Source organism: Thermobia domestica, chromosome 5 (genome assembly GCF_964235325.1).
Source record: "Thermobia domestica chromosome 5, izTheDome1.hap1.1, whole genome shotgun sequence".
NCBI lineage: Eukaryota > Metazoa > Arthropoda > Insecta > Zygentoma > Lepismatidae > Thermobia > Thermobia domestica.
Window position 1 is genome coordinate 44526641 of NC_137458.1, and position 144179 is coordinate 44670819.

At 37.0% G+C, this 144179-nt stretch overlaps 3 protein-coding genes across 6 annotated transcripts in view; all 3 read right to left on the reverse strand.

The window, feature by feature from the left end:
- Nucleotides 1-14841, reverse strand: part of LOC145685068 (uncharacterized) — a 93579-nt gene extending 78738 nt beyond the window's left edge. The window contains exons 1-2 of the mRNA XM_081757412.1: nucleotides 14624-14841; nucleotides 8680-8778 (exon numbers count right to left, since the gene is read on the reverse strand). Coding sequence (XP_081613538.1) covers nucleotides 8680-8778; nucleotides 14624-14683 — 159 coding nt within the window. The 5' untranslated portion in view covers nucleotides 14684-14841. The remainder of the gene's footprint in view (nucleotides 1-8679; nucleotides 8779-14623) is intronic.
- A 16833-nt stretch (nucleotides 14842-31674) lies between these two features.
- On the reverse strand, nucleotides 31675-105505 carry LOC145685901 (lysosomal acid phosphatase-like). 4 transcript variants are annotated; one of them, XM_081758653.1, is made up of 7 exons: nucleotides 105266-105505; nucleotides 63709-63810; nucleotides 61192-61428; nucleotides 51895-52080; nucleotides 45032-45155; nucleotides 36440-36651; nucleotides 31677-32888 (listed from the first exon to the last, which is right to left on the reverse strand). In XM_081758653.1, exons 3-7 carry the CDS (start codon nucleotides 61411-61413, stop codon nucleotides 32679-32681), a joined length of 954 nt encoding a protein of 317 aa, XP_081614779.1. In that variant the 5' UTR covers nucleotides 61414-61428; nucleotides 63709-63810; nucleotides 105266-105505; the 3' UTR covers nucleotides 31677-32678. The 4 variants fall into 4 exon arrangements, with proteins under 4 accessions (XP_081614777.1, XP_081614779.1, XP_081614778.1 ...); XM_081758652.1 differs by lacking the exon at nucleotides 105266-105505 and adding an exon at nucleotides 66366-66610; XM_081758650.1 differs by lacking the exon at nucleotides 105266-105505 and adding an exon at nucleotides 66343-66610.
- On the reverse strand, nucleotides 91820-92818 carry LOC145685069 (uncharacterized). Its single transcript, XM_081757413.1, has one exon. The coding sequence runs from the start codon at nucleotides 92816-92818 to the stop codon at nucleotides 91820-91822; it is 999 nt and encodes a 332-aa protein (XP_081613539.1).
- Nucleotides 105506-144179: the final 38674 nt, after the last annotated feature.

Genomic DNA, 144179 nt, shown 5'->3' on the forward strand with positions numbered 1-144179 from the left:
AACATTATGTACAGTGAAATAAGCAGAATATCTACAGTATTATTATGCTTTTACGTTCCCGCAGTTAATGTTTCCCACTTGCTCCAGGCAAGCAAATAGACTTGAGTTAGGTTGGGTCTCAGAGCTCCAGGCAAGCTAAGAGGGAGAATGAAAAGCCGAAACTGATACCGATGAAGGTCTTACAATGTGTTTTATACTCTCGTCTGGACAGCGGTGGCTGTAGTATTCTTCTTCTGTCGTATGACTTGATGATGATGATGGTGCCTGTCGTCTGTTTGCTTATACAGTGAAACCTCCCTTAATGGACACCTCTCAATAACGGACACCTCTATAATACTGACAGATTTTTTTTGTCCCGGCAAAAACACATGTTCCCTTACGGAACAAAACCCTCCTTTTTACGGACACTCTCAGATACGGACGCGGACAGTCCTTTGTTTTCCCCAAACATTTCAGTAACTTCTTCATAACGGACAGAAATTATTGTCGGTTCTGCGATATACAAACACACACACACACACACACATGTTTCTTCTGCAACCGTACTAAGGATCCTCAGTGGACACTTGCTAAAGAGTTTTATTACCCTTGTAAAAGAAAAAGCATGCATTTTTCGCTAAACAAACGAGTTTAGCCGGTTAGTTGCTTCCTAACGCATCTTTTGAGAACGTTCTGAGAATTTGATATAAACGAAAAATGCTTTCAGTGTGATGACATGTACTTAAGAAAATTACCATACAGGCATTATCTTTTATAGTTATGAATATATTAATACATCCCCCAGCAATAATATTATTTAACAGAAATGAATTTCTCCTTCATCCCTTCCAGTAACGCAAATACGTACTAAACAGGGTATTTTCATATTGAATTTTACGTATTTACGCTCATACATAATGTATTTTCTGTCAGGGGTGCCCATCCCCCCCAAAGCTGATGGCGCGCTCCCCCCCAAAACTAATAATCTCTTCCCTCCTCAAAACTCAAGTCCTCTAAAAACAATTGCCCAGTGTAGCAGTAGTTTTTATAGTACTAGTAATTGTTATTTTTGCTGTTGTTTTTATTTCCTGTAGTAGTATTATAGAATGCTTGTAGTAGTAGTAGGGGCAGTAGTAATTATAAAAATGGCATTACTTTTATTAGTAGTCTTGGTAGTGTACAATACTAAATATGTTCTATAAGGATATTGAAGAGTATAAAAACTTCTACACACTGTGTATGGCACAGGTATTCTTTTTTTACAATTAGTAGTATTATTTTTTTCTTTACAAAATATTGATATAATTCCCTTGTACATGAAAAGTAAGACGCAAGTTACAAGTTATTGAGTTTGATACCAAAAGAAAATGTTGTCCTCGAAATTAGCCTACAAAAAGAAGTGATATCCAACAAAAAAAAACATTCCTGTAAAAGAGCCAAGTACGAGTGGCCTTAAAAGGAATTGAAATCACAAAAATAGGCGCCAATTTCTGGTGGACAACAGTTACAAATACTCAAGGAATCACTTTCAAATTTAGATTTGAAACTTGCCTATGTTGTCTGTTGAAAATTATAAAGTAGTTTGACATAATTGTGAGCTAATGGTAACCATACAGACAACAGCCAAGTTTCAAATCTAAATTTGAAAGTGATTCCTTGAGTATTTGTAACTGTTGTCCAAGAGAATTGGCGCCTATTTTTGTGATTTCAATTCCTTTTAAGGCCACTCGTACTTGGCTCTTTTACAGGAATGTTTTTTGTCTGTTGAAAATTATAAAGTAGTTTGACATAATTGTGAGCTAATGGTAACCATACAGACAACAGCCAAGTTTCAAATCTAAATTTGAAAGTGATTCCTTGAGTGTTTGTAACTGTTGTTTACCAGAACTTGGCGCCATCCTTTCATATAGCAACTTGCGCGGTACTTCATTCATAGAGTTTCTAAGCAGGCGGTAGGGGGATTCATTCTCGAGATTAAAAAAAAAAATCGCATCGTGTTCCAATGTTATTCTGACGACAGTAAAATTACTTATTCGACATTAGAGTAAAATTCTTCCCAAATTTTTTTCTCGATGGCACAACTTACGCCATTCATCCCTCCTGTGGGCGGCCCTTCTCTCTTAAAACAAACCAACCTTTCCTTTCATACGGCTACTTGCGCGGTACTTCATTCATCGAGTATCGAAGCAGGAGGTACGGGGGTTCACCCCGCAAAATTTTTGAAAATTAGCTTCTCAAAATCGTGTTTTAATGCTATTCCGACAGTAAAATTGCTAGTTCGAAAGTAGAGTAAAATCCCCCCCAAAATTTTTCTCAATGGCGCAGCTTGCGCCATACATCCCCCCTGTGGGCGGCCCTGTTTTCTGTATGTTACTGCACACAACTACCGTTGTGAGAAATTAAATTTCTGTAACCTTTCTGTAACGGACACCTCTCACTAACGGACACAAATTCATGTCCCATGGATGTCTGTTGTTCAGAGGTTTCACTGTAGTCATTATAGTAAGAGAGCATCTGGACCCGTTTATAAATATGTACGACGTATAATATATAACAGTATTTTCTATTTATTTATTTATTTAATTAGTTGCTTAATTTTATCTTTTTAAAAGAGAATAGTTAATTGCGTAGATCGTAGGAAATAAGCATGTATGTCTGTCAACATTAAAATTTCGAGTTCAATAAATTTTCAGATCACTGAATCAAATCTGTCTATCGAACTTATTGCTCTAAAAAATTCAAAACCTTGTCATTGATTTTTACGACCAGTGGTCGCCTAGTTCGATCTTGATAGTGAACGTTTATGCGACCATCTTTAAACATGAGGCATCAACTCCTCCCCATTCCAATTTCACTCATCACATCTTTATCACCAGGCCAATAGCCAGCCTGATTTATTAGGATGGCGGAAATGAAGACTGAGGAGACAATGACAAATTCATCAAAGGACACCATAAAATGGTAAATTTATTTATTACTTACAGAATCTGTATTCCATTTCTGAATTATCGAAACCGTAAATTTTTGTTTCATTTTTGTGAGCTTAATACAGTGTGTCCGTAAAGTCGCGCAATCCAAAGTTTGATTGCGTGTATCTTTTGATCTGAAGAATGATAAAGACCTAAGACTTAAAACAAATGTAAACAAACATGTTCTATGTCGATATTTTTGAGGTCATGACTAATACTGGAACTTGTAACGTTTTTGTGTAGTAACGAAAGAAATTACCGTAAGTGTAAAATAAAAAATATGCAAAATGAAGAAAATCAATATTCAGTTGCAGAAAACTGATTTCCTGCGGTTGAATTCCTGTATATATGTACAGTATGCATCAACATTTACCCATTGGTGCGACAATGTGACAAGGTTGATGCAGTGTTGCCATATAAAAAGCTATTTAATGCAAGTCCGTAAAATGGGTGTTTTTGACAGAAACGCGGCCCATAGCAATACTATTATCGTAAAATTACTGCAACAGGTCTGCTTTAAGTTAATTAATGATATGCAAATAGAATTTGCACATAATTGATAAAATGAATTTTTATTCAAATATTTGCGTTATCACAAATAACACAAAAAATTACAAATAACCGTAAATCGAAGGTTTGAAATCTAAAGTTATAGGTTGGAGCTCAGGCGCTTTTATGACGGTGTTAAATCCACGTCTAGATCTATTAAAGCAGGTGTTCCACAAGGAGCTGTACTTTCACCGCTATTATATAATCTGTACACAGCAGATATCCCGACACTACCCCCATTGCTTTGTTGCAACCTACGCCGACGATACTGCCTTTTCCACGACCAGTATCTCACTTGCACAGTGTTACAGTTAGGTTTTCAGGAAGGGGCAAGACGTTGGAGAATCAAAATTAATGCAGACAAAAGCTGTGCTGTCATCCACAATCGGAGATGCATCCGCGCCCTAAAAACATCTAAACTATGAGAACGCACGCATTTCTCATGCTACGCACGCCAAATACTTGGGTGTAACTTTAGATCGTGGTCTAACGTTCGCCGCACACATCAGAGACATAAAACAGAGAGCATTACGAAAAATCTCAGCGTTGTATCCCATCTTGCGCTGTAGCTTCCTTTCTCACGAGGCCCGAGTTCACATCTTCAATATGATAGTTCTAGTTACTATCTCTTATGCATGCCCTGGCTGGCAACATGCTTCACATAGTGACATACAAATCCTCGAAAGTGTGCAAACTCGAGCTGGTCGTATAATCACTGGTCACGACAGATATACACGAAACAGCCAGATCCTGGAAGACTTAGAGCTACCCACTGTCAGACGTTCTACGGCATCTCCACAACAAGTTCTGGCGTACTTTACCCAGACATATAAATCCAGATATAGCTAACATCGGCACCGAATGCGCTCTGCGGAACGTCCATCGAACGCCACGCATTTAACATCTCTCCAGAACTGGTGAAGAAGTCACAATCAGCTACTCTGCGACAGTTGCAGATGTAGTCTCCCATACATAACAAAACAATAGTAACATCCAACAAAATACCAGCACATCTTAATATATTCTTTATAATATATTACTCATGGAGTCAGCGGCTCCGGTCCGATACTCTATACATAACCACTAAATTATCGTGACCGTGACCGTGACTTTTTTCATACTGAATCAAGGAACCTAACCTCTCTTGTGTCAGTTAGTGCGCTAGCTAGGACCAAGCGTTGCAATACGCATGTGAGCCAAAGCACACATACAGCACTTAGAGGGTTGGCGAAAGTTTTCACTTTCGAAGGGCAAACTTGATTTTTTGAATCTCACCATCATCATCTTTTTATTCATTCTCATATTCTTTGGGCTTCGGCCCTAGAATACTTCATAGAGATGGCGGACTCTGGCAATGCTAACGGACAATCGGCTCTCGGTCGACATACAGGATTACCAGCTTCTCTTCCTACAAGTATAGGCACATCACGTGCCCAAGCTACACCGACTGGAACTACCGGTCGCACTCGACACTTTCCATGGGGTAGTCAACCAGTAGCGAGTATGTCTAAAGAAAGACATCCATCCACTGACTCAACCCAATTTGCAAAGAGATTTCTTGGTGGATCTCAATCTTCTAACGTCCAACCAATGGACATTGGATCGCCACCTTCAGAATCGTCATTTGTAACTCTCAGCATAATCCAGATCCTGTTTACAGTTTTCATAAAATACGTTCCACGCGCAAATGTTGAACAAATACTCCAGACTAGGAATGGATACAAAGATATCAAAAGATCCTAATTTCGGAACCTATTTACGTAATAAAGCATCTTAGGAAATCTTTGGGAAAAACGCAAAACTAACAAAAAAGTCGAATTCTAGGCCGAAACAACCACCACCTCCTAAGAAATCGCCAATGTTATCTGTCGTTATACGTGGTGTTCGCTCAGAGTTCACAGACGACGAAGTGCGCGAGGACCTTATTCAATAGGGCATCAACATTGAAAAATGCATACGCATAAAAAAAACAATAACGGACCAACATATATATGGTTCGCGTATTATCACAAAACCAACAGGCTATTGACTACCTTTTGGCGCATAGTGCCCCTATTTATAAGAAAATCCATAGAGTCGAACTTTCTAAAACTCCTGGGCCAGTGTGCGAGAGATGTCAATCCAACAACTCTCATTTCATTAACAATTGTCCTAATCAACCACGATGCGGATATTGTGGCAACCAACATGAAACTAGATTGTGTCAAAATCAACAATAACCTCCAAAGTGTTCTACTTGCGGAGAGGCGCACCCCATGTACAACTACTGTTGCAAGGCTAAACCCCCTGCAGAACCTACTCGCCCGGAGTTTACTGCATCTATTCGAAGTAGCGATAAAACTACACCTCCAGCCTAATCTATCCTATATCCGCTCAGTGTCGAAGATTTTCTTCGCCACCTGACCATAGTGCTCCAGAACGTGATGCCATTTCAACGCGATCATATACTTCGCACCATTACTGCCCCTGCAAAATCGTTTTTTAAGATCAATATGCATGGTACATATTCAAGACAATATGCTCATTTTCAAATCGCGCCTCTTGAAATTATTGTTTAAATCTATGTCGTTTTTGCTTGTAATCATGAATTTCTTATTTATTAATATACGATCTTTCCAGCAACACAAATTCCTCCTAAAGCATCTTTTACGCGAGGAACAAATTGATATTACTCGAGATTATCTCCTTCACCGACATTACTATAGAGGACCTGCCGCCAGAGCTCAAGGTGGAGTTGCAATAGGTTTCTCACCAAAATTACCATTCAGACAATATCACTTACAGCACCAACCACCGAGTCTGAATTGTTTTACACTATTTCCCGGTTTACAGATACCTTAACTACAAATGCTCAAACATCCATTCCTGAGGACAAAATCTGCCCACACAGACCAAAGTTTCCGCCTCAATATCTGGCCATCGTAAAACGTGCACGGCAGCACATTCGAGAGTATCATCGTACTGGGAACGAGGCACATCTTCAAGACAATGACAAGGGGCAGTTAAAAACTACCTCATTGCATATAAACGGAGGCACTGGATTGGTGCTCGCAATAAGCTGAGAGACGAAGCACATCCTACCCGCTACTGGAAGAAATTTCATCAATTAACGGGAAAAACTGTTACAACATATCCGCTCCATGTCAATAATGTTCAATTTATTTCAGACGCAGATAAAGCGAATGCTTTTGCAGACCAACTACAAGCAGTATTCACTTCAACTCTCCATGCCAGAGCGAACGCATTGATATTTTCAGAATACATTCTTTACAACCTTCTACATCACATCAAACCGACATCAATCATCCTCTTACCAGACCAATCACGGCTCCTGAATTACATACCGCTCTTAGACGGAAACGTAACACATCACCAGGAATTGATAATATCTCGTATAGGATGCTGAAAGAATCTCCACCTTTATTTATTTTTTTGCTAGTATCTATTTATAATTTCATACTCAACACTGGTTATTATCCGCTACATTGGAAAGTTTCAAAGGTGAGCATGTTTCATAAACCAAACAAGCCTATTCATGATGTTACTTCCTACAGGCCTTTTCAGTTAATTTCTGTCTTCAGTAAGCTATTTGAAAAGATTCTCGTCAACAGACTATATGTTTATCTTAAAGAACACGACCTGTTACCAACACATCAAGCAGGTAGGCTAACTTAGGCTTTTTAGGCCAAACTTTTCTATTAGCAACCAACTGTTACGCCTAACCACGGTTCTCACCAATCAATACAATAAAGCTCTTCCACCATGTCTAGTCCTTATGGATTTAGAGAAAGCTTTTAATAAGGTATGGCACTATGGCTTGCTGCGCAAACTACAGTCACTCCGACTTCCCACTTGTTACATCCGTCTCATTTATTCTTTCTTAAGTAATCGAATAGCATATGTTTGAATAGGAAGTGTTCTCTCTAGACCTAGTTTTCCTCATACAGGCGTACCTCAGAGCTCCGCACTTAGTCCATTGTTATATATCTTATATGCCTCAAATATGCCTAGACCACCGAATAATGTCCATGTTTTCCAATATGCTGACGACACAGTATTTTTATCACTAGGGAAAACTATGCTTCAGATCAACAGAAGCCCACAATTGACACTCGACAATTTTCTTACCTGGTGCAGGAAGTGGAAATTAACTGTCAATTCGGAGAAAACACAAGGCCTTGTTTTCCTTCCACCAAAACGTAGAACTAAAGTACGCCGAAATCCCGCTAATCTCTGTGTATCAGTTGACGGCCATTTTCTTCGACCAACAGCCTCTGCTACATATCTTAGTGTGGTATTCGATACCAAGCTCACCTGGGTATCGATACATCGTCAGAGATCATCTAACTCATATTTTTTCATTTTAGCACATGTTCTGCACTCATCACTAACATTGGGCTTTCATTACGTCTTACATCAGTCTCGAGTCGCCCCGAGACAGAAGATCTAACCCTCGAGTGTCTCAACTAATGTTCCCAATGTGATTATGACGTCAATGCACTTCATATCATTATCATACCTGTTTATATATGATATACCTAACTACATTTATTCTTTAATTATGTATATGTTTGTATATCTGCACCGTTAATATGATATCTTGCACTGCTTTATATATTGTTCATTTCTCCATACTAATTTTATGTGTTTTTTCTTTTCAATTTCTTGTTAGTTTTGCATTGCACTTAGACCACCTATTGTATATGTATTAGCACCAGCACCATGTATTAAAACCTTTGCCAACGAGAGGGCGTAACCCTCTAATGGCTGGGGTTAGTTTGTTCTAATGTGAAGCCAAATATGATGAAATAAAGAAAATAGATGATTAAAGAACTTTCACAAATCTAATCCCTTACGTTAAAAAAAAGCGCTTTTGTTGCTATTGTAGCATTTTAATAGATAGATAATATCGGTTATACTTCCCATATCGAAACAAGTTTTTAGTTATACTGTTTACACAACAATATTAATTTATTAGTATTTTGTAAACTAATTATGTAATGGAGACAAGTTCGAAAGAAACGTTGTATTCATAAAAAGATCAATGAACTCCTAAAAAGAACTGTTTTCAAGAAATTTAATGTGTAATGATGCTGGAAATACGAAGTCTCTTGAACTAAAAAATTAACAGAGAAGAATAATTATTCCTTTAAAGTGTTAAAGAAAAATTATGATCACTTACCTTTGTCAGCTGTCCCCATCCATCTGGGAAATATGTTTTATTTGCGTACGGATCTGTTGGATAAGGGGTTTTAGGCGTTCTGGCTCCGTGTCGAAATAACTATAAAAATATTAACATTAAATTTAGCATTAGCTAGCATGTGTTAATCTTAGTACTATTTAACTACACAAAATGATAAACGCAACACTACGATTATGATAATTAAAAAATCAGAGAATTTGATCGTACTAAGAATAGGAAAAATTTTGCTTTTAAAATGTTACATAAATTTCACTTAAATATAGATGTTCATGGTATATAGTGGTGCCATCTATGGGAGAAATCGTGTATTTCTTTCAACTGTCTACCTGCGTCAGTTCGTTGGTGTTAGTCATTTGAGTCAGTCGTTGTCTTCTTAACTCGCATACTGCAAACAACAGTCCAGTCCAGATAGCTATTGTTTGCACGGTTGATGCAGTGAAAACCCGTGGATTAGAGGAGATTCAGTACCCATTGTACAGTCAGAAACAATATAGGTTGGAGCTATTATTTTTTATACCTCCAAACTATACTTAATACTGTTTCTGACTACAACTCCGATTTAGCACTGCATCCTTGGCAAAAAGAGCTATGTTGACTGTTGACCTTCTCATGTAGTATGCAAGTTCAGCACATAGCCACTGATCTAAATGACTGCCTCCTACGAACTGACGAAGATAGACATTCGAAACCAATTTACGATTGGAGGCCCCTCATCTGCTACTAAACTCACTCCTTAGTAAGCTGTCCTAAAGAAATCAGCTCAACATATCTTTGACAGTTTTGCTTTAGCCACATACTACTTTACAGTACATTTTTTTTAAATTGTTAGTATATAAAGGTATATTTGAGCCCAGCACTTTAGTAGATGACGTCACGCAACGCTTTCTGCCAGCGTTAAGTGTGAACTATGAACTCGTTTTCCCCTAAAATTGTGGTTTGTTCTTTTAAAATAATAATAAAGTGTACACTCCAAAAATGTTACACATAATCATTGTAACGGTTAGAGATTTAGATCTCTATGCCGTAGTCTTTACTGGTAAGATTCCTTTTTGAGATTCTTGATAATTTTGATTAGTTTCCTACCCTGTAGTGTTCTTAGCTACTATCGGGAGGAAGTTGAGTGTCTTGACATTGTATGCCTAGCCATCAGCGCCAACGGCAATTTGTGGAATTACTCGTCCTTCGTTTGAAAGCTCGGGGTTGGACTGAATATAATGGTTCGGAAGGGGATAGGTGCATTATCACCTAAAAGCGAAGTCAAAAATAAGTCGTAGGAGATCTGTCATTACTAGTGGCGTAGGGAAGGGGGGTCAGAGGGGCCATCCACCCTCCCCCAAAGAGATCAGACAATGTACTTTGTACTTTGATTTTTTAATTTTTTAAATATATTTTTATGTTTATATATTTTTTGTTTGTATTTTTTCTATATGTACCTATAACAGCACTTCCCCCCCCCCAAATACGCATCCTGGCTACGCTACTGGTCGTTACTACTTGCGATATTTGAGAGGATAGTGGAAAAGTTCAAGTTTAATAATTATGAAGTTTTATCTAGAAATGTTACTTCGTCTAATTCACTGTAAGAAAGTTAGGTCATATTTTGGATTTATATATATCTTCTTATGATTAGATGAAGTGTGTTTGGTTTAAAAAAAAGATATCGACTCGTTTTGCATTATCTTTACCCATTTTGATAGTGTTCGACAAGTATAGCCAGCTATTTAAATGTGGTTTAATTTGTGGTAAGTTTATGGAAGATTCATATGCGTATTATTCAATTCATACTGTATATTGGCAAGTCGTTTTGATAATTTCATAATTGTTTAAAAGAAATGAAATTTTTGAGTTTTACGTCCCACGGTTATGCCGGTTAGGCTAAAGGAGACGGTGATGATGAGTAATGAATGAAATGGTGGAATGAAGAAAGTGGGAGGAAACGGGAGAACCCCGAGAAAACCCACGCACACGAATTGCATAATTGTTAAAATCTGTGTATATAGTTTGAAGTTTGTTGTAAAGAGATCAGTTTTCCATTATTATTGAAATTATTCTGTTGCAATCAGTTAATATTTAGAATTTACATTTAAGTGATATTGCACCTATCCCCTTCCGAACCATTATATTCAGTCCAACCCCGAGCTTTCAAACGAAGGACGAGTAATTCCACAAATTGCCGTTGGCGCTGATGGCTAGGCATACAACGTCAAGACACTCAACTTCCGATAGTAGCTAAGAACACTAAAGAGTAGGAATATAATCCAAATTATCAAGAATTTCAAAAAGGAATCTTAAAGACTACGGCATAGAGATCTAAATCTCTAACCGTTACATCATTTAGAAAAAATGATTGTTCCAAATATTGATTCTGTTTTTTTTGTTTTTTTTTCTGTTTCTGTTTCTCTGAGTTCTGCAGCCCTAGTCAATTTGCCTCGTTTATCTAGTTGTAAATCCCACGCTGGCAATATTAATTCAATTTTTTACAAATCTGTATAGAAAACAATATCTTTCGTGATCATTAGAGTTATTTCGCTTTAAGTAGCCTATATTATTGAGCATTTCCTTCAAAATTTGTACTTCTTTCAAAATTTGGACATCATTAAGATAATTACGTACCACTTTGATTGACTATTATTCATGGTATGTAATCGCAGCGGCGAAATTCAAATTGTTTTATGCAAAACGTGAAACTAGTTTGCATTCTAAGTTTAAGGCTACCACGTGGTTTTACGAAATGTCGCTTTTCATGCTTTAAATGATATCCTAATATCCTCGTGTATCCTACTGTGCTGCTTTCTTGCGCATGACCAGAGGCGTCATTTGGGCCTTCAGTGCGGAGGAAGAATTATCTTCTCTGATTTATATACAGGGTGTAACAAAAAGGTACGGCATAATTTCAGGGGTGGGTTCCTTATGGGAGACAAGTAAAAAAGTTCATATGACCATATATCGGGAAATGAATCGTTACAGAGTTACGGCCATTGAGCCGCCTTACGGAGCAAAATAGTCACATTCTGGTCACTCATGTGACTCAATTTAAACCCCAATAATCAACCCCTAATTAAGCTGGGAAGATAATCTATCGTATATTGGTATCTATGTATTCCTAAAGGACGATGCTTTCCGCTGATATGTATTTTATGTATGTGAGAGAAAAGGGTAATTGCGTGTTCTTTTGTCTTTTGTATCAGGATTTTGGGGATGGCATTTCTTCCCCCTTGCGCGGGTACACTCATAAATGCTAAAAAAAAAAAAAAAAAAAAAAAACATGCACCAATTTGCACTAAATGATCACTACAAACAAGAGTGTTATATATTAATTTAAACCAGGGCAAAACTGATGGGTCTGCACAGTAGGCGTCCGCAGGGGCTAGATACGAAGTGACGGTGCGTATGCGCAAGAACGGATATTCATGCAAAAATATACGCACCAAATTGTGCCACGTGGTTGCAACAAAAATTGTGTCTATTATCACTGTGCAGACTGGCCTTATTGTTTTAAAATTATCACTTCTTTCTTCGAACATATTAAACAATTCGAAGATTCCGACATATTTACCGATGATTTTGTCACTGTTTATTGTGCAACAGTGCTGTACAAGGGGTGTTAGGCATGTAACTTGGATCATTGTTTTCTTATCTGTATTTTCGTTTTTTATTGTATTTTTATATGTGTTCAAATGTGTTTTAGAAATATACGATGAATGTCTGCTAATTTCGTTATAATAAGACACTTCCTGCAACAAATATAAGTACTATACTCTTCTTACGTGTAAAGAGTAATGCGAGAAAAAATAGCGACACTTGCTCGGATATGGTTTTTACAACATACATCAACCAATATGAGTTTTTACATGAATTTCTGATAATATTACAATGAATATTCTTAATGAGCAGTTCATTCTTAATACTTGCGCCGCAGTTTCAGGTTTTGTGTATGCATATAATGAATTTATATGCATATATTAGTAGCTATATGTGTTTTCAGCAAAAACGGCTGTGGGAAGAATTATACATAAAAGTATGAAAGATCAACAATAATAGCACAAAACAAAAAATGTAATTTCTTAAGAGTAAGGTATGTTGTGTACGAACATTGAGAGGTACAATACATCAAACTAGATTTCGTATGTGGATCATGGGCTTTACGAACTGCAGGGAATCCTCGAGGCCTTTTGGTGACAAGGCTATTGCATTATGCAACCTTGATTTCATGGAATCATTCCCGGATTTTCTGTTCCGTGAGTTCCATTCTATCCGGGATAGTTGTCTATTGAGTCTTCTGCTCATATTGACCCAAACTTTACAATTGGAATTATGTCAGGTGAGTTGGGAGGCCACATAAGTCTTTGAATAGTCATATTCTTGCACCACGTATTAACGATTTTCGCTCGGTGACATAAAGCATTAATGTCCTGGAAAACGAAGTATTCCATATTTTCTTCAGGAAAGTTATCTTTAGCTGTTGTAAGAATTTTACGTACAAGAATTTGAAGACGTTTTTGTGCATCAAATGACTCTTTACATATATCCATTGTTCTGACGTCTTTGGCGCTGAAGCAAGCCCATACTATCACTCAGTAACTGAATATTTTCATCTCTTAAACAAAATCTGTATTAAGTTCCTCGCGCATTCGTATCCACAACTTCACACCATTATCGTTTCCCACTATTCTAAACTTTTTTTTCAACGGAGAAAAGAATATGCTTCCAGTTGTCATAAATCCAAGTTGCATATCGCCTTACAAACCTACGTGTTGAAGTCTTCTGTGTTTTTGTCAGTTTCGACTTTCCAGGCGGTGTTTTCTTCGTAATATCCTCTTCATACAGTTAAGACAATACAGTCGTACGAGTAACTGCAGTTCCAAAATCATCTCAAATTATAGAAACGATTTTTGGGGAAGGAGTCATTTCTTAATTCTGCAATGCTATTGATTTTATTTGGCGATCTGCTCTGGGTGATGCTTTCTTTTTTCTATCACACTGTTGACGAAGGGTTTCTTATACTATTTTTGCTTGTGAATTACTCTTTCTGTCGTCGAATGGTGGATTTTGAGTATTCCAGCCATCTCCCTTAGAGATGTAACTTAGCTGTGCAAAGCAAGAATTATGTCTTGTTCGCGTGGCGGCAAGTCACATTTCTTACACATCATACTTGTTTACAGTCCACATGTAGAAATAATTTCATACAAAAACAACGTTGTACAACAACAATATTGCCACTTGACACTGTTCAAACAATAACAAAGCAGAGAACAATCGCAAAATGCTAATTACCTGGGCCTACATATCAGAAATGCCATGCAGAATTCTCACTCCAATAACTTACGAGACGCTCTCAGATGACATCTGGAGAAAATATTACTGATACATAAATAATTAGTAAGCGCCGTTGTACACTATAGGTGTCACAGATAATGCAAATGAACTATCACACTCATAATTTCCTTCTATTCTTCTTCTAGCCGGCTGCAACAATGGTTTTCTGTGTAAGTTACTTTGAGAATTGGGGTGTCGCTATTTTTTCTTTACAGAGTGTAATCTTATATGTAACCTTCACCTAAGGATAACTACATACAGTTTTCCTATACTGGCAGAAACACAGCGCCGGAGGAAATCAATATCTTTTACACCGCTTATACTAATTATTTCTTATACACCCTAACAGTCGTAAATTTTTCTGAAATTAGTGAATTGATGTACTGGGATATTGTATTCCCATTTCATTGTGAATATTTGGTAATAGGTAAATATCTGAAAGACAGTTTATCAATTTCACCCAAATTCATAATTTTATCCTCGTGGGATGTCAACCTTGCTAACAGAATGTTTGAAAGGATTTTGCCGGATGTTGGCATTAATTTTAATCTTGTGTTATAGCAAATTCGGTTACAAAAGGAATATTTTATTGAATAAGGAGACTTACCACATGAAGCAATAACAACGAACCGACGTCAGGCCCAGAATTATCACATGTGCATTCCATGGAATCTTCAGCATTGGAACACAGAAACAATCAATGGAGTAATAATAATATTACTTTCTAAATATTCATCTCGAAAATTACTGTATTGTTGACTGAATCACAAGTATTTTAATTACATTTTGCCTAAACATTATATGCAATATTGACATAGTCCAAGTTACCTACTTCCTATAATTGTTAAACCTTTCCCATTGTTGTACTTATAATCTATTTCATCATTGGGTCCGAAGAATAACCTTTGAAATACAAGTATCTCAACATTGTTTCTCTTTTTTGTGTTTTAAGTTTTTAAATATTCTTAATATGCTATTATACGTTTCTTTATGTATTTTTCTAGATAATCAGTAATAGTTTACATGTTGATATTCATCTTATAATTGCAAAAGATTTAAGTAATCTTTATTTATTTATTTATCAATATTTTATTTATTAATTTGTATATATTTATAAAGAAAACTATTTATATTTCTTCATGGTACATTTGAGATACTTATATAATTCTTTTATAACGAGTATCCACGTATTGTAAGCTAATTTTCATCTCTTAGTAAGATAATTCCAACAATGGTTACAATGGCTATAGTTGAAGGTTTAAGTCTTTTCTGCATTCAGTACAATGTCGGAATATAAATTACCAATAAGAATGCTAACAAGAGTCTATCTAGGCAAGTGAAGTCATGCAATACAGTAATCAATGCAAGTAAATAAATAATAAATCATAATACACTAATTTTTTATTACAATAGTCAAAGGATAAGATATGCATCTTTCTGGTAATACATGCGAATACTCACATATTACAATTGACAATGAGGAAATAGCATTTTATTTATCTGTAATACTGTATAATACATGTTGCAATCCGTTCTCCTGGGATTGATATCCTGTCGGCCCCTCGGATTAATTTCCCATACAGCACAATGCACGTACAGTATCCGTATACTACATGTGCAATTGCACGGATGGATCATGTGCATCGCCTGTACATATGATGCACATATGCGTCACAGGTGCTATTCAACATCTTCATCAGAAAAATGGTCACGGCTACACAACTACAACAAGATTGCTTTCATGAGCTACGATGTGAAATCAGGCTATGGCTGGCCAACGGGTTCATTACATAAACGAACTCAATCGTTCTCAAGACAATATAAATCTTAAACCGTAAACTATGTTACATTACTAAAAGTTACGACTTACGGCTCACGAAAACGAGTGATCACTTTCAATCTCTGTTAAGATTTTCGAAAAGTTTGAGTTTGATAATTGTAGTTCTAAAATATTTTTAATTCGAAACTTGAGTTTCAAATTTTGATTTTAAAACTTTCTGAGTTCGAAAATTTTTAGTGAGAACTTTGAGTTCGAATTTTTTTAGTTCAAAATTTTAGATCGAAAACTTCTTAGTTTGAAATTTTGATTTGCAAGTTTTAAGTTTGAAACTTTCTGAATTCGAAAAAAAAATTGTTTGAAAATTTGGTTCGAAAAGTTTTTTAGTTTTCAAATTCGGTTCGAGTTCGAAAATTTTAAGTTTAAAAAATTTCGTTCCAGAAAGTTTGATTTTATTTTTTAGTTTTAAAAATTTTAGATTTTCAAAATTTGTTTCAAAATTTTATTTGAAATCTTTTAGTTTGAAAATTTTTGTTTGACAACTTTTGTTTAAATTTTTTTATTTGAAATTTTTTAGTTCGAAAAAATTTTTTTGAAAAGTTTAAATTTTTTTAGTTTGAAAATTTTTAGTTTTCAAAATTTTTAGTTTTGAAAATTCTTGCACTCAGCGGAACCGTTTCGAAAAAGAATCGGAGCAGTTTAGATTTTCAAAATCTGGCAACATTGTTTCCATCAATGAAGCCCTTACTGATCAACAAACGCTGAGCGTTTAAAAATCGCTCGAACAATGAACTAATCAGATTTAAGCAAAGAGTCATCTTTTTATTTAATCCATGAACGGAAACGAGAGTTACTAATTAGGTCCAAAATCACATCATCCCATCCGCGTTTGTCACTAATGTGTGAGGTCCCTGCTTCAATCCTCAATCAAGTAAGTTCATGTTTTTTTCATGTTTCGTCCTACCACTTCTCATCATCATCGTTTTGCGGAGACGTTAAATTCAACATTTCCTGAAACTAGCACCAACAATCGAACTCGGGACGATTGCAACACATGTACAGTATCCATGTTCACCCCTAAAGAGGAACAAAATGACCCCTAAATGGGAACGAGGTGGACCACCCAAATTTATAGTGATATATATTAGGGTCCAGTACTATTATACCAAATGTTTAAATTGGGCAATTTCTAAAACTTAAGGGGTGGGCCAAGGTACCATTCCCAAAAATTTCAAGGAGTGCACAAATGTACCTATGTCTTATGATAGGGAATAGACCTCTATACATGACCATATAACCATATAAGGTAATAGGTCCTCATCCAAGAGGATAAATTGAGCCAAAAGACCAAACACGTGGTACAACGTATTGCTTACGTTTATATTTTGGCAATTTTGTACCTCTAAAAGGGAACATGTTTTCTCCTGTTTCGTCCTATCATTTCTCATCACCATCGTTTTCGCTGGGGACGTTAAATTCAACATTTCCTAAACTAGCACCAAGAATCGAACCCGGTACGATTGCAAGGTATCCATGTTCACCCCTGAAACGGAACAAAATGGAGTACTTATCAAATTTAAGGAAATAATTTTAAATATGCCTCCATATAACGTAATAAGGCTCCAAAATCGATAATCATCAAAGGGAACGAGGTCCGATACTCCCCCCCCCCCAACTCCTGATGTAAATTAAGGTGATCTTATGTGTCCTGAGTGATCCCTGCCCCTGAGTAAACATAAGCAAAATTACAATAGGTAATGCAATCCCAAACCAAAGCATCTCTAACTCATTCACTATGGTCCATGTGGGGTCCCAAAAGTGAAATAGGGTCAGCCCGACGTCAAACAAACACATTAGCTCAAACCAAATACCTCTAATTCATTCGCACCAATAAGGGACGTGGTGGCTCAGTGGTAGAGCGTTCACCTCTGCTGTATGGGGTCCCTGGTTCAAAGTAATTTTGTGGTGGGCAACATTATGCTCCAATTTTCTCCCATACTTTCATTCATTTTTCATCGTCACCGTCTCCTTTAGCCTAATCGTGGGACGTAAAACTAAAGATTTCATTTGCACCAGTGTTAGTTCATCTCATCAAAGGGATAACAACCAAAAATCAAGTATTCCTCCCAAAGTTCAGCAGCAAAAATAGAACCTACTAATTAACGTGAAATCCGAACCGCATGAGCTCCTTCCGGGAATCGAACTCTGGTCTCCCACGTTAAAGGCGCATACGCTAACCGGTTAGCCACAAAGGAACTCCAAAGTTTTCGAGTTTCATATTAATACTAATACTAATTTATACTATTACTGGGGTCTACTAATTCATAACGTAATAGGTCATCAAGAAAGAGATCATACCTTGTTTTGGTAATTTTATACCCATAAAAGGGAACGAAACAAGCCATCATAAGCTCCAAGCTAAAAATCCCAGTTCAGTGACGTCAAACGAACATATTAGCTCGAACCAACTACCTCTAATTCATTCATACCGGTAGAGGTGCGGTGGCTCAATAGTACAGCGTTCACCTCTGCTGTATGTGGTCCCTGGTTCAAACTCCACGAAATAGTTTTGTGGTGGACAACATTATGCTCCAATTTTCTCCCACACTTTCATTCATTTCTTATCGTCACCGTCTCCTTTAGCCTAAACTGCATAAGCGTGGGACGTAAAACTAAAGATTTCATTTGCACCCGTGTTAGTCCATCTCATCAAAGATATAACAAACTCCAAATTTTATGCTATAAAAGGGAACGAAAGCATTCGTAAACCTGTACTATTTCATAACGTAATGAATCATCAAGACCATATTTTTAGTAATTTTAAAGAATCATCATGACCTCTGATCCAATACTCCCAATTCTATGACGTCATAGCAGGGCCAAGGTACCTTTGACTCATTTACACCAACGTGCATGGCCCCTGAATAAGCATAAGCAAAATTTCAATAGGTGACGCAATCCCGGGCCAAAGCATCCCTGATTCATTCACTATGGTCCATGTGGCCCCAAAATTGGATTATTAAGAGTTAGGTCAGGTCACGCAATTACTACTGTAGCTCTAAGTCTTCCAGGATCTGGCTATTCCGTGTATATCTGTCATGACCAGTGATTATACGACCAGCTCGAGTTTGCACACTTTCGAGGGTTTGTATGTCACTATGTGAAGCATGTTGCCAGGCACGGCATGCAGAAGAGATTGTAGCCAGAACTATCATTTTGAAGATGTGAACTCGGACCTCGTGAGAAAGGAAGCTACAGCGCAAGATGGGGTACAACGCTAAGATTTTTCGTAATGCTCTCTGTTTTATGTCTCTGATATGTGCGGCGAACGTTAGACCACGATCTAAAGTTACACCCAAATATTTGGCGTGCGTAGCATGAGGAATACGTTCTCATAGTTTAGATGTTTTTGGGGCGCGGATGCGTCTCCGATTGTGGATAACAGCACAGCTTTTGTCTGCATTAATTTTGATTCTCCAACGTCTTGCCCATTCCTGAAGACCTATGAGTTGACGTTGCATGTAGATATAACACTGTACAAGTGAGCTACTGGTCGTGAAAAAGGCAGTATCGTCGGCATAGGTTGCAACAAAGCAATGGGGTAATGTCGGGATATCTGCTGTGTACAGATTATATAAAAGCGGTGAAAGTACAGCGCCTTGTGAAACACCTGCTTTAATAGGTCTAGACGTGGATTTAACACCGTCAACAGACACATTAAATTTTCTGCCAATGAGGTAGGAACGCAGTAAATGCAGAAGACGTGCTGAAAAACCTTGCGTGTATAGTTTATATCATAGTCCAGCTAACCAGACTTTATCACAGGCTTTTGAAACTTCCAGGTAGACTCCAAGGGTGTGTTGTTTCCTGTTGAAAGCCACTGTTAAATGATCCACTACTCGCACGAGTTGTGTAATAGTGCTATGTTGGGCATGAAATCCGAACTGATGAAATGATAGAAGGTCTCTAGTAACTACATGCTGTTTCAGCCTCCAGAGAAACACGTTCAAAGATTTTACTCAGGTGTGACAGAAGACTTATCGGCCTATAGTTCTTCGGGAGAAGTGGATTCTTCCCAGGCTTGAGGATGGTGATAATACGAGCTTCCTTCCAAGTCTTCGGGAAATAGCATAATTAAAAGATGGCATTAAATAAATAGGTTAGGAAGACCAGTAGTTTTCTGGTTGGGTGTCTTAGGATCTCAGAGGAATTCTGTCAGGCCCAGATGCTCTCTTCGCCGGCAGACATTTGATATGACTTTCTATTTCTCGAGGTGTAACCAAGCTGAGGGTTTTGTGTCATGTGTAGGGTTTTGTGTATTTATGCTATATAGTGTGGTTCGGATGTGCTCTTTGAGATAGGGATCAAGACGTGCTCTATTAGGCTGGAACTGTTCTTCCATAAAGTCAGCGAAAGTATCCGCTTGCGACTGAGGGTCTTGAGTCAGTCCTTGTGGTCCTTGAAGGACTCTAGCTCTGGAAGCATTTGTAACACGCTGAAAGGATTTAGAGTGTGTCCAAATTTTACGATCATTTGCTATAATATTTCGAAAAGTATCTTCCCAGTACTCTTGATTTTGTCGCTGTGTGAGCATCTTGAGCTTCGCACGTAGTTTATTCCATAATGTTTTGTATGCTGGATATAGGGTGTGCTGCCATCGGCGTCTAGCCCAACGTTTTAAATGAATATAGATCTGCAGATGTAGACTGTCGCATTGACCTGTGTGCGTTGGAGAAATTTTGATAGTGGAGCTCGCTACCTCTGCTGTTCGAAGTGCTAATGTAATGTGATAAACCGCTTGGTCGATTTCCTCAATGGTGGCTGGCCGATCACGTAGATCGATCATAGTATTTAGTTTTTGTTTAAATATACCCCAATCGGTTTCTATTTGCTTAAAGATAGGGGCAGAATGGGTGATGCTGTGGTGTGAGACGTGAAAAATGACAGGATCGTGGTCAGAGTCTAAATCGGAGATGACATAAGGATGGACGGTAAAGGACATATATTTGCAAAGAGCGACGTCAAGCATATCGGGTTGTCCGCCAAACTTTGGATGATGAATTGGGTCTGGCGGAGCACTGATGAAGTTGGACGTGACGAGATATTGGTGTAAAGCGTCTCCAGCACTGTTTGGAGTAACAGAGTTCCATTCTCCATGTTTAGCATTAAGATCTCCAGCGAAGATGACTTTTGGCCCTAAGTTACAAATAACATCGAAGTCAGTGGGCTCTACCTGTGTGGCCCGGGAGCTGTACCCGGTGACCAATATTAATGGAACACCTGGAGTTATTAGTTGAACAGCAAGTGCCTCCAAAGTCAGTAGGGGTGGTATTGTAATCAACCAGACTGGGAATGCCTTTTTGATTATAAGTAGTAATCCTCCTTTCTGTCTGCCCACTCTAACCTGTCGATAGACAATATAATTGGGTAGTCGCCAAGTAGTGATCCGAGCAGTAAAGTGTGTTTCTTGTATAAACATAACATCAACTCTATGGTGTGTGAGAAATTAATTATCATTTGTTTGTGCCTCTTGAGACCATCTGCATTCCACGTAGCAAGGATAAGTGTATGATGTAAGACGCTGGAGTTAAAAACAGCCATCGTCAACCATTTCCGCTATTGTTTCTATTACTGCTGCAGCCTTGGAAGCTGAATCTGCTGCTTGACGGAAATGGGCAATACCACGTTTAATATGCATTATTATTTTGTGGAAATGTAACCCCTTGAGGAATGAAAGAATGGACTTTAAGTCCAGTTCTTCTATAGAGCTCTCCTGTTTTTCTGCAGAAGTCGGTTGAGTGTGGAAAGCAGTGGGAACTTCAGTGTGTTCATTGCCCGTAGCCATAGGTTGGATATTAATAATAATGGGATTGGAAATTGTCTCTGCTGATGGTTTGTTGAAACTTTTCTCGGCTTTATCTTGAAGTTTCCTCGGCTGCTGTGCCGGAAATTTAAGAGCCTCAGAATAGGATTTGAATACCGGACAGCCACAGTAATTTGCCGGGTGATCCCCTGACAGTTTGCGCAAGCGGCGGGCGTGGAGAAGTCTGATTTACTGCAGGACTGGGTAAAATAAAATTGCGCACATTTGAGACAGCGCGGATACGATTGGCAGGTGTCCTGTGAATGCCCCAAGCGTTGGCATCTGTAACATTGTAGCACCGAGTGAGGTTTATATGGTTCGATTTGGACCTTGTAATGAAGTATGTTGTTGATAGCATGTATCTCCTTAACAGCTGCAGTTCGTTCCAAAGCAATCAAAAACAGTGGCATCATAGTTTTCTTGTTATCCGTCTTGCTTTTGCAAGACATTTGATGTACGCTTGTTGGTTTATAGCCCAGTCGGATAAATTCATCCTTCAGATCGTCTAAGTCAGTGTCAATAGGGAGTTTTCGGACAACCACCTTAATAGACCTTTCATTTTTTGCTACCCCTGTAGCATACTCAGTTTTCGTTGGTTCGCAATAAGTCTTGATGTAATTATAATCATCTTTGTTTGCCGCTTGAATCCTAATGAGCTCCTTATTCGTCTAAGCTAGAGCGGGCTCCTTCAATGCTCGTGACAAGGTCTTAATAAATGTATAGGTGTTGGTAATTCCGTAGATGAAAATCGGAGGAGGCTTGAAACTGGGTGGCTGATTTGTCGTAGCAGTTTTAGTGCTAGTACTAGCATTATCTTATTGTGCTCGGGACAAAACATCGAACTTATTACTGAGTGGGAGAGGTGGATATTCTGAGGGACTATCAGTGAGGTGTTCTGCCTTGTTGATGTTTGCTAAAGAAGACCTACGTCGCTTTAGCGTTTCTACTACCGTGAAATCCATATCTTCAGGCATGCTCGAAGTGGGTGGTTGTGAAGCACTGGACTGCCTAAAAGCACTAGAAAATCTGGTTTGTACGTAGATTTTATTATTTTCTCCCTGAGACCTGGAATCCGGGGTGATTGTACTTTTTGTCTGATTTTGTTGATGTCTTCTGAGAAGCGATCTTTATAACTATTCTGGGAGATGGCGCCAGCTTACCACAAAAGAGGGTACTGACAGTCCCTGTATATGCTGTGGTCTTAGAGCAAAGTTCTAAGGGTGGAGTTTATTAAGGTGTCTACTCCTCCGAAGGGGAAGCACTAATATATAAAAGCCGGTGGAGGTGTCAAAGTCGTCAACTAGTTTCGGTGATACCAGCCTCCGAAGAGGAGAATATCAAAAACAAATAGTTAACCCAAGAGAATAGCAAGTTTGTCAACAGTAAAGATGAATTTGGTGTGTTAGCCTCCGTGGAAGCTTAAAATCAACTCGACGGTTGTTTCCTTAACCCTCAGCAGAGGTAAGTAATCCAACCGTATTTAAGAAGTTCGCGATTCAACCAATAGGGATGGAAATACTAAGTAACTCGCTTATTTTTCTCCGCCAGCTACGGATACACTATTTTTTAAACTAGTTAGAGCTCCAGGTGGCCAGTTCACTCTGAAGCCATCATCTTCCAAGTATATCAGAAGTAACTAATAATTGTCAGTGAGAATTTTACTTTTGGAGTTTATTATTTACAAGAAGCAAATCTTTAGGTAGTACATTTGACATGTTTGCCCAGCAACAAATAACGCAACATTTTCTGCTGTAATCGGTCACGAAAATAATTTTGTAAACCTATGAACTGTCTGACAGTAGTTGCATAAATACAATGCTACCACCTATTGATCTTACATCCTAGCTCAGCGGACGTTACGGAGTTTTTACTGTCATTCAGCTGTCATTCGTCGAAAAGTCTCTATAATACCGCCTGGAGGAAAAACCACAACTATCATTTAACACTACGACGACGGCAGCCCCTTTGGTGGATTTCCGCTTCGAACCGTCATTTTTCCTTCACTTCGGCGGCTATCCGCCAAAACGCTACAGCGGACCGATTATACTTGGCGACACATTGCACATGGGGTACTTTCTCCAGAAACAAAGCTAAAAACTATCATTTAAGCTCAATAAATCACCACCATCAGCATCAGCAAAATAGGCAGAAGTATAACAGTAGTGCACTCTGTATTTCTCTCTGGTTGCGTCCGAGGATGATTTAGAGTATGAAATGCAAATAAGTTACCGGTACTATCTGCCTTTGAAATTATACTCATTTTCGTACAAATTAAAAATTATGGGGGTTCGGACCCGACGCACCTCCCGCAAGTGCGAACCAGACCTCCAGTTGCCGCGTCATTTATTTCACCAAAGCGAACACTGCACATTTTTATGCTGCTAAGAGAGCTATTTGATTGAATATTTATTGGAATGTACTTAGGCCTTCGAAAAATGCAGGTTACTTTATAATGTTTATTTAGAATGAGTAATATAATTTTAAAATATTGAACTTTCAATTAAAATGCTATAGCCATAATCCATGTTTTAAATACTAGGAGAATGAAAGTAAAAATATACACTTACACGGTATTATGGACGTGTCATACACATGTGCAGTAGCCGTGCAAATGCACGTGTGAACACAACGGCTTAAGCACGAGTTCTTTAAATGTGCTTCATCCACGCAATTACACATGCGCGGCTTAAGCACGGGTTATTACGTGTGCATAACCCACATAAATGCACATGTGCAGATACACGGGTTATGTACGTGTGCTTCATCCACGCAAATTCACATGTGCACATAACGGCTTAGGCACGGGTTATATAAATGTGTGCTTCATCCATGCAAATGCACATGTGCGCATGCACTTAATCACGGGTTATGTACGTGTGCATAACCCACGCAAATGCACATGTGCACATACACGGTTTATGTATGTGTGCTTCATATACGCAAATTCATATGTACGGCTTAAGCACGAGTTATGTATGTTTGCATCATTCACACAAATGCACATGTGCGCATGTACGGCTTATGCATGTATAGTGTACATGTGCCGTAAACGTACGTGTTGTCTGGGTTTCCTATCTGACATTATAAGTTGGTATTGAAGAAATACGTATGAGTATGAACCAAATATTGATCTGTCATTTAGAGACTATCAGAATTTGATTTCTCGGACAGATAACTCTCTTTGCACTATAAGGTATATGTAATGAAAACAAATCCAGAATGTTGAAATTTATGAGCCAAGTACGTGCATTGAAACATTTATTGTTATCCATTAGAAATTTTCACACCAAAACACACTGGTACAACACTAACGGTATGAAGATACACTATATTTGATATTGATATATAGATAGATATTGATATGCGATTTTATCCTTTTAACTTTGATGATTATTTCTCACATTAAAATGTTATTATCATCACACTTAGGGATTACAGTTCACGTCACTTTACCTTGGGGGAGTTGGGAGAATAAAGGTTAATCCAGTTAAGTATCGCTGCTTCCTCCGCTGTCTGGCAAAACGTTTTGCTACTGCGTACAATGTAAATTACGTTAATCTCCATAATAACACTAGTAAGTCATATATCGTAACGGAAATGCATTCTCAAGAAGTCAGTATTATGGGCTGATACCGAGTGTGTGCCTTTCTCAAAAAAGATAAATCACACACTAAGAAATGAATTATGTAGTTTTTCAAAATTTAGAAAGAGTCACTCTTTCCTTGTTTCAAAGAATCAGAAAGATTACAGGTACACAAGATTACAGGTACAGTAGTTCCACAGAAATAGTTGCAGTAAATAAATGTCTTTATATTTTGCACGTGGAAAACTTATCTGGATGTAATGTATATAGTCCTTGCTATTCTGTTTCTACCGGACACCTGCACTTTTCGATATCATGTTATCACGAAATCAGAATAAGTGTATCATACTCATTTCGGAAAGAAATATGGTTAAGTCACTAAATGTTCATATACTAAGGATACGTAAAATAGTTTTAAAAAATATATAATTATAGTTAATTGGCAATTGTGATCTGACTGATACCAACCAGATTTTAGACTGGCTGCACTCTGGAATTGAATAAATCACTCTTGTTCGTGATGATCTCACAATCAAAAGTTCTTTGTTAGTTTACAAGAGGTAGGAAGTTTTGTTTTGATATCATATATCGTCATTAGCGAGTCTCAAGCACATCTGTGATCTTTTGGAGAATAACAAAGTTATTTGTTTGATACAAAAAAACATAACGCTCAGTGGCCTTTGTTTCTTAATTTTTCTTAATAGCAAAATGAAGAAATATTACAGAAATGGGTTTAGGTTTGAATAAAATTATAGTCCTTGCCAAAATAAGTAACTAGCAGTTGTAATACATTCTAATCTTTTCTGCTTGCTTTGGTAGACAAACTAGTGAAATGTCGCCACATTGAAAGGAAATATCTCCTGTTACAGTATGGGAAGAAGTTTCAACCGAGACGCACTTCATATTGTAAAGTAATGGCCACCACAATTTAAGATCTAACATGACACTTTCTTGCACCTCTTTCACAGTAGAATTATAACGATCACTAATTGATAGCTACAATCATTCCACTGTATTAGTGCACATTATAAATCCGTTTGACTTTCATTTTATTACGCTGAACAGGGAAGAATTAAATCTCCCGTTAATGGAAATTATAGGATAATTTTTTGAAAGAAAATTTAAAAAAATATATATTAAATGTGGAAAGGACCGCAATCCAAGACTGCAGGCCTTTCTGCACTTAACCTGTAGTACAACGCTGCACTTATGAAACTGTAAAACCTTCTACGGTCTTTTATATATAATTATATATATATATATATATATATATATATATATATATATATATATATATATATATATGATAGATAGATAGATAGATAGATAGATAGATAGATAGATAGATAGATAGATATAGATATAGATATAAATTTGTTAGACGGTCGGAAAATGCTTATAAACCTATTTATAGAAACTATAGTTCGGGTCCTGGGTTAAGTTCCGATAAGCCCCGCCTTACCACGGTAAGGTAAGTGAACAAAACAAAGAAATGCCTCTTGTGGCATAAAAATGTATTAATGAGCATAACAGCAAAAAGTATTACAAAGCGTAGCCTGAACTGCCCTCTACAGAAAACTACCGTTCAATAGAGTCTCTATGATTTTAACATATTTGCGCCATCATCGGACCCAGGCATCAAATCCATTTTGAAAAAAATTCAAAGGTTTGATTGTTTCTTGACCCATGATTTTAAACCTGTTTTAACTTCATCCAAGCCATTGAATCTGACATCACATAGGATTTCTTTTATAGGCCCGAACAAATAAAAGTCAGAAGGGGCCAAATCAGGGTTGTAGGGTGAGTGCACTACTGACCAATCCATTTTTCCATCAACTGAGTTATGAAAAATTACGTCTGTGAGCGTGCATTATCGTGATGGAGGTTGATAGAATGCAAGTCTTGTAGTGGTATCTTCTTTCTTATTGCCTCCTTAAGTTTCCTAAATGTGGTTCTTATGAAGCACGAGCACACTATTCACAATATAGGGACTTGTTATTTCTAAGGCAAGTAAGCGAAGTATTGTCAAATATATAGAATGAGCTTATCGGTGGTATATTTAATCTTCTTTTAATAACAATATAGTTATTAATAGTGATTAATATTATGTATTTCATTATTGAGCGTTTACATAGCTTTAGCGTTACTGGTTCAATTATACTTAATTAGCTATTAAATTTCATTGCACGTTGCATAATTGATAATTCATTTAATTTTATTTGTATTTTTACGTATTTCACCTTGTACTCCATGAACTTCGAGGAAACAAGAAACTTTATCATCATGAACTAATACAGTTTATAACCCGATAATACTTGTATATTGATTCCATTAAAATGTGAGTAGCCAATACTTTACATTAATTAACAATGTGTGCGTTATTCGAAGAAAAACAACTCAGATCATCCATTTGAAAAAGGTTCGTTAGCCTTAGGGTTCTTCAAGTTACCAGAAGACATATATTATCTGGTTTTATTACAGGAATTTTGTAGGTTTACACTAATTTGAAGTTAAATTTCCCTACTTAGGAGATTATCTTAGAATAGGATTGAACTCCTGCAAAGGTAATTAGCTGTTTACTGAAACATCACATTAGTATAACGTTGCATAATTTTAATTCAACAAAAAACCAATACTTTTTGGATGAGTGGAAATTATAACTTTCTCTCCTAATATCCGACTAAATAAATATTCTATTTACAGTAATACTTAGAAGATACATAAAATTAGAGCTTACACAGGGTTCCAGACTATTCTCTGAAATAGCCTTCATCTTGTTTTGGCAAAATTGCAAATAGTCGTTTTTCAGCGAACGTTACCAATGCGATATTTTCTTAGGATGCAATACTTTGTGAATATATATACACAATTTGTGAAAAATGAAAAAATGAAAAGAAATTTTTAAGTTTTACGTCCCACGGTTATGCCAGTTAGACTAAAGGAGACGGTGATTATGAGAAATGAATGAAATGGTGGAATGAAAAAAGTGGGAGGAAACGGGAGAACCCCGAGAAAACCCACGCACACGGTGTTTGTCCACCACAAAGTATACATACACAATTTGTGTCACAATGTGTGTCACAATTTGTGTCTTGCGATGCCAATGGAAAGCCAGATCATGATAGTGAAATAATAACATAAAGCAAATTATAACAAGCACATCAAAAGGTTAACAGGAACAGAAGCATTAATTTTGAAATTGAAAAATTAGAACATAAAATATAAGGTAAAAAACTTTGGAATGGATTGGAATTAAGCGAGCGTCGGAGCTCAAGTGTCAGCGAGCGTAGATACGTGATGCATTACAAAGTGCGTTCCTCCAGTCACAACCATCTATATTATTTTCTTTGTTTAATTATTGTCCCTGATGATTTGTTACTTGTTTATTGAAATAATTCGATATGATCTATTTTGGAGAGAGTGCAGAAGATTGATAACAGTACTTATCTTGTAGTGTTTCCTCGAAATTGGTGTAGTTTTTTAAGAAATGATTTTTATTTCTTTTGTGATAAAAAGTTTTTAAATGTCTTTTGATATAGGTTAATAGATTTTTGAAGTTCTGATCCCATCAGACTGGTTCTGACTATTACTTTTTTAGTATTTTAGTCGTTTTAGAAATTTCTGATTCTTTTTTATGTTTATTATGATTGACTTAATTAATATCTCTATGCACAGTAATATTATTTTTCCAATTTATAGCTTATAAAATGTGATATACTTTAGAGAAATAAATGTTCCAATCTAATTTTCTATTATTTTGTATTTTCGAAAGTGTTGAATACGAAATAGGTATTTGTTTTACTGACATGTTTTTCATGAGTTTGTTATATCATGAAAAAATAATATTTATCGCATTGATTGGAATATAGACTCACTTACCATGAATGTATTTACTGCTAAACGCTAAACTGAAAACTAAACAAAAATCACATACAATGTTTGGTAAGCTCATTGATTATTTGTAGGTATTTTATGCTTTTGTTGCCTTATGATGGATTACATAGCAAGTGCCTACAACCAATGCCTCATTTTACTTTAGTTTCGTGTAATACGAAGAAATAAATTACTTTCTTTAATTTTCCTTTTCCTTTGTGAAAACTAAATTACAGACTATAAATTTCAAATTTGTGCATACATATTCTCAATTTGCGCTTGATTTTCTGCTTACGTACTAGGAAATAAAATTAGTTATAGTATACGTTGTGTACATAGCATACATGGGGAAACGTATGGTGTAGACTATGTATATTTGCAGCGAAAACACATGTAGATGTAAAATTATAGTCTACGGCACAACACTGATTCCACAATGTAGACTTTTTTACGTTAATAGTACAATTGTTATTATTGTATACAGTGCCACATTATTTGTTTTACTTTTAGCTTTACAAGTTCTAGTAGAGTGACCAAAACTACAGCATCCCTTGTACATTGGTGAATATCCTGATATGAACGTTTCTAAATATAAAATTAAATAGCATAACATAATCTCTTTTGTCACTTTTTGTGTATAGAAGGTTAGAATAATTGTTCCTGAAGACCGTTTAGGTTATCTTTCTCAGTTCTATTGATTCTATTTTCCGAGGAAATCTGTGTATCGCACTTGATATCTTGTAATGAGTCTTTCATGTTGATGTCAAAATCTATGTTTTCATTACCCCCGTAGCATAAAGTGTATGTTTGGGATCTACGCTACCAAATTGCTTAGCTTTAAAATTATGACTAGCCTTTGGCTAGATGGAGGCTCCGCCCCCAGACCCCCGAATTTCCTCGGCCTACGGCTTCGCATCTCTTAGGTATCAGCCTTTGCATCAAGAATGAATTTTGTGCATTTGCTCTTTAATTACATTTCCTGAATTTGACACAGGTGGGGGCTTCGCCCCCTGACCCTCACATATACTCGGCCTACGGCCTCGTACCTCTTAAATCCACAATTCTACAAAATTTCAAGTTTTTTTTCCCTATTTCAACTATCTAAAAGATAAGATTTTGTATCCCAAGAAAGCGCCCATTTAAATAACATTGGAATTTCTTCATCCCCCCTTTAGACCCCTTAGAAACTAAAAATATTCACTTTTGGCAATATTTTCCTATATGTTATTCCCGGAAGGCTACAATCGTGCGAAATTTCATCATTCTAATCCTGCCGGAAGTGCCTAAATATTTTGGGGTGTAGAAGATGTCCCATACAGATAACATGAGAAAGATTTTTCAGTTCCCCATAAAACTACTCTACAGTTGGACATTTTTGTTTTAGGCGACTTACCTAGTTAACGCTAACGAAAACGTATAAACATACAGAATTTCAAGATTTTATTCCAATTCCAAGTACCTAAAATATGAGATTATAGGTCCAAAAAAGAGGCCCATTTAAATAACATTGGGAATTTCTTCATCTCCCCTTTAGACCCCCTAAAAATTAAAAATATTCACTTTTGGCAATTTTTCTGTCAGTTAGTCCCTAAAAGCTACAATCATGTTAAATTTAATCATTGTAGCTCTACAGGAAATGTCCAATAATTTGGAGGTGTAAAAGGTGTCTCATATAAATAACATGGGAAAGAGTTTTTAGTTCTGCATAAAACCACTCTAAACATGGAAATTTTTACTTTTACTTATTTACTTAGTTAGCGCTAATGAAAACGTACAAGCATACCGAATTCCAAGTTTTTATTCCAATTCCAAGTACCTAAAACATGAGATTATAAGTCCCAAAAAACACCCATTAAAATAACATGGGGAAATTCTTCATCCCTCCTTTAGACCCCCTAAAAATTAAAAAAATATTCACTTTTGGCAATTTTCCTGTCGGTTAGTCTTGGAAAGCTACAATCATGCCAAATTTCAATTTTCCATGTCAACGAAAGTGCCCGATTAATTTATGTCAGCTCATGTAGTTTCATATTTAGTTAAGATATCCAGAAACTTATTAGCATCTACAGCTGTTTTTAATTGAATTTGGTATGATCTCTCTTATCGTACGAAAATTATTAATACCTGGTGTTTCTACCAAGGACGAACATGTGACACTGATTTCTGAAAGTGAGCTTATAAAAGAATTTCTCTAGTGTTGCGCAAAGCAAATACAACGGGAAGAAAGATAGAATGCTAGGTAAATTCTAATATAAATAGTAAGTTGAGTTACTAAGATAATCTTTCTTCACCATGCCTCTTTCCTACATATGTACCTCAGGCTCTCAAGCGGAACCACCAGTTCTTGCTTGCACCTGAACGGTAAAAGATGCAGTTCTTGCTGATAGTAGTCACCTGTACAGGTTGATGCGTTTTTCGCATAAATAGTGATTTTTATAGCATATCATACTGCAGGCATACCCATACGCGTGTACGTAGTTATTTGGATATGTGTCAAGGAAATAATACTCTAGAATATACAGTATAAAGATATTATTAGACACAATTAAAACATGTAAAATAGTTTAATAAATTGAACAACAGCTCTTAAAGCTGCACGCAACAAACTATATGCAGGAATATTAATAACTAAGTACTGTGCTATTATTGGTAGATAACTTCTTGCAAACTAATATGTAACAAGTATCAAAGTAGTCAGTTAACCTGTTCGACTTGATGTAGCATTGTTTATTTTCATATATTTCATTACCTGTAATCTGTTTCACCACTCCCTATTTATCTTGCCTCCGGAACTTCAATCATCTTTCTTGTGGTACAATTTCTTCTCAACCAATATCTCAAATACTTTCTTCTTTAATTAACTATCCTATAAAAGTTTTTTATCAACTAGTTTATCTTCCTTTAAAAAAAATGCATCTGAGAGTTTACCGATGTTCTCTCCCGAACTATTCGTAACACTTTCTAATCCATTTTCCATTCGACCTATCAAATCCTCTCCTTTCTTCGTGACACCCATACTTCGAAAATAAACCCTAAATATAGAAACTAATGCAGTAGCTGCTTATCTTGAATAAGCTCTACAACCAGCAAGATGAAAAAAAACACATAATTTTGTGTAGTTCTCGTTCCTGATGGTAGTTTTTGAGCGAAACTGTTACCTTGCAAGAATTTATCAAATTCCCGATGATTCGTTTATATGTACAACAGGACAGTTACTATGATATATGAATAGTAATAGAATGACGAATTCACTTCAAAAATCATAGTCACTTCTATCTTTCTTAGCGTCTTTTTAATACGCGCATACCTTATACACAAGCAATACTTATACAACACCTGGAGTTACATACACCGTAAATTCGTACTATTTATTTAAAGTTATTGGGGATTAGCAGAAGATTTTTTATTTCAAGTTTACAAACGTTTATCACTGCCAGTAACATTAACATAGTTTACACTTTCGCTCCTATCAACTGATGCTACTGCAACGGTTTTTTCTTTACTATCATGCCTCATCAGTTACATTTTTTTTCATTTTATCATCTTTCAATTGTCACAAATTGGATCTATAATAAATTTGATGTTAAGGTATTATATTCTTTATCCCAACCTTTTGGAATCACATTACATTCTTTATCCCAGTCTTTTGGAATCATAGGCTCAAGAAATTCTCGAAATTTGGCCAAGGAACATATTTCTGCAGCGCCCGCAGTGCAACCTGGGAACTGAAGTTCTACAAAAGCTGTCTTGCAACTTGCATTCTTCTTGTAAAGCACCTGGAAAAAGATCGTGTGGAAAGTATTAAAGATGTATTAAGTAAGAACCCTGCCGATGTGTATTCGCGTAAACTTAAAACAAATATTTTGTTGATTTTACTAAATGTTTTGAATAATACATGAGCAAAATACAGCGAGACTCCAATTATCTGGATTAGGCATGAAGCTCCTGTTTTTCTATTCTCATATTAAAAGAGAATCTGAGGAATTTACTTGTACATATAATAGGCCTATACTTTTTATTAAACAAAAGCGATTTTTGAGATGTTTTATTTCACAGTATAACTTTCTTTTATGGTCGTCCCAATTATCTGAATTTCGGCATATTCGGTTTTGGATGCAATTCTGATATGCCGAAATCCAGACAACTGGGGCTATCATAAAAAGAAGTTCTGCTGTGAAATAAAAGATTCTCTGAAATCGCATTTCTTTGATGAAAAAGGTAGACCTAATGTATTTGCAATTGAATTCCTTGGATTTTATTAAAATACGAGAACAGAGAAATGCTAGTTGTATCTTTGAAATTGGTGATATGCAGACTTAGAATTAGTCAAATATAGAGTTCGGAACTTCCAATTAAACATATACAGTATTTTAACCTGGATTTCAAAAGGAATTTCAGGGATATTAAATTTAAACGAACAAATACATGCAGTTGGTATTGGAATAAATTGTATACAATTCTAGCATCAATTCAAATATTTGGCAACTGCATGTCTAAATGGTTGACTGGCTGGCTTATTTGAAATTTAACGTCCTTGAAGTAGTGAACTTACAGCTTAACGTGGGATCTGAACCACCTTATCTCCCACCGGAAATCGAACTCTTGTCTTGTGCGCTTAAGACGCATAACATCATAGCAACTTGTCTGAATGTTACTTCCTAGCATTTTCCAATGAACCATCACTATAAAGGTTGTATTTAGCGTGGGAGTATAATTGGAGGTAATCGTATCATGAAAGAATAATTATAAAACTTTTCATAAATGTATAGGTAAGTGTCTTGTGTTTCTATTAAATACTTTCTAATCCAGGTTCGTGACATCCCAGATTCGAGCCCTGGCTAAGATTATTTTACAATTTGTCATTAGTCCTACCAGGCGAACGGTGGATTAGTATTTCCCACACTTGTCAACTGCATCCTAAAGATCATTCGGTTGATTCACTGTTATTTTTTGCAATATAAAATGACTTTACCGCTTTCACTGGGATAATGGAAATTCAAACTTCGAGGTGAGCTCTTGAGTGACGCAAACTACTGAAACGTGGTACCGTATAAGCTTAACATGGTTTTTTACTGTATCATCATCTGAAATCGAATATAGAATTGCACATCAAAACTTTTGAGGTACATGACCAGGGATGATCATCGTAAGTTAAACATGCCTTTAGTGGCAAGATGAGACTGTCGTAAGTAAATACACATCAGAGATGGTCATCGTTGCTCATTTTTATCCTTATAAGGGCCCCCTCCTCATCTTTATTTCATTACATGGAGTGACTGCGAATTATTATTTGAAGGTGAGTAAGGGTAATAGAGTGGCACGAACTTAAGGCACAGGAAAATATTGAATTCAATGTGAGGGTTAAGAAAAATTCCCATCTCTATGTAGTACGTATAAGGCCATCACATATATTGACCAGGAAGTGCATTCTTTTAAGGTTGCGCTGTTCTTCGATATGACACTGATATCTAATACCTTGATTACGTATTAAACAATTTACAAATAAGTACAATTCAATCAATTTACTCATTGAAATTGTGCTACGACATATTTGTTTGGTAGATCTGCTGCATGAGACAAATGCACGAATGCATTGGTGGAAACATAAATTAGAACCCCATGTACATCACCCGATTCGAAATTTACATCGTAGAGTGTGAGTCTCAAGAGGGCGTATAGATTTTAGTATTACGCTCCCGGCACAGACAGGCAAGCTGATTGGATTGTTTTTAAAAATAATACTATTACTATCGTTGGGAAACACTCTAGTGTAGTTGTGTGTAGATCACAATCTATGTCAGCAACTCAAGGATGACGCGAGTTAATCCTTATTATACAATTAATTGATAACCATATAGTGGTACTGCGAGAGGGTTGGTGGGCACTTTGCAGAATTGTCATAGATGGTAGCGTGCCAATGTTCCATGGATGGTGTACATGATGAGAGGCAGAGGGTTCCTACAGGAGGTGTAAGCCAGAGAGTGCGAGCACACAATTCGCCTCCCCTTGCACTCATTACGGAAAATGTCTTTGATGTCGTCGGAAGATACAGCAGTGACCAAACGAATGAAGAGTGGTGGTATTCGGCGATTAGAGTTGTCTCAGACCCATTAACAGACTATGCGTTTCCATATGCGTACAGCTGAGAGGTGAAAATCTTCAGTATATGTGCATTCCCCATGCGGGGTCCACATTTGACAGTCTGGTACGGAACAATAAGCTACACACCTAGTTTGACTCTAGTCTTCATTCAGGAAATTATGACTAGTGTTCGATTTGTTCGTGGCGTCGTCAATCCCGTCCTCGATATTCTATGGATACTTTGCGGTGCCCTATCTTCCAGCAAGATGATGCGCATCTGTACACCCCTATTTAGTTAGTATATGCCTATCCTTGTTTGATAGGTCTTCGGACATTACGACTTATCAAGCACATGATAAAAGATAGGATCCCGCCTGATCTCTAGCAGCGTCCTCCAACGACCATCGGCTAGCAACGTCAGAATTTACAGTGAATATGAGACATCATACGCGCCGGTGTGATCGGCTACCTGTCTAAATAGGTACTTTGACTACTTAGAGTGATTACACGTGCTATTAAACAGAGTAACGCCCTGTATATCAAGGTCAGATGTCCCTCAGTCATCATTTTTGGGCTACTACCATCTTCCATTACCTTTTCCTTGTGTACCAACTTTGGGTTAAGTCTTATGTGTTCTTAAAAATGTTTCGACCAGAGTATATCATTGTATATCTTCCAATCTTCTTTCAAAACTTGAATGTATTCATTCGTTATGCTTCTCGTCATAGCTTTTAAATTTTCGTTAACTCAATATCAATAAATATAATGGTAACTTTGAGTGAATGTTTGCCGTTCAATATAGAGTAGAACGTGTAGATACGCTTATTCTAGCATTGACGTACAATGTAAGCATCACAATATATTTTTGAATGTGGCTACAATTATTTCGAATATATTCGTAGCCTATGTGTAGATATTTGAAACATTAACAAACGAACACCTTCTAGACTCTCGAGCGTTATTGGTGCAACAGCCTCGAGCTTTAATGTGTACATTCCCTATTCACAGGCTTCACCTTTTACGTCTCTGTATTTACATGGACGCACACGTAAAAATCCAGGAGTGATATATTAGAGGAGCGTGGCAACCACTCCTGTGTTCCAATATTTCAAGTTCCAATCCATGATACTGGGAATTTCTTAGTCGAACAGTTTATACCTTGGCCAGTACGAAGTTCTTTGCAAAGGATTCCGCATGGAAAAAGGTTCAAAATCTCTACAATAAATAAATAAATAATATGTATTACTTTGACTACGTGTCCATGCTTCTTTGACTGATACAGTTCTATTACTATCGTGGCTCCATAATCAGGATTAGGGAAGTCTGTAAAGCCCATAGTCCTTAAAAGGCTTACAAGAGTTGTATCATGTCCTGAGTATATGAAAAGCTTTCTGTCTGGTGACAAAGTTCCATTCGCTTTCTTCAATGTACGTTCCATGATTTGACCGAGAAGCGGCCCTGAAAATGTAACATTAACCACAATGTAAAAGGTTTGACACTAAATCGATAGCACAATAAAATTACGGATTAAAGTCATGAGTTTAAAGTAATTTGTAACAATCATACTTATAGAGTGCTAAATGAATTTGTACAAGGAAAAATTTATTTAAGAAAACGGCAGTGGCTGTTATGTTAGTAAAATATGGATCCACGAGTAGCGTTTAAATCAATCCGGAATTTTCTGTAAAAAAAAAAAATAAATAAATAAATAAACTAAAACAACAAATATCATGACGTAAAAACTGTGTTTATTTTTATACATAATCCCCTACTACAGTAACACATTTATCTCAGCGTTTAAGTAATGTCTCAGAGACTCGGCATAAAACCATTGGTCGATACATCTAAACCACACTAGAACAGTCTGCTCAACTGTCATCACTGTGGAAATGTTGATCTCCGAGTAATTCTTTAAGGGGTCCAAAGAGATGGAAATCACTTTGGAAGTCCCTCAATTCAGTGCGTACTAAACTCTTCTGTGCTAGTAAAAAGCAGAAAGCTATTATGAAATCCAGTGTGCATTCACTTTTTCGAACAGCAGATGGTCATGTAGTATTCTGTTTACTTTTCCTAACGAAAGATATCACAGTTATATTTCACAGCAGGTCGTGACGATTGGCAATATTAAGCTCTTCACCGCGCTAAATGTTTTCAGGAATAACGACCGGGATCATCAGTCACAAAATTACGGCAATTTTGGAGCGCTTGCACCATTCTAATATCTTAGTGCAGCTAGGTCTATCTCATCATCGTACTGTAACTGACGCCTTCTGTAAATTTCAGCTATTTTTATACCTTGCTTTACTATAAAGATAACCAAGAAAGTTCTGTCGCTTTTTATGGAGGGCTGTGTTCAATTGGCCCTCACACCATGAGTTGAATGCGAATGGAGATAAGGCGAAGGTCAGTTGTTGGTGCCAACATACTACCTGGTTAAGGCAGTTCAGCTAGACCGTGAACTTGCGTAAGGACAGAATGAACATGGGATTTTCACAGGGCGTCATAAGGGAGTGTATGCTGTACGATTTCAAACTGGGGTCAAAAGCTGCTACAGCGGGGCGGAAGATATTGCCAGGCCTTTGGTGAGTATGCCGTGACTACACAAACAGTGCAGCGGTGATTTAACACTTTAAGGACGGTGACGAAATACTCGAAGACGCACTACGTGCCGGAAGATCAACACGTGTACAAAATGAATATCTTCAGGCAGGAATTGAGGCGATCAGTGGCCAAACATGTGAGTAAATGGGACTACAATTCAGTGTAAGTGGAGAAACTATTCGGCAGCACCTCCATCAACTTGGAAAGCCCTACAAGTTGGGTCGATGGTTCCCATATGATTCGAGTCCGGGCCAGAAAGCAAAGCGAGCAGACGGCTGTGTTTCTTTGCTGTCTCGTCTGAGAAAGGAGCCACTTTGGAGAGGGTGTTCACATTGATGAGAAGTGAGTCCTGTACGAAGTTCCACGGTGCCGTCATCATTGGTTAGCATCCCATGAACCGTTTCCAAAACAGCCGGAACCAGCACTGCATCACAAGAAGGTCATCCTGAGTGTTTAGTGGACTGCTCGCAGCATCGTGCATCGGGAGCTGTCTCTAGCTGGTCAGAGCATCAATGCAACTGTGTGCTATCAGAAGTTGACTCGTGTTGAAGAAAAACTCAAAATTCTGAAGCACTTCTGAATAGCAAAAGGGCCCTCCTGTTATAGGACAACGCTGAGCTCCACGTGGCTAGGAAAACCCGGGACACCATTCTATGCCTTGGACAGGAAACATTATTACATCCGCCATAGTCCCCGACATTGCACTGTCTCGTTGTCGCCTGTTTCAATCCTTGGACAATCACCTTCGAGGAGGCCATTTCAAATCCTCAGTAGAGGTGCGAAATGCACTTGATAGGTTCTCCGCTTTACGGCCCACCAAGTTCTACCCCGATGGAATCCATGGCTTTCCAGAAATTGGCAGAAGGTCGTCGATGCTAAAAGGGACTATTTTTTATCTTCCAGGTACACTATGTGATCAAAAGTATCCGGACACCTGGCTGAAAATGACTTACAAGTTCGTGGCGCCCTCCATCGGTACTGCTGGAATTCAATATGGTGTTGGCCCACCCTTAGCCTTGATGACAGCTTCCACTCTCGCAGGCATACTTTCAATCAGGTGCTGAAAGGTTTCTTGGGGAATGGCAGCCCATTCTTCATGGAGTACTGAACTGAGGAGAGGTATCGATGTAGGTCGGTGAGACCTGACATGAAGTCGGCGTTCCAAAACATCCCAAAGGTGTTCTATAGGATTCAAGTCAGGACTCTGTGCAGACCAGTCCATTAGAGGGATGTTATGGTCGTGTAACCACTCCGCCACAGGCCGTGATGAACAGGTGCTCGATCGTGTTGAAAGATGCAATCGCCATCTCCGAATTGTTCTTCAACAGTGGGAAGCAAGAAGGTGCTTAAAACATCAATGTAGGCCTGCGCTGTGAGATTGCCGCGCAAACCAACAAGGGGCACTACACACGCTGACAGATGACGTTCACCGGGCATTCGCCATACCCACACCCTGCCATCTGATTCGTCACTCCACATAACGTTTTTCCACTGTTCAATCGTCCAATGTCTACGCTCCTTACACCAAGCGAGGCGTCGTTTGGCATTTCCCTGCGTGATATGTGGCTTATGAGCAGCCGCTCGACCATGAAATCCAAGTTTTCTCACCTCACGCCTAACTGTCATGGTACTTGGAGTGGATCCTGATGCAGTTTCGAATTCCTGTGTGATGGTCTGGATAGATATCTGCCTATTATACTTTACGACCTTTTTCAACTGTCGGCGGTCTCTGTCAGTCAACAGACGAGGTCGGCCTGTACACTTTTGAGCTGTACGTGTCCCTTCACGTTTCCACTTCACTATTACATTAGACATAATGGGCCTAGGGATGTTTAGGAGTGTGGAAATCTCGCGTACAGACTTCTGGCACAAGTGACACCCAATCACCTGACCACGTTCGAAGTCCTTGAGTTCCGCGGAGCGCCCCATTCTGCTTCTCACGATGTCTAATGACTACTGAGGCCGCTGATAATGAGTAGCTGGCAGTGGGTGGCAGCACAATGCACCTAATATGAAACACGTATGTTTTGGGGGGTGTCCAGATACTTTTGATCACATAGTGTACGTCTTGGGTGAAATGTCTATGTTCGAAGGTGGTGAGAGAAAAAGCGACAGAACCTTCTTGGTTGCCTTTATAATAAGGCTGTTCCATGTACACGTTTACACTATTGTCCCCCATCGTTAATAACCGTTTCCTGATTAGCATATGATATTAGTGTCGCTTACCAGTAACAGGACACAGTTGCCAGTTCCTACTGGAAGCACGGCCTTCATTTTGAGATTCGATTTTAAACCTTTTAAAAGAAAGAAGTCCCAGATTGATTTAAACGCTCCTCGTATTAGCAGCTAGCGAATTACCTGGATAAATTCAGAGCTCTATCTTGGCTATATAATTGGAATAAGTGCCTTCGGCGCGTATGTCCTACAATTGGTACCCAGTTGAACTGCATGTAATTCTGATTTTACATTACTCTATAAATCTAGCTACGTATAGTCTCGGTGCTAGAAGTGTTGTTAAACTCCAAATCAACCAACTAACTTGGATAAATATGTTGGCTTTTAAATAAAATTAAAGCGATTGATCTTCACACTTGAGAATATAATTTTGGAAGAGTAACATTTATTTTCAAAGTACCTTAGATGAATTAAATAGATACAACTAGCAGCGTTCACCCCGCTTCGCTGCGGTCACCCCGGAACGCAATAAACTTTGTTACTTAGATAATTTTTACTTTTTCGCTTTCAAGTGATATGATAAAAACCATAGAAGATTGCACTAATGTTAACATTATATCGCCTGTCATTTATGTTAACCCGCCCCGCTTCGCTGCGGTCACCCCAACCCGCCCCGCTTCGCTGCGGTCACCCCAACCCGCCCCGCTTCGCTGCGGTCATCCCGGAACGCAATAAACTTTGTTACTTAGATAATTTTTACTTTTTCGCTTTCAAGTGATTTATAGCGCCTGTCAGTTATGTTAACCCGCCGAGTCACAGGGTCATGCGGGTTGCATATAAATACGTTTATTTTTATACCTATGATGAACTAATAACAAAGGATTTGTACGTATGGACACCTGAATGGTCAATTATCTCAAGACACTGGTAATTGAAAATTAAAGTGATATGATAAAAAACATCTAGGGTCCACATCCTAACAACCCCCCAAAAATGAAAGAAATCGGTTCAGCCGTATTAGCGTGATGAGCGGACAAAGGATTTTTTGTACGTATTGACACCTGATTGGTCAATTATCTCAAGACACTGGTAATTGAAAATTAAAGTGATATGATAAAAACCATCTAGGGTCCAAATCCTAACAACCCCCCAAAAATGAAAGAAATCGGTTCAGCCGTATTAGCGTGATGAGCGGACAAAGGATTTTGTGCGTTCTCTTTTATATATATAGATTAATACATTTGTAGAATATTTTAACCTATACGAACTTCAACTCCAATATTCGTTGTTCTTTTAAGAATATAGTAATTACATTTACGTTCATATACATAGCTTAATTTTCATAAACCATTGTGAGTCATTATGCATTTCCTTTTGTTTCCTTGATTGGTGTGTTAATGGGAATGTGTGATCCTACGTTATTTGTTCCAGTCATAAAAAGGCCAATGCCCCAAGCGAAAAACAATTATAAAATAACATTCTAGAAGTGTAAACAGCGAGCTTTGACTTACAAGAGTGGGACAGATGCAGTCAGATCAACTTTACAATGTACCCCATGAAACACCTTAATGAAGTGAAGGATAACAAGGCAATAAATGAAGAAAGCGTGATCCCACAGCATGAATTGATTATAGGCGATTGTGAGGTAACAGTGGACAAATATGCAAAGCACACAAGACAGAGAGCGCAGAGGATAAAATGGTGTAGACGAAAAGAAGAAAGACCGGGAAATGAATCCAGGAAAATTTAGAAAACATACAATAATAGTACAAGTTGATAATCATACTTTGAGGAAAGTAGGAAAAGAAGTACAACACCAAACACCAAAGAAGGAAAACACCAAAGAAATGACAACTCCAGGGAATGAGACTTGGTGATGGAACAAGGAAGTGCAACTGGTAATAATGTGTAAGAAGAAGTTGGAGAAAAGTGGAATGAAACATATAGCATGGAGGACAAGGAAGGATACATGCTAGCAAATAAGAAGGCCAAAAGAGTTGTGGTAATAGCTAAAGGAAAGGCCATATACGAGACTTATGTAGAGCCGGAGAAGAAAGATGGACACAGACGAATAAGGGGAATAGCCAAAGAAGATATAATGTACCCAAGGGCGTCACACCAATCACGCAGATAAAAGACGACGAGGGTAAACTGCTGCAGGACTAGAAGTTGATCCAGGACAGGTAGAGAGGTATTTGGAAGAGCTACTTAATGAAGAGAATCAGTGGTAAATATATATGGAAGCAGAAGAAGATACGGATGAATAGAGGAAAAATATTAGTATTAATTTATAAAAGTAAAAATGATGTACAAGATTAAACTGATCTGTAAGAGGAATTAAATTAATGACTCATATTATGAAGATCTGGGAAAGGATAGTTAAAGAAAGATACGACAAGAGACGACTGTTGGAGAACAATAATTTGGTTTCATTCCAGGGATACAAACAACTAACGCAATCTTTGTGTTGAGGCAGTTGGAATAAAATAGGGAAATGCGAGTGCAGTTGCACCTCGTTTCCATAGACTCGGAAAAGGCGTACGACAGAGGCCAGACAAGAACTATGGCGATTCATGAGAGAGAAGGAGGTTTCTGAAAAATATGTACGACTGGTAAGCGATATGCACGAGGAAGCAGAAACCGAAATGAAGTGTAGTTTGGATATGACATAAGGTTTCCCTGTAGAAGTTGATCTACATCAGTTATCGGCTCTCAACTCATATTTCTTCAATTTGATAATGATGTGTTGGTGAGGGAGGTAAAAAGTAGAATATTATGGAGTATGCTGTTCGCGGATGATGTCGTTATATGCGAAACATCCAAATATAAGACAGAGAAAAAATTAAAGGAGTGGAGAAGGGTGTTGGAAGAGAAAGACATAAGGATAAGTAGAACGAAAACAAAATATATGCCACTCAACAAAGAAAACGACAGCTTCATACAACTACTATTTACCTTAAAATTAAAGTATCTTGAATCGTACCTCGACCAGGATGGAGGATTTCATACAGAATACGATCGGGTATGTAAAGGGTGCTCCCTTGTGAGTGGCCAAATTAAAACCTCACTTCCTCGTAGTGCTTCTTGGATACTGCATTCATTGTAATGGAGGTTAACGAGGCTCTGGCGACTGGTGACAACTGGATAATGAGAGGCGGATGGGGATGATGTTTCTTGAGTTCGTTTTGTTTATTGCAGTTCGTGTTTGTGCAATTGTGTTGATAGTGATGGGTACAAATGGCATCAATGCTGACGTCCCCATTAAAAACTACAACAATAACAACAACAACTACTACTACTACTATCAATAATAATAATAATAATAATAATAATAATAATAATAATAATAATAATAATAATAATAATAATCATAATCATAATCATAATAACAGAATACAATCTGACTAAATAAACTAGAGAAGGATGAACAGGGAGTTGTGTGACAAGAAAGTAAGTTATGGTAATAAGACCGGCAATGATGTATAGTAGTAAAAAAACCTGGACAATCTCAAGGGCGCAGCAAAAGAAGATCTAAGTGGCGAGTGTGGTTTTTACTCGAGGTTTTCCCCTTCGTACCACTTTCCTCATGATTCCTCATGATCATCATTTCCTTTAGCCTACGCCACATAATCGTTGGACGTAAAATTGATCATCATTTCATTATCAAGTACAATGTCGCAATCAGTTCCTTCATTGATTTTTCCTCAAAAACCAAAGACAGTATATAACGTGAGATTTCAATCGAACTCATCCGACCTGGATGGAACTCGGGATGGTGATAAAACCTGACAAGCGTAATGACGCATATGAAATGCAGGGTATTTCAAAGTGAATATCAGGGTTTAAAGACTGTAGTATTTGTTACATTTAAGGTACAATTATAATACATCAAATGAAAGAGTAACTCAAATATTTTTGCTATAAGTATTCAATGTGAGCATTTATTCGTCACACTGCACATATCGAATCGATAGGCGAGAAAGGCCCACAAACTTTTGACCGGGATATGAAACAAAACACATTCAATTTAGGGAAGTCTCGTTGCAAATGTACCATCTCATGGGGTTTTGCTGGTCCCCAGGTCCGAACATTATGAGTGTTCACATCGCTACTTAGGTGAAATGTCGATTCATTACTGAAGACTACACGATCCAGAAAATCTTCATCATGCAGCAATATTTCATTTGCAAAGTTGGTACGTAAACCGAAGGCTGTAGGCTTTAGAGCTTGTAGCAGCTTCAAACAATAAGGAAGAAATTGTAAATATCTACTTAAAATTCTCCATGCAGACGGTTGCACTGTAACTACAGTTTCAGTCTTTGCAAAATGTAAAACACAGAAAGCTTTCTGCTCACCAGTCGTCATCTTTGCTACTAGCGCTTTCTCACGGCAGACCGAAGAAACAGTACATGCGCATGCGTGCGCACAAAACTGTTTGGGTTGCTCTTTCGTTTGATGTATTATTTATAATTGTAAGTTAATTGTAATAAAAAGTGCAAAGTCTTAAAACCCCGATATTCATTTCGAAACTCAATGTATTATGGTGTGCAATTTTTTTATTCCCAAGTTATGGATCATCAAATTAGGGACGAAATTTTCGAAAACGAAAACATCAACCGAACTCACCCAATCTAGATCATATTTGGATTGCTTATAGGCCTTGACTTGTTTTACAAGGTCATGAAATATTAGGGTGTACAGGCTCTTGGTTCTCGAGTTATGAGCTATCAAATTTTGTGTGAAATTTTCGCAAAACATAATAAATAACATGTTACATGTTTCAAAATCAATGAAAGGCGACTGAAAAACTTATATTAGTCAAAGTTTCAAGAAATTCATAGTAAAACTACATTTCGATATACAGTAATTACTTTTAGTTATAAGTACGTACTAATGAATACTAGCGTTAGCCTTGATTCTAATTGTAATAGTTTAATTTCTTAAAAATGGGATCTTTATTAAACAATTAACTGCACTTGACACATATTTTAATATTCATACACTCAATGAACTTATCTACGATATGAGCAATGAACTGTTACGAACTTAGAAAGTTACTTACCACCTATCAACCTTTTCATTTTTAGTGAGTGTGTAAATAAAGCCATGGCAGGAGTGGCCGAGTTTGCCATCTTATCAGGGAAAACAGAACCTGCCCAACTTGGAAGCGGTAAATTATTAGATTGCTGTCAATAAAGATTATTCAGAATATTAACATTTGTTTATTTTCTCTTAGATTTTAACAAGATACTTTCCTCCTTAAGCCTGTTATACATGGTCATAGTTTTAATCAAATGTACCAAACTTATCTTCGATAGTCATTTGATCAAATAAATTGGCTAAAACTTTTACACGCACTATAAACGATCGAATACAAAACAATTTTGTTACTCACTTGTTACATTTTATCATTCAATTGTTGCATTTGTTGGTAGGGATAGTGTAACGCGGTACACCCTTGAGGCAGTTATTTAAAAGAAAGCTGTTTAAATCGTAAATTTTAAAATAAACGAGCAATTATAAATATGGACCGTACATTGAAATGTGAACGCTCACCAACCTGTAGTCTCTGGCCTTGCCAACCGAACTTCAGCCACAATTTTTCCAAGACTTCTTTGTGCTCGTATTTATTGCAATATTCTTTAAGTTTACAGTTATACAAAACAGAATGCTGCTTGTAGGCATCGCGAAGCATTTCAATTGCTTCCCGTGTCCACGTTTAGCGCTACCACCCAGTGATTTTCGTTTGTTTTTCTTTGATACAATATTGGATAGGAATAGAACAAGTTTTATTTTAGAACAGTTGTATCAAAAGTTGGATACAACTTGGTATCGTACACGTTCAAATTCCATTTTGCTGAAACATTTGATACAATATTTGATGGAATATTTGATTATGTATAACAGGCATAAGACAGAGACAATGGAGAACAATATTCAGTTAGGAGTTTGTTATTCTTTTCATATTTCAATGAACGCAACACATACAAATGCAACAAGATATGGTATTAGTTTAGTATGTAACACTTAACGCCACAAGTTGCTTCATCCTCATTTTACCTAAGATTGAAGTGCTCGAATACAAGTATAAAACGTTAGTAAGGAGAAAACTAACGAAACATAATGTTTGAGATGGAATATAAATCGGCCATGTCAATATGAAGTTGATAGTTATATTGCTACGGCCTATATTTCTGTTCCTTATCTGTATTATAAGGCATCGTTACTTCCTCTTTGCATCTTTTATCGAGGAAGATACAGTATACAAAAGCTGATAGAATTTCATATAGGCAAAATCGAAAGATACGGTATGGCGCAATGTGAAAGTCACACCGCTGAGGCAGTAACATATGTTATATCTACTAGCAAAGTAGCTGTCTTGTGTTAAGCCTAATCATGTTGAAAATGAATCAATTCCTGGTATGTTTAATTGTAGCACTTCCCGATGCACACTTCAGTTGTTCTAGCGTAGATAAACAATGCCACGAACACTGATATAATGTTGGACGCTTCACTGATAATGCCATAGTGCGACTGCGTCTGGACTCTTTATAACCAACTGAACTACCGTATATCATAAATGGAAACCACTCATGCTGATACCACCTGTGTAGTATGATTAAGACATTGATGACATCCGAGAATTTTCTGATATGGCATGTTATGGTCATTTGATTTCTTGTCCCCGGTCAATCATCCACCATGCCGTTGACAAAAAGTTGCCTCTCGTGGTAGTCAATAAGGCGAATGTTTATACGCTGAATCGTGTAACGAAAAGGAAACAACAGAAAGTTGCATCAGTGCCACGTAGCGAAAGATCAATGGAAGTTTGTAGTCGTGGAAACTTTCGAACAATTACAAACCCAAGTGTTGGTGCAATGCAATGAAACGATTTCTTTCGTCAGTGCTCCGAAAGTTATCCACGCGGGTTCATGGTTGAGATTGGATTTTGTTACATCATCATCATATATATATATATATATATATATATATATATATATATATATATATATATATATATATATATATATATATATATATATATTCTGCCATTATTGAGAGGCAGTGGCGAAGGGTCGTAAGAGGCTCTGAGGCCCGGCCTACCCATTTACTTTCAGAAATTATAATTTATAATTAATCCATTTCCTTTGTACAGAATGTATGATAGTTTTCTGAGTTGAAAAAAAAATATTGTTTGATAAAGAAATCGTGCTTAGCACCACTGCTAGGAGGCTCACCGAGCAGTGTCTCAGGCAGCAGTAGAATTACCGCCAAGCTACTCAGAAAATCCCACGAGAGTACGTGTTGGTAATAACCTGCGAAAGAGACCAGCCTCAGTGCTTATCGATTTCGTTTCTACATAAAGCGTTTCTCTCGAGACCTTCGATTTCGATTCCATACGTCAAACAAATAAAGAGCAAGAGAATATAGGGCCCCATTCCATACCAACTTTGCTTAATTTTGCGGACTCTAACTAAACACAAAAGCTGGAGCAAGCTATTCTAAAGGTGCTACGCCTATTATCGCAAACTAATGGCTCTTTATTCCGTTATGTTTGCGCAAGCCTGTACGAAATCAGACTCGTTGAGTTCATTAAAATTGAGTAGAGAGTGTGCGTTTTCGAGTTATTGTGAGTGACTTTTTTTTCTTACATTCGCAAAAGTGAATGAGAGAAAATGTCAGTAAGTGGAGAATATGAACATAATATAATTCCTATTAAAGAATCTTCTATATCAGTGGTCTTATGAAAATTCATGTGTTATTAAGGAACGAAGACTAACGCCTGTGTTGAAAATACAACAAACAGAGGGCAAGAGAGTTCTGCATGCATTGGTACAAAAAATATTTGTTGTTGTTAACATATAAAGAGCAACGTATGAAAAAGTATTTAAGTATGATTGTGCTTTTGAAGGGGAATTAAGTGATACACAAAATGACTTGATTGAATGCTTGTCATGTGTTTTGAAGAATATAATTAGGACGAAATTTTACAAGCAGGGTTTGTTTCAGTCATAGACTAATCAACATGGGCCTTAGGCAGAGTAGTTTTGAGGTATGATTTTCGTCATACTAAAGGCCTGACTACTGCAAGAAACATATGTTAGCGGAGCTCTTTTGTATGGCACTAATAGCGCGTCAGAACGACTCTGAATAAGGCCCCATATATTTCTTGTAAAGCACAAATAATGTGATAATCCTCCTTCCGCACCCGATCACGCCTGATTAAAACAAAGTGCATTACGGCGAATTAAGATAAGCTATGAGTCACATACGTGAATTTCAATAAGAAAATCGAGATCCGGATCGAATAAGTGCTGTCGATGGACTACAATTACGTTAAATTTGTGTAAATTTGTTTCCTTGTGTTTCTCTGGTAAAATATTTATGTCTAATCTGTTTAATTTTATTATTATTATTATTATTAATTGTAGTAGTAGTAGTAGTAGTAGTAGTAGTAGTAGTAGTAGTAGTAGTAGAAGAAGAAGAAGAAGAAGAAGAAAAGAAGTACAACATTGGGCCTACCCTCTTGAAACTATCACCCTTCGCCACTGTTGAGAGGTCACTTGCTACAATTGAGAAGCTTCCATACACCATGGTCTTCAGCTAACCTCTTCATCCTCACACGCTATTTTCTGTATTAATGCTGTCCATCAACTGTGGGCTCTCCCCCCCCCCCCTACAGCTTTTTCCTACCACCGTGCCTTGTATGCGTCACTCATAATACAGTTTATTTTCAGTCCATCTCCCAACCTGTTAGTATTCCACTTTTCAATGACATCTAAATCGTTCTTTTTACCCTTACTTTTCTAACACCTTCTCACTAGTTTTCCTTTTGACCCTGCTAATTTTCTCCATTCCTCTCTATGCCCATATTTCAAAAGCTTTCCATCCTTATTCATTGCTTTTTTGCGTACTGTACGTGTTTTTTGCTAGACAGAGTACAATACTTCACACGATTTAACTGTTTTTCTTAACTCTTTATCCAAGGACCACAAAATAGACTTTTCTTCTTCGTACGCGTAAATGTTTCTTTCGCCATTCCTACCTTTGCTTTTATTTCACGTTCACACTCCATGTCGTCACCGATAATACTACCCACGTATCTAAAAACTAGTTACCTGTTTCCCAGGGGAAAATTAAAGCTACAAAGCATTAATAACAATGCGCAAATCAATGCCATGAATTACTAGGAACATGTTTTGATGGATAACAACAAAATCTCTACACTATGGAGTCCATAAGTTGAAGTGGCTGCCTTTTATTGCTCGGTTTAAGTAATGTGCGGAACTCTATACTCCAGAGAATGGATAGGGAAGAAGTTAGAATCCGCTCCTAGATAATAAACTGATTGCTGAGCAAAGCAAACTGATTTTTGTTATTGAACTAATATCGTAGAAGAATTTCGCCATTGAACTTTAACTTTATAAATGTAGATCAAGCCAAGTGATAGTTAGCGAAACTATCACACGATATTAGTTTATTACCTAATCATAGTATGTAATAGGGAAAGCTAGTATAATGGAGAATATTGTGGAATCCATAATGTTAAATAGCAGCTTTAGAAACAGTGGCTCTATGCATAGAAGCAATGTCATGTAGCTTTCGTAGACATAACTGGGTATTAACGTTCCACATCTTACTAAAACCGACTGATAAATGAAAGTAGCTTCTACTATTGTTCTTCTGCTGAAGAGAGATGATGGAATCGTTTCACCGAGTTTCGTCATTCTATGATTATTGCACCACGTTTAAGCTTAAAATATGATGAACCCACTTATATTTTTATTTTACTTTTTGAATATTTCACCAATAAAATGTAAAACTATAAGAAACAATATATGTTTTAAAAGTGTAAAGTAATCATGTACATACTTGTAAACTTTTTTAAAGAAAATAAACATAACTATTGCAGACTGCAGGAAGCTTGAAACACTCTCTGAACGTAAGTGAATTTAAATCGTATGCTTAGGTCTACTTGAGTCCCACATTATTGACACTGTTAATGGTTGGTTGGATTGGAGTTCAGCATCGAGGCTATATGAGACGTAGACCTACAGCTTAATGTGGGATCCGAACCATATAAGTTTCCGCCGGGAATGAAGCCCGAGCCTCTACGCCGAAGACACGTACGCTAACCTTACAGTCAGCAGTATTGACACTATTAAATATTACGTTTGTTGCTTTATTTATGACATCAGTATCACTTGTCAAAGATAAAAGTACGCAGTAGTTTGTACACTGAAAAAATCGTATTTGGTGTACGTAAAATCGTATGTTACATTTGTAAATCCTGTAGTTCTTGGACTTAATGTACAGCAGACGTATAACTGAAAACGCATGTTTTATAATACTTTCTGTATAAGTGTTCCATCTATACATACTTTCCGTATGAAACAATATAGGCGGTCAGGATCTCACATACAAATGGATGTATTTAACATATAGCTGACGAAGATAACGTACATATATATATATATATATATATATATATATATATATATATATATATTTAATAGTAATATATATATAAGGAAGTAATATATATAATATATTTAATAGTAATATATATAAGGAAGACTGTCATCCTGCAACGGCATGATGTAAGATCTAAGGACAGTGTCATGTAGCATACCGATAACGTATGCTTCGTACTAATTTCTGTAGTAAGAAAGAGGATTCCATATATTTGTACAGCGGGGGACACTTCTAAATGGTACACCTTAGCCGTAAATCTCCATATGGCTGTACCATTTAGAAGTGTCCCCCGCTGTACAGTATATCGCTGTCCAGAGAACAGATTTTTCTGAGTGTATGATAAGTGATATATCGATGCTTTAGATATTTGCCTCATGATCTTTGTAGTGGGTACAAGATGGGTAAAAGTCAGGATAAACTCATTTCCTGATCCTTTCCCCAGAAAAGTTTGCTTACAAAAAGAAGGCATCCCTCAGACATTGAAGCTTAGTAGATTAATCGATTGGGGAAAGTAGTAGATTACCCTACAAAAGGGCATCTTCACCCAATGTATTGTTGACTCCCTACTTTCTTGACCTATGAGTACCAGGGTCATTATAGGTATGTAGAGAACCGGTAGGCTCTGTAGGTCACGAATACGTTGGTTTCGATGTGTGTTCGAATAAGAGTCGAAAACCTATCGACGATCCCGACAGTGTAGTAGTAATTTCTCGAGTCACCATGCGTTACTGCAGAGTCTTCCGGTGGAGATCTTTGAGTCTATCCTCATCTGCTGACTCTTCTGTGTAATTCTATGCTGCACACTATCCATGAAACCACAGAGATCCAGCAGGATCTTCACAAGAAGTGACGAGAACCGGTTTAGAAGCACGGATAGTTTATTAGTGGAGGCGCGTATCTCCGGTGACCGACGGGTCCCTCGGGCATTGTGGATATGAGGAGAACGGAAAGACACACTAGTTTCCGAATATGCAAATCCTGGAGTCACATTTGAGGTTGTTCCAGTGTTGAAGCTCAAAACGGCCAGACATTGCAGATCGCTCTCGGCTATTTCAACCCATGTATCAGCTGAGTTTGGCTTGGTTCCAGTTGGAACCCATTCTTGGGCTTACTTGTGATATCCAGCAGGCACGTAGCTAGGAGTGTGTTATGGGGGAGGTATTCAATTTGTTACCTGACACACACACATAAACCAAACACATAGATATATCTCTTAATTCAAGTTGCTCTCCAATTCGACCAAATAATGAAATTTTTGACATTTTAGGGAATCAAACTAAGAACACGGAATACAATAAATGCTTATCCGATACTATATGAAAGTATTACTACAAGAAAGTAGTCACATTAACAGGGATTTTCAAAGTAAACCTGTGTACATGAAAAAAAAAACAGTAGTGTTAAATATAAATGGAATACCTTAAAACGAACTGAAAAAAAATTGCAAACCTGAATACTTAAAGTAGTGTAGAGCAGCCAGACATCAATGACGTTGGTAATGTTTTGTCCAGTATTTTGACTTAGATATTTGTAAAGGTCTTCATAATCTTTGTTGATTTGTTTATATTCTGGTGAGTTCAAAGTATTTTTTATCTCCACCTCATATGCTGGACAAGACTTTTTTAGAAGAATATACTGAAATAAAGTGAAGTCTAAAATGTCAAGAAGTTATAATGGGGAAATTTATAACTTACAGAGTACATTTCAATTTATAGTATAAAAATATAAAATGTACAATATGTTGTTAAAATATACTGTTAGAATCAGTGGTGGCTTTAGAGTTTTCTAAAGGGTGATGTCAGGTCGCTGACTAGCGTTCAGCCCAGAGATGAGCATTTTTGATAATCCTCACTAACACTCATCCTCAATCAATTCCCTCACATTCATCCTCAGCCACACTGATCCTCAACCGACTCCCTCACCCCCACCCCCACCCCCAATCGACTCCTCACACTCACCCTCAGCTACACTCACCCTCAATCGGCTACTTTACACACACCTTCATTCGACTCCGTAACACACCCTCAGCCACACTCACTCTCAATCGACTCCCTCACTCTCACAGTTCCCTTCATGTACTAAATAAACAGTGAGTAAGGGTAAATGATTCTCATTCAAGTACAGTAATTGAAATTTATATAATACACGGTATACATTATATCTAGGGTATACTATTATTTAACAGGTATAGGGTATATGGTATAGGGGGTATCCCATATATATATACATACATATATATATATATATATATATATATATATATATATATATATATATATATATATATATATATATATATATATATATATATAGCCTCTAATAGATGGCAGAACTGAGATTAAAATGTTTAGCTTAACCACTGACGTGTATACGACTATTAAATAAAGGAAGGAGATTATATAAGTGAAAGTAAGTTATTATAAAAGTATTCGTGGCATGTAAATTTTAGAAAGGAACGGAAAACACCCCTCTAAATGTGGGTATTAACCACCCAGAATGTCCTTTGATTTCTAGGGTGCGTTGGAAAAAGGGCGATTGGGGGAGTTTGAGATTTCATTACCTATTAGACCATTTTCTTATGACGAAAGCCATTATGCACTTTAAAAAATATCAAAAGTTTAAACTTTATTTTACTAATACCAATGTAGATTCTTCAAGGCTCGTTTTAAGAACTGAAGTCGTTTCCTGCTTCGTCCAAATCTTACATTTAGCTCTGTCCATTAGTGGCTCCTCTGTACATTAAAGGAGCAGTTCGACTTAGAAATGCATTTTTTACAATTTATTTCCATTTGTAGAGTTGAAAATTCTAAAAGGTATGGTGTTTGTTTGATCGCGATACGTTCAGTCGTTAGCAAGTAACAGAGGAAGAAACATTTTGTGATGACGTCATAGGTGGTCAAGGAGCTAGAGCAGGCTTACAATACATACTACACAGTGCCAAGCATTTCGTTTGTGAGAGGTGCGGTGGCACGTTCTAAGTGCGGTTTCCTTTTCCAGAACTGGTTGCAAAGACTTACAAATATCATCTGCATGTAGAAAATGATATCTGATGGTGGGCTGTACAAACGTTTTTATAATATTATAAAACGTATCCTATAAAGCATGAGTTCAGCGTTTCAAAAAAATCGAAACCAATATGTAAATAGATGGCGGACGAGATTGCTGCAACCTTTTCTTTAATCATTCTTCCGATTTCCAAACATAAGTATGTTCATTTTCACGTTTTGTTGCAATTTTTAACGCTGACCCTATAATTTTGTGCTTCAAGGTATGTACAGGAGCGCAACATATGATGCAAAAATGAAATAACATCTGTAAAGTTTGCCAGAATACGAAAAACACTTCACCGGTTAAATTTCTTTTGTTCTCATAGCTGTCCGCGGAACAACTCTCATCACCCGTTTCATCATCATTGTCACATGATACAGAGAAATTAAACGATGAATAAATGTCTTGAGGAACAGTCATCGTCACTGATTCCTTCTACAAGCCGGTATATTTCACTCCCTAATTCACACTGTATAGCTTATTTCTAAAGCAGTATCTTCAAAATCATGAGTGACATCGTCTCTATTACCCTCTAATGCCTCGTCTTGACTACAACCGTCAATTGCGTCTTGTACGATATTTGTACGTTGCTAACTGGACATAGATCGGTGCTTGTTCAATGGCTCGGATTTTAAACCTTTCAATAATATACTTGGAACAACATTCTTTCTTAGTTTGCGTGTAAATAATTCTCCTGGCATTAGCCAGAATTGGATCTAGACGGTAAAAACTCAGGGGAGGAGGAGTCAGAACCCAGACTATGATATGTATATCATGTTTACTAAAAACTTTCAAAAATATCTAAATAATAGCTTAAATCAATTTTGTCATTCAAAAACGGAGGGCCTAGGCCCCCGGCTCCAGCCTAGATCCGCCACTAGCATTAACTTTTCTTTCAGTAAACTTGACTTCTCGAAGGCAGGTTCTTCAAGATGTTTGGAACACGAGTGATTTTATTTGGTACATTTTTTACCCATTGATTTTCTTGAGCCATAATTTATATCGATCTGGTGATTTCTCACGACTTAGAAACGTAAGGAAAGATAATTTATGACCTCAGCTTTAATTGCACAAGAACTACAACCGAAAACACAGCAGGTGTTAGGCATTTCTACTTCACTTCACAGACACAACACGCGCTGTACTAACACGTGTTTTCTACTTCACACTAGTGATTCTTTCAGAAAAAATCCAGGGGGGGGCACTTAGTATTCGGAGAGGTACATTATTTTTACACAGTATTATTATATTTATTATATTATAGACGTATTATTTTGGTCTCCTCCGGGGGAATCTCTCAGAGCTCCGGGAGACAGTGACACCCTAAAAACATGTCTGGAAGAAACACTTTCACTCAACAAACGTAATTACTGCTCTCTCTCTACTCTTTTTTATACTAATGATGTAGGAAAAACAACTAACAAAAACGTCCCTCAAGAATTCAACACAGAGCAAGACTGCTAACAAATCCAAAACACAATCTATTAAATCCAATGCACTTATTAAAGGTTTATCAGCTTGCTGATTCTCATTGAGTTTCTCGCGTATCCCACCAGTGACGTCAGCATTTACGATTCATCAAAAACAAATGCCTGTAGAAGCTGAACGAGACGGACTATCAAGATATAAAAAAATACGGGTCTCTTATTTTTTGTTACTCTTTCTATTGCACCAAACTTGTTTTTAACTTAACTGCTCCTTTAAGATGAGGGTAGGAGCTCAGGGCAATCGCATTTGCCCAGCTAGGCTCGGAATGGTTGAGAGCCACTGCCCTAGGTTGCCAGAAACGTGTATATAAAGTTACATGCTCTGGAGTTGAATCAGGAACTTCAAAAATTCATACCACTTAATAGTATTGAAACAAAAGCCCACTGCACTTTAAAATGGAGTTTTTGTTTGCACTCCATAATTAATTGCTTTTGCTTTTGAGTTTAACGTCCCTTTCAGCAGTGAGGCTATATGAGACTGGACCTACAAATTAACGTAAGCCTACAAGGCGTCCCGTAAAAAACGGGACAGTCCCGATTTTGGACCCGAATGTCCCGCGTCCCCGTATATTTAGTCGGAACAGGCAAATTCTGACATTGGTTGTCAACCTTGTTATTAGTGAATGAACAATAAGCTGTGAATAAACAGCTTGGTGCAAGTTATCACACCACTCTCTCCGATTTCATAGCTAGCAAGCTAATAGGCTTCCAACGCAGTGTCCATTGGCAGTCAAGGGGATCTGTAATCTTTGATCAAGTGCACGAGCTAAGCTGTTATTAATAATTCAAATGAAATGTTCCAATTTTGTGTCAACAAGAATGCCTAAACGAAAGTGCACTTTTTTTTCAATTTGGAGGAGAAATGCCTTTCTCTGAAAGCAACGAAGTTAAACTATGAAGTTGACTGCAAAATTTGCAATGCTAATTTTTCCATTGCACTGGTGGAAGTTCGGACATTCTTCAACTCCAGAAAACAAGCAAATATAAGATGACTTCAAGTGCTTCTACATCTACAAGCACAGGGAAGATAAGTGATTATAACCAGAGCTACAGTTTATTGGATTACACATCAAAGGTCATAAAAGTATTAAGATGTTAAGTTCAAATGTGCCAGAACAAAAGCACATTATTGTGTCTATTTATACCCTGGCCGGTGAACGATGATTTCTGACAGCTTCGCACAAGGCCACGGTGAGTGAGCAGAAGACAGCAGGTCAACCAAACTTAGGCTCACAACCTGTCGCGTCTCCATGGTAACCACCGCACATTGTCAAACTTTCACTCACCCCTCTCACCCTCAACGAGGAAGCAGACGATTCTTCCCGTGCGCGAGAAGCACATGGCAACATCGCACTCCTCAGTAGTCCTCGCGAGCTGAGCTGTCAGAAATCATCGTTCGCCGGCCAGGGTATAGGACATTGTAGGTGCATGATTTTCTTTCGTCTGCTACATTCTTAAATAATGTAGCATGTTCAGATGGAAAAAAAAATCTCATTTGTAAATGCAAAACATTCATAGGAGTTCTCCAGAAGCATAAAGTCTCCTGAGAACAAATTGTTCGCTACTCCCTTGTATTCATTTCAAATAATGCAGTGGAAATGTTTCCAAAAATATGTTTTGTGCTGGAAAGTTAGGGGGGGGGGGAGTGAGAGATTGAACATGTCTCGTATTCTCATGGAAAAAATATGGCAGGCTTAGAATAACGTGGAATCCGAACCACATGAGCTCTCGCCGGGAATGGAACCCAGGTCTCCCTCGCCAAAGCTTAGCTACGAAGGCGCTCACTCCATAATGAAAAATCAAAGAAAGAAATGCAGAATGTGCCATAAAGTTCCTTGTAGTGTTATTTTGTTGCCTAGCCTTTAAAATGCTGAATTATTAGAAATTATTGGAGTTAATAGGGTATCTGACCTGATGTGTTTTACAAATAACCTAATTCAAATTACAAGGAATGTGGATTGCCCTCTTCTGTTAAAAATATTACAATTTTCAGTCTTTCAGAAATTCTTATTGATTTTGGTACCGTACCATTATAATTAGAAAGCTGTCTGTTCATTGTCAAATATCTGATTTTGCTATATAAGAACTTGAAATAAAGTTTCTTACCATAAGTTAACATTAAGAAAATACTAACCATTTCAGAATATGATTTTTACAGATTACAAAGTATTATAGAGTAGTAATGAATTGAAATGCCATTACATTCTATTATTATGCCATTTAAGCTAAAAGAGAAAAGTGATAATGAAATAAACGAATATGAAATAATTGGTGGAATGGGAATGTGAGAGAATACGGAAAACCCACAGACACGATGTTGTCCACCACCACAATCTCGTGTTACCAGGGATGGAACCACGGACTTCTCGGATCACACATTAGTGTTCTACCACAGAGCCACCGTGTCCCGAAAGTTACTGTTCTTCGCCCTGAACGTACATTTGAGTCTGCGACCTTTCACACTAAATGTTGATCATTCATCATTAAATCAAAATATTCTCCCTCTCACATCCTTATAATTCAAAGATGTTCGATAACTTTTTGGTGTATTTTCCCATATTTTTTTTAATAATCAAAAATATTTAAAATTTCACGTAATACAGTAGGAAGTCGAAAATCCGAACTAATTGGGACCACAGTTAGTTCGGATTTTCGAAAATAACCAAGAAAATGCCATTTAGGCTTACATATACTGTATGATATGTTCTTCTATCGATACAGTGGTTATTTAGTACATACAGTAATTACAATACCGTACGTAAGGCTACCTACATTATATGTTTCTGAAGAACCTGAAAACTTATAGGCCTAAGATAAAATAAAAATTAAAAAATATGTATGACCAACAGTTACATATGAATGAACTTTTGTAAAAACACTGACTTCACACAACGTCGACGGACACACTATTGTTTGTTTATCGCTAGCGTTAAGATAAAATGTAAAAAGCTCCTAGGGACCGCGTTCGGATTTTTGACGTTCGGATTATCGACGTCCTACTGTACTTACAGGCTTACCAAAATGCTGAAATTTTTAAAATGATTATAAAATGTTTGAAAAACTTTTTCACTTTTCAGAAGTGCATAATCAAAATGCACGGTTAACTTTATATAGAGTATCGTTGAACAACGGAAAATGCCTTACTAACAAGTAAGAAACACCAATTAAATAACATTTTATTCCACATAGATTTCGTTTTACTAAAACAATAAAAATATATAATCTTTTTTCTGTTTTATTACTGTAAAGTTATGATGAACGGATAGTGACGTTTTTATTTCCCTTTCCTTATAATGTTAAATTTAAAATATAGCATAGGATTGTTTCCACGTTAGGCTTAACTGGATGTTCACCTAGTTAATCTTTAAAATAAGATTTCCTCGGTGAAGCTGTAGATGCTCAACAGATATCGCGTAGATATACTCGTAGTAAATAATGATGGATGGTCTATGATTGCTAATTTAATTTCAGAGAAGCAGAAATGATACAAGAAAATCAAGAAGTCTTGAAACCAACTGCAATTGTCAGGAAAATAATTAGTATTAAATTTCTCTTAAATCTAAATATCCCTTTCTCCGAAGATAAGACAGAAAAGGAATTAGGCAGAACAGGAATTCCTGTTCTGCCTAAAGATAAGATTAGATAGAAAATGTGTTACAAAGTGCTGGAGGCTCATTACGCAGAACTGGAAGACACCACAAAAATGAGTTTGTATCGCAATGTAGCCAAGTTTATACTTAACAATTTCTTTTAAAATTATTAAAAGTTCCTTCAGAAATAGATACTTCCCCATAGCCCTAGTATTTTTTTTAAATATCAACTTGCAGATTTCAACCATAATTTCACATGTGCTAAACGCTGTCAGACAAATAAATGAATAAGAATTTTAGAAAAAATCCCCCAAAAAATGGATCAAGAGATTGACACCTTGGCCAAGAACTTTAGGAATGGTAAAAAAAAAAAAAAAAAAAAAAAAAAAAAAAACATCAAAAGATTGCAATCTTTGCCAATAATTAGTTTTTGGATCATGGGTCACAAAAGTTTTGAACGGTTCGTAAATCGAGTTTTCATACTTTTACGGAATAAGCACATCATACTGAGTTAGATAATAGTTTGGGTTTGACTACATTATATGTAGTTCTCCAGATATAAGGCCTACAAGAAAATTTTTGACTGAAATAAATTTGATCTTTTGATCCAGAAACAAGATAATAAGAAGTTTTGGCAACATTGCGCCGTGAATAACTGCATTCAAAAGAACTAAAGGAAATCATGCATGGAAGCAAACGTTTCTTTTCTTCTTCTTCTTTAATCAGATGAAATCTAATTATTCAGATATAGATAAGAGGGCCAACATGTAGGAGGAAAACTATACCTTTAAGAGATTTCTTTTTGTATAACAAATATAGTATGTTAATGTAAGTGGTACCATTTGAAAGCCTGCTCTATTCTGAAGAGAATGAAGTATGAACCATGATCCTAGAATAAATAGTAATGATGCAGTAGCTGCTTGACTGAAAGTATTAAAAAATACCCCAAAAACCCAAGCTCTTAAAATCTGAATGGCAAAATCTATTCCATACTGGCAACTTCAAAGGCTTCAAAAAACGAAATGAGGCGCATCGGAGGAGTATGGATTTATTAGGAAAAAATATTTGCACAAGATATCGTGTTACTTCTTCAAATTTGGTGCAAACTCACTCCAACATCTATACATAGCAATTCACTTCCTTTGTGAGTCTCCTATCCTTTACTTGTGTGAGTAAGGAGACATACACAGTGGGAAGGAGATGCATGGTCATAATAGAACGATGCGCTGAGTAGACAGCGCAGGTTCAGCTAGTCAGAATAGAAATGCTGGAGAAAATGCTAGAAAACAGAGCAGGTTCTATCGACAAGAAATGCTATAGGATATGCCATGGCAAACAAAATGCTATAGCATTCGCTACTTTACGCGGTAGGACATCAATGTTACGATTTTTGCTACGAGAAATGATGCTACGATAAAATGCTTCCGACTAAAACTAGCCTTAATCAATTGCAAGAAACCGTTTCTCGGTATGTATTATTGTTTTCACTCTATAGTAATCAATGTTAAAATCTAAACTATGATTTCTCTACCACTTCCGGTGATAGGATCACCTCCACCAACAAATTCGATTCCTAAGTTTTGACTCTCCACATCCTAGCCAAAATTGATGGTGATCCACAAGGTAGTTCCTTTGTTTTTTTTGTCTCTGGGACACATGGACAGACAGTTACATGTACATATATCAAGGAATTTTGTTAAACCAAACTTCTTAGAAACTGTTGTTGTCCTGAAGTTCGAACACTCTTGGAGCCTTCAATGCTGAAAATACAATATAAAAGCACATGTGGTTTTAAAAAGAAATATTATGGTAATAGTGAAAATACGAGGTGTGTTCAAAAACTATAGAACCTTTCGTTGGCAAAAATACATTTATTGATTTAGAAATCCGAAATACTAATCAAAGTAGTCTCCTTCACTCCCGCCATTGCTGGAAACACTTCAGGAACGCAGTTTTTGGAATGGTGAGAAACCATGTCGTCGCATTCCGCATTGATGTCTTGACTCAAATCGGGTCTCTTTTAGTGGCATTTTTAGCTTGAGAAATAACCAAAAGTCACACGGAGCCATGTCGGGTGAGTAGGGAGCCTGAAGACATACAGGAGTGTTGTGTTTGGCGATGAAGACTCTAATAAAATTTCCTGGACATTCTTCTCATGCCCAAATTGTCGTTCTAAACTAAATGTACCGATCCAATTGAATGGTTTCCGCTTGGATATCGACAAGCTTTAGGCAAAATTTGATACAACATCGCTGCTCTTATTTCTTTGTCATTTTACAAAAAACTGAAATCCGACGACCATTCATTAAACGTCTTCACTTCTTGGGCGACTGTCAGCGATTGACACTTTCATCCTGTGGGAAAAGTTCATCACCACTGTAAATGAGTGGCCCCTCTACATCTACACTGAAGAAAATCTCCCGGGTTTCACTGGTTTACGAGGGAGAAAATACTTGTAAGGTTCCATACTTTTTGAACACACCTCGTATGTGCATAACGTGTTTACACATGCATACGTCAACATCTGTTCGATGTTTTTCTAACAGTTCTTACAAATAGCCATCTCTTAGCATTTTTAAGATATTCATTGTAGAATGTGAGTAAACATTATCAATATTTACCTTATCCATACAAGCTGGAATAGTATGAATTGGTATCGGCTGCCACAGAATATTGGGATTCCACATTTCCTTCTTGTCTGGTGGGAAGAGACCAGCCAGAAAACACGATGCACTCATTATGGTACGATCCAAATCACTGCTGGTCACATACACATCTTCGGGCGAATAGGATGTCACAAAGTCAGAATATAGAGAGCGTATACAGCAACCGACATCAAACATCTGCTGTTTACCTAGCTGATTATGAGCAATACCGTATTTTAACATTATATTTATTAAAAATCTACGACAAATCTATCTACAACATTCTAAAGTGAAAATGTTACATTAGCTTTCTTTCTCGTTCTATCACTATCTAACGTTCTATCACCTTGTACAGTCAGCGACAAAAGTTGTTTTCGATTGATGAAATTAAATTAGTTTCGTAAATAACTTCAGAATGGTAGGACAACTTGAGTATACTTTTCAGTAAATTAAAAAGAATGTAACTTTCTGTACATTCCAGCCATACCACCGTTACTTCCAAAATAAATTTAACGAAATAGAAAGAACTTTTGTCGCTGACTGTGCATACAATGTTAACTTATAAACGTTTGTCAAGTGAATAAATAGTAGAAACTGAAATTCAAAAGAAATATCGCATTCACAAAAACTAAGAGTAAAAATTATCTAAGAAATGTTGTCAAGAAATTTAATTGACACCGAATAATGACGCTGAAAGTAACCTTAGTAGCAGGGACAACTTGCAAATCGCTTGCTGTAAGCTTGCATTGGAAGTCTACAAGCTTACATCCGGCTTGATTGAAAAGCGTGAAAGAATGCCGCAAGCTGGATTCCAGTAACGAAGTTACATGGGGGCAACCTTGCATTTAGTGTTCTATTCAAGCTTCAGGCAAGCGTTTTAGGATGGCGGCAAGTCAATGCCCAATGAACGGCCAGCGATACTATAACGCTCTGCGACGGATCTAAAGCATCGCTTGCAAGTATTTGGTCTAGGAATTAATTCGTGCGGTTGGTACGCACACATTGAAGCTGTAGTACAAACACAAAATACATAAATACCTTAAGAAAAATATTGTCCATCGCTAGCCACCACTTTCGCCCATCTGTCAGGCAATGTACGGATTCCGTGGCGAAAGAAGTCCTCATTCTTGGAAGCGATCCAGTCAGAGACCCATGTTTCGATATCTTCTGAAGAAGTAAACCGCTGTCCAATCAAATCGTTGTTCATGCAATCGAACAAGTAGTAGTCCGAAGGAGCAACGTCTGGTGAATACGGCGGGTGGGGTAAAACTTCCCATCCGACATTTTCTAAATAGGTTTTGACCGGTTTTGCGACATGTGGGCGAGCGTTATCATGTTGAACAATAAGTTTATCATGTCTGTTCTCCCATTCTGGTCGTGTTCTGGCCACAGCTTGCTTCAAACGCATTAATTGTCGTCGATAACGTTCTCCATTCATAGTTTCACCCGGTTGCAGCAGCTCATAGTACACCACACCTTTCATATCCCACCATATGCACAGCATAACCTTTGCACAGTGAATATCTCGTTTTGGTTGTGATGGACCTGGTTCACCTGGTTTCACCCAGGCCGTTTTTCGTTTAGGGTTCTCGTAATGGATCCACTTCTCATCACCCGTAATAATTCGATGCAGAAACCCCTTTCTGCTCTGTCGTTGAAGCAGCAATTCGCAAATGGTTTTTCGTCTTTCAACGTCTCTGTCTTTCAATTCATGTGGAACCCAATGTGACATCTTTTGAATCATTTCCATGGCTTTCAAGCGTTTGGAGACTGTTGTTTGATCAACGCCTAATGCTGCTGCAAGTTGTTCCTGCGTTTGACACGAATCCTGCTCGAGCAATGCTGTCAATTCTTCGTCTTGAAATTTTTTTTGGGCTGTCCAGCTCGCTCTTGGTCTGCCAAGCCGAAATCACCACTTCTAAACCGTGCAAACCACTTCTGACACGTTCGCTCAGCTAGAGCATGGTCACCATACACTTCCACCAAAATACGATGACTTTCAGTCGCACTTTTCTGCATGTTAAAGTAATGCAGCAGGACACCCCGCAAAAACACTTTATCAGGCACAAATTGCGCCATGTTCACTTAACTACAAACTGGTGTTGTTGACGCTTTAATCCACTGCCCTATACTACGAACGATACGCGATGACAGGGGTTTGCAACACATGTGTGGATACACGAAACTGTGGGACGCTCCGTTCGTTGCGCCATCTCTTGTCCACCCGCACGAATTAATTCCTAGACCAAATACAATTAATTCCTAGACCTTCAGATTGTATGAAAGCATGCGGTGGAAGGGCAAGCGTAGAAAGCCAAAAGCCAAGGACGTGTCAACTGGCCGGAAGCTTTCTTGCTACTTGGGGAAGAGTCTCTTGAACTACAAAATTAACAACAATAATAATAATAATAATAATAATAATAATAATAATAATAATAATAATAATAATAATAATAATAATAATAATAATAATAATAATAAGTGGCCACTTACCTTTGTCAGCTGTCCCCACCCTTCTGGAAAATATTTAGTTCTATTTGCGTACGGATCTGTAGCGTACGGAGTCCTAGGCGTTCTCGCTCCATGTCGAAACAACTATAAAAATATTAAAATTAAATTTCACATTCACTAACATATGTTAATACTGTTTCATTACGTAAAGTAGAAAACGCAATGCCGTGGTTAGTGAGATTGATTTCGTATTTTTTTTCAATGTGTCTGTTTTCCCCTTCCTTTCAAACAGACAATTCAATATTAAATTTTATATTAAGGAGCGCTAATTGTTTCCTTCAAGTTTTCGGCTTGGTGCAAACTATAGGATAAAATCGTGGTTAATTAAAGGTTCTAATTTATTTTAGTTTACATTTCTTTAATTTGTCTAGCAGCTAAGTTAGTGTTACACAAATATTAATACTCAATTCTAAATAGAGTTAGGGTCTCCTAATGGTGTTGTGTAGGTTCGCGCTAAACTGTGTTAAATATTACGCTATCATAGTCAGCTTATGATCCCTCGCTTGTAATTCAAGTCCCCTCCAGGAGGCTGGCCCTTGGGAACCACTGGTTTAAAGTTTAAGGCGATGTAAAGTTGACCCTGGTATATTCATTCTAAAGAAAAGCAGGGTTAACTTTACATTGTCTGGAACTATATCGTGACTATATCGTTAACACGCGTTTTTGGCCCAGGAAATCCGGATTCGATTCGCGGCGTAATCCCATGTGGTTCGGATTCCACGTGAAGCAGTAGGTCCATGTCTCAATATAACCTTGGTGTTGCTAAACTCCAACGAAATATAATGCAATTCACATTGTATGTTCCAGTTGGTATCCTTATATGGTTCATAAAGAATGTTAGCTAATAATGGCCATCTAGTTCAGTTTCGTGGGCATTTCTCGTGCAATTGAAGCGATCATGGCTTATCAATAACGACACTACAACGCTATTTGCCGCAAAATACTTCTAAACCAGACCTATTTTGGGATGCAAATAAAGACGAATTGGAGCGTGTAATGTGAAGTTAATCTTAGAAACATTTTTGTACATGGTAAAAGTAACAAGGTCAAGACGTTTTCAATTTTACATCATCAATTGAGTGGAACCCAAGTTCTGTACGTAAATTTGAAATCAAAAGAAGGTGTTGCAAAACAAAGTGCGAGATTTCTGCAAAAGCCAGTGTGTTCATTGTGAGCACCGTAAGCTAATATTATTTCTGTGATCTCATAAAAATGGTAAAATTGTAGACGCATTCATGTGAAGTGCGTTTTATAACACTTTTATTTGGACAAAGACTTATTTAAGGATAATTTATTTGTACCGCGTAAGAAGTGAACATAAATCAAGAATTATAATGCAATGTGTTTCACAAGTAATAATACTGATAATCTCCTCTTTCTCTTTTTAAACACGCACACACACAAAACAGAGAAACGAAAGCAACACGCATAGTAGCAGGTTGAACTTCAATCTTTGTGACGTCATCCGTACGTGGCTAATAAGAGTGCTACTTCAGCCATGTATTGGATGAATCTCTTGGGATCGGCGAAAATGCAAACAGCAAGAGATAGCGAATGATGGGTTTTTAATATAGATTCAGCATCTGAGGAACAGGTTCTGACTTTGATCCTATTTCTCTGTTGCAGTCTGTAGGGCATATTTTTGGAACTGGGGAGTCAAAACTTTTTGCTTAAAATTCGTACTTTATTGCTATTTTCTGTATTTTTTGATGGTTTATGTTAGCTTAGGTCAGTTTAGGTTAGTTTGGGTTAGTTTAGGATAGGATTATTGGATTTGGGGGACCAGAATTCTCTGCTTAAAATTTGTACTTTCTTCGTATGTTTTGTTTTTGATGGTTTAGGCTAGGTTACGTTAGGTTACGTTAGTAATTACCCTTACGTAACATCAACTTATTTCTCCTGTAAAGATGGTGTTCTTTTACCTGATTTTGACCCACCAGTTTCAAAATTATCCTGCCTCTAGTTATGGATGTACTGCTTCGAGTTTGAGTATTGCATTCGCATAGTTTGGAAGTATACCGTAGTTTCACACTATAAAGCGAAACTCGTTATGGCTTGTGTACAGCCCCCTCCCCCCAGTTCTTTGTCACCGGAACTGGAAGAATCACTACTACTACTACTACTGCTATTACTACTACTACCACTACTACTAACTGCTACTACTACTACTACTACTGCTGCTGCTACTACTACTACTATTACTATTACTCCGACTATTACTAGGCTACTACTTATATCGAGAACAGAACCCAACCAACCCCTGCGGGGCTTCTAACCGTTCCTATTACTACTACTACTACTAGTATTGCTACTAACTACCACCACTACTACTTCTACTACTACCACTACTACTGCTGCTGCTGCTACTACTACTACTACTGTTATTACTACTTATTCTAAAGCCTCCTTACCACAAGATTTACATCTTAAATCTTTATAACATGTGATTCCGATTCATTATGAACTAATATGAATCATTAGGATCACTATGATTCGTTAAAAATCACTGGGGAGAGCGGGCTATACTCAATCCCTCGTTATTTTAAGATAAAGAATTTAATTTAATTTATTGTTAGGACATCAAATTCAAAGTTAAAAAAGGGATATTAGAATTACCACATGGAGCAATAACAACGAACCGGTGTCTGCTGAGCGTTCCGTGTTTACATAATCTTCAGCATTGAAGCACAGAAACAAACAAGGAAGTATTAAAAAGATCCCTTTCAAAATATTCATCTAGAAAATTATTTCGTTCCTAATGGCTGAATGGAACCTAGTTTGATTCGCAATTAATTTAAATATAGTTAGCCTAAACATTATTATCAATGTCAATACTCGTTAATTTAATGTTTTCATTCCATTCCGTTCGGCATCTGTAAAATGCCGTGTACTTTGGCCCAAACATAGATTCAAATGGCCTATTTCCTATAATTGTCCAAAATAAGGTTGTATTAATAGTACTGTATCACATTTGAATGCTAGAGGAAAAACTGGGAGTTTTAAATGTTGAGTTTTTTTTTCTTTTGTTGAAATGCACAAATTAGTTCTTCATGATCATGCTGTTACAAGTGAATTATAGTGGCAATAGTTATTTCCCAAACTTTCCAAGTATTTGAAGTAATTTAAATATATCTATGTAACACATTATACGTCATGTCATTATTTATTTATTTATTTATTTATTTATTTTATAGATTTAAGTTATTATCCTGTATTAACTGTAAGAGTCTTTTTATAAGCATCCAATTTCTTGAGGTGATTATCATTTCCACTGTAATTGGGAACGTATAGAAGCTATTTAATAAATGTATTATAAACTCTTTTTCTTTTGTTTTGTAATATTTCACAGTAGAATATTAAATGATTTAGATTACCAATTTCTTTTCCACACCAACAAATATTTGTATCTTTTTTTCCTTATACAGAACAGTTTTTTTGGTGTTAAAGCTGTGTGGAATATTATTCGGTAAAATAGCACAATTTTTGATCTGGACCACATACTTAACACTTCCCAATTGTTAACTTCCGCTAAACTCCAGTAATACTTGCCAGGACCTTCTCTATTTTTCTTTTTCCACTGGGTAATTAATGTTTCTATTTTGTTTTTGATAATATATTTGAAATTATAGTAAGGAATTTGTATATTAGTTTTAATGCCTGTATTAGCTGCAGCTTTACTTAATTGGTCAACTGATTCATTAAATTCTATGTTTACATGAGCTTTTGTGTAAATTAAAATAGTATTGAAGTCATTAGATTTTAATGATTGATATAATTTTTAAAATATTCCAAGAAATTTGAATAGTCCATCTTGTATTATTCAGTGCTGTAATAACACTCAAAGCATCCGTACATATACATGCATGTTTAAGATTGTTTTTTTAATAAGTAAAAATGCTTGTCTTATGGCGAAGGCTTCGCCTTCAAACACAGACATATTACAAGGTAGTTTGTATTGTTTCTGTATACATAACTGCGGTATCAATAAGGCTGCGCCAACTTGTTTATTTTTTTTTTTTTGGTTTGATGCATCAGTGAATATAAGTATATATTCTTATGGAAGAGAATCTATATAAAATTGCCAAATGTTTTTTATATGTGTTATGTAAGTTTTCAAATTTATGATATTGTATATATTGTGGAATTATGGCTGGAATTTTTATTAAGTTAATATTGTAATTGAATAAGTATGCTGGTATACTTGGAGCTTTTGCTATATTAGCTTGCAATTCTTTTATATTCTTAAAGGCAGTATAGATCCATGGCAATGATTTTTGGTAAGGAAGTTTTTTTTACTTAGATTTATAATTTCCATGTTTCCTAGTTTTTTTAAATTATAATTGAGGATAGTTTGCCGTCTGTTGGAATATTTTTATTTCTATCGGTACATTCATTGTGGCTTCTAAGATAGCATTCCTTGGACAAAAGGCTGGTTGAGATAAAATTGTCTTAATCGTATCATAATGAATTTGTTGAATTTTTGTATAAAACATTGAATAATTGGTATTAAAAAAACATGGAACCATATAATATTCTTGCTGTTAATGTTTGTTGATTAATCATATTCAGCACATGAGGTTGTATACCCCATTTTTTGGCACTCATACTTTTCAATATATTATGATATTTAGTTGCTTCTTTGGTTAAATATTGAAGGTGCGACTTCCAGGATAAGGTAGTATCAAGTCCTAAATATTTCAAATGTTTCGTAAATTTTAGCTGTTTCCCATTAATACTTATTTGTGGCAAATATTTTATACGTTTCTTTGTAAAGATTGTAAATGATGATTTTTCCCAATTAATATCCAATCCATTTTTAGCACTCCATTGATTTATATTTTGCATATTGTGTTGAATTTTCTCCACTCCAATTTTTAAATTTTCCACTATTTCGTATGTGATAAGGCCATCCGCATATAGATAAGTATTTGTTGTTTTGTTCAACAAATTAATAAGATCTAACATGAAAAGGTTAAAGAGAGTTGGAGTTTACTACCTTGTAACAGGCCAGTAAAAGTACGTCTAGATTTTGAATAAGAATTATTCAACTTAATATGTACGTGTCTATCATATAATAAATTGTAAATAAGTAATATGAACTGTTGAGGGATATGTAGTTTAAATAATTTGGAAATTAATAAATTTAGATTTATAGAGTCATAGGCTTTTTGAAAGTCAACACTAATCAAAATAAGATATTTCTTTTGTTGGAAAGCTCTCCATATATCAATAATTAGAGGACCAATAGAGTCAAAAGTCGAGCTATTTATACGAAAGCCTGTGATATTGTCTGGTAACAAGTGATTATACTCTATGTACCATTGTAAGCGATTTAACATTAATTGTTCGAAAATTTTAAGGCTGCATGAGAGTAGAGCTATTGGTCTATAGTTGGTAGCAATATGGCTTGGTTTATTAGGTTTAAGAATTGGTACGATGATCGATTTTTTCCATATTTCAGGTACATTACCTGTTTTCCAAACTGAATTTAAATAATTTAGGAATATTCTTTTCGCTTCTAAAGGTAAGTTTATGTAATGGACGTATTGAAATCCATCTATGCCTTGTAATGTACCATTACAGTTGAAAGTAATGGCAACTTTTTTTTACGCACCCTGTACCTAGTAATTTTTTTTTCATTCAATTTCGGTTTAGTTACACAATTTATTTACTCTCTTTACTTCGAATTAAATATAATGAATCGAAAGGTTTCATTAGTAACCATATTCCCACTGAATAATATATTTTATTTATATTTTGATTAAGTGTAAATCCCATTTTCGGATATATAAGTTGAATAGTTACAAGGTTTACCATTCTGACGTCATACCGAAACATAGTTCCGTCATTGGATATAAATTTTCTTAATTTCAGACCAATGTAGAATTTAGTCAGGTACCTAATCTTTCCCTCACCCCCTCTCACTAGTCCATAGTCACTTTCAGATCCGGTTATATCTGGATTTGCCAAATTTCTATTTGCTTTGTAATTTCCGCGGCTAAAGTTTTCGTTCTGATTGGAGGAATTCTCCTACCTCTGGCTTTTTCGGCGCAATGTTATCAGAATAATCGAAGACACCTTACGAGGCGCAGCTTATAATTTCGCCTACATATCTGCGGTAAAAGGACTAGGATTTTAATAGAATTCAGGTAAAAATCTGATTTAATTTCATAGTTGAACATTGAAGGCTGTGTAGGAGCCCCAAAAAAAGGGAAAAAATCTACATTTTTCGTAAAGAAACAATAAGTTAGTGAAACATCCAGTTCTGTTTACTAGGAAGCCATGTTTGCTGCCCAGCTAGAATAGACAAAGTGAAATAGTGACTTTACTTTCTTTTTATTTCAAACTCAATTAGGGATTAGGGAAATTACGACCTGTTTAGTGCATGTTGTTCGTGTATTAGGTAGATGTGATTTTTTTTTATTTTACAGTAAGTGCATGTACGTAGTAGGTTTGATAGTTGTAATGTAAATAATCATAATGGCAGCTTAAGTTAGCTTAAAAGGGCTCCTATCCCCTTTTCCAAATTGAACCAGTTCTAGCGGGGGAATGGGTTAGTTATTGTTTGTTTTAGGGCCTTTTCCCCTCTCAGGGGAAGGGTCCCTCAATAAACCTCGTTAAGGTGCCCCCAGGGCATCAATCTTTGGCAATAATTATGTAAACAATTGGTCAGGTCAATTGGACCTAGGGTTACCTTTTCTCATTTTGCCCCCCTTTAAGTTTAATAGAGCCGACTGTATATAACAACAAGGGAGTATTTTTCGTCAACATGCATGTAATTAAATGGTGCATGTTTGGTTTAGTTAGTTGTCTTTATGTATAGTACTAACAGTGGTGTATGTAGTTAGTAGTTTTGTGTGAGTGTGTGAATTTTCGGTTAGGACAGTGTATAAATATGCGTTAAGTTAGTACCATTTGTCTAACTCGAAGTATACTAAACCGGAGTAAATATTAAATTTCTGATTAATGAGTACAAGTATATATTTCAGTACACGGTAAATTATGCCTCCACTACAGCGCCATTGCGTCAGGTTTCGCTAATCAATTGTTTGTTGACATTACGACATCGCGTGACTTAGTGATCTAGATTGTTTGATTTTGGACATTTATTCTCAAATTACTTCCCGTGGACATGGTTTTCGGTTCAGATGAGTATACCTTCATATAAGATAGCATGAGATCTTACTGTACTGAAAATTTCAGCTTGCTAGGTCCAGTAGTAATTGAAATATCTACTGAAATAAAGAATACCTATTTTCTTAATAGAAGTAAAGCCCATATGCTGTTACTGTTTGTTTCAAAATGTAGTATTAAATTCTCTTTTCCCGTGGCTGTAGAAAATTCCATTGTTGCTTTAGTTTTATCAGCAAATTGGAAATAGATTAATCGTTGACAATTTAACTTTCAGTGAATATACGTATGATTTAAAAAAAAACTGCGAAGTAAATACAATTTGGGTGCTTCGAAACAAAGAGTACGTGGTTCGATGAATGTTATCTGTGGTAGTTTGAGCGTGATAGATTGTGATAATTATATATTTATTAGTGTGTAATATAAATATGTGTATGGCCTGCGTGTAAAATGTATGAAATAGGGTGTCTATAAAATATTACTTCGCGCAAAAATTAGTAGATAATGAATGAACGTAATGATATATTAATAATATGATATAAAATAATATGAATGAGATGATATGACACCTACATTTAAATGGATAGGCCTAGTATATGTTATATAGTGAAAATATGAATATGTTTACTAAAAAAAAAATCTCGCGTTTTGACTTCTACACCAGTACATTCATCCAACCGAGTTTGCTACTTGGATAGTAAATTGTAGTTGGGAATTGTGTGTTACTTCGCATTTAAGTACCTCATAATAACAGCCCCGGATCTTAAGCCTTTCAATAGATAGGGTAGCATCATGTGGGAATTACTTCTAAAGGTTGACAGAAATGATAATTAAGAAAAATAACTGCTATTTCCTGTGATCATCGAAAAGTACAGGTTTCGGTCATTTGTACCTTTAACATTCATAGCCTCTCCGAGATTTTTTTTTCCGTTGCTTACCTTATTTATTTATTTATTGTGCAGTGTTCATATAACTCAGTTCGGACTATCCGATTAAATCAACTGCTACTAAATTAATATTCATGTCATTAGCGTACCCGGACGTCGACCCCTAGTCCCCTTAAGTATTTTCATGTCTTTTCTTCGTTTAATTAGATGAGGGAAATTAACGACGTCCCAGACTGTGGCATGTCTGCGCGGGGTAGCCATCGGTGAGGTTTGGCATAGAAATCACCGATCCAAAATTCAGTTTATTTAATTTTTTTTTTATTTCGGCAAATCATTAGTTAGGGATATCTTAGATAATACTTCTATTCTAGTTTCATTACTGTCCTCGAACCTTCTTAGTTTTTCTAAGAGGTCGAATATTTTTTTTACTTAGAGATTTCAAAATTGGGGACGCAGTTACCTGGTCCCTTTCCCCCTCTCCTTTTATCCTGCTGGTCTGGGCCGGATACGGGGATCGGATTTCAATCTTACAAGCAAACTCTTGTGGGATTGGGATCTGATGGACACAGAACTTGCATCCTTGGCAGCAGGGCGCTCCTTGAGTCTACGTATTTGAGTAGACCACCCTTTTGGCATGTTAAGAATATTTTGGCTATGGCTTTTGTTGAGAGCGAAATTCGACTTCTATCTTTGTAGCGTTAGTTATTTCCCACTTAAGTCTTTGGCGCCCCTATTCTTCGTCTTCCTTCTTCTCTATCTCTCTCTGTCTTCATTACTTCGAGATTTTTTTTTTCAAATTTTTCAACCTCCCCCCCCCGGTTTCTGAAACTCATGAAAACGTACAATATTCATATCACTTATTTCGATCGTATGTACTAACTGAGACATCGAGGGATGCAATTCGTGGAGGTATTGCAGCACATCTCAGGACCATTTTCGCGATATTCAATCCACCACGAGAGAAACTGACGAGAAGGTACACTATGCTTTCAGATTCCTGAAAACATTTGTTATTCATTGATCGTACAAATTATATCCATTGATTACTGATTTCTGGTTTTATTTCTATTGATTGGTCATATAGTGTGTATGTATTAATAGTTTGGGCCCACTAGTTTCGAATAACATTGATTTTTTTCTGTATATACATCTATATATGTACTTACATAGTTTTAAAAGTTACGTGCCTGCTCTATTTGTTGTATTTCCACCTCTTATGTCAGCTTATTAAATAACACCAACTATTTTTTTTATACGCGGATCTTTAGTAAATTGAGAATGATTATTGATTATCGGGTTTATATATATAAAGTACAATGTTGCAACCTTATGATGGAAAAAAGTGAATTTTTATAGTCAGGGTTTTTGTTTATTTTGAGCCAATAAAATATGAATACTTATCGAATATAAAAAGGTTATGTAGATATTAAATGTCGACGAAATACTATGATGGATATTAAAATGAAATTTATTATATTGACTAATATGAATATATATATATATATATATGCGAGTATGTATGTAAAGGGCTCGGTATTTACCCTGGTTGTTTTAGGTTGCCATAGATTTTTGACACCCGACATTTACCAACTATTTGTGATATACAGTATTACCGCGTAAATTGTAATAAATGACATTTTGTTGAGTTGTTATTGATGTTTATGACTATTAAAGTTGAATATAATGTTAAATACTGCATGTAAATAAAACAAGTAGCAGGTCGTAAGAAAAGTAAAAATAACCCTAATCCTTATCCAAATTTATTTGCGAGATCATAGTGAAATCAGTAAGCTACGAAACAGTGTGCCCCACCAACGAATCTTCTATCAGTAAACTATGAAACAAATCCTTCCCCTACGATCGGAAACCTAACTATTCAGTGACTAGAATCTTTTGACTACACGATCTATACTAGAAAAAAAATAGTGATCTTAAATTCAACGAAGTGAAATTTGGTCAATAATTTAGTAGTGTGAATACAGGAATATGGAAATATGTTCCCAATGTCTGTGACTGGATTCGATAATTTTTCTTTAATCTTGATAAACTTTGAAATTTTATATCAAGTGCGTCAAGTGACGAAATGAGAAATTTATATATATATATATATAATATGAAGCAACTATTTGTCTATAGTTAAAACAAAATGATTAAATACTCTCATGGACACAAATCACAGTGCGTAAAGAGAGTTGAAAAAGGAGTTATTATCGACGTGAGAACAAAGACTCATAAAATTGTCGAAATGTCTCCTCTTGGGACAGAGACTCAATAAAATGCTACTAAAGTGTTTTTTTTTTAAGAATGATTAACCAATTATATTTTTTTTCCTTTCTTTTTCCGCAATGATATGTATTCATTGCACTGAATCTTAAATATATTGACCTTTGAATTTTTTTTTCCTTTATTTTTGTCTTTCGTCTTTTGTCGAATTCTTTTTTATGTAATCCAACTTTTAATATATCTAGAAAGAGAAATGTGTTATTTGATCTTGTTGAAAGTAGCGGATTTCTGTGCATGCTTATGAAACATTCTTTTCATGTATTAAATTTTTCCTGTTATGTCAAACTAAGTTTTCTTTTATTGAAATGTAATAAATGTCTATAGAAATGTAGTTAGGTTAGTTTAATTCAACTAAATACAACCTGAAGCATACATTGTCCTGTATGAATGTATGTGTGAGTGAAATGTAGGTTTAGTATTAAGTGCGCAAATTATTTTGACATATATGTGTGACTTATTATAATTAATGGTAGTTAGCAATTAAACTCATTGAATGTTAATACTAACTTAATTTAAGTTGGCTCTATGAAGGAAGTAAAAAGGACCGAAGTAGCCTGAACGAATGATCAGCATGGGAGAACTGTGAAAGTCAAAATCTTCGACAAATATGTGATACTCTGATTTTTTTTTCTGTGGTCGATTCTAACATGCCATCAACTTCGTCGTTCATTTTTCAAATATTGGATATTAGTCTAGAACTTCTGGAAATATTGAATAAACGGTAAAATTAAACTTTCTCATCTATCTCAGAGCTAGATTGGGATAATTCGGTAGTTGGGGTTAAATGGATCTAGGTCGGGGATGTATGGGTTAACATGTGTCTACCTTTGATCACCTTAATACCAAACATTCACCCAATAGCTATTGGAAATGATCCCAATTCGATAATTATTCACTTTCCCTTTACCATATCTCTCAAAATATCCAGTAACAGTTTCTTCTTTATCACCTTCTTACTTTACCTCTTTCCTCTTCTATCTTCCTTTTCCTTTCTTCATCTTCTATTTTTTTAATAAAACTGAAAAGGGGTCGTGACTGGGAATTCTATATGTAATAAACACGGTCATGTATTTATTTGATTTTATTTTCTTTAGAAGTCCGATAAAAAGTTTTCTCGTTTCGATCGAACCTAGTATGTTCGAAATTAAGAAATGGGTAATATATTCCAATGTAATTAGACATAAGCTGATAGCTTCATGAATATCCCCACCAGGGGGAAGGGTTCCCACTCACGACTTATTCCGTGCATCACATTTGTTGCAGATTCTTTCTTCCCTCAATCAGTTTTAGATTGACGAGCCGTGACGGAATTCGTTGTTATGGAAACGGTGGTTACTATGGCAACGGGCCCTTTTTCAGTCTTAGAGTGGTGACACGTGACAGGACTGTTGCCATGGTAACGCATGTTTGCTGTGGTAACGGATCTGAAAATGCTTGTTGAATAATACCAGTTATCATGCCAATCAGTTTTAGATTGGTGAACCGCGACAAGAATGGTTGTCATGGCAACGTTTGTTCCCATGGCAACAGATCTCAGTTTAAATGGCGACCGATAGATCTGAAATTTTTTTAAGAATGTCAAAGAGTGAGGTTGAAGGCATGTTGAATTGATTACAACATTGAAATTAATAAGAGAAATTTTATAGTCAAATGAAACAAGTAGAGTCGTTGGCTACTTTGTCATTTTTGCTTCCTTTTCTAAGGGGGAAAAAGAGAAGGAGTGTCAAAATTTTTTCTAAATTGGAACTAAACGCTAGAAGGGTTTCAAGGAAGGAAAGAGAATGGGAGTCCTTTAATTTATGAATAATACTTGTCTTGATAGCGAATAAGTATTTTATAGTATATGTGTATTTTTGATATATATCTTGTCTTTTGTAAAGTGTATAGTGTGTCAAAGCTATGGCAACAAATAAAAAAGTTTTTTTGTCACAGGACGAATGTGAAGTCACGTGCACTCAATGCACGTTAGATGAGAAAGAGAAAAGATCTCGCGCCCCGCGGAGATTAATAAGATGCACCGGTTGTGGACTAAAATGGATCCACTTTGCTTGCACCAATTTGGATGATACTGCTGAAAATGCAGAAAAAGTTCAAACCGGCGAAATAATAAAATATTGTGAGGATTGTGAAAAGGACCGAGGCCAAATATCTCCAGCGGAGATATCTGACCTCGATGATGAGGAAAAGAATGGAAATCACAGTGATTCTCGGGATCAGACGGCAAACCCGAAGGAAGGAATGTCATCTGGAGGGTCTGACACGTCTGCATTAATTCGCCAGATGATGGAAATGATGAACGAAAAATTCACTAACATGGAAGTGAAAATAGATCAGAATAGTGCAGATATGAGGCGTGAGATAAATGAGATAAATGAGAAGTTAGATCAAAATAGTGCAGATCTGAGGCGTGAGAATGCAGAAATGAGACGTGAAATAAATGAAAAGTTTGATACCTCGAAACTAGGGATGCGCACGAGACAAGATTTGAGACTGTCTCGACTCGAAAATGTGCTGTAAAAGTGATGTCTCGACTCGAAAAATATATATTTTTCTATTGGAAGAGCTGTGTCTCGACTCGAATTTTGTCAGGAAAATTCTGTCTCGACTCGACTCGAACGCATCCCTACTCGAAACGAGAGACCGATGCTCGATTCGAGGTACTAAACAATAAATTTGACCAGATCTGTTTAGACTTTGCTTCTTCGATTAGCAAATTGAAAGAGCAAACGTCTACTGAACTAGAGCAGGTTAGATACCAGGCCCAACATTCTACCGAGCAGCTCAGAGACGAAACAAATGAAAAATTAAATGAAATAGATGTAAGGTTTGAGAGCACAAACAAAAGATTTTGTGACATCGAACAAAAGGTTGAACAGCAGCAGGCTGAAATAAGTAAATTAAATGTTGCAATATCCAACCTATCAATAGAAACTAAACTAGAGTCGGTTGATCAAAGAATTAGTCAAATTCAAACCGAAGTAGACAGTCTTAAGGGGAATATTACTAAATTGGAATTCGTCAAGTCTGATATCTCCTATCCTTTTCCTGATGGCGATTCTCCAGGGAAAATTTTCCCAGAAACAAGTAACGTCCCCCCGGGAAAGAGTCAAGTGTTGCCTGATGCACGGGACACAGCAATGTATTGTCCCCCGCATCAGCCAACCTCGAAATCATGGTTGAGTAATTTCGATGTACCGATGCAGTCGAGTGTTGTGACTACAACAGTCACTAGCGTAAATGCTCACTCTACCTTTGGAATGGTACAATCTTACAGCGTGCTGCCAGGAGGGGAAAGGAGATGTGCCGGACCGTCGGTTACTGCCGTGGTGGGTCCTAAGTTCGAACCTCACCTGGTCAACACTAATTATAAAACCTCTCTTGGTCATATGGGAGCGTTCAGTTCGGTGACCACTCCGTCGGTGGCAAATCCGGTGACAACCCCAACCGCTCAGGATAACGCGTTGATTCCAATAGATTCTTTTCCTGCCCCGTATAGTATGAGCTCTAAAGTTTCCCTCCGGGATATTGAACGTTTTCCCACTTTCGATGGGAACATTGCTAACGGGTTACCTCGAGTTTTCCTGCGAAGATTGCAGCAATATCTAGATATGTACAAACTTACTGATGGGGAACGCCTACAAATAGTCGAAAAATGTTTGATCGCCGCTTCGGGCGCATGGTTTGCCTCTGTTAAATACCAAATCCGGACGTTCAGTGATTTTTTGATTCTTTTCAAAGAAGAGTATTGTAATGAGCACATCGAGCGGCTCCAAAAGAGAAACTTACAATCACTCCGGTATGATCGCTCCAAGTATGGGTCCCTCTTGGACTATGCTTGGAAAATCATTGAACTATATTATCAGATAGCTGAACATCCCTCTCAGGCCGAACTGGTAGATATTATAGTTAACGCTCTTCCACCCGATGAGTCCCGGGCCATAGCGTCCCACTTGTGCCAAACGGTGCGAGAAGTCACCTCACGTTTAGCTGCCTTGTGCGGCAAGGAAGTTGGTGGTCCACCAAAACGATACTTCGCCCGACAGGCAAAGATTCTAAAACCGACGAAGACGAAGGTAACGGCAAGTTGCCAGACAGATTTCCTGAGTTATACCCAAGCTGGATCTCGTTATCCTAGTGGGTATGGCTCAGAAAACAACACTAATGGCCGGCGACTATTTAGGAATCGGCCCATGTTCAACAATCGCCGGAGTTATCGTCCCTATGACCGTACCAACATGGAATCGAACCCGGATAGGGGCGATAACACCAGCAGGAATTTTAACAGGACGTACGGAAGAAGGGAGAACGGTAATAGTCAGGGCAATAATAATAACAATAATAGTAACAATAATGTAAATCGACCCCAGAATTCAGTCCCTTCGCAAGTGCGTGGTAACGGTGAGCCTAGAACAATATTAAATGGCAGTGATAGACGGGAAACTGCGGCCTAATGTCATCTGATATGCTAGTCGACGGCTGAAGCCTTACGAATTGTCTCTGTCGATTTCTCAGTTAGAACTTCTGTCCGTTCTATTGCTATATGAACACTACTGAAAAAAAAAAGTATCGGAACTCACAATTTTCGAAATTTAAAGATTTTCAATTGTACAGAAGATAAACGTAGTGAATTACTCGCGCAATACCCCAAGTAGATATAATATACTGTCCTAGTGAGACTGGTAACGTTTGAATGGGATGAATGAGTGTGTTAATTTAACAAGCATCATTAGTTAGTATTCCCAATTAGCAAAATTTTGTTATTCTAACAAAATTTTGTTAATGGGCCGGGGAAAACTGTAATGTACCATTACAGTTGAAAGTAATGGCAACTTTTTTTTACGCACCCTGTACCTAGTAATTTTTTTTCATTCAATTTCGGTTTAGTTACACAATTTATTTACTCTCTTTACTTCGAATTAAATATAATGAATCGAAAGGTTTCATTAGTAACCATATTTCCACTGAATAATATATTTTATTTATATTTTGATTAAGTGTAAATCCCATTTTCGGATATATAAGTTGAATAGTTACAAGGTTTACCATTCTGACGTCATACCGAAACATAGTTCCGTCATTGGATATAAATTTTCTTAATTTCAGACCAATGTAGAATTTAGTCAGGTACCTAATCTTTCCCTCACCCCCTCTCACTAGTCCATAGTCACTTTCAGATCCGGTTATATCTGGATTTGCCAAATTTCTATTTGCTTTGTAATTTCCGCGGCTAAAGTTTTCGTTCTGATTGGAGGAATTCTCCTACCTCTGGCTTTTTCGGCGCAATGTTATCAGAATAATCGAAGACACCTTACGAGGCGCAGCTTATAATTTCGCCTACATATCTGCGGTAAAAGGACTAGGATTTTAATAGAATTCAGGTAAAAATCTGATTTAATTTCATAGTTGAACATTGAAGGCTGTGTAGGAGCCCCAAAAAAAGGGAAAAAATCTACATTTTTCGTAAAGAAACAATAAGTTAGTGAAACATCCAGTTCTGTTTACTAGGAAGCCATGTTTGCTGCCCAGCTAGAATAGACAAAGTGAAATAGTGACTTTACTTTCTTTTTATTTCAAACTCAATTAGGGATTAGGGAAATTACGACCTGTTTAGTGCATGTTGTTCGTGTATTAGGTAGATGTGATTTTTTTTATTTTACAGTAAGTGCATGTACGTAGTAGGTTTGATAGTTGTAATGTAAATAATCATAATGGCAGCTTAAGTTAGCTTAAAAGGGCTCCTATCCCCTTTTCCAAATTGAACCAGTTCTAGCGGGGGAATGGGTTAGTTATTGTTTGTTTTAGGGCCTTTTCCCCTCTCAGGGGAAGGGTCCCTCAATAAACCTCGTTAAGGTGCCCCCAGGGCATCAATCTTTGGCAATAATTATGTAAACAATTGGTCAGGTCAATTGGACCTAGGGTTACCTTTTCTCATTTTGCCCCCCTTTAAGTTTAATAGAGCCGACTGTATATAACAACAAGGGAGTATTTTTCGTCAACATGCATGTAATTAAATGGTGCATGTTTGGTTTAGTTAGTTGTCTTTATGTATAGTACTAACAGTGGTGTATGTAGTTAGTAGTTTTGTGTGAGTGTGTGAATTTTCGGTTAGGACAGTGTATAAATATGCGTTAAGTTAGTACCATTTGTCTAACTCGAAGTATACTAAACCGGAGTAAATATTAAATTTCTGATTAATGAGTACAAGTATATATTTCAGTACACGGTAAATTATGCCTCCACTACAGCGCCATTGCGTCAGGTTTCGCTAATCAATTGTTTGTTGACATTACGACATCGCGTGACTTAGTGATCTAGATTGTTTGATTTTGGACATTTATTCTCAAATTACTTCCCGTGGACATGGTTTTCGGTTCAGATGAGTATACCTTCATATAAGATAGCATGAGATCTTACTGTACTGAAAATTTCAGCTTGCTAGGTCCAGTAGTAATTGAAATATCTACTGAAATAAAGAATACCTATTTTCTTAATAGAAGTAAAGCCCATATGCTGTTACTGTTTGTTTCAAAATGTAGTATTAAATTCTCTTTTCCCGTGGCTGTAGAAAATTCCATTGTTGCTTTAGTTTTATCAGCAAATTGGAAATAGATTAATCGTTGACAATTTAACTTTCAGTGAATATACGTATGATTTAAAAAAAAAACTGCGAAGTAAATACAATTTGGGTGCTTCGAAACAAAGAGTACGTGGTTCGATGAATGTTATCTGTGGTAGTTTGAGCGTGATAGATTGTGATAATTATATATTTATTAGTGTGTAATATAAATATGTGTATGGCCTGCGTGTAAAATGTATGAAATAGGGTGTCTATAAAATATTACTTCGCGCAAAAATTAGTAGATAATGAATGAACGTAATGATATATTAATAATATGATATAAAATAATATGAATGAGATGATATGACACCTACATTTAAATGGATAGGCCTAGTATATGTTATATAGTGAAAATATGAATATGTTTACTAAAAAAAAAATCTCGCGTTTTGACTTCTACACCAGTACATTCATCCAACCGAGTTTGCTACTTGGATAGTAAATTGTAGTTGGGAATTGTGTGTTACTTCGCATTTAAGTACCTCATAATAACAGCCCCGGATCTTAAGCCTTTCAATAGATAGGGTAGCATCATGTGGGAATTACTTCTAAAGGTTGACAGAAATGATAATTAAGAAAAATAACTGCTATTTCCTGTGATCATCGAAAAGTACAGGTTTCGGTCATTTGTACCTTTAACATTCATAGCCTCTCCGAGATTTTTTTTTCCGTTGCTTACCTTATTTATTTATTTATTGTGCAGTGTTCATATAACTCAGTTCGGACTATCCGATTAAATCAACTGCTACTAAATTAATATTCATGTCATTAGCGTACCCGGACGTCGACCCCTAGTCCCCTTAAGTATTTTCATGTCTTTTCTTCGTTTAATTAGATGAGGGAAATTAACGACGTCCCAGACTGTGGCATGTCTGTGCGGGGTAGCCATCGGTGAGGTTTGGCATAGAAATCACCGATCCAAAATTCAGTTTATTTAATTTTTTTTATTTCGGCAAATCATTAGTTAGGGATATCTTAGATAATACTTCTATTCTAGTTTCATTACTGTCCTCGAACCTTCTTAGTTTTTCTAAGAGGTCGAATATTTTTTTTTACTTAGAGATTTCAAAATTGGGGACGCAGTTACCTGGTCCCTTTCCCCCTCTCCTTTTATCCTGCTGGTCTGGGCCGGATACGGGGATCGGATTTCAATCTTACAAGCAAACTCTTGTGGGATTGGGATCTGATGGACACAGAACTTGCATCCTTGGCAGCAGGGCGCTCCTTGAGTCTACGTATTTGAGTAGACCACCCTTTTGGCATGTTAAGAATATTTTGGCTATGGCTTTTGTTGAGAGCGAAATTCGACTTCTATCTTTGTAGCGTTAGTTATTTCCCACTTAAGTCTTTGGCGCCCCTATTCTTCGTCTTCCTTCTTCTCTATCTCTCTCTCTGTCTTCATTACTTCGAGATTTTTTTTTCAAATTTTTCAACCTCCCCCCCCCGGTTTCTGAAACTCATGAAAACGTACAATATTCATATCACTTATTTCGATCGTATGTACTAACTGAGACATCGAGGGATGCAATTCGTGGAGGTATTGCAGCACATCTCAGGACCATTTTCGCGATATTCAATCCACCACGAGAGAAACTGACGAGAAGGTACACTATGCTTTCAGATTCATGAAAACATTTGTTATTCATTGATCGTACAAATTATATCCATTGATTACTGATTTCTGGTTTTATTTCTATTGATTGGTCATATAGTGTGTATGTATTAATAGTTTGGGCCCACTAGTTTCGAATAACATTGATTTTTTTCTGTATATACATCTATATATGTACTTACATAGTTTTAAAAGTTACGTGCCTGCTCTATTTGTTGTATTTCCACCTCTTATGTCAGCTTATTAAATAACACCAACTATTTTTTTTATACGCGGATCTTTAGTAAATTGAGAATGATTATTGATTATCGGGTTTATATATATAAAGTACAATGTTGCAACCTTATGATGGAAAAAAGTGAATTTTTATAGTCAGGGTTTTTGTTTATTTTGAGCCAATAAAATATGAATACTTATCGAATATAAAAAGGTTATGTAGATATTAAATGTCGACGAAATACTATGATGGATATTAAAATGAAATTTATTATATTGACTAATATGAATATATATATATATATATATATGCGAGTATGTATGTAAAGGGCTCGGTATTTACCCTGGTTGTTTTAGGTTGCCATAGATTTTTGACACCCGACATTTACCAACTATTTGTGATATACAGTATTACCGCGTAAATTGTAATAAATGACATTTTGTTGAGTTGTTATTGATGTTTATGACTATTAAAGTTGAATATAATGTTAAATACTGCATGTAAATAAAACAAGTAGCAGGTCGTAAGAAAAGTAAAAATAACCCTAATCCTTATCCAAATTTATTTGCGAGATCATAGTGAAATCAGTAAGCTACGAAACAGTGTGCCCCACCAACGAATCTTCTATCAGTAAACTATGAAACAAATCCTTCCCCTACGATCGGAAACCTAACTATTCAGTGACTAGAATCTTTTGACTACACGATCTATACTAGAAAAAAAAATAGTGATCTTAAATTCAACGAAGTGAAATTTGGTCAATAATTTAGTAGTGTGAATACAGGAATATGGAAATATGTTCCCAATGTCTGTGACTGGATTCGATAATTTTTCTTTAATCTTGATAAACTTTGAAATTTTATATCAAGTGCGTCAAGTGACGAAATGAGAAATTTATATATATATATAATATGAAGCAACTATTTGTCTATAGTTAAAACAAAACGATTAAATACTCTCATGGACACAAATCACAGTGCGTAAAGAGAGTTGAAAAAGGAGTTATTATCGACGTGAGAACAAAGACTCATAAAATTGTCGAAATGTCTCCTCTTGGGACAGAGACTCAATAAAATGCTACTAAAGTGTTTTTTTTAAGAATGATTAACCAATTATATTTTTTTTCCTTTCTTTTTCCGCAATGATATGTATTCATTGCACTGAATCTTAAATATATTGACCTTTGAATTTTTTTTTCCTTTATTTTTGTCTTTCGTCTTTTGTCGAATTCTTTTTTATGTAATCCAACTTTTAATATATCTAGAAAGAGAAATGTGTTATTTGATCTTGTTGAAAGTAGCGGATTTCTGTGCATGCTTATGAAACATTCTTTTCATGTATTAAATTTTTCCTGTTATGTCAAACTAAGTTTTCTTTTATTGAAATGTAATAAATGTCTATAGAAATGTAGTTAGGTTAGTTTAATTCAACTAAATACAACCTGAAGCATACATTGTCCTGTATGAATGTGTGTGTGAGTGAAATGTAGGTTTAGTATTAAGTGCGCAAATTATTTTGACATATATGTGTGACTTATTATAATTAATGGTAGTTAGCAATTAAACTCATTGAATGTTAATACTAACTTAATTTAAGTTGGCTCTATGAAGGAAGTAAAAAGGACCGAAGTAGCCTGAACGAATGATCAGCATGGGAGAACTGTGAAAGTCAAAATCTTCGACAAATATGTGATACTCTGATTTTTTTTTCTGTGGTCGATTCTAACATGCCATCAACTTCGTCGTTCATTTTTCAAATATTGGATATTAGTCTAGAACTTCTGGAAATATTGAATAAACGGTAAAATTAAACTTTCTCATCTATCTCAGAGCTAGATTGGGATAATTCGGTAGTTGGGGTTAAATGGATCTAGGTCGGGGATGTATGGGTTAACATGTGTCTACCTTTGATCACCTTAATACCAAACATTCACCCAATAGCTATTGGAAATGATCCCAATTCGATAATTATTCACTTTCCCTTTACCATATCTCTCAAAATATCCAGTAACAGTTTCCTCTTTATCACCTTCTTACTTTACCTCTTTCCTCCAGGGGTGGATAACTTAACGTAACTGTAACGTAACGAAAATAGCTCTCTGTAACAAAATTATTGGTTATTTAATGTAGGTAGGTACAAGGTATACCACCAATTTTTGTTACGACACCGTAACGTTATTCGAGCATGTAACGTTATTGTACCGTAACTAATTGAAGGAACAAATCTGTTTCTGGTATGCTTTATAACTCCTCTGGGCAAAAAATCCAGCTTTCGTACCACCAGAATGAGATTCTTTCCTATGCGGGTATCTAATGGAACGAAAATGTGCGGAACAGAAGCTATTTCGTTACAAAGACTATTTGCCACATGAGTAACACAGTTGATCAGATAGGTTTGGTAAAGGTATTGTGTTCATCAGTTACAGATCTTATCAGATCTTTGGAGAGTTCCTTGGCCATGGTTTCAATTGTATTGTTCTTCAGAGGGTCACATTGAACTTCGTTCTTCAGGTGGTGAAGCAGAAAGAAATTTCACTTTCATATGTTGTTATTGCAAATCTAAAGCAGTAAGGAGAAAAAGGAACTTGATCGATTTCTGTGAATATCACAGGGGAAAGTCAGTCACAAGGCAGGTGGAACCGTGGAAGGGGCAGCAGGGTCAGGGGGAAGCATAGAGTGAGCCAAAAGTGGCAAAGGGGAGGGAAAAATAGACAATGTCTTTCATTCTTCATCTTGCTTTGTTTTCATAGCGCTCTTCGCTGTCCACAAGAGTAGGATTATTTGATGTGAAACCTGCTCCATGAATGGGGGCGCAAGCCTGTGAAAATCATATTATTATTATTATTACTAAAACAAAACTTTACAATTCTATACAACCCACAAAATAGCTAGAAAATTGTGTGATGCATGGCCACGGGGTATTTCAGCGGAGTTTGCTGATTCTTAATCCCGGCAAATCCCCAATTGGTTCACTATATTGAGTAAAGATATTATTATTATTATTATTATTATTATTATTATTATTATTATTATTATTATTATTTCTAACGAGCGTAGGCTAGTGGTTAGCGTTCTTCCTTCGCAAAAGGGAGATCCTAGATGCAAAATTTGTGGCTTGCTACCCTGACTAGTTACACCAGTTTTTTCGCGGTTCCACAAGGTGAATGTCGGGATGTTATCTTTAAGCATAAATCCTGCCTGATTTTCTTCTTTCCTTTTTCCACTATTGATGTTAAAATATTCTGTTGTAAATTGGCCTTAGAGGCTGTATTTGAAATATTGTTACATAATTAAATGAATGTTTAGAGCACACCAGGCACGCGTCCAATTATATTATTATTATTATTATTATTATTATTATTATTATTATTATTATTATTATTATTATTATTATTATTATTATTATTATTATTTTCTGGATCTAAAGATTTTTGGGGGGTCTTATACGTATATTGTAGTATTTAACCTGTGTTATTCAACATCTGAAAAGACTAAGTAATTGTCAATTAGTGTCTCCTATTTCTCAGAAAAAATGATAGTGCTAGAGATATAAAATACAATTTTTAGGCCATATCATTCATTTCTATATGAAACAAATATACTTGTGTTAAGAAAGTTCACGAACATTCGTCGACCTACGAAGTTTAGTGAGGGCGGGGAATCTGAATTCAGTAGACCTCACGTAGCTCCTGGTTTCAATTCTCAGTAGGAGCTAAAGTGTTACCCAGCATCTTGAGACAATGGGAAAACTTCCTAAGTTAAGACTACGGTAGACTAGCGGAATCTGGTTACGTGCTATGTGTCTTCCTTTCACTTGCAGCAATAATGCTATTGTTTAGAGTTAAAATTCATAAAGTATACTGCGGGGGGAAGGGGGAGTAAATTCAATCCCATGTTGCAAGTTTACACATGTACATGGAAAACAATATTTCAATTTAAACTATGTAAAATATTTTTATGACAAAAGTTGGTATATACTATATTTTCTTTATGACATCTTGTATATCCCTCAATTTTAGGTTAAAATCTGCCAAGAATAAAAGTTTAAGTTCACCTTTCTCCATAATTTTTTTTAAAAAATGTATGTATGGTCAACGATAATTTTCGTTAGAAAGTATTCGATTTTGGGGTAATTTGGCGTACTTTTATTTGAGGCTTCCCGATTTGTATTCCCTCTGCTCTGAGTTAAAAGCAATAAGAAATAAATTAGTGGGTTTACCCTCCTAGCCCCCGTGCATTTCTTTTAGAGTTCAATGGTAAATTTTCTATAATTTATTCGATACAATATAATGTGTTTTTTTTTTTTCACTCTTTCCATAATCCCCAGTGCTTGGAATTAAAATCACTCAAGGTTGAGCGATGAATTCAACTCTCTTCCCCCTGAACTTAAAAAACATTTTTCTCGATAATTTCCGTTACAACTACAGCGAGAAAAAATGAGTGATACGTAAAATTGTATGTTACATTTGTATTATCCTGTAGTTTTTGGACTTAACGTGCAGCAAACGTATAACTGAAAACGCATGTTTTATAATACTTTCTGCATAAGTATTCCAATTCCATCTGTACGTACTTTCCGTATGAAACAATATAGGCTATCAGGATCTCACATGCAAATGGACGTATATAACATATAGTTGACGAAGGTAACATACATATATGTATATTATAAGGAAGACTATTAGATATCCCACATCGTGCAACGACATGATGTAACATCTAAGGGCAGGGCCTATGTAGCATACGGATAACGTTTGTTCCCTACTGATTTCTGTAGTAAGCAAGTGGATTCCGCATATTTGTACAATATACCGCTGTCCGGAGAACGAATTTTTCTCAGTGTATGGGTAGTGGATCTGAAAAGGAAGGGGGGCCGCGGTGGCTCAGTGGTAGAGCGTTCACCCCTGGTGCTTGGGGTCCCGGGTTCGATCCCAGCCCCCGCCAAGTGAACCTTGTAGTGCACAAACACCGCGTGTGGGGGGGTTTCTCGGGATGCTCCCGTTTCCTCCCACTTTCTTCATTCCACCATTTCATTCATTACTCATCATCACCGTCTCCTTTAGCCTAACCGGCATAACCGTGGGACGTAAAACTCAAAGATTTCATTTCATTTTTTTTTCTGAAAAGGAAGGGGGGTTGCATGACGTCATGCCGTCCTCCGAGCCTATCTTTGCCCATTTTATTTTTTTTAGGAAGATTTGTATTACTTCTAGAAGCGCCAGTTGGTGTTTAGTGGAAGTAGAGCACGAATTACATTTATTTTATACTTCATTTTTTTTTTAAAGATAATGTTGGTCTAGCAGCAGTATTTTAAATTATTTTCAGTTCTTTTAGAAATGGCATAGTGGTTCCAGATAAGATCATTGAAAATATTCTCTACAAAGTGCTGGAGGCAGAACGAGAATGAATTGCAAAAGGTCTTGAGAAGGGGGAGGGAAATCCCTGCCTGTGAGCAGCACATCTGTTCGCAAAGATCAAATTGGAGCCGACAACCTTCAATGTTACCAAAAAATGTTCGATACTCTTGATCTAAAATTAAGTGTAAAATTGAAACAATCATCCAACTTCTATTGCTTTTCTGTGTACATTTGGAGCATTTGTAGTTGTTGAGTACCATATTTCATTAGATATTCATGAAGTAAAATTTACGTTATCTTAGGAGGACTGAGAAACCAATGGTAAAAGGTATAAGATCCTCGATATTTATTAGCCGAAGCGCCTTCCGTGAATCACTTTCACGATTTTGTTCAATGACAGGGGGTTGCGGTGGCTCAGTGATGGAGCATTTGCCCCTGGTTCGTGTGATCAGTTCAATCCAAGCTCGCTCCAAGTGGGCTTTTGTGGTGAACAAACCTTGCGTGCGTGAATTGTTCTGTTTATTTCCACTTTCTTGCCGTTGAACGATCCGCAGTGATAATTTCTCATCGACACAGAAAGACATGATCTATCACCTCCACCATAAAACATTATCATATCAGCTCCTTCTGTAGGTGGGTGGTGGTATTGGAAAATATGTTCCTGAAGTGATCACGATCCAACTACTGTCCTGACCGTTTTCGATTGTTGTCTAAAGTCCTGATTGTTTACAATTGCAGATCTATTTTTCACAATCTAATGCAGGAAAACTTCTTGGTTATTCTATACACTCAAAGAATGGCATACGTTTTAACGGCGATATTAGCCGATGTAACTTATGTAGCAATTAATCCAACTTTTTCTACTTGCTGATTGTGTGGAACCTCAAACAATAGTGTCATGATATGTATCAAATTCGTTTACAATTTTAGGAATACTTTTCCGAAGATCTGCTTTCACAGTCATCCTAAGGAACTCATCAGAACATGTTGTTAGTCGGTGGACGCGGGGTTTAGTTTTCAATGTTTTCACTAGCACGAAAGTTTACAAACCAATACCATATAGTGTGTTCATTCACCACTTCTGGAGCAAATGCACTTTGTATTTCGCGGCTAGATGTGAAGAATATTTTAACTTGAACTCTTGAACAAAATACCAATCGCATTTATGCGTTCTCCATTATGTATTTTCACACGATCCTGTTCAACGACAAAGGACCGCGTGGCTCAGTGATACAGCATTCACTTTTGGGCGTGGGCGAAGGTAACATGAAATTATACAAGAATGACAACGCATTTTGGGAGTATTTGGGAACTGCGTCGGACATCTTAGCTCTTGTAGACTGGGCTCCTTTGTTGCTAATCGCCTATTTCAGCGTTCTTTATAACTGGAACACAGTGACACACTAACGGGGTCCAACAGGTCTGGCCCCCTCAAAACATCCTAACTCTATATATATTTGTACACTTTCTCAATAAAACTGTATTTGTTCGACATGGAAATGATTGATATAGCACAAAAATTTGATTTTACACTTCATCTGTACTCTTTCTCTTATAAGAGGCCGCGGTGGTTCAGTTGCAGAGCGTTCACTTCTAGTGCATGGGGTCTGTGGTTCGATTTTCGCTCACGCAAGTGAACTCTGTGGTGGAGAAACACCGTGTACGTGGGTCTTCTCGGGGTTCTCCCGTTTCCTCCCACTTCTTCATTCCACCATTTCATTCATTTCTCACCATCATCATCGTCTCCTTTAGCCTAACCAGTATAATCGTGTGAGATAAAACTGAAAAATTTCATTTCATTTCTTTTTCTTCTTCCTCTTTATTATTATTATTATTATTATTATTATTATTATTATTATTATTATTATTATTATTATTATTATTATTATTATTATTATTATTATTATTTGCTTGTTTGTTCGAAAGCAGTGTTCCCAGAGCTACACTGACATCCTTCCGGTGTAGCACTGAGGCTACAGGAGATGCAGACCAACAGTCTAAGGTAGGATCAAAACCATCATAATGCCTTCAACCTTTTCCACCAAGAATCGTCCCGGGACCACGTCCATCAAAGGAGCGGGCTCTAGGTTTTTAGACCAGCAGGAAGAGCATAGGCGTTACTAAAGAGAAACTACTCCCGACTAGCAACTGCTCATTACTCCAAAGAAGAAGAGCTATTATTATTATTATTATTATTATTATTATTATTATTATTATTATTATTATTAATAATAATAATAATAATAATAATAATAATAATAATAATAATAATAATAATAATAATGTACAGGTGTCATAAAGGTTAGTGGTAGCCCAAGCCATGAAACCAGTATACGGCACTGTTATATATTAGTTTCCCTAATTCATAATCCTTTGTTCTGACGCGTTACTCCGTTTGACTTAGTCAAGCTTAGACAGTACTGAATGAGCAGAGTGGTAAATAATTTGTGTTCTACTGGTAAATCATTTGTAAAACTAGTTTACGTATGACCTCGAGTTTGACTTATTTCATTTTTTTAAAAAAAATACACGTTAGGGCTACTCAACAAAGTAAAAAAAAAAGTTCATAAAACAAAGTAGGTTTCTGTAGTGCAATATTTTTATTTTCACAATTAATATTGAAACCTCAAAAGGTAGTAGATTTCTACCACTTCCGATTTTAGTAGAGAGATTAGAATACAGACGAAATGTATATTTTTTGGACGCTTAACTGATTGCAAAAAACAGCTTCTTGTTATCTATTATAGATTTGTTCTATAACTCTCAACGTGAAAACAGGAAGTTTCTGAATTTCGACCACTTCCGGTTTGAATAGAGGCCCAAGACAGAAGGTGGCAGCTATTTTTAGAACGCTGAATAGAATGCAGAAAACCGCTTCTTACTGTTACAATTCCTGTTCTATGAATATGACTATTGAAACCGAAAGTGGTTCATTCCTACGACTTCCCGTTTCAATTGAAGATCAATAGAGGACATGAAAGGTATTCTTGCAGTTGCGTAGCGAGAAACTCATCAAGGGGGCGTTCACACACAAGCATTTCATATCTATCTATCTATATATATAAGGTAGTTTGGGGCAACTCCGACAGGCTAAGGATATTTCACAAAATAAATGTATAATGAAGCAGCTAATGTCAAATTCAAAATATATATTTTGAAGTTAGTTTAATGAAGAACATAATACCCGGCGGGAGCTCATGTGGTTCGGATTCCACGTTAATCAGTAGGTCCACGTCTCATATAGCCTCTTTGCTGAACGGGACGATAAACTCAAAATCAACTCAATCAACTCAAGAACATAATATAACACACACATCCAAATTCAACATTTATAAGTACATGAAACCTGCGTTTGATGACAGATATACGAAGTGTCGAAGTTTTCCCATTTTTCTGGGGAACATCGACATTTACTTGGGGAACTCCGACAAGAAATATAATACACATTTAAAGTAATTTAAAACACTTTTAATGGACAGTACATTAGCGTCTGTAGTAACGTGTAACAAATTAACGCTAATAATATAAGGAAATGTTAATAATACAACAAAACATTGTCAATTACTCGAAATTACAGCGAAGTGCAACATAGTAATATTACAACAACACACAAAAATAATATTGGACAAAGATGTCTCTATTGATCAATGATCGTAAACATCTGAAAATCCTAATCAGTATCAGAACAAACAGAACACACAAAGAAAGGATCATTACCACCATCACACACAGTTCGTGATACCAAGTTTTACATTGGGTGCACTGTACCCAATCTCCACCATCAGGACTGTCATTATATTCAACTTTGCAAATGGGACAATAGCATGATTTGTGCATCGAGTGACCGTGAGTTGTTGCGGGTCTCTTTGCTGCAGGAGGAAGAATTCTCTTACCACGTGTCTTGTGTTCAAAAAGGCGTTTCTTAGTCTTGAGAGCACCCATGTACATAGGAGATGTTAGAACTACTCCTCCCTGCTGATACTTACGGCTATTCCTTTGTCTTGTTGATGCAGAAGATCCAGATGGTTTCTGCGGTGTTTGTGTCGTCATGGAAAGTAACATGCGTGTCTGACGTTGGTCCTGGAGGTGTGGATGTGGCTTCTGTCCGAGTACTTTCAACTGCCTGCGAATTGATGAAACGGCTGCAAGTTGGCTGATCTTGTGTATGTGAATTTGAGGTTGAGTGATCATCTTCCTTTTCTTCAGAGCACATACTAGCACTGGATGAATGAATTAAGGATGGTAGGAATGCGTGATCTGGAATTTTGGATGGATCAAAAGGAAGTATTCCTGTTGACCGAAATCCACTGATACCTGTAGATGCAGATGCTGCTTTCATCCATGCTTGATTAAAGATATGACCAAATTGGGCCTTCGACAATGTCTTCCCAGGATTCGCTCGTAGAAACAACCTGCAAGCTTCATTATAATATTGTTTTAGCGGTTTGAAAAATGAAACGTCAAGAGGTTGCAACACATGTGTAGAATGGGGAGGTAAGCACAACATGTTAATACCTAATTCCAAAGCGTGTTCCAAAACCTTTAGATCCTTGGAATGTGATGAATGTCCATCAAGAATGAGTAAAATTGGACCTTCGGGTTTGTATGTTGCAAGATGATCAAGAAATTTTAAAAATACGTCCGCTGTCATGTAGCCTTTTTCTGACAACGAAATTGTTGTTCCGGGAGGCATTCCTACTGAGAAACTATCGTTTTTTCTTTGTCCTTTCATTATAACAAAAGGTGGGATGAACTGTCCGCAAGCTGTAACACACACCATTATCGTGACTGTTTCACCCTTTTCTACGTTTGTTTGTGCATACACTTCTTTTTTTCCTTTTACGGAGATCACTTTACCCGGCTTATAAATTAATTGTAAACCTGATTCATCACAGTTCAAAATACTTCCTGGCTTGTCCCACAGCTGCAGTTCGTCGTAGCACTTACCTAACTGCACAAAAAATTTATCAACGTTTTCTTTGGTCATTCCTCTAGCACGTGCAAGTGAGAGTCCTTATGCTTTTCGAACACTAAGATTGGGGTGACGCGACATATACCCATATACCCACTCGTAGCCGGCCATTTTGGTTGATTTATTAAAACGATGTGGAATTTCATTTAACTCTGCAAACCTATAGGCAATACGGCGCAAATCATTTATAGTCAAACCAAATCCACAAGCATCTAATCTGCGGATTCTTTCCTCCAATTGTTTTTCTTGCTCTGTTGTAAATGTGGGATGACCCCCTAATACTGCACGCAGACAACCAGTCTTAATTTTATCACGCAACGTATTCCGTGGTACACCAAAGGCACGGGCGGCAGTAGCCAAGGCCATTCCAGCTTTTACAGCGTCTACAGCTGCGCTCATACTTTCTACAGCCCAGCTGCATTTTTCGCTTTTCCGGACGTAGTTCCGCACCATATTCAATCTGAAAAGTACAGGATAAATTCTCATAAGTTTATTTACTAGATGTGTTGTGTAGTATGTTGTATTGATAAAATAAAACTGACAGTCAGTTCATGTCGAAGTTTCCCAAATTTTCAATGTCGGAGTTACCCAACACTGTACCATCTCATTTGTCACCTTTTATCTACATATGGCAACACTGTGCAAGATCCCAAAACATACGTGCATGCAGGCAAATGTCATCCGAACACGTTGCACCACATATTATTGTAAAGTTTTGTGTACCCTTGTGTTGAGGTCTTAATCATGAAAACTAAAATCTTACATCACTACTGTTTTTTAATGTATTCACACACACATCTATGTCAATTTTACTTTCTTCTGTCTCTTTCCTGCACGCAATCAGGACAAAAGCACTGCGTCAACTTCTGTACACTACTACAATCTCAACACGACTGGCGCGTGTTTCTTTTGTTTACCATTCTGAGTTATAGTGTTGCTAACTACCAAATGTCGAAGTTCCCCAACTGTCGGAGTTTCCTCAAACCACCTTATATATATATATATATATATATATATATATATATATATATATATATATATATATATATATATATATATACAGGCATGGGCGCCGATCCTGGGGGACCAAGGTGACCCGGGACCCCCCAAAGCACTGGGCCCCCTTATTGTAATTAAGAAGATATAATATTTGGAATAATTTGAATGCAATTTGTTTTAAAATCCTCATATATTCCTTCTGCATCTATATGAGGCCCCTCCCCCTCATTTTACAGAGAAATCGGCGCCCTTGTATACAGGCGCGGATCCGAGGGAAGGCTATAGGAGCTAGTCCCCCGCCGGATTTAGGGACTGCAAAGGTGCACTTCCCCCGTTTGTTGTAAATATACACTATCTAAAATGAGAAGCGAGCAGTGAAAATAGCAACACATTCCGAAACTTTTTGCCATCATGTTTCTGTTTGGGGCTTAAAAGAAAGCAGAACTTTGCAAAAGCATGATTTTCTGAAGGTTGAAGGAAAAGAATTCACCAAGCAAAATAATATAACTTTTGTCAAGTAAGTAAGAAAACATAAGGCAAGAGGAGAGAAGGATATTTTTGTCCTGCATTCCACTTGCGTCCCTGTTTAAAATATTTCGGCCAGTAGTTACTGAAAAAGAAGATACAACGTACAAGACAAGTAGAGTCGAGACTGTCGGCGACCGAGCCCAGACATAATATATAATGATCTTTATTCTTTAAGCGATACTTGGAAACCAAATTTGATTTAAATCTGACCAATAGTTACCGAGAAATAAAGTACCACATACAAACAGAGCCGAACCGAGCCTGTCCTTTGCCGAGTCGGCCACCAAGTATAGAGATGTTTATTCTTTGGATAATGGGCTATCTGCACACCAAATTTCGATTATATTTGGCCAGTAGTTAAGGAGAAATAAAATATAACATACAAGGCAAGCCAAGCCGAGCCTATCGCCGACCAAGCTCGGTCATCACATGTAGTGATCTTTATTCCTTAGATGATTGGGTACTTGTGCATCTAATTTGGTTTAAATTTAGCTGGTAGTTACCGAGGAATAAAGTACTACATACACACATACTTAATTACATCTGGAGTAAAACTACAAGCCCCCTTATGCTTACTAAGGAAACTAAAAAGAAAAGTTCTAACATTACAAATGGAACATACTTCATGTAAGCAGAATCCACTTTCAACATTACAACACTAATGGGGAGAGCTTGAGGCGGGTGAGCCCCCCTGACTACGCCACTGCACTTTTGAGACACTTGGGAGCTATTCGATTGGAGAATACTGCTTTCATCTATCTTTCACCGCTCTTGCTCTTTGTAGACCAATATTTATTGAAACGAGAAATTATAGTTGAATGAACCACTTCCGGTTTTAGTAGAGAGTTAATAATAGAGATTAAATATGTTCTTACGAAACAGAAACCCGAATCTTAATACGTATTACGTTTTTCGATCTATGATGATCAATGATCAAACCGGAAATGGTTTATTTAAACCACTTTCGGTTTGAGAAGATTATTTTAATAACAAACTCACTTCCTAATTCTTGACTCTTTGTATTTTTACCAAATTTGGTGATGATCCATGAAATACTTTATTTATTTATTTACTTTTTGTCACACACGGATACACGCGAATGTGGTAAATATATAATGGAGTTTTGATAAACCAAACTCTAGTTATTCAAAAAAAAAAAAAAAAAAAAAAAAAAAACAATGAAAACTTGATTTTTGCCATCCCTGCACACAATTAATCCGTTCTAACCACAGAAACATAGTACTGTGTGCGTTTTTGTGATAAATATTATAAAATGAAAGGAAATCTATCCTTCCAGAAAACAAAAGAAATAGGCAAATATATAAGAAACATTTAGACTTTTTTTGGTTGTACATTTGTGAGTGGAAGAGATTAAAGCTACTGCTTCGAAGAAGAATCCATCCGTTTCAACCAACAAAAGATGTAGAAAAGTAATTGGAAAGACATTCCGTACTGAGGTTTCAAAGATCATTATATTTGTTCTACGAAGTATTTTGTTGACACGTGAATCATACCAACTTACGCCGAAGAAGCACATTCAGATAGTTGCGTCGTAAAGTTGTGGGAAATCAGTAGGAAGTGGGAGTGGGAAGGGAGACTGCTCAAGGCATAAATGATTATGAAACTGGAGGGGTAGACACGGGTTTCACTTTTCAAATTATCATAGTACATCCCTCCTCAGCATTTGTTCTTCAAAGAATGTCATCCATAGTAATTCATGAGGTTTGCAAGTGGTCTTTTGACTCTTTACCTGCAGTAACTCAATACGGAAGAATGCATTACAATTAATCTAAGTAATTAGGTGCAAAATTGTGACAGCCATCTGAATTGTATTACTCTTTGGCAACAAAATTACCAGTTCCTAAATGCAGTATTTTCTAAGATATTTATGAATTAAATTTTACATGTTATCTTATGAAGATTCTGAAGCCTCTGTGGCGTAGTCAGGGAGGATCACCCGGCTCAAGCCCCCCCCCCCATTAGTATTGCGATGTTGAAAGTGGATTCCGCTTACATATAGTATGTTCTAATTGTGATCCTGGTGTTAGAACTTTTCTTTTTAGTTCCCGGCGTAAGCTGACCGGATGTTGTACTTTTACTCCAGATGTACTGTAATTATGTGTGTGTGTATGTAGTACTTTATTCCTCGGTAACTATCAGCTAAATTTAAACCAAACTTGATGCGAAAATACCCAATCATCTAAGAAATAAAGATCACTACATGTGATGGCCGAGCTCGGCCGGCGATAGGCTCGGCTCGGCTTGCCTTATATGTTCTATTTTATTTCTCCGTAACTACTGGCTGAATATAATCGAAATATGGTGCGCAGATAGCCCATTGTCCAAAGAATAAAGATCGCTATATTTTACAAAGCGACAGGGCAAAGGACAGGTTCGCCTTTACAACAACAAAAGAACTACGAATATATTTTGTTTGACGGAAGGTGAAGGGGCTGAAATATAATTTTGGGTGTGAGAATGTGTTCATTTGGCCCTGTACATTGTCAGTTATTCGCTTCAAACGCCATATTTCTTACCTTTTCATGCCGGCATATGTAATGACTTCTATATATTGATTTGCTATATATTACAGGCACGCCACGAAACCTCAAGTCTGAATCCAGCAACAAGATCATATAGTTTTTTTTTTTTTTTTTTTTTTTTTTGCAAGATATAATTTATGCAAATGTCTATCGCCAAACTGAAATATTCAGTCATCATTGGCGATCTGGCGATCGAAAATTCCAACCTGGCGACCAATTTTGTACATGGTTTTGTTTTATATTACTTAAGCACCAGACAAGAGTTGGAAAAATAGTTTTATTTTTTTTTAAAAAGAACAAAACATGTGTTTAAACATAAAAAAAGATGTTCAAAACGTTTTAAACATGATTTAAAACACAGACGAAAAAAACACATGTTTTAAACATTTTTAACAGTTTAAAACACGATTTTTAACATGTTTCAAAATCATGTAATAACTTATTTCTTAGGACTTTTTGCTATTTACTAGCAACCGACCTTTTCATTTATTTTATCCTGATTTATAACACTGTGCTGGGTACAGAATATTTCAGTATAGATTAGTAATTCTCAACTTATTTCATATTCCAACCCCTTTTTATTACACCCTCTTGCCAGTGATTCTCATAAGTACTTTCTTGGTTGTAATTAGCTTTTTAGGTAGATTTTAAAATCTACCTACTGTGGAGATTTCACACAATCTATCAATATGCATGGTGAAACAAAAGTCCTCACCACCTTTGTGCGTTGAGAACGGATTGAGGGAGAAAGGTGAAACTTTTAAGTGGTCTGACACATCAGATAGTGCTATCAAGCATCATGGCTGCCATCTTTGATTGGAATTCAAAATTTCAAATACAAATGGAGTCATGTTACGTGTTTTAAGGCTACAACTTTACCAGAAATACGCTTGTGCGGTTACTTTAGGCTTAAAACAAGTCTTTCGGAGTTACTGCTTCTGAAAATTTCCTAATTATGCTCTTAGGGGCTAAGATCGCGTTTCATGGAGGCGGGTGTGAATTTTAATTGCAAAAATTTGATTGCTATTTCAGAACACTCATGCTAATAAAATTATCTTAAAATAATAAATTTTCGAAAAGTAATGATAGTTTGAAGCACACTTCATGTTGTGCTAACTTTAGAATATTTTCTGCAAGCCTATGTAATTGGTTGTTTTTTTTAAGTCAATAATTCATTGAAGAAAAGTAATATTTGAGGCGTTCAGAGCACTATGGATCCAAGTCCATTTTCAATAAGGTTCAGGTTTGCTCAGCAAATGAATTTTATTTCCAAACGTAATATTTTCGCAGTCAAGAGTCCGCAATAAGTATAACTGAAACCACGTTAAAGGCCGTGGGATAGTTTCATATGACAGCCGCTAGATAGGGGCGTCAATGGAGCAGGAGGGCATCCGCCCCCACCCCACTTTGAATTTCAGACTTTGGGGGCAGTAAGGCAGTTTTAAAAGCCTTTCGATAAGCAAGATCCAACAAAATAAGTTTGAGGTCCTTACACCGAATAAATAAGGAGGAAGTACAGATGATCGAAACTGGAAAGTTGTTCCAAATGATGTCGTTTTTTCTTCCCGTAAAACTAATGTTAAGCGATTCCAAGTTGTACGGAGACTGACAAGGTACATTCGCGAAGTGTCCCCTCGGGATTCGTGTAACATTGATTCAAATGCAAAGTTCTCCGTGGCCCAATGTGTATTGTACTAATTTAAGCGGCCCATACCGGTAATTTCCATATTTATGGGCCTTCATATATCCAGAATTCAATCATACACTACTATAACACTCGGACACAAAGTTGATTTTAGTTTCTTTAGATCTCACTGGACATGAATATGGGCATATGCAGAACAAATTGAATCAAGTACTCCTTCTCTGACATATGTTACCCACCTTGGCCGCCATCTTGGATTTAACTTTCGGTTTTTCAAATGGCAATAGGTTCAAATGATACATCAAATTAATGTAAACTTTTCTCGGAATTTCATTGGTGTACTGAGTTTTATCGTAGCTTGTAAATGTCAAGCACTTCATATTGAACCAAATAGAAAGTTGTGCAGGGCCCCGTGTGTATATGCAATCTTTTATGTGTTATCGTTGATGAAATATTCTCTGAACTTATATACATGCAGACACACAGATGTCAATACGGAAATGGTAGGTCTTTACCCAAATTTGGCCGTATCTGGATCTACATTAGGCATTTTGACAGTAATACAATACTTCCTTATTATAGTATAACATGGAAGTAATAACAATCACTCATGGAAATGTAATAAGATTGTTTTAAGGAGTTTACCAGTTAGAAATTGTTTTGATTTGTCAACATCAAAAACGTAAGCGTAACTAATATTAACCTGCAATGTCTATTCGCAAAGTGGTTGGAGGGAATGAACATGTAATACCTTCCAAATGGTACAAGCTACGGTAAAATATATTACACCAGTGAATGTAAACGTAAATGTCCGGTGTAACACTTGCACCTATTTCCATTTGAAAAACCAAAAGTAAAATCTAATATGGCGGATCTAAGATGCCGGCTGGGATGGGTAACATGTGTCAGAAGCAGTACTTGATCCAATTTGTTTTTCATATGCCCATATTCATGTCCAGTGAGTAACATCTAAAGAAACTAAAATAAATTTTGTGTCCGAGCGTTATGGTAGTGTATGATAGAATTCCGGATATATGAAGGCCCATAAATATGCCAATTACCGGCATGGGCAGCTAAATTTAGTACAATACACATTAGACAGCAGAGAACTTTGTATTTAAATCAATTTTACACGAATCTCGACTCGAGGGGACACTTCACGAATGTACCTGGTGAGAACCAACATGTTGGCTACTATATCAACAAATGCCTGCGATATATTAATTTCAGAACCGCAATTTAGAACCGCAAGAACCCTATGTTTGTTTTCTGAATACAACATGGAAAATTTGTTTCCATGATAATTCTTTTATTTACTTTTTAATATCAGTTCTACAAGTAGTACAACCTTCGACTATGACACTTTCTTGCAAGTTAACTTATAAGCATTTAAACAATAAATTGAACATTAAAAATCAAAGGGAGAAAATGAGACAAAATAAACTGTAGATTACCACATTGCCACGAGAAGTCAAAACATTCACATGAGAAGAAAATAGTCTTCTGAATGGGTAGCACTTTTTGACAATTTTCTTTCTCTGGCAGATTTTTTTTTTTTTTTTTTTACAAAAATAAGATAAAATAGAAATATGTTTAAAGGTGCAAAGGTGCACGTGCACCCCCTCCCTTGTAAATATATACTACCTAAAGTGAGAAGCTAGAAGTGAAAATAGCAACACTTTCCGAAATTTTCCTCTGTCATGTTTCGATTTGGGCTTAAATCAAAGGGAAGTTTTGCAAAATCGATAGTTTAAGTCAATTTTCTAAACGTTCAACAAAAGGATTCACCGAGAACAGATACTTAGGATTTCCAGGGCATTTCCTCATTCACACCACAGGTGCTAAAGGCATCTAAAAAATTCAATTCAATTCAAATGTAGGCCTACTGGTAGTTATTGATGCACCCCCTCAGAAGATCCTTTCTACCAAATCTTGTGTGTTGGTCCTCCTTGATGAGTTTCTCGCTACGCCACTGATGTCTGATATGTATTTGATTTATAAACTAAATTGCTTGCAAGCAAATGAAATGGCCTTCCTGCTTCCCTGGGGGCCAGTATATGTGTAACTTTGGTGTATGTAGCTCCGGGTTCGATCCTTGTTGGGAAGTGAGCTCGAGCTTCAACCACATTGGTCAGTGCAAGAATGTTGTAAAATAAACATATATGGTGACTACCGGCAGTGAGCTCCTTCATGCCTACGCGCCTTTCGCCTGGAAGAAACGGGTTCGATTCCCGGCGTGAGCACATGTGGTTTCGATTCCATGTTAATCAGTAGGTCCCGTCTCATAAAGCCTCGCTGCCGAAAAGGACGTTAAACTCCAAATCAACTCAACTATCGGCAGTGTCATCACAAGAAGTAAAAATCTTATCAATAAGCTTACATTAAAAACTTCACTCTTTGATCATTTCTCTTTTTCTTCTTTTTAAATACAGAGCAATCAAAGTAATGCTATTCTCAAAGGACATGTGCCTGGGGGGCCTAAGGTGTTTACTGAATCTTAAGTATGAGGAAAAAGAAATCAGACTGAAAAACGTGGAATTTATTTACTAGTATAATGGAGATTATTTTAAAGCCAACCTTAGACTCCCTGTCGCCAAGGATGTTTAAACGTTACTCAAGCGTAACTCCAAGACCATCAGAATTGAAGAAGATGAAATACAGGTACAAAAGGTAACCGATAAAGAAAAGAGAAACATAGAAATGGTACTCATCATAACAAAAATATGTCTACTTACACAAAAATGTTCTGCAGAATTTCAATACGTTTCATATCGCTAAAATCAAGGAACAAAACCCATTGGGTTCGAGAGAGAACTGGTATTCAGTGGAACCAGTTTTATCTTAACAATCTCAAGCAGGTACGACCTACGTGGGTATTTCGAGTAACGCTAATCCCTTGGTGACCGTAACTACAATACCAAAATGCAGAATGTTCCATTGAGTAACGTTACTCAGCGTAACATAATTCAGAGCGTACCATTTTAAAAGTTACACTGACTAATAACGTTATTAACTAGGTGCAGAAATGGGTTACAAAATAGTAACCGTAACAGATAACAAAATGTAAATATTGCACATTTCGTTAAGTTATCCACCCTTGCTTTCCTCTTCTATCTTCCTTTTCCTTTCTTCATCTTCTTCTATTTTTTTAATAAAACTGAAAAGGGGGTCGTGACTGGGAATTCTATATGTAATAAACACGGTCATGTATTTATTTGATTTTATTTTCTTTAGAAGTCCGATAAAAAGTTTTCTCGTTTCGATCGAACCTAGTATGTTCGAAATTAAGAAATGGGTAATATATTCCAATGTAATTAGACATAAGCTGATAGCTTCATGAATATCCCCACCAGGGGGAAGGGTTCCCACTCACGACTTATTCCGTGCATCACATTTGTTGCAGATTCTTTCTTCCCTCAATCAGTTTTAGATTGACGAGCCGTGACGGAATTCGTTGTTATGGAAACGGTGGTTACTATGGCAACGGGCCCCTTCCTTTTTCAGTTTTAGCCTGGTGAGGTGTTCTTCTTGATAGTTTTAAACACCACTTCTAATTCTTCTAATTTAAAAAGCTCATCCTTATTAAGTTCTTGCTTATTTTGTAAGTTAGCTATTATGAAGTTATTTGAATTAACAAAATCAGGTGTTAACATCGCATGAAATTGGTGTATCCAATCGCTTTTTATTGAATTCCAAGTACATGTTGCAGATTTTAAGGAGTTTTTAATAAGTTGAGAATGTAAAAATTTCCAAATTTTCATTCTAGGAGTTTGGAATGATAAATTGTCACAAAATTCGTTTCAGTGCTTTCGTTTAATTTTATTTAAGATAATTTTTGTTACTGCCTTACTATTGATGTAGAGTCTAAAGTCTTGAGGAGTTTTCGTACGAATAAATTGCAAAAAAGCCGCTTTTCTTTTATTAATTGCTTGTTGTGCTTCCCGGTTCTACCAAATAGGTTTAGCTTGTGGTATAGACTGAAAGGAATTTTTCAGGTTATGACTCTGTACCAATTCTTTGTGTTTTGATCTCGCTACAGCTTGCGTTAATATTTGGTTTAATTTAGATAGCGAGCAATTGGAATTGTTATATTTATTTAAGCTTTCTGAAATAAAATGTTGATACTTATTCCAATTAATTTCTTTATTACTTTTATTTATTTTGGATGAGAAGTCATTGCTACTTGAATTCTGATGAGGAGATACTTTATCTAAAAAAGGATGAGTGATCGTCAGGATAGGACGATGGTCACTTCCTAATGGATCAAAGTAGACAGACCAATGTGTTAAAATGTAATATTGAATTTTACAAATAGTTATGTCAGGAACGCTATTACCTTCCATAGTAATTCGAGTTGCAGTACCATCATTTAGACAAAGATAGGGATATTCAGTTAGGGTTTGGTTAAGTATTTTACCAGCAGTATTCCCTTTGGATGTTCCCCATACTGAGGATTGAGTGTTACAATCTCCCATTAAATAATCAATCTTATTATTTATTAACAGTTCTTTCCAGAATTGGAGTTGCGGTGTAATATCAGGCGGTATGTAAATGTCAACAAATTTAGTATTATTTATTTCCAAACCAGTTATTTGTATATCACTATATGTATTACTTAATGCTATATTGAGAGTACGAAAAGGAATATTTTTCTTGATACATGTAGTTAAACCACCATATCCATCATCCCTTAAATGTTCAATAATATAATTATGTAATTTAAAAGAAAACTTAGGTTTTGCCCAAGTTTCCTGTAAAAGTAAGATGTCCGGAGAAAAATATTTTATTAAATGTAGAATTGCATATTTTTTTTTTTATTGTAAATACTCTGACAGTTCCACTGCAAAAGTTTAAGACTTTGTTTATGCTCTATAATTAAATGAAAAAACCAAGGTTTTTTCCGGCACGTGAATTAGTTTGAATGTATTGAATTGAATAGCAGATAAAATTGCTGCGATAATTGTTCCATATGCTCAGTTGTTACTGTACAATTTAAGGACATTAGTATGCTACCTAGTAACTGTTTAATTGCAAATATTGTTTTTGAGTTTACCGAATCTATATCAGTTTTCTTTTCCGAATTTTCCGTAGATTTTTGAAAATTATGTTTGCTTGATTTTTGAATTGGAACATCTATTGTATGCAAACATTGCTCAAAGGACGAAGAATTGCATTGGTTTTGAGCCACATACAAAGGGAATTTTTCTTGACAACGTTGGTCATTGTCGTTAGTAATACATTTCAATTCATACAATTGTTGTGGATTTTGATCCATCATTGTATGTCTGTTTCTATAAGCAGTTACCACTGAGCAATTGTCCGCTCGTACTAGCTGAAGTAAAATCGTAACCCTTGCGTTCAAAGTATTCCCCATTATTACCAGAAAATTTACCACTATTTTCTTCCGTACTTTTCCTTCTTTTCCAAGGGAGTGTTTCTTGTTCAGTCAGCTTAGGTTTTTTCCTGTAGTTTGAAATGTTTACAGCATTTGTATTTTTGTTTTGTATTGTTTGTGCTGAGCCTCTGTTCTGAGAGTGACTGATCACATTTTCCGATGATTTAATAGTATTATTACTTGCATTCCATTTCCTTGATTCTGAATTTAATTTACCAACTTGCATATTTGCTTCATTGAATGAAATATGTTGTGTAGCCATTATTGACATGATTTGTTTTTGTCGAGCCCTTTCTGGACACTCAACATTATCCGCTTCGTGCGGTAGTCCACAGTGAAAACATTTTATTACATTAGAGCATTGTGATGATGTGTGAGATTGAGCACAAGTTTTGCAAATGGAATTTTTTGCTTTACAAGTACGGGAAGTGTGACGGTATCGTAGACATAATTGACATTATCTTATAGCCGGTATATACGTTTCCACTTGCAATCTTAAGAAGAAGACTTTACTGTGGAGTGGTAGTTTTGCGAATTGAAAGTTATTATTATTGTAGAAGTTGGGATTTTTTCGCCTTCATGTGTCCTGTATATGCATTTAATTGAGATTATTGGAACATCAGAGACTATTTCTTGTAAAAGTTCCTCTACCGGTACTTCCGGATCAACCCTTTTTACTACCCCCGTAGAATAAATTGCAAAATTTGGTACATATGCCATCCAATTTTGTGATTTTAATATTGGATGAGTTAAAAAAGCGTTTGCTGCTTTGGCAAAATTAAAAGATACTTTTAATAGGTTTTTTCCGATTTTTTTGAAATTAGTAATACCTTCTACTGAAGCTAAATAGAGTTTACGGCTACTTGCCATTACGTTTCGTTCCCAGATCCTCTTGATTCGATTTTATGAAAACATAATAAGGTGCTACATGTTCTTCCGTGTAACGATTTTCTAGCGACGTATTTGTATTTACATAATCACCATAAGACTTTGAATGATCCATTTCATTATATTCTTTCTTGTCTGAACTTATTTTTATTGGCTTTGAAATGGATTGGTTATTTGCATTATCAGTAATTTCCATTTCTGATGAATTGTCGGATATTTCTTTGTCTTTGGAACTTATTGGTTCTAAGTTCCTAATATCATAAAATTGGTTATCTGCCATCTTAATATTGACTTACAGATATAATGACTTACAAGAATTAAAGTTTATACACTTAAGAAAATACACAATCAATAATATCACTTAAACTCTTAAAACTGAACACTAAAAGGAAATTAAACTATTGCCAACATAAATACCAAATTAACATGCACATAGGAATGTATAAGTATTGTTGAGATCTCACCCGATTGCAAAATTCAGGATTCCTGTTAGCCTTATTCAGTCACTATTAGGAATCCTCACAGTTTTGGGTTTCACAACTTCACTTTTACACCTTCCCCACTTCCACTGCAGTTTTTGGGTATATAGGTGAACTTCGGATCACTTAATATAGTATATTGAAATAATTAGCAACACTAAAGAATAAATATGACAACATATATCCACTATATTACATGTTTGTTTGACTTCACGTTCGCCATGTTTTTTCTTGCACCTAATTTAATGTTTCCAAAGATTATTAATTGCTGACTACAATGACAACAGTATTTCGTAATTTATTTCTTCTTCTTTACTTAACGAATACCTCTTCTTCTCCAAACCCACCAACGATTATAAATAAGTGCCTCAAACACGACCCGCTCGGGAGAGTAATACTCCCGCAAGTTCGTTTTTCCGCGCGCTACTCTAGCCAGCTGTTTTACACGCTATCCTAGCCAGTTGTTTTAAGTTGGTCACAAAATTTATATCATGAAGTGCAAGGGGAACAAAACGAGCCCTATATCATGGAGTACAAGGGCATAAGTACTACAACTACTTATCTGCACAAAAGTAAATAAATCACTTTTTGAGTATTATTTTCATATTATTTTAATTTAATAAGTGTAATAAAAATGTAAAAAAAACACTTTCCTCGGGCCGGGTTTGAACTCACGCCAAAAGAGAATTTTATTACTAGCATATAGCGCTAGCCCACTCGGCCACTAAGGCCGACAGCATGAAGCATTTGATTTCTGCTATTTTAATACAACGTGGCAAGACGTGGACAACGCCATCCAATCAGAACTGTGTTTCTCGTTTCTACTTCCGGGAGCATTACTCTCCCGAGCTAGTCCTCCTCGAACGCATATTTGCCGATCCCAAACCTTTGAGCATAGGAAGATAGGATTCTGTAATCCTATTGGCCAACACGAATATGAGATCAAGAATCACATTTTTGGCTGATTCATTGAATCGAGAAAGATGTCTCATGCCCACAGCCTTCTCTATGGTACATATATAGAAGGCTGTGCTCATACCACAACAACAACAAACAGTACGTGCTGTCTGCAGATACAGACTAGTCGTAACATATAGACAGGGTGCGAATTACCGTGGGGGGATGAAGGAGATTTTCCTCCTCAATCACATTTTGTTCCCTCCCAAAGAAATCAACTGAAGTATCCCCACCGGGGATGCTCGTTCCCCCCCCCCCAAACTATGCTTAGTATAACGCTAAATTTCAATGATTTTTGTCATTTCAACGTATGCCATGTACGGGACTAGACCCGACCCGACTAAATGTATTTTTTTTACAATGAAAACTCACAATCGTTCAATGATTAGATTCATGTTGAGAAAAGAGTTCTTCGTCAGATAAAGAAGTACATCATTTATAAAGGGCTATGATTAACTAGCAGTTTGCGTAATATTCAATAAATAGAACAAGTGGACTTAATAGAACATAAGTGGACTATTATTGCTTTTTACAGTGTACGGAAATTTACTTTTGAAATTGTACCCAAAATCTGAATTATATATCCTCTCGTGGCTATATATTAACGTACACGCTAGGGGTGCGTCCGTGGTGAGCACACGTTAGCGAAGGTGAGTAAGCGCATAATTGAAGATTTGTTTCAGCATTTGCTAATACGATTGGCTCTCCGTGTCATTTCCGTATCTGTATAAGCACTTCAACTTGAGCGGGCTTTTTAAAGTTAATCCTTCATTTCTCCATCATTCTTTCCGCTGTACAGTTTGCTGTCTACACCAATAATGCTGTCTCAAAAACTTCAATGTAATGTTTATACTTCATTTGATAACGTAGTACATAGTTAATCAACTCAGCCGTAATCTAATAGTAAAGTAATTGTAAGTGTTGACTTCCTGAGCTCTGTCACGGAATCGATACTTTACAAAAAAAAGCGTGAAGAGCAAAGCATTAGCGGGAGTAGAAGCACAAGCTCGAAATTTGAATGAATGAAATGAAATGAAGTTTTACGTCCCACGGTTATGCCGGTTAGGCTAAAGGAGACGGTCGAAATTTGAATTGAGAATTTTTAAATATTTGGTCTTCAATTTAACCTTGATGCCAGAAATCGGGACAAGCAACAATCCATTTCCCGTATGATAAGCTCATACGTTTTTTTTTTTTGTTTTTTTTTTTGGGGGGGGTTAACTGATAATTTTAAAGGTTTTCATAATGGGTTTTCTTTTGCAAGGCTGTGTGTAATAACGCAAAGTGGAAAATTTCAATATCAGAGGAAACATTAACACTGTATCCTTGTGATCATGGCTATCGCTCGGGCCGAAATATTAAATAAATAAACCTACGCTATTAGAGAGCCACGGGCACAAGACTGAGTACTTTCAGAAAGGTTAGGTGTGGTGTGTGCTTGTCAGACAATATATAGCTACATAGCTATTGTCGGTGGATTTATTGAATTAATAAATCTCTTATTTATTACATATGTCATATCACATTTATGTGTTTGATTGTGTGTGAGGGAGTAAGGCATTATTGTCTCATTTTGAATTATTGCACTTTCATACTCTACGTGCTGTTGGCCTAATTCTCCCCCCCCCCAATATAAATTGTCTAATTCGCACACTGCAAATAGATGGGTCGTAATAAGTTAAATAGAGCTCCTAATGTAAATAAGATGAAAATAGAGTAGGAAACACGTAATAAAAAATAAATAGATATAGATAGACAAAATTAAAATAAAATAAGATAAACGAAATAAAAATGCACATACATAATATGAATACTTAGTAACAAATTCCATATTCGCCTGGAAATAAGGTTTCACATTTAATAATAATTGGAGTCTGTGGAAGTGATCATGGGGCCACCCACGAAACTCAAAATTTCTTTGTCTCTGGAAATAACTATAGTTTCTACATTGAGTGTAACTTTATGGAATGTAGCATTATCATTTCAGTGCAGTTATACTATACGGATCCATAGATTGTAAAATGCACGGGAAAATGTGGCGAAGTCTTTAATTTGCCTATTTTATGTCGAGAACAGAACTCAACGAACCCCTGCGGGGTTTCTAACCTGTTTCTACTCCTACTGCTACCCCTACTCCTACTCCTACTTCTACTACTACTTGTAGTATGGATCCGTATAGTAAAACTGCACGATTATTTCTATACATATATATTTTACTATTTAGAAAAGGTTTATTCTCTTAGCGTCATTCCTTTATCACATATTCATAGGTATACGTGTGTCATCGTATACTGATCTAACTACACTATCATGTCATTTCTTTACGTAAATTGTCCGTACTGGTTAAGAATTTGGGACAACAGATTTATAAAATTTACCAAAAAAATTATATTTCATAAGAAGAATATCTAAGTATAAAAAATATATGGTTATTTTATCTCTAATGTGGTATAATGTGAAAAACAGTAGTGCAAAATTTCTACTTTTTACAATACTTAAAGAAAGCCAAGATGATGCAGGCCAAGTTTACGTACGTACGCCACATTTTACAAAATTTACAGATAAAATTCACTACTTTGCATGGAAAAGCGTGTTTATAAAAAAACAAATTTCTGCAGGCAGGAGAAATAAGGTAATAGTAAGTAGTACAGCTGTATTTTTTTGTTTACAAGTTTAAGGTTGATAGTGTACTTGTTTAAAATCATTACAAGTGGTATAGAACAGTAAATAATAAGTGAGTGTGTATGAAATATGACTATTAGATACTGTTTTCTGTGTGTCGATGGAATATTTCTGCATAGTGTACAAAATCTCTATTTTATTTTTACAAGTAAAATTCTACTAGTGTGAAACCATTACAAGTGCTAAAGGAACTATCACTGCGAAAACTTACGTGTTTTTATTATCCGTGCAGGGGTAAAAGTGAGGGGGAAGGTGGGATGACGCCGTCCCACCACTTCCAGAAAATATCTGCGGCCTCCTACACTTCCTAAAAATACAATGGACAAAGATAGGCACGAGAGACGGAGTGACATCATGCGTTCCCCTACCTTTTCAGACCCGTTTTTATCTCTGTACCCGTACATATACGCATACTCTCCTTTGCTGACGCTTCTAAATACTCTCTTGGTGCTCACCGTTTCTACCCTAACTCGTTAGTTAGGATTCGTGCATTCTAATGGCCACCTAGGACAGATTGGTTTGTGTTTTTGTACTGTGGTTTTTATGGTATGTTTGGACGCCATATTTATAAGCAAATTATAAAGAATTGTAATTTTTCAACAACGACGTGGCCATCTTGAACTTTAACGATCTATAGTGGAATATGGTCACGTCACACAACACTTTTTTTTTTAAGGCAATGAGAAGGAATTATAATTTTTCAATGATTATTTCAAGTCAAGTAGTGTGCCTAAACTTGTTCTACGCGAAACCTGCTTCATACATATAATGAGAACGAACATGGAGCTACAAAGATGAAATAACTAATAAATTTCACAAAAGCCAAATCGCTTCCAAATGCCTCAACAAGTGTGAATCAGTGAGGTTCAAGAAACTAGTTAAGAAAATTGAAAAAGAAGTGATCTGGGACGTCATAAGGAAAAGAAGTAAGGAAGTGAAAACAAGTAAGAAAGTGTCTAACCAACTTATGGAACATATAAAGGACGGTGTCAGTATTTTTATGAGAGAAGCAGTGATGAGAGATTTAAGAGAATGGGAAAGGTGTTTTGAAGAAAAAGTTAATACCAGATTAACAAACAAAGGAAGATTGTTAGGTTGGAGAGAAGAAAAGGATAATAGGAACAGAGTGGTAGTGATAGGTGACATAGTTTTATCACAAGAAGAGGAGAAGTGCTTAAGTCTAGGACATAAATTTAAGGTTAAAGAGGAAGAAGTGGACAAGAAGGAATTGGTGTACACAGTAGAACAAGCCATTGTAGACATAAAGGATAAGGACGAGAGAGAGAGAGAGTAAGGAGAAAAGCATTGTCGATTGTTAGGCAGAATATGAACAAGAAGGAGAGTAATTTAAGGAAAGAAGAGAAGGAAGGACTGAAAAGATTAAGGAAAAGAAAGGATATCGTAGTGGAACAGGCGGACAAAGGAGGCGCGTTGGTAGTAATGGAGAAAGGATGGTACCAGGAGAAGCTAGGGGAGTTATGTGATCAGACATATGAGGAAGTCGGTAACAAGGACATGAAAAATGAAGTATTGAAGAAGATAGTATAAGAAGGGAAAAAGGCGGGAATTAAAAAGATGATCAACGAAAAAGGAAGGATTCCTATCATGAAAGGTTTTCCTAAAATACATAAGAAGAACGTGAAGCTAAGACCAGTACTGGACTGCAGAGGTAACTATTTTGAACCACTAGAGGAGAAATTAAGAGAGATAATGGACGACATCAGAGAAGGTCAAAACACATGCAGAGTGAAGAACACGGAAGAATTGAAGAAGGGGATAGATGAGATTAAGTGGAATCAGGAGAAGGTGTTAATGTTTAGTGTAGATGTTAAAGCCATGTTCACCAGTATAAGAAGGGATTATGTCATAAAGGCAATAGAAGAGGAGATGGAAGGGAAAGTTATACGTCAGTGGAAAAAAGAGAAAGTCATAAGAGCGCTTAAGACTTTGTGGGAAAATAGCTATTGCATAATTGGAGAAAGACTAGTGAAGATAAAAGAAGGTTTAAGCATTGGATCCAAGCTGAGTCCAGTTCTAGCGGAAATAGTAATGAACAAGTGGGAGAAAAAAGTGACAGAACAAGCAGGAGGAAAGTTACTGCTCTTTTGCAGGTATGTTGATGATTGTTTAGGCATATGGACAGGGAACAGAAATCAACTGGAAAAATATGTTGAAAGTATAGAAGACGAAGAGAAAGGCATAAGGTTAGAATTAGAATTTGAAGAAAATAACTCTATCAATTTCATGGATATGAAGATAGAGAGGCAAGGTGAGAAAGTGATTACCAGTTGGTATCAGAAACCGTGTTGGGCAGGTATTTATTGCCACTGGAGAAGTGATGTAGACAAAGCAACTAAGAAGAATTTCATTAGAAACATGGAAAGGAAGATAGACAACATCAACAGCGAGGAAGAGGGAAAGAAAAAAGATTTGGAAAAATTCTACAAACAATTGAACAATAATGGATATAGGGTAGAGCAGTTTAGGAGAAAGAGAAAAGAAGATAATATGGATAGGAAAGAAGAGGAAGACAAGAAGTGGTATGGAATTCAGAGCATAGGCGAAAAAACCGAAGTTCTGAAGCAGTTATTAAGAAAAGGTGGTGTGAAGACTTATAGAAAAGGAGGAGAAACTTTGCTGAAGTGCATAAGGAAGAAAAGGAAAAGGAAGGAAAATCATATAGAGGAGCAGGAAGAAGGAGTAATATATGAAGTGAAGTGTAGTGAGTGTGACATGAAATACATAGGGGAGACGGGGAAAAGACTTATGGACAGATTAAAACAACATAAGGATGATGTTAGACTGAAAAGAGATAATAACGCTATATACAAACATGTAAAGGAAACGGAACATAAAATAGACTGGGAGGGGGCTAGGGGTTTAGAGAGAGAGAACAGGAAGATTATTAGAAAGTGGAAAGAGGCTAGAAGAATAAAGAGAGAACAAGAGGAGAACTTAATGAATTGGACAAGCGGTATGAATATACACGAGCAATGGGAGAAATTGTTGGATGTGATAGAAAAGCAGCAAGAAAAGTGCATATAGGCTATTAATAATTATTTATTTATTTAAAAACATTTTATATATATATATATATATATATATATATATATATATATATATATATATATATATATATATATATATATATATATATATATATAGTTATTTATTTTTTATTTAATATTTTCTATTTGTAATTTACTTTTCTTTGTATGTCATCTGTTTAATGAACTGTTAGAAAAAGTGAAAGGGCTCATTATATTTTTCTGTTGGCGCGGAATTGCACTGCCCTGTCGTGACAAAACGCTGTAACTTTGGCGAAGAAGTTTTGCGAAAATGAGCCTTAAAGTTTTCATCCGAAAATGTGATCTGTATCGTGTAGAAATAGTGTATCTTGACTTTGGAAATACGTGGTTACATGTAATGTTACGTAAATGCATGTTGTGTGATTAAATTTGGTGAAAATTGATTGGTTGACCATTATTGCCTAGTTACACTGGTTCTACACGATACAGATCACGTTTTTGGATGAAAACTTTAAGGCTCATTTTCGCAAAACTTCTTCGCCAAAGTTACAGCGTTTTGTCACGACACGGCAGTGCATTTATCCTCATTGGTTCCCTCCGACCAATGGGAGAGAAGAAAGGGCGTGGCCTTTCACTTTCTCGTGTATATAAGATCTGTTGTCACCTGTCTTTTCTCAGTGTTGGTGTCTGATGAAGAGGACGTTAGGTCCTTGAAACTGTAACACATTGTAAGTATAGTTTTTAATATATTTCATTCTGCTCTGGTCAGAACTGTGTTTTATTTGTTAAGCTACTTATCCAGAGCTATGGAGTTTGTTCATTATGAAAGATTTCCCAATAGGTTTAACATGCAAGAGAAAACCAAAACAGATTTGCTCGTGTCTCATGATTCAGCACCATTTGGTAAAGAGGTAGGCCTTGGGCCTAATTCCGTCTAAATCATAGCAAAATTTGCATATGGCAATGCAATGCAAATAATGCAACAGACACTAGCTGTGGTGCTTTTCAAATTTTGGCAAACCACATTTTGGAAAATTTACAGTTAAAATTCAAACAGTTTTTGAAAAACAGAAGGGCATAGTTGAATTTGTTATTGATCATCAAAATTAATAGGCTCTAATTATACACTTATCACTCTTCCTACTTCACATCACTGTTCTAGACTTATGCCCAACTATCTAACTTGTTAATAACGAAATAAGAACATGGTCAGTAAATAATACTAACAATAAATATATCATATAATATTTAGTTAGTTATCACTTTAATTCTTAAAATAGGAGTTATTAATGAGTCTATTATAAGATCATATTCTAATGGACATGAGTGATAAAAAAATTATTAAATTAAAAGTTTCTGTAATTACGTGAATATTGTGATATATATATATATATATATATATTTGAAAGAAAAACAAGAACGAAACCATCTTGTCTGACCTTGTTGTGAAAGGAACAGTACGCAAGATAAGGAACAGTATGCAAGATGATATTGCCAGTAAAAGTCAAAATAGTTAGGCCTACATAAAACAGTTCTAAGGTTGTTATTTTAAAGAAAAGAGAAACGCAATTTCCTTTAAGCCAAAAAAAAAAAAGACAAGTGTAGAATGTGTTTCCGAGACTCTACAAGAGATCGGAAAAGGATATGAATGAATAAATGGCGCCGATATTGGACGGTCCATCTCGAGCTCCGGATTAATACGATTTTAATTTTGTACAAATGTTTTTATAGCTCTTTTTAGTGTGAAACAAATTTTAAACGAGTGTGGACAATTCTGACAACTATAATCTTACTTTTTTACAATGTTTACAGTGTATAACAATTAGTTTAACTCGGGCGTTTTCGGACAACATGTCTGCGCCATATTGTTTTATAAACCATAGTGTTTATCAATTTGCTTAAAACAATTTTATACCTTTTAACAATGTATAGTGTAATAGCTGACATGGCTGATTGCTGCAGCATTAATTCAACCCATTAGTGGTTTTAAGAAAGAAAGAAAAAAAGAGACTCTACAATAGACTTCAAGATAGTATATAAACCAGCAGTTTTACACACTTGCAATCAAACATGAATCATTGTTCGTCATTCAACGATCTATTCTCTCTGGGCCATCTGGACGCCAAGTTCAGTGGCGTGTTCTAAACCGATCATCATGGAAGGACTTAATGAACCACGGGCGTCTCTGGCGGTGGGGACGATGGGACGCGTCACCCCCAATATTTTGAAGTACAAAATATTCAATATTTTATTCTAATTTAATTTATTTACTAACGACAGAATATCATATAAATAATAATAATTATATTTATTTAAAATATAATATTCAGGCTGTGAAACGATTGTAATCGAGTTCTTGATATAACTTAGGTAGTCCGTGAAGGTAAGCAGAAAGGTAACAAATGAAATCGAAGATAATAAACAGGTTGGGCTAGGTAGTACCATTTAAATCACTTTCTTTGATGCCCCTCCCCCAAATTTTACATGCCAGAGACGCCAGTGTAATGAACTGTGAGTATGCTTTGTGCGTATTATTATTGCATGACTTAACGCTGTGCGAAGAGAGCACTTAATCTTGTAAGCACAGGAGAGAACTCAAGGACTGTCTCCTTGTTAATTCGAACTCCAAAACACTATACTACTCAAATTCTATAGTAATTTTGTATCATACTACCTGTATTATACCGCTACTTTAATTCATCATGGTGTTGGTTATATATATTATTATTCACATACTCCAATAAATTCTCTTTTTTATATAACTCAACTTGTTTCTTATATCTTAACTTACGTCCCGTGAGTTATGAATTTAGCATTATGATGATATTTTAATTTTATGAATCTCATAAAACGTGACATTTTAGCATCATTGTAATACAGTACTGAATGTAACTGGAGACGGTAGCGTGGTCCTGTACTTAAATTCTCTTGTAGGCGAGATATTGTGGTGGAGAACGACCTATACTCTAAGAATTGACGTTCGCATGACGGTTTATGCACCCGCCAACTATGCCCCGATTGTGGTAAGTAGACCACGTTAATAGAAGTACCGCCATGCATAAACTCGATGTTGCATAACGGGTCGTCCACACATTACTTAACGCAGCAAGGGGCAAGGGTTCGGCCTTGCGTTACGGAATCTGACAAGGAGGGAGGAGGAGGTTTACCTCTTCGTTACTTAAGGCATTTTTTCCTGCAATTTTTATTTAATTTTCAGGTTTATATGCAATCTTTTTAAAAAATAATTTTATTTAGTTCTGTCTTTTTTATATAAATAAATAAATATGTCTATCACAGCGGCATAACTAATGGGCACGCAATGCGGGGAGGCCAGGAGGAAAAAGAGGCCCAGTTAAGTTTCGGCTAGCTTTGTTAGGATGTTACGATATTTGGGGTTGCAACTGTATTACATCTTTTGTTTGTGTGACAACACCAACATCTGAGTATTCAGTAAACTAAAAACCAACAAAACATATATTGACCAGCCAATACATTCTGATCACACGCGACTTTTTGAACAAAATCGTTGGGTTGACGTAGGAGCCAAGGGGTACAGCAGAACTGTTCGCCAGACGGTGACAGGGGTCTCACTCGACTAGTCAGTGTAATGCTTGTGTGTTGAATGGGGAAGAACAGGGATGTATCAGAGTTTGATAGCGTAGCCAGGCGTCTGGGAATGACATTTAAAAAACAGCGCCACTTGTCGAGTGTTCGCGATCTGCCCTATTTAGTGTTTTCGAAGGATGGAAAAAGGCGGTGATATTATCACCAAACCAAACTACAAAAAGCGGGGCTGCCACACCTCATTAAAAATGTCGGACGTCGTAGACTTTCGAGGTTGATACAACAGGATAGGGCAAAGTCTGTCACAATTACTAGCAGACTTCAACAGCCAAAGCACGAATGTGTCTGAGCATGCAGTTCAACGTACACTGTTAGATATGGGACTCCGCACCTGACGTCCCACACATGAACCATGTTAACCGTACTGTATAATCAATAATGACTGGATTGGGCACATGCCAATCGTTCGACCGCCGAGTAATGGGACAATGTTGCATGGTCCGAACCACAATACTGCCTTTATCACATTGATGACCAGGTCAGAATTCGTTGCCTTCCAGGGGAACAGTTGTTCGATACCTGTAGAACAGAGTGATGACAGGCTGGTGGTGGCTCACTTACGATTTGAGGAACCTTCATATGATCACTCACGGGCTCAGTAGTGCGTGTGGATGGCACCATGATGGCTCATAGCTATCTCCAGGTCATTGCTAATCACCTACACCCACTCATATCGGCCATATTTCCAGCTGGGAATGGAATCTTTCAGGATAATGCCTCTTGTCAGAAGGCCATCGGTGCGCAATGGATTGAGGAACATAGTAAATGTAAAATCCGAGCTCATCGTCCCTCTCTGCGGAATTCACGGAACTAAGTGAGTTGTGTATGCAGATGAGGTGCACTATCCCTCCAGCCACCTACAAAGGGTCAATCCATTTGAAGTGGTCCAAATATGGGGAAAATGGTTGCTCGACCATCTCCGAAAGTTATAAAAACTTTCAGTGTGACGAATCTTGTATATGAAAAGTTAAATAATATCATTCACGTTGTCGTATGTACAAGTGTTTCTGAATGGAGGCCATCTTTGTTGTCGATGGAAGGCACTAGCGTTCGCAGGACATTCGGAATGTGGGTGCCAGATCTAAAGAACCACCATATGGAATGACGTCCTCCCCCCCCCTTCCCCTAAAAAAAAGATAGCGTCATTGCATCCGACGCTGCGTCGGCGACGCACGGCACACATGCAGACGGGAAATAATTTACACGTAATTTCTTCTCAGTTTGTAATAATTCTACATAAAAAAGTTTGTCTAATGGGGGTGCCAAGGCACCCATGGCAGCCACGTTGCGCACGCCTATGATGGAGGGCCATTTTTTGCATTTGCAAGCGTTTATGAAAACTTCAGTTGCTCAGGACGTACGTATCAGACGAACTCCAAACAAGAACGAATCTTTAGAGAAGAGATTGAGGTACACGGAGAACAAATACTCTTGCTTCTAAATAAATATGCAGGGTTGCGAACTAATACACGAAATCACTAGAAAAAGTACCGAAAATTACACGTTTAAAGGGTCTGTGTTTTGAAATGGCATAAAGTGGAGGGTTCATAAGTTTTGTGCCGAATACTATTGCATGTAAAGAGTCTGCAGAAATATCCACAGCTATGATACTACTGGCATCGTAGATTTATGGGGGTCCGAAAGTTGAAGTTTGTGATTTTGATGCCATTTTTGGGGCGTAATATTTCAGGAGGGCAAAGTGCTAAAAATTGGTGCTTGGGCCACAAGAAATTCTGTATGTGAATAAACTATTCCAATATATATATATATATATATATATATATATATATATATATATATATATATATATATATATATATATATATATATATATATATATATATATATATATATATATATTGAAACCTGTCTTTAGCGGAATCGAGCGGGAGTTGCAAAAATTTCCGTTAAAGTAAGGTTTCTGCTTAGTGGAGGTAGACCTTTCCTTTCTTAAAAAAAAATCATGGTTATAAAGGGGCATACTGAGAAAATATATTGCTGTACGTACATTGTTCGATTACAGTACTTCTTTCTTCTACGAATAAATACACAAAAAAATCAAAATTAATACAAAATATGCTTTGCACTTATTTTCTTTATTTTTCTAATAGCCAAGCAGGGTTTTCTGTGTACATTGCTGTTTGGCTGCTTGACTTTCCGCATAAACTTTAGCCTGAGAAATTATACTAAGTGAATCAGAATCATTTTTTCGTAAGGCAAATTTTTGCAGTTACTTTAAACTTCTGAGAGAATCTTGATATGTATTTATTCTACACTTTTCTTGGAACTCGGTATCGTATTCCTCTTCTTCCTCTATCTCGTTTTCTTCTTTCTGACATTCCATATGATTCTTGATTAAGTTGCGGGGATTAAGGACAATTTGTGGAGGTGAATATGAGTAGTGATTGGGGAAGGTCAACACTGTCCAGAAATATTTAACAAAAGAACGAACATTTTATTGCAGACAGTTTAATATATATGTCTCACAGAATGTCTAAACATCTTCTAAACGCTGTAGTCCGGAACTCAGAATTTTCCGTTAAATGTTTATTTTTCTTTCCGTTGTCCGCGTAACACAGTTTCCGCTTAATGAAGGGAGTTTTACACGTTTTATTCTCCAAAATTCAAGGGACCGTGAAATATTTCCGTTTAAGACAGTTTTCCGTTTAATAAAGGGTCCGTTGAAGACAGGTTTTACTGTATATATATATATATATATATGACTGATATTGCATGAAGAAAAAAGTGAGGACATGGTAAAAACGCGAAGAAAGCACTCGAGTGACGATGGTCTTAGCCCTAAAAAAAAATTAAATATTTTCATGTTTGATGCTAGAACTACGCATGGTTCAGCTATTAATCCCGCTTTTGTTAATGTTCAGTTGCGCAAAACTTGCGAGTGGCGTTTGTTCCATCATTCTAGCTCCATGATTATTGCCACGTGTATATAGTAAGAGTGTTTTCTTCCCCTTACACCCACAACACCCATCGTCGAACTGGACTGCGGTATTAAGGCGCGTAATGTATCAGCAAAGTATCATTGAAAACTAATCCCAGTTACGGAAGTTAATGTGTTCTCAAAGTTGCGTTATCCTATCTATCATGTCGTGCTGAAAGTGACGTATTTGTGGAAAATATTTAAATTGATTGTTACTCCCCTTCTTTTCTATAGCATTGCAGCAATAGCTTTTAGTAGCTATAACTACAAGTTCTCGCAATTACACGATTTAAGCAGTGTTGCAAACTTTAGCAGTGTTTATCATATCTCTGGAACGGTTTGAGATATCGAAGAACTGTAAATGGCATAATAATTTACACATCCAATACAAACCATACGAGTAACTAGATATGATACTTATCTAAGCATTTTTCAAAATAAATGCTTTCAAAAAAATAAAATTTTCAATTCCTAATAACTTCATTTGTATTCATTCCAAACAAGTCATACCATGACCATGGTACCCAACACTAAAGTACTTTCGATGTACATTATCCTGTGCATCTCCGTTATGCAGTATTTGCGTTAGAGGCTTCCGAACTTTGGGTGTTTGTGATACTATAGCCTCCTTAGTTTGCAACACTGAATAATAAACGTGGTGTTTTAAGTTTACGTTTGACACGTTGATTTGAAATATGTAATAAACTGACGTAGTGCCGTTTGAAAAAATATAACTTCATATTGGGTTGGCAACACTGTTTAGTATTTCTGCTTAATACATACAAAGATGTTCCACTTCTTATAGTTGCTTCGTGCAAAGTTTCACTTTCCTCTCTCTTTTGGTTTGTCCGTTATAGTGGATGGTCAAGATAAATTGTCCACTCTGTAGAAGTGGAAATGATCATGGAGCTAGAAAGATGATAGAAACACCACTTGCAAGTTTTGCACAACTGAACAATAACAAAAGCTGGTCTAATTGCTGAACACGTATTTTTTGAGATCTAGCATCAAACATATCAAAATATTTAAATTTTTGGGGCTAAGACCTCCATAAGCATTCCGCCAGCGGGCAGCCGTAGGCCCATCGACGTGCGAATGTCGGGCCGCTGGCGGACGCCGGGCTACCTTCTCGATTACACTAATTACACCTTCATCCCGCCGGCGGGGTATCCGCCATAACCCCGCTGCTCCCCTGCTTTTAGCCGATACTCAGCCGCTGAAATTCCCCCACACATTTCCCCATGTGCAAGACGTAATCGGATCTACCTCAAACCACGGCGGATTGACCCCAAAAATTTCTCTTCATGCCGCCTTTAATCATCTACTCTCAATTTTGGCAACGACGTATTGGCACTTAAACCCTGAAACTTTTATACCAATACATGGTTAGAATACAAAGATTTAACACCATTTTTTTAAGAATTCCATTCCCATCCGGGGATGGATGGGCTGTAGAAGGCAATACCTTCCAAGCATATCTGAAGTATCTCGTAATTGTCAGTGAGAATTGTAATTTTGGAGTTGATTGTTTGCAATGAGCAAAGCTTTAGGCAGTATATTTGACATTTGCCAAGTAACACGTAACATGTTCTGCTGTAACCAGTCGCGAAAATAGTTTTGTAAGCCAATGAACTGTCTGACAATAGTTACATGAGTACAGTGCTACCACCTGTTGCTCTTATATCCTAGGTCAGCAGGCGTTATCGAGTTCTCTTCTGTTCATATGAAAACCAGAACAAATGACGTTCACCACGCGAAGAGTGAAGAATTGTGGGTAATGCAAAGCCGATTCGTTCCCGCCACACGACTGTAAACAGGGACAACCGCCACAGTCAGCGTATGGTCCGAAGGCTACATCCGTCGCAGTACCGTGTTTGCGGTTACCCCAACAAAACCGTCATCGGTCCTCCAGTGGTTGCAGTTACTCAACCGACTCGATGTCCTGCCTCGTTCCCGCTCGAAATCCGCTTATATACCGCCATAGTAGTGATCAGTTCGACGATGTGGGGCGGACAATTGCTCATGGGGACCATCGTCACGCAAGTGCTTTCTTCGCGTTTTTACCATGTCCTCACTTTTTTGTTCATGTAATATTAGTCATGATTTTTTTGCAATAGTTTTACAGAATTTCTTGTGGCCTAAGCACCAATTTTTAGCACTTTGCCCTCCTCAGATATTACGCCCCAAAAATGGCATCAAAATCACAAACTTCAACTTTCGGACCCCCATAAATCTACGATGCCAGTAGTATCATAGCTGTGGATATTTCTGCAGACTCTTTACATGCAATAGTATTCGGCACAAAACTTATGAACCCTCCACTTTATGCCATTTCAAAACACAGACCCTTTAAACGTGTAATTTTCTGTACTTTTTCTAGTGATTTCGTGTATTGCTTTGTAACCCTGCGTATTTGTTCTCCGTGTACCTCAATCTCTCCTCTAAACATTCGTTCTTGTTTGGAGTTCGTCTGATACGTACGTCCTGAGCAACTGTATTTTCCGTAAACGCTTGCAAATGCAAAAAATGATACTCCATCGACAACAAAGATGGCCTCAATTCAGAACAACTTGAACATACGACAACGTGAATAATGTTATTTTCCTTCTCATATACAAGGTTCGTCACACACAAAGTTTTATAATTTCCGGAGATAGTCGAGCAACCATCTCTGGATCACTTCGTATGGATTGACCCAAAGGTCTCATTATTTTCATGCCAAACCACATTATTGCTGTCCTGCGAGCAAATAGGAGGAAATTCAGGTATTTATTAAGTAGTCATAATATTCTGGCTGGTCAGTATATATTCGTTTCATAATGTCGCACATGAGTTTTTTTTTTTTTTTTTTTTTTAACTTGAGCATTGAAAGCGCAAAAAATCACCATGTCGATATGACAAAATAGTCAACGAATTCACTGGTTTGGAAAATTGAGTATCATCAAGAAATTTCGGTGAAAGTTTATATAATTTACTTAGGAAGATGTTTCTCTTAAGAATTTTTTAGTTCCATGCAGGCCCGTATCCACGGGGGGGGGGCAAGAGGGGGCGGGCTCCTCCTAAATTTTTCTTGGCCACCCTAAAATTTTCATCGAAGGCTTGCAAAAAATCCTAATTTATTTTTATGTGTAAACACTAAGAATAAAATGGAATATAAAAGAGATTATTTCAAGAATTTTTCCATTTTAACTATTTGACGAACACTTCTAAACATATTTTAAAGGAGTTAAAATAAAGTTTATCAGTCTTCTCGAATCTCGATATGAAATGACACAATACATATTGAAGCAAGTTTTTACAAAAAGAAGGAATATGTTCATATACTTCATGCCACAGAAGGAATAGCGATCTGGAAGGTAGGAGACGAAGTGTGAAGTGCTTGCTGAAAGCCAAATCATAAAATCAGGAACAGGAACAAAGCGTTTATCTTTTGTCGATTGCCGTAACGGCGGTAGGTTATTGTTATTGTATTATGTAGTTGTAGTCAAGGGCGCCCATCTTAGGGGCCGGGGGGCCCCGGTTCCCCCAAACCTGCCTCCTATTGTATTTATGAATATATAATATTTGTCTTAAAATCTTCATATATATATATATATATATATATATATATATATATATATATATATATATATATATATACACCTTCTGCATCTGAATGCCTCTCCCCAAATTTACAGAGAAATCGGCGCCCTTGGTTGTAGAACATACATGCATTTCAAAATCCTCGTCAACAGCAAACCTTAGATTAACTGTGGAACAATTAGTTGTGAATTGAATTAAGAGCTCCGAGTTCCGTTAAAGGCGATTGATTCTAGTAGGGTCTAAATTATTGTGGTGTGATATGTAAAACAATAACTGTGGTGGAAAATTCACCGAAAAAGTAATGGTTGCAAAGACTTTCATATGTTTGTTCTCGTAGAAGAATAAACTTAAGCTAAATTACCTTAATTAGATGAGTAACTGAGCAAGTGAACATATTTAACGTTTAAGTTTAAGGATTAAAGTCCGGGCTGTGGAGCCCGGACTAGTAAAAATTTGCAAGATTTAGAGGAGAAATTAAGTAGCAAAATGTTTTGTATTGCACTTGGGGTGGGGGATCCCGTGGAAGTAGCTAGTTTTCATATAAAAACGTTGTAAATTAGGACTATTTCTTAGTCGCGTACGCGTAATAATGTTGTAATTCAACTTGAAAGAAGCAGTGATGCTTTTACTCGATAGTAGATGGGTATAGCGTTTTACTTACATTGAGAAAAATCCGTTCTCCGAACAGTGGTATATTGTACAAATATACGAAATCCTCTTGCTTACTACAAAAATCAGAACGGAGCATGCGTTATCCGTGTGCTACATAGGCACTGCCCTTAGGTGCTACATCATGCCGTTGCGGGATGTCTGATGTCTTAACAGTCTTCCTTATAATACATACATATATATATGTGTTACCTTAGTCAGCTATATGTTATACACGTCCATTTGTATGAAATCCTGACTGCCTATATTGTTTCATACGGAAAGTGTGTATAGATGGAACAGAATAATACAGAATACAGAAAGTATTATAAAACATTCGTTTTCAGTTATACGCTTGCTGTACGTTAAGTCCAAAAACTACAGGATTTACAAATGTAACATACGATATTATGTATGCCGCATATCTTTTTTTTTCAGTGTAGCTTTGAATAACATTATACTATTTTTTTAGCTGTTTTGGTATGTGTCTTCTTGGTATAGTGTGCAGGTGGTTCATTTATATAAAACGAATTTAATTTAAGATTTTAAAGAACTTAGTATAAATATTTAAAAAAAAATACAACTGTAATTGTAAACAAGGGAATTATTTCAGTTACCCGTCCACCTAATAGTCAACAAAAACCATAATAAAATCTATAATCATCAATTTCTACTTAAACTTTACTCACTTTATGTTGTGTTACGTTACCTCGAGGGTGTGGGTATGGCGGAGGAAGCACAATTACATATGGAAATCCATTATTAACCTCCGCGGGCCGCGCGGAGCACGGTTGTGGGGAGTTCATTGGGGAGTGTGGAGTTGAGAGGGAAGAACGAGCGAAGCGAGAAGCCGAAGGAAGATGCGATAGCGCACTACTAGGTTACTTAGATTAGGTTATGTCTACTTCGCACTTACCTTAGTACGTACTTAGGTTTGTAGAGCTTTCCTATCTCAAGCAGAAACTCGTGAACGATTATTGGTGGTCTTTGTTCTTTCATTCATTAAACCATGAATATTCAAAAGATTAACCTCATTATCAACATCATGTTTTACAAATGTTAGTACTGTCAATTCACATCCAGCGCAAAGACCCTGTATACTTACAGGCATGTTTACTCGAATATTATCCACAATCGAAACGTCCTGAACCTAGAGACAAGTAGTTCCCTCTACTTGCCAATTAGTCCCGTCTTTGTAACTGTTTATCAAAAGATATTACACATAAATTACTCTTCACTTACATGTTATCAAGCACACAAGCAATCAAATTATCAATTTCTTCTAGGTAAATTTTCAAAATTTTGATAAAACGGACAGGCAACTTCGCAAGTTAACCTTAAACAAGACCATAAATAAAGTTGAATTTCCTTATTTCACAGTAGATCAACTCTCGTTCTTGATCTTATGTTAGTATTACATGTGGGTCTATCAAAACCTTTATATTTTAATTCTAATTCGTGTAGTTAGTAATACCCATTTAATAAAATTCACCTTTTTTTCATGCGCCGCGGTGGCTCAGTGGTAGGTAGTGCCTATCAAATGGAACTGCAGAGTGGTAGGTAAAGTGTGGCCTGTTATTTTGCATGTTCTTCCTGAGACAGCTACACATTTATATAGATATATATATTTATATACGATACTTGACAATCTTTTTTTTTTTTTTTTTTTTTTTGCTTCTGAGTTTTTGCGAAAATGGAAAAGAATTTAAGAGAAAATACAATCAAATTTGCATTTGATAAGTCGACGAGTCGAAATAGGCCTAGCCCTTATGCAATACATAAATGGCTGTCTGATACGATCAAACTCAATGCTGATCAGGTGCAAGGTATACAATTAAATAGCGAAGAATATTGTGTATATGTAAAGTTAATTTCTAAGTGTTCTTTTGAACAGGTTATGTCCTCCCTGCCTCAGTCTGTCAATTTTCAACATGAAGATGGCCTGATCAGTGAAGTTCTAGTGTCGAATGCTACTGAACAAATAACGAAAGTGAAGGTAGTCAATCTTCCATTGGAGATGGAAAATCAAAAAATTGTCGCGACCTTAGGCAAGTATGGTGTAATCAAAACAGTCTCAAATGAGCAGTGGTCAGACAAATTTGAATATAAAGTAAATAATGGCAATCGTATAGTACAAATGGAAATAAAACAACATATCCCATCTCGTCTTGTCATAAGTGGTTACCGTGCCTCGATTATCTATTATGGACAACCCCCCACGTGTTTTATTTGTGGATCAGTTGAACACGTAGCTAATAGGTGTTCTTTAAACAGAAGAAGGACTACAGTGACACAGCAACAAAATTTGCCATCTACATCTTCAGGTGTTCTGCAACGGCAGGTAGTAAACTTCCTTCCAACAGAATTATTACCGGATGATGGACAAATTCAATCACCAACTACAGAACAAAAGAGAACTGAACGAATAGAGGAAAGAGAACATATTTCAACTGCCAGATCAGCAGCACGGTACAACACTCTCGATCCCCATATTTCCAAGAATGACGACTTCACTCTCTCCGAGCACAATTTCCCTCCATTAGTTCAAGCTGTGACTAAAAAGAGTGCTGCTACTCTTCCAATTGCGGAACACATAGGTGCTTTACAGCCTGATGACGTTAGTTTTGGCCCAGTTTTTACAAATGACAATCAAATGAACGTAGGTATGACTGTATCTCTTGACAAACCATCCGACGATCCTATACCTTCTGTTGTGATAGTAGATGAAGATGGTACTGTTATAGCTGACAAGAACCATGATATTGCAGACCCAGACGAAGGAAAAAGCTTACCAGAGACAGAAGGAATAAACGATGAATTGAATACGGAGAGCACATCACTTGAGATTTTGAATGAGAGTAGAAACAAGAAGAAAAGAAGAAAAATTAGTCAAATTGAAGGAACAGACAAGCAAAGTGTACAGACAGTTTTTTGACGTCGAAAACCAATTTCTCTAATTTCATTCCGTCTAATAACATACATTTTACGCAATTGTGCAGTTTAATAGTTATTTATGTTCACTTGAATGCCATATGTTACTAGGTGCATTTCACTAAATATTAACAAACTACAATCTGAAGTAAAACAGTCCCTATTCAAACAGTTTGTTTATGAACATGATTCCGACTTCCTGTGTCTTCAGGAGGTTACGACTGATGATTTTTCATATATTTTTGGCTACACTAGTTATGTAAATCTTGGGGAGAAGCACTTTGGTACTGCGATCTTAGTTAAAGATGGCATTCATATTTCAGATATTAAAATGTTAGTTGATGGTCGTGGTATTGCTTTATATTGGGATCAAACTGTTCTTGTAAATATATATGCTCCGAGTGGGCATCAAAACAGGGAAGCTCGAGAAGTGTTTTATAATGCCGACATTTTATATCTGTTTACAGGCACCTTCAATAACATAATTTTAATAGGTGATACTAATTGTCACCTTCGACCACAAGACTGTCAGGGTGTGCCTTCGTATAGTGCAGCATTACAACTCCTCATCGATCAATTCCATTTAGTTGATTGTGCTATTCAGTGTAAACGAGATCAGCTATTTACATATCTCAGGAATAATGCAGGTTCTAGAATAGATAGGCGCTATGTTACTCGTACTATCATTTCACACTTAGTTGATTATAATGTCTACCCTGCGCCCTTCACAGATCATTCTGCACTTAAACTAGAGCTTGCCATTGGAAAACCTTTTGTCTCTTATGGGAAATGTTATTGGAAAATGAATGCCCAGCTCTTACAACGCCAAGACTTCAATGAGTTGTTTTCTGAAGAATGGAAATTATGGGTTAAGTACAAGCAGCGATATTCCACAACAACCCAGTGGTGGCAAACGTATGTTAAGAAAAATATAAAATGGTTTTGTATACAATATGCTAGGGAAATACAAAATACAGATAAATATACTATGGATTATTATATGAAATGTTTAGCAGAAACAACCAAACTTTCTCACGATAATCCTGAGATTTCCTACAAGGATGGGAAATATTTCAAACGTAAAATATTACAGCTACAATGTAAGAAAATAGCAAAATTTAGAACTTCATGTCGAAATACTGATATTTTACCTGACGAAAAGTTAACATTATACCATTTGATTAAACACCGTGCAAGAAGACAGAAACAATTGATTACACAACTGGAAACTGATTCCGGCAATGTACTATCATCACAGGCTGACATTTCCTTATGTATATATGAACATTTCAAAAATTTATTTGACAAAGAATTTACAACAGATCTAACTAATCTTGTAGACATTTCTGATGCGATACAAATTACACCTGCTGCTAATGATATGTTAATGGAATTGTATACAGAGAAAGAAATATGGGAAGTTATTAAAAATCTTAAAAGAAACAAGACGCCAGGGTTAGACGGTCTAATAGCAGAATTTTACCAGAATTTTTTTGGCACCATTGGAGCAGACTTCACTCAAATGGTGAATGAAATTCTTTTCGGTAACGTTAGTCATCCGAATTTCTCCCAAGGTGTCATTATTCTAATTCCGAAAACTAGATATTCACGTAAAATTAAAGATTATCGTCCATTATCTATGCTTTGTGTGGATTACAAAATCATTGCTAAATGCTTAGCCAATAGGCTAATGAAGGTTATACCCTCTATATTACATCCAATGCAAGCTGGATTTAATGATCGGAACATGATTGATTTGCTGATGGATTTAAGAGACACAGTGTCATATTTGGATTACAGCAAAAAATCACATGGAATATTATCAATAGATTTTCAAGGTGCTTTTGATTTAGTAAATCGTGACTATTTATATCACGTGATGAGTAATATTGGGTTTCGAATGGAAGTCATACAACAAGTCAAAGCATTATATACTATATCGAGATCCAAAGTGCAGGTTAATGGATATTTTACTCCATCCTTTGCTGTTAAACGATCAGTGAGACAAGGATGTCCATTATCCATGATCCTTTTTAATATATATATAATGCCTTTGCTTTATACACTTGAAGTAAACATATCCGGTATACAATTCGCGGATTTACAATTTAAACTTTTTTCCTACGCAGACGATTTAACTGTCCTTGTTAAAGATACAATTGAGTTGGATAGTGTCATTGCCACTATTCATGCCTTTGCAAAATATAGTGGTGCACAACTTAATATGGAGAAAACAAAATTACTTAACTTTGGAAACTGGAATAATGAACACAATATACCAATCTCCCAAGTTGACAATCTCAAGATCTTAGGAATCTGGGTTTGTAGGTCTGTACATGAAATGATTACTTACAACTGGAATGTGATTATTCAAAACATCAAAGTTACGTGCCATAAATGGAAAGATCGTAATTTCTGTTTAGAGGAAAGAGTTTGGATTTCTAATACATATTTAGCTGCGAAAATTTGGTTCGTTGCCCAACTCTTGCCCTTGCCATTACGTTGTAGTAGGCAAATTCAGACTGCACTCTATTGGTTTGTGTGGAAAGGGTCCATCTTTAAAACTCCTATGTATGTAATAACACAACCCAAATCTAATGGAGGATTGAATTTAGTTGATGTTCACATTAAGTGTAAAGTTTTGTATTTCCTTAAATGGTTCTACATTCTTCATTCAGAAAAATCGTTATTTGTGAAAGTGTGGAGCTTATACTGGATAGAGAAAACAGGGACTGTAGCACCTCTTAACCTCACAGTGATTCCCTCCTGTGTCAGATACATTCAGGACAATATTTTTGAAAGTGGTTATAATGTTCTCGATCCAAGTGTACCAGTAAGAGTTAGTGTCAAAAATATGTATCAGTCCTTACAACTCACACAGACAGTGATGTACAGAAGGCTCAAGTTTCATCCAAATCACAATTGGAATCAGATTTGGGAAAATGTAAATAATACAATTCTTAACGCCAAACAACGATCTCTTTGGTATAAAGTAGTGCATGATTTGGTACCAACAAAATGCAGACTACACAAGATTCATCTCAGTCAATCCCCAAATTGTGTGTCTTGCTCTGAACTTGATAACCTTCAACATAGACTAAGAACCTGCAGTCTAGTTAGCCCCATCTGGCTCCTTCTCGGAACTATTTTACGCATTATATGTCGTTGCAGTATTGATACGTTTTCGCCAGACTTTATGTTATTTCCAGATTTTAAATACTTTCCATCACAAAAACACAATGCAGTGATTTGGCTTTGTGGAATTACGATACAATATCTTTTGACAAATCAGGAATATACAGTGGACAGTTACAAATATCATGTTTTCAAAGAAAAATGGAAATTTTCTCCCAGTGTAAGGCAAAAGAACTTTGGCAATTTTCTGGTTGTTTTAAATGAACAATTAACACCATGATGTATTGGTCCATAGTTTTTTCAATCTTATTCCATGAGACCTCTTTTGAAATGTCTAATTTCCTGTTACCTGTACACTGTATTTTTGTTAGTTAAATAAATACATAAATTAAAAAAAAAAGTGGTAGAGCGTTCATCTCTGGTGCTTGGGGTCCCGGGTTCGATCCCAACTCCCGCCAAGCGAACTTTGTGGTGGACAAACACAGTGTGCGTGGGTTTTCTCGGGGTTCTCCCGTTTCCTCTCACTTTCTTCATTCCACCATTTCGTTCATTTCTCATAATCACAGTTAGCCTAACCGACATAACTGTGGGACGTAATACTCAAACATTTCATTTTCATTTCGTTTCACCTTTTTTTTATGTAGATTACAGAATGTGTCTGTGTAGAGAGGGATAATAGAATTAAGTAGAAGCAAAATACTTGAACATTCAATAGCAGATATGATGAATTGCTGATGTTACTATTAGATGAACTACAATATGGTTGGCTCGCCCCTTAACTTCTACTAGGCCCCCTCTAAATTTTTGGGCTGGCTACGGGCCTGGTTCCATGTAATTGCTTTAAATAATAATAATAATAATAATAATAATAATAATAATAATAATAATAATAATAATAATAATAATAATAATAATAATATGTGCAATTTTTTGCATAATATGAGCAAGTAGTAGGAGACTAGATACAACATAAAAGCTCAATAATATGTTCTCTATACATTTTACGTGCCTTTATGAACGTGCAAGAGGGGTGGCTTTTGACATTTTTGCAAGGAGACCCATGCATTTATAACCACCCGGGTGTCGGGTCTCTGTTCGGGCTGCCATTTAAGTGTAACCAACTTGAGTTCGGTGTTCGTGGTTTGTGGTCCTACCAATAAGTATCCTCCTGGGACCTGAACTTACCTGGATAGGGCGATGAAGGACATCTCCAAGAAGGGGTTACAAATTGTTTCCAAATCGGTCGTCTGTCTCAATGATGAGATGAGCATTAGGCGCCGAGAGGTTCGGATGTCTCGTCTCGAAAACCTCACGGACGATCAGACGGTATCCAGACCACAACGCACACAAATATCATTCACACAAACAACGAAAACACACTGAATTAAAAGTAACACTATACTTATTTATTAGAATACTATTGTATAAAAAGAAATAACGAAGAGGAATGAACATAACACTTAACACAGAATATGTATACCGTAATAATCTTCATCACTAAAATAACACTTTGCCTTTTTAATGCACTGTAGCCCTTTATATATATGAGATTATGTCTGAAATTACACTATAAATACTTTTCTCACACCATTGACGCACTTGGGGGATTAGCACTGGAGAAAGGATCGCCGGGGTAATCCCACGTAGTATCCTGGTTGCTACTCCAAACTGTTCTGAACAGTCGACGTGAGTCTTCAACGAAATAATTTCCGAAGTGGAATGCCGATGTTGGAGGGCGCTTTTATAACTTTTTGGCGCACAAGGTTTATGAACCTAGGACTTCACTAGTTGGGGCTAGCCGTAAGAAAGCTTATGCCCCTTAACACAAAAGCATACTTAATTCCCGACGCAATGTGCGTGGTGGCTGCACACAATACCGGAGTCAAACTCCCCGAGCTCAAAAGTTCTAGATACGAGCTGCAGTGGTCGACTGAAGAGTGTTGGCAGTTCATTCTAAAAACCACTCAGTTAAATCACCTGCATGCACATGCAAACATAATACGGAAAAGCATTTATGTTAATTTTAGTCCACTGGTCACAATGCACGAGACATTGCGATAACTCGGGCGTGTGAAAGTACAGATAAGGAACTGAAAAAGCGATGTAGCTCGTGCCATTCTGGTGCTCGAAAATTTGGTCAGTAGTATTTCCATAAATGATTAAAGAAAGCACTTAATTCAGTTCCAAATAACCGCAGAATATATACTGTGCATAATAATGAGTCAGAGAGAAAAACTGAAAAGATTCGTAGTTCACTGAAATGTTCTCACCAAAAAGCAATGTTTTAAATATATATATGAAAAAACAATAAAAGACTTCTTTGTCCAGTTGCGTGGGAAAGAAGCAATTCCCACCAAAAAAGAACTTATTTGCGTCGCAGAATATAGTATAAATCGAAAAAATGATCACTGTCTTTACGAAATATACAGAGCGTCCGCAAAAGTACTTCTATAACCTGGTGGCGGTTATAGATTGGGGCTCGGCAAGTGGACCAACCTGTTAAGTATACACGTAGACAGGTTGAGAATCCTGGCCGTTTAATGAAGTTTGAGTAAAATTAGGTTTTTCACCAAAAATTTAAAATCAGTTAGTTGGCAACACTGTGACTGGTGAGAGACTTACGATCATAAACGTTGAATGGTTTTCCACCTGCAAAAGGGCTATTTGAAATGGTTCAATAACTTGTTCACTCACTACAGCATGATGAGGTTCCTGCATGAGCAGTATCCAATCCAAGTGTTCCATGAAGTAATAAGATCCTTTTAAATGTCTGCTGTAGTTGGGTTTCCTTATCTTCCGTTTCATCACATGTTGAAACCATGTCATCTTCTTGTGTTGAATGTCCTCCATGGTTTTCCAACGATGAGTTGTTGAGGGGTGGAGGGGAGATATTTTTTAACACTGGTGTGAGAAACGAGGTATGGTTTAAACACCTGTATGATAACTTCACTGAAAATGCGCAGAAAACGTTTATAGGGCTATTTAAATTGTTATTTTTTAAAAACACTAATCAATACTTTTTGCAAACTGTTTTAAGTGTTTCGTTTCGATCACTTTATTTTGTGTAATATGAAGTAAATATACACACTCAATAACTATTCATAAAATTATTGACTTCAATAAGTATGAAACATCTTAATAAAAGTTAGTAAATGTTTTTATATACTGATATTTGTATTTAAAATATTAGAATATGAATGAATATGCAAACAGTAAACATGTTAAAGGTAATAAAATATTAAAATTATTGTCAAAGTTTCAATATTGCTATAATTGAAAAATATGAAAATTATTGAAAAAGTAAAATGAATGAAAATGTAAACACATAATAAACTGACAATATACAAACAAACCTGTATGTCCCTTTTTTATTATTTTTAATCGTGCCTTGTGTTGTTTGGCAGAAAAGAACGAAAAATCGTTTTTCCAAAATACAAATAAATAAACTTAAGTGTCAAAATTGACGTTCATAGTAATTCCAACAAACAAGCATGATTCTGTATATCAAGAAAAAGATCGTGATTTCGTTGACATGTATGAAGAAAATTCGGTACGCCATAAGATCAAAATGCCATCTGCTCGCCATGAGAAAATCGAGACTTTAATACAATAATGCTCAATACAACAAATGATTTTATTCTGAAACAAAATTATTATTAGCGTAGGCCTAGAATAATAGTTGTTGTTCACTTCTAAAAACGTAAATATTGTATGGTTACCAGAATAAGTGGCTACTATCTGCAAAAAAATTATTAATAAAGCGTTGAAAACTATACAGTATTGATCCAAGTTTCTTAAAGGTCTGAATCAAGGAAGTTGACTCACTAGTCCAAACATTCCTGAAAATAAACGGTCATTACGCCATAAATTGACCAAAACCATAGGTGGAAAAAATGTGTAATACTACACGTACTTACACACAAAATATGCGATCGTTTCCTACGATGCAAAACTAGAAACATGAAGAGGCCTTCAACCATAGGCACTTAGAAAATGTGTCTATATATAACTGAAATATAAACACTTTAATATTCAGTGAAACACACGTATATTCCCTGGAACATAACGTACGTCTTCCACCTAGAAAAAGATGTGTAAACACACAAAATACAAATGCTCTCGTAACACCGTAAAGATATGTCTCTATAAGACAAAATACCTGAGACCTATTCAAAGAAAAACATGGGATACAAACATGAAAATATAGTAAACGACATTACAACTTTCTGGTCGGTCTGAAACATCCAAATTAAATTCCCTAGAAAACAGTTATGTCGTACCACGACAGTTAAACTTTCTTAGGCATCTTCGCTACAAAATATTCAAAATGGTCTTATTGACACATTAAAATTCAAAGCCATCGAGCATATGAAATAATTGACAAAGTAATCTTGATAAGTCGTTATGGCTTCATGCTGTTGGAAAGAAAGAGAATAAGTTATAATATAAAGAGAATAAGAATAATTTTTCGGGATCTATATCAATTCGAATAGTTTCTAGGACATACTGTAACTAAAATACAATTTTCTAAAAATTAATATGAAAAATATTACAACGTATTACTATACCAATACACATCATACAATTACGATTCATAAACATTGAAACATTCGCTGAAATGTTACTAGTCAATAACATATACTGAAAAAATATCTAACCTAAGAATACACATGCTTAATTATGGATTACTATAAAGGAAGAAAAGAAATGAAAAACTATATTTTGCGATTGATGGCAAAAATACAGTTAGCTATGGAATATCCAATGGATTAGCCACATCCATTTTGCAAGAGATCTGCAATTCCAGGAAATATTGCCTCCCTGAAAAAATATATTTATTCCCATGGAATATCCTACCCGAAGAAGTTTCCCTACAGTCGTTCAGTGGTCTACAGAAGACAAAAAGAATGTTAATCAGAAATTACAAGAAAATATAAAGTTAACATATTTCCACATACATATTAATATGGGAGAAAAACGACCATTCACCATCATAGTATCTGTTCATATAGTTCCTTCTGAAATAAAAAGATTACTATTTTAGTTCGGAGAATATGTTTCTCACATGACATTCCTGCACACACCATTAACCAACAAGGAAATGTCTGTTTCAATCGTTTAAGGCTTAGCCTACTTTCCTTTCTAAACTTTTCTCTTCGAACGAAATATATCTTGTCACATCCTGGAAATTCAAATAAGTCAAAGTCGGGTAAATCACGTAAATGAGATTCAACAAATTACAATAAACACTTCAAAATGAAAACGAAAATCTAGGATTAGCACTGAAAAGAAATTTAACATTGATTATAAGTGTAAAATTTCATATACTATCTATGAGATTACGTACTAAGTTTCAGTGACAAATATACAAATATATATATATATATATATATATATATATATATATATAGTGGCGTATTTAGGGGGGCTTCCGGGCTTAAGCCCCCCCGAAATCTTTCTTACTGTAGTAAAGTATATGTAATATCTTGTAGAATTTTCACATTTTCAGGCAAAGCCCCCCCGAAAGTTAGCAAAGCCCTCCCCGAAACAAAATCGTAAATACGCCACTATATATATATATATATATATATATATATATATATATATATATATGTAATTACCAACTGAAAATTTTCTTATCCTGGGCATCTCGATGCATCCTTTTTTAATTCTAAAAAGAAAATCAAACATTAATTGTGTCATACGTATGATAGATAACATGTTTAAGAATTTGGAAAGTGGGAAGGGATTCTAAAAAGAATTTTAAAAATTTTAAAACAATAAAATTATATTATAACGCCAATATATCTTCCCACTGGCTGAGGTACGGAACTGCGCTACTAGTTCAAATTGCTTTTGAAAATGCAATTCCCCTACGTATGATGATACTTAATTATTTACTAAAATCTTAAAATCAAACATCTAAAAAATATTATTAAGGTTTGCAACATTGATATATGGTTAAATGTATGAAATACATGCATGGGATATGGACTATAGATAGCCAGCGTTAAAATCGCAGTTACCCGTTAATACACGGTTTGTCTGGAAAATAGTAGGACTTTTTTTTTGAAAATGTTGTATCAATTTTGACATCGACTTAGTAGCTTTCAAGAAACATGTCCCTTCTGCATCAACACCAGTGGCGAGGCTTGAGGGGAGACAGGGTAAACAGCGTCTACCCTTTAGAATTTTATATGTATTAAGCCATTAAGCCTAAAGCACTAACTTAAAATTTTGTAATTTAAAGATTCTGAACTTAAAATTTCTTATAATTTATTCTGGGCATCTTTTTTTTAAATGCTTCCATATGAAAGACAGAAGCAAACCGTCTCGCGAAACTTTGAACATTATTCCTCTGCTGCATCCATTTAACTTGCATCAACCTATAGAAGCGTAGGAGAAATAGCCACGTGACAAAATTAAAGTCCAAAGGCTCACGTTCTGTCTACTTTTACAGGGCTGCCTATCTTGTTTAAGCTGGATTTGTAAATGACAAGAACACACCGCTATTTCGTATTGTTTTTATTTTAAACCATCTTTCGAGCTCCCTCTATAAAATGTTAAATTGTTATAACGTACCCTTAAGAACATTAGTATATATATTTTGTATCTGTCTCCAACATCAGAATAATATTTTTTTAAAAAACGAGAGACCCGCTAACGAAAAAATGAAATGAAATATTTGAGTTTTACGTCCCATGGTTATGCCGGTTAGGCTAAAGGAGACGGTGATTATGAAAAATGAGTGAAGTGGGAGGAAACGGGAGAACCCCGAGAAAATCCACGAGCACGGTGTTTGTCCACCACAAAGTCCACACGGCGCGAGCTGGGATCGAACCAGGGACCCCAAGCACCGGAGGTGAACGCTCTACAAGTTATTGTTTCTTCTTTCTCTCTCTCTCTTTTTTTTTTTACTTTACAGCTGATTTCTACGGTATTTAGACGTGACTATCCCTAAAGAGTGTATCGGGAATTAATGCCCCCATTTCTAGCAAATATGGTACCATCCAGAAATCTATACTTCGTAAAAAAATACTATACACCAAATTTCATTAATTATAAATTTTTATACTTAAAGGAACAGAGTAAACATATATTGAAAACTCAAACAATACTATAGTCATGAATTATCTGGGATCATCTTACTTGGAATAGTGATTAGTGTATATCAGCATCCTTTATACAGTACGAAATATCAGAACTAAAAACAAATACCCAATATATATATATATATATATATATATATATATATATATATATATATATATATATATATCATATGTGTGTGTCTGCCCAGGTTTTTACACCACGCTTCGCCACTGACCAACACAGCGTTTCTATCGACTCTGCCAATCATTGAAGGCTCCCTGGAACACAGAAACTGGAATGCTCTTCAGCTCCCTCGTTACAGCCTCTTGAAAAGCCTGGACCAAGCCGTGTTGCCGTCTTTTCATGACCCGTTTTAGGCGGGGGAAGAGGAAGAAGTCTGCAGGAATGACACCTGAGTTGAAGGGTGGCTGGGTAAGTTCTGTTTGGTCAGGGAGTCCATGGCAGCGAAGGCGGTGTGGCTCGGCGCATTGTCGTGATGAAGCTTCCATGATTCAACGATTGCTGGACGGACGCGGAAACGTGGTGAGTCTTTCAAACACTTCCACTGGAATGCAGCATTCAGTCTGACCAGGCGGTACGAACTCTCTGTGAACCACTCCTTTCCAGTCAAAAAGAAAAAAAATGATCAACATCAATTTCAGTTTTGTCCGTTGCTCAACTTAACTTGATCGACCCATGGCATCACATCCATAAGCAGTGTTGATCATGTCATGGGTCTCACTCGCACTTTCACCCAGTTTGATCAAAACTTCACCGCGTACCGCTGCTCAAACGAACGATTCATTGTGGAAAAGACAAGGTACCTAGAAAGGGGTTGACCTTAAACACGATCTACACTCCGTGAAGGCTTGGAGACGACTGGCGACTGATGTGCTGGTAGCTATAAGACCCACCACCACCAAACCAACGCAGTAACATCCCCCTTCTTCAAAACGTTTTGACGGGGAAAAAATCAGTCCTACTACCTCCCGGACAAATCCTGTACGTTACCGGATTGACTCCATTAAGAAAGTCAGTCGGCATAAGCGCTTTAGCTGTCTGTTATAAGAACCTGAATTAGAAAATTCGCTTACAATAATTGGATATAGGTTATAGAGAACCACAGGTAACGTCGCCGTTATGTTAACGGATTTACTCGATTACCGAATCTGGTCGAGATAATCACTCTAGTTATATATTGCAAATAAGAAATTTAAAAAATTGAAACTGTCCAAGTTATCGTGCAGAGTAACGGACTTACAACAACACGATATTATAAGTCTTACGGAATAATCCTGATAAAATACATGAGAACCACCAGAGCTTTTAATTCAGCATGATTTTTACCTATAGTGTACAAGGCCAAAGAATTAGGCACAATAATGAATGGGTGACACGAACAACGTAACAATTTTACAAGAGACCACAAAAACTATCCTAGTATTTACCTAAGAAAGGTTGAAATTTGTTGCTATAGTTAAATTTCAACATTATCCTATCAACAACTCATAATTGTCATTGAAAGTCATTGTATTTATCCTATTGCTGAATACATCATTCATCTCCACCCCTGATTCGCTAAAAAGTGATGGTTACAACGTGGTTCGTATCAACCATCCAATTAGTTATTGCAAATAAAGTCTGCAATATCTTTAAAAAAAATCGTAGATTCTGTGAAACCATTTTAACACATATAATGTAGTCTTTCACTTTCTCTCTGTAAACTAACCAATAATAAACTATTCAGTACCTTGTCTGATAACTGAAATACAACAAAACGCAATGAAAATTTTACCGAATGTGAACCAATCTTCACACAACGATGTCATTGTGGGAAAAGAGGACGATATATAAATGTAACCAAAAAGTTCTGACGCTTTTTCCAATACCTCCTTCAAACATCGATATGTCACCTAAACTTACCTGGAAGACCAAAAATAGTCCCCATCAGCATCGACGACCTTCTGTCAACGTTTTGGAAGGCCTTGGATTCCATCGCGGTAGAACTTGGTGGGCCGCAAAGCGGAGAACTTATCAAGTGCATTTTGCACCTCTACTAGGGATTTGAAATGGCCTCCTCTAACGCGATTGTCCAAGTATGGAACAGGTAATAACTGGACGATGCAATGTCCGGGGACTATGGCGTATGCAATACTGTTTCCTATCCAAGGCATAGAATGGTGTTTCGAGTCATCCTAGCTACGTGGAGCTTAGCGTTGTTCTGTAACAGGAGGACCTCTTCGCGATTCAGAAGTGCTGGCTCCAGAGTTTGAGTTTTTCTTGAACACGGCTCAACTGCTGACAGTACACAGTTGCATTGACGCTCTGATCAGCTGGTAGCAGTTCCCGATTCACGATGCCCCGAGCAGACCACCAAACACACAGGAGGACCTTCTTCTAGTGCAGTGCTGCTTTCGACTGTTTTGGAACCGGTTCATGAGATCCTAACCAATGATAACGGCGCCGTCGAGCTTCGTACAGGACCCACTTCTCATCACATGTCAACACTGCCCAGAAATGGCTCCTTCCTCAGATGAGACAGAAAAGAGACACGTGTCTGTTCGCTTGCCTTTTTGCCCGAAGTCAAATCATCTGGGACCCATCGACCCAACTTGAAGTGCTTCCCAAGTTGATGGTTGATTGATTGATTGAAAGGGTTTGTATGGGTGCGTCGACATCGAGGTCTTTTGCACCCTTCTCTGACAGGGAAAAATGAAGTACCCAAGAACAAAAAAGCATAATATCGCAGATATAATAAATTAAAAGCGAAGTCTGGAGAACGTAAAAGGTGTTCGGTCATTTATGTATTATAATGTCATAGCATTGAAGAAATGTGCAAACTCGATACACAAACACAAGGACGGGTTAGTACACAATGGCATGTTAATCTTCTCTGCCGGGGCAGCTCGGCAATAGGTGCACACACGTGGGGCAGCCCAAAATTAGTAATGAATATGACAGGGCAGTAAAGAAGATAAAGGCAAGGAAATGCTATGACAAGCATAAAACCACCATGAAAACACAGAGAAACAGTAGATAAAATCAGAAATAAATTAATTAAAAGAAACGTGAGAAATGCACTCACAAATCAGTCAAGACGTGCAGAAGCTGCAAGTAGGTGAAAACTTGCTGGATCATCTGGACATCGTCACCAAGCAAGGTAGATATATCGGCTGGTAAGCCAAGACGAGCTCGCTCAGGAGCAAGAGGAACACATTCCAGAAGAAGGTGGCGGATGGTCAGTAATGCACCACTACAATGGGTGCAGGAAGGCGGGTTCTGCCGACGTAACAGGTAGTCATGGGTCAGATGGCTGTGTCCGATACGTAGGCGTGCCAATCGTCGTTCTTCCAGTCTTGAAGGACGAGAACTCGTGGCACAAACACCAAGTCGCGGTTTGACAGCGTGCAATTTATTCTGAAGGTGCTCGTCCCAGTGTGTCTGCCAGCGCTAAAGGAGATGGTTGATTACAGGACGAAGATCAGAGCTGGGGAACGGTGACGGATACTCAGGTCCTGTAAGGGAGCTTCTTTTGCAACACGGTCAGCACGCTCGTTCCCTGGAATACCAGCATGGCCAGGCACCCAACAAAATTGGACATCGCAACCTGCAAGACGTAAGGAATGGCAGGAGACAACACTATAGGGTGCACAGTTCACAAATCAGTGAGACTATGTAAAGCGCTGCTGGAATCAGAGCGCAGGAGAACATGTCGAAGATGGCGTCGACGAATATAATTCAGAGTCTCCAAAATAGCAACCAATTCAGCAGTGAACACAGTGGAAGTAGGATGGAGCTTCAAGTCAGCGCTATGATCATCCGTGACGAAGGCACAGCCAACAGAATCTTCATGTTTCGAACCATCCGTGTAGAAGACAGCGTAGTTACGGTACGCATCCAGAAAAGAGAAGAACTCCTGACAAAATTGTTGATTGCTGGTGACAGATTTCTTAAATTGCGTTAGATGAAAATTAACAACTGGTGGAAGAACTGTCCACGGAGGAATGGGCAGGAAGCCCAATGGATAGATGACAAGGACATCGAGTCCAAGAGAAGCTCCAAGGTCTATAGCACGAATGCCAAGCACGTTGGTCGTGCTTGATATCTGTCATAGCGAGCACCAGCCTCAAGGGCAAAGGCCGAAGGGTGGTCAGGTACGGCACGGATATGAATGTAATAGCGCAGGAGCAGGCAGTCCCAACGGTGGGAAAGAGGTGGTTCATGAACCTCGACATAGAGACTAGGAATAGGGCTGGTTCAGAAAGCTCCAAGCGCCAAACGAAGGCCAAGATGATGGACAGAATCCAGATGACGTAGGATGGAAGGTCGAGCAGAACCATATGCAACACAGCCGTAATCCAATTGGGAGTGGATGAGGCTATGATATAGACGCAACATCACAACGCGGTCAGCACCCCACGAAAGATGGGACACCAAACGTAGTAAGTTCATGGAGCGGAGACAGCGGTACTTCAGGGCTCGAACGTGAACAGCCCAGGTAAGTCGGCGGTCAAACTCCAAGCCCAGAAACCGAACATGATCCACATAGGACAATCGAGAACAGCCAAGGAACAGTTTAGGATCAGAGGCACAGTGACGAAGGCGACAAAAATGTACGCACTGTGTTTTGGTGAGAGAAAAGGTGAAACCAGTAGTGGTAGACCAGCGTTGAAGGCGGTTGAGCGCTAACTGCAACTGTCAAGTAACCGTACGGAGATCTCGTGAGCGACAGTAGATAGTAAAGTCATCTACATAAAGCAGCCCTTTAACAGAAGGGGAGAGCTGCGACATCATACTGTTCACTGCGACATCAAACAATGTGACACTCAACACACTACCCTTGGAACGCCATTCTCTTGTGGAAACGGAGCAGAAAGAGTAGCTTCAAACTTGACTCTAAAAGAACGTTGTTGCCATATCGCCAAGCGGTGTCGTAGGCCTTTTCAAGGTCAAAGAAGATTGCTATCAGATGTTCTTGATGACGAAAGGCATCCTGAATAGCACTTTCAAGATGCGCCAAATGATCAGTAGTGGAACGGAAGCGCCGAAAGCCACACTGAAGATTGGAAATGAGGCCATGGTGTTCAAGAAACCAGACTAAGCGGGTATTGATCATCTTCTCCAAAAGTTTACACAGACAGCTAGTCAAGGCAATCGGGCGGTAGCTTCCACTGGATGTGACAGGTTTAGCAGGCTTCAAAATAGGAATAATGTATCCTGCACGCCAGGCAGCAGGGAAGGTGTCTTCAAGACAGATGCGATTGTACAGGTGAAGAAGATGTTGCTTGCCATCGTCAGGAAGGTGCCGGAGCATTGTATAACAGATGCCATGAGGGCCAGGTGCCGTGTCCTCCGTAGAAGCCAAAACAACAGCAAGTTCAGCAGCAGTAAAAGGCAGATTATAAGCTTCAGCGGTTGCAGAGCGGAACTGGAGTGGCGTACGTTCGGTGCGGTGTTTATAAGTGAGAAAGTCAGCTGAGTAGTGAGTAGAACTGGATACATCCGCAAAATGACGACCTAATTCAGCAGCAATTCTGTCCTGATCAGTGACCATTACACCATCGATAATAAGGGATGGAACCACAACAGAGGAAACATGGCCCTGGAGACGACGAATCTGCGACCAGACCGCTGTCATGGGGCTGCCAGCAGTAAGAGAAGAAACATAAGATAAAAAAACTAGGGCGCTTAGCTTGCTTAATCAGGTAACGGGAGCGAGCACGAAGAAGACGAAATTGACCAAATTATCAGCTGTAGGAGCACGATGAAAAGTACGGAGTGTTCGACGTCGGGCCAGAATAGCGTCACGAATCTCCTCAGACCACCACCGGGAACCAGCATAGATAGGAAGAGTCGTGTGCAGCTACCAGGATACTCCGCTGAAAGGCCTCACAATGACCAAAAGTAAAACGAGGTTCTAAAGTGAAATGAAAAGTTGCGGGAAAATGACCCCAGTCTGCTTGACGTAGATTATAGGCAGTGAACGGAGCAGAAGGGATGAGCGGAGGGCCATTGACAATAATAGGAAAGTGGTCACTGCACAGAGATCGTCATGCACGCGCCAAGGTGGGCACCAAGTTGAGGACTGCAAATGGAGAGGTCCAAATGAGAGTAAGTACCAGTAGCAGTAGTAAAATGTGTGGGACTGCCATCATTGAAGACCAATGAGTTAGTGTTGTCAAGGAAAGTGGCAATCTCTTGACCTCGCGGCTCAGTACGAGGAGAGCCCCACAGTGCGTGGTAGGAGTTAAAGTCACACACAAACAAAAATGGGGATGGAAGCTGTCGGGCAATCTGTTCAAGATCGACAGCAGTAAAGACGTCATGACGCGTAAGGTAGATACAACAAACGAACAGCTATAAGCTGGAAAGCACTATTCACATGGATGAGAGCAGAGTGGTAGGATGAAACAATGTCAATAACTGCTTAAATTCCTCGGAGTGGAATAGCCATTTTAATTCTATTGAAGAAGAGACATGTACAACAAGCATCGAGAACAAAAAGCGAGGTACTGCGCTTGCCTTTTTCACGGGCTTCCACAAGGGTAAAATTATCGAGCTCCTCCTCCACCATATCATCCATAAGAGACTCGTCATCACTAGGGGGACTGCGTGACGTATGCTTCTGTTTCTTCTTCCCAGGTGGGCTAGAAGACTGAGTGCGTGAAGATTTCTTCGGTAGCTTGGTAGAAGCTGTGGAGGAGGGAGAGGCATCCTTGGAAGCTTGATCCTAGAGCTGTTTTTTCCGTTCCTTCTTAGTGAGGGGCTTGGTAGGAGGCTGGCTGTTTGACTGCTTCAAAAACTGGGCTATGCATCGATTAGGTGCAGACGAGGTAGAGCCAGCAGCCGGAGGCTGAGAAGCAGGAATTGGCTTAACGATTCGTGAAGGCGAAGGATCATTCAATGGAAGCTTAGGCTGCGAAGCGGAAGATGATTGGTGCTTCGTGCGGGATAGTCCTGGGTTCACAGAAGAAGCAGTGGTACGGGACGACTTGGAAGAGACTGGCACACTGAGAACCTCAACGTCAGTCTGGGTAGCGGAATCGACTGTCTGAGTACCTTGTGATCTGCTGGTCTTTAGAAGGGAAGAGAAACTGGAGCCAAAGGTAACCTTTGGCTGTAGCCTTCGTTTAGCCTCAGCTGCGGAGATCTTCTCTATTACCATCAGTTCACGGATCATCTTCTCAGCCATAAAATTAGGACAGTCGCGTGACCAAGCTGGGTGGCCACCTTTATAGTTAGCGCACTTCGATGGGGCCGCACATGGGGCTTGGCCATGAGCTGCGGAACTACAATTGCCACAGATGGCAGAGGCATGACAAGAAGGGGCTGAGTGGCCAAAATGTTGGCAGTTAAAGCACCGTAAGGGTAGTGGTATGTACGGGCGGACCTTCAAACGGTGGTAAGCAACGTTCAAATGCGTCGGAAGGTCAGATAGAGCGAAAGTAATGATATATGAATCCGTGGGCTGTACTGTACCATTTTTCTTCGTAGTAATTCGATGGACGTCTGTCACATGGCTATCCGTAAGATCGGCACATATTCCCGCCTCTGGTAACTCTCTCAAGTCGAAGCATGTGATAACTCCTTTGCTAGTATTTAATTGCCGATGAGGCTCAACCAGAATAGGAACAGGTCCTAACTGTGTACTAGCTAAAAGTAATTTTGATTGTTTATCTGAGGTCGTTTGGACAAGTAACGTCCCATTTCGTAATTTGCGAATATGTCCAGGAGGAAACGTTCCTGTGGTAATATGATGTAGCTGACGATGTACTATAAATGGTGACAATTTACGTAAGGCTCCAATTGTGTCATTTGATTTGTCTTTAATGATTAAATATCTTGGTGCAAGACCAAGCCTTTCCTCTCTCTGCTGCATGCCAGTATCCTGGGTGGGTGGTTGATGCAGATCCATGATATAATAAAGCCCAAAATCCTCTCAGCTTCCCCGTCTTGGTTCGAAGCGGCCAACGAGGCTAGCAGGTCCTATCTGCATGACCCTTGTCAGCAAGCTAACAAGCTTTGGCTGTGACACCAAGTCAAAATGACAAAGAGGCAGAGACACCTGAACCGCCGACTGATGGGTAATTTTGAGAGGACCCACGTCCCACCGTGTGAGGGGAGGGACCAATGGTTCATTGGAGATTCCCGCATCGCAGATTCCCAGCATTTCCTTTCAGGACATCACTCCTTCCGGTGCTGCTGGGTGCGCATGCGCTTTACTCCTCCGTCCCACGGCCCCGGGTCCAGCGTCATCCAAGCAAATCCAAAAGCAAAACCA

Bases quoted from the DNA above. Each gene is read 5' to 3' on its own strand.
- LOC145685069 (XM_081757413.1), bottom strand. From the start codon at position 92,818: ATGACCAAAGAAAACGTTGATAAATTTTTTGTGCAGTTAGGTAAGTGC.
- LOC145685901 (XM_081758650.1), bottom strand. From the start codon at position 66,462: ATGAATATTTTGAAAGGGATCTTTTTAATACTTCCTTGTTTGTTTCTG. The intron at 45,156-51,894 runs GTTTGCAATTTT...CTTTATTGACAG, and splicing joins ACACTACTTTAAGTATTCAG to CAATCTAATAATTTACCGCT. The intron at 32,889-36,439 runs GTAATACATATT...ATCTTTTTCCAG, and splicing joins AGCATGGACACGTAGTCAAA to GTGCTTTACAAGAAGAATGC.